Source organism: Talpa occidentalis, unplaced genomic scaffold, assembly GCF_014898055.3.
Source record: "Talpa occidentalis isolate TD23 unplaced genomic scaffold, MPIMG_talOcc4v2.1 talOcc4.2, whole genome shotgun sequence".
Classification (NCBI taxonomy): Eukaryota; Metazoa; Chordata; class Mammalia; order Eulipotyphla; family Talpidae; genus Talpa; species Talpa occidentalis.
In genome coordinates, this window is record NW_023602073.1 from 142,053,377 (window position 1) to 142,197,555 (window position 144,179).

At 47.5% G+C, this 144,179-nt stretch overlaps 1 protein-coding gene across 1 annotated transcript; it reads right to left on the reverse strand.

Moving 5' to 3' along the window:
• Positions 1-24,208: 24,208 nt before the first annotated feature.
• On the reverse strand, positions 24,209-104,355 carry FNDC1 (fibronectin type III domain containing 1). The gene is made up of 24 exons (XM_037518793.2): positions 104,247-104,355; positions 83,198-83,392; positions 80,952-81,038; positions 80,129-80,197; positions 65,400-65,606; positions 63,946-64,044; positions 62,371-62,488; positions 60,418-60,605; positions 59,314-59,421; positions 56,746-56,934; positions 52,284-54,782; positions 50,449-50,549; positions 48,427-48,538; positions 46,633-46,948; positions 46,316-46,449; positions 43,409-43,477; positions 41,878-42,021; positions 39,792-40,022; positions 36,437-36,545; positions 33,079-33,158; positions 31,167-31,196; positions 30,242-30,403; positions 27,970-28,092; positions 24,209-25,058 (listed from the first exon to the last, which is right to left on the reverse strand). The coding sequence occupies exons 1-24, from the start codon at positions 104,353-104,355 to the stop codon at positions 24,943-24,945; spliced, it is 5,595 nt and encodes a 1,864-aa protein (XP_037374690.1). The 3' UTR covers positions 24,209-24,942.
• Between the last annotated feature and the right edge of the window lie 39,824 nt (positions 104,356-144,179).

Here is a 144,179-nt window from a genome sequence, read left to right on the forward strand (position 1 = left end):
TTGGAGTAATTTTAAGTCCTCCCTATACAAGGCAACTTTCCCCTCAACTGTCTTTCTGCACCTTCATAAGTGAATCTCCAGCAGAGAGGGCGGCTGCCTCGGGCTGACTTTACTCCCACAGCGTAGGACTAAAGTGAGAAGGTGATTAACAAAGGGACAGACTAGGTGAAAGTGCAAGCAGTTCTGGCAAATTCCAAAACTGTTTTTCAGGCTCTTAATCTCATCAAGCCCTCTAGGGCAAAGGAAGTCACTGAGCAGTCACTTCAGTTTTTGCACTTCTCAGATGAAAACCTGGAGTTGTGGGGTGGGAAAGTTGATTTCATCAGCCCACCCTTCAAGGTGAGCCCAACAATAGTGGAAGGTCAGCTCACACTGCTGAATCACTGCTCAGAGTTTCCTTAATTCATAATGTTTTCTCACTTATGTGCTAAACGAAAACACAGCAAAAGGAATTATTTTGATTTGTAGGTGTGGTTGGTTTTATACACCATGGGTTTTTGAGGACCAAACCGATAGGTGTGGGTCTGCCCCTTGCACCCCATCTGCTGGGGTGACACCTACTCAGTTTTCAAGACCCACCTGTTCTGGGAGGTCGTCCCTGAGTGGCCTCCACTATTGCACCCTCCTGAACCCCACTGTGGACTTGATGGCCCTGGATATTGAGCCTCCACACCCTGAATTCCCTGGTACCATCACATGCTAGTCCTGTTGCACTTACAGCCTCTGTGTGACCCCCACTTTTCCTGGGGGCAGAGTGGCCGTGCTCTTCCATGGGGCTGCCCTGTGCATTGTGAGGTATTTAGTGTCACCCCTGGCCTCCTCCCAGGAGGTGCTACTAGACTCTTTTTCCAACAGTGACAACAATATGGTCAGACATTGCCCAGTGGCCATTGGGAGGCAAAATTGACCCCATGGAGAGCTCCTGTCCTAGTGGTTGTGTTAGGGGGAAATGATGTCCGGAGTTAATCCCATACAGACTTTGTGGACCCCACCCCCACTCCAGACTAAAGCCATCAAGACATTGGGAAAGACAAATCCCATCACCACCAAAGGGAGGGTGGCTGGGACCTGAGGGTGGAGTTGGGCAGCCACGTTGGATATAAAAACCAAACACGTGGGCCTTGGGGGGCTTGCTGTCGCTGGCCTCCTGGTTACACAGCTCCTGGCTTGCGGCCAGCTCTCAGAGCGCCATTTTGGGATTCCTGATCGGCGGATCGGGTAGGACCCATTTAAAACTTTGTCTCCCACTTTTCTCCCTGAGCTGTACATTTCCTCATTTCCCCTTCCCTTGTAAATAAACCTTTATTAACCTTTCGCGTGTGCCTGCAGTGGAGCATTGATAAGTCCTTTTAAGCGCGCGGGTGAGGACCCACAGTCAGGCACCCCGTTTTGTATCAGGGTTGCTCTACAACAGTTGTCCTAGATTCAAGGTCAGAGGGGGATACCCTTGTTGGGTGGATATTTAAATTCCTAGCACCCAGCACATCCCTGCTCTAGAGTGGGCATTTTGTTAGTATTTGTTGAACTTTGAGAATCAAGTGAATTAATACATTTTGGTATGATATAAACATTCAAAAAATGCTAACTATTCTACTTCTGCCCTCTGGACCTATGCCTGGCCTTGGCTGTGGTGGCCGTGGGCGCGCCTGCTTTAGAAGGCTGTGGGGAGAAGTAGCCATGGGTTGGTGCCGGTCGCCAGTGGCAGATTTGTTGACTTTCAACTTGGGCCCACCTCGGAGACCAGTCATGACCAATGAAACTTGACTCCTGCCCACAGGTTTGATCCAGACCTCTGACAACACCGGCTCTGGATTTTGTCTTAGGAATTGACGTCAGCTACCAGAGCTGATTTCTGACTGCAGGCGTGGCTGTTGTCTCCACATCCAAAGCTCCACCTTGCCCAACTTCTGGAAGGATAGTTTCTTATCTGTCATCAACCTCAACCACTATCCGTTCCTTCTCTCGGACATACCTATTGAGTTGGGCCATCTTCCAGAGTAACTTTGCCATCTGGGTTATTTATAAGCTGTACTGAACCTGCAAGATCTCATGCATTCAACCTCGCCCTGAATAGGGCTCCCCCAAAGACAACCAGTTGAAAAGTAACCAGCTCTGCTCAACAGCTGAGCTCAGGGCCCTGCAGCATGTGAACTGACTGCCTTGTTGGCGAGTCTTAGGGTCTGACTGTGTTGGTGCTGTGTGAGCATGGTTCACAGCAGAAACCAGTGAATGGGGGTCAAGGTGGGAGTTCTCTGAGACCTGGGGCAAAGTTCAAAGAGTGGGAGTTGGGTCATCTGCTCATGACCTGGGCTGTCCCATTGAGTTGGCAATTGGACAAGTTGTCTCTATTGAGAGGAGCAAACTGTGACGAAAGTTTATGTAGCTTGTGTCTTTTCCCACTTTGCAAACTTCACTCGGTTCTCCTTCCTCCGTCCCTCAATCATCACAATGACATGCATCCCATAATAAGAAGCAGGATGTTAGCAGAGATCAGAAAAGCTAACTTGTGGACCAGGAGTTTCACTGCCAAGAGCATCTCCCAAACTTAGCAGCTCGTGTATTCCTTTCCTTGATCATCTATTCATTCATTCAACTATCTCCTTATTCATTCATTCATTTATTCAGCAGCTATCTACTCATTAATTGTGATGTGTGTGGAGCTCTGCTAAGACCCAGTACTCACTGGGAAATATAAGAAGAGCAATCTCTGCTCTTGGAGAATTTTGGTTGAGTGGGGGAGACAGGTAATGACAAATAATCATGCAAATAAAGGCACAGAGAGCACTGCAGCTAAGGTTACAGCAGAGTTGGGAAGGCTTCCCTGAGGAAGCAATGTTGAAACTGTACTCTGCAGAACATGTAGGAGCTCACTAGGCAAAGAGTCATTGTCACATCAGCAGCTTTAAAAACACACTTATTCCTAGGACCCTCCTTCAGAGACTAATTCAGGAGGTTTGGGGTGGCCTAGAAGGTATGTTTCCTAAAAGCATGTTGGAGAACAGTGTTAGCCTGTGCAGCCTTTTAGGAGCGGAGGACTGTGACCCTGGAGGTCAGTCCACTCAGAAGGCAAAGCCTGCATATGTGGGTTATACCCTCCCGCTTCAAAACCCCACTTCCTAAGGCAGGAGTCCAACATCATCTGATTCTCTTCGACTCTCCCCCCTTTTAAAGACAATTCACATTTAAAACAATGATTTTTAATGCTTATTACCTCTAGCTCAGGTTAGAGTTGCTGATACTGGTTTCTAGGCCTGTTGGATGTTGGCCAAGCTCTTTATCCTATGTTCCTTTTGCTACTTACTAGTGCCTGTGTGAGAACCCTAGAGCTTGGAAAATTCATTGTGAAAGTTTATCCCAGGAGGGATGTTCCAGCATTCTCTGTAGTTGTTTGTGAGTGAGCAATCAAAAAGCACAATTTTGCTAAATGATTTAATTTGCTTTTTTTTCCTTGCATAATTCCAACTTCAAATCCAGCAGGGCTGAATTCATAAATGGTATGATGTTACTAACATGCAAAGGCTCTCCAGCCCCCCTGAACTTCCAGCCAGGTTAAGACCTAATCACTGCTGGAGCCCAGAATGCAAGAACCCAATCATGAGACACCTGTTCTGTCATCATCAGAACTCAAAGACTCTGGCTCTCATTTTTAATACTTTTTATTCTTGTTATGCTAGCTTTACAGAAGGGGTAGCCGAACAGTAAGTTTCAGAGGCCCTAAGTATGGTTTTCATGGTTTGATGGCAAGCGGCACCCCATGCATCTGTTTCAGGGTATTACGACAGATACAGTCCTTGGAAGGACTTTTGATGTGTTACTGAACTGGTGTCAAAAGAAAATGTCAAAATACTCAAAACAGACTTATATTAAAAAGTTGGCTTCCAAGTTCATTAGAAGTTTACTCACTCCTCTTATTTTATAAACACAGAGGTAATCTCACATAGTCACGGGGCATCCAGAGCAAAGTAACAGGAAAACGGTCAGATGGCCTGCCCAGAACCCAAAACCAGGACCTGAGGGGGAGCAGAGGGCTGGCCCCTTGTTGGCTCAGTTTCCCCCAATACCGATGATTTCCAGAGTTTGTCAGTGCAAAGCACACACCCTGGATCAGTTCTAGCTCATTTATATTCATTAACACGCAGAGAGCTGGAAGAGCAAAGAATCTCTGGGACCTACTTGGAATCAAATAGACTTGCCTTCATCCTTTGTCCTTCTGGGTGAAATACTCATGCGGCCTGACTCAGCAGATGGCCATTACAAAGGAAGGAGGAGGCATCTGCTGATTGTACAGCGAACGGGTGCTACAGCCTGCAGTCTGAAGATCTTGTCAGCCAGCCACCAACACATAAATGGCTTAAGCACCAATCCTAGTGTTCTCCATCAAAGGCTCTAATCTCTGTCCACTCCCCTGCCTGAACCTTTAACATTCCCCATCCCTGCCCTGGGGACACACCTTGGGGGTGACCCATGGTCGAGCACCCCATCGTGATCCCTGTTTTCTGATCAACTTTCCTGATTATATTACGGCCTGATTAGTTTTTGATCAACCATTCTCTTTTCTAGGAGTTTTTCAAATTTGTTCCTCAAATTGATAGTGTTCCCAGCAGGTATTCCAGATACTTCCATATGACTGGGGTAGAGACTGAGGAAAGATAATTAGGGGTCAGGGCCCAGAGCCCCAGTCTTAGCCTCAAGTAGAAATATTGCAAATATATTATGTCAATGGTCAAGCATTCTAAAAAACTGCCTTATAATGTTACCGTCCCCAACCCATCATGAAATTCAAATGCACAGATGGGCTGATAATCGTCCCAGGTCACATAATTAATTAGTGGTCAAGTGCAGTGGAATCTTGCTCCTCGGTGTTCAGTACAGTTTTCAGATTTTGATATTTCAATCTCAATTTCAGATTCAAAACTCTCTGATTCATCTTTCAAATGCTTCTTTGCAATGATGTTTAAGTTCCTGCTGTGAGTTGACTGGAAAAATTTCAGCGAAGATTCATATTGTTTTAATTCTCTCTCAACCAACCAATCCTTGTAATTACCGAGTTACTTTATTTTCTCAAGCACAAAGCCTACAGGCACGGACCCAAATGAAATTCTCCAATTTGGAATCCATCTGAGCATTTATGTAATTTATTCCAGGCATGCAGCGGAGGCTTAGTTACCGATTGATTGGTAGTGACTGAGAAGGAGTCTGCAGCCCCCCTGGTCACCCACAGAATGCAGCACAGGTCAGCAGTGTCTGCCATGGATGAGGGGGGAGCGGCCCCTGTGTGCTCCTTTTGTTGTAGAGCAACCCCGATACAAAACGGGGTGCCTGACTGTGGGTCCTCACACGCGCGCTTAAAAGGACTTATCAATGCTCTACTGCAGGCGCACGCGAAAGGTTAATAAAGGTTTACTTACAAGGGAAGGGGAAATGAGGAAATGGACAGCTCAGGGAGAAAAGTGGGAGACAAAGTTTTAAATAAGTCCTATCCGATCCGCCGATCAGGAATCCCAAAATGGCACTCTGAGAGCTGGCCGCCAGCCAGGAGCCCCAAGGCCCAACGTGTTTGGTTTTTATAACCAACCTGGCTGCCCAACTCCACCCTCAGGTCCCAGCCACCCTCCCTTTGGTGGTGATGGGATTTGTCTTTCCCAATGTCCTGATGGCTTTAGTCTGGAGTGGGGGTGGGGTCCACAAAGCCTGTATGGGATTAGCTCAGGACATCCTTTCCCCCTAACATTTTCCCTGGCCTCCGTGAAGCGCTATGCTCTGGCTTACAAATTATCTTGGAATTGGACTCTTTCCCAATTAGATGACTAGTTTTCAAATTTAGGGACTGTGATTGAAATGTCCAGCAAATTGCCACATGTAAATGTAGGCGCTAATAAATATTAAAACACCAAGTGGAATTGCACGGAATTGAATGGAATCAAATCAAGTTGAATCAAAGTGAATTAAATGATTTATCTCCAAAGAAACATCAAAGTTAATACTCAACAGGGAATGCATATCTACTCAGAGGCCAAAAATATTTTCAGCAATGTTTTAAAATAAAACCAGTCCAGATTCCATTTGAGAATATCTCCCAAGAAGTTAATTTAAATTGGCACATAGTTTCCAAAAAATTTTTGTCTGTAGGGTATCAAAGCATAGGGCCTTGGAACAGAATTAAACCTAAACAAAATTAAATGCATTTTGTTATTGTGCTATCTTTGGCAGCTGGGTTATCAGTAGTCATGAAAAAAGGGGAATGTAGATAATGGAAGATTGATTCTCAAACGTTTCTAAAAGAATGGTTAGAAATGGTAATGAATGAGATCATGGAAAGGAGTCAACTCCACAGAGATATCCAAGCATCCCGAGGATCGGGTGTTATCTTTCCACCATGCTAGTTTTCAGTAAACTATCACTTCCCATAGAGCTTTGCTCTTATCTTTTAGTCAGTGGCTTCCTACTCTCAGCACAAAGCTGAGACTGCTGAAACAAAGAGCTGAGTTCTGAGTCAGCTCGGGTTACTATCACCGAGACCCAGAGGCTGGGTCACTAACACAACTTATTTCTCCCAGGCTGGAGGCTGGAAGGCCAAGCCTTGGGGGGAGTGGGCTGCATGCTAAGATCTGGTAAGGTCTCCCTTCCTGGCATAGAGACAGCTGTGTCCTCACATGGCAGAGAGAGGGAGAGATAAAAAGAGCCAGTTCCCTGGTATCTCTTCTTAGAAGACCTAACCTCCTAAAGATCCTGCTTCTTAATACCAATGCACTGAGATTAGGGTTTCAGCATATGAATTCTGGGAGGTCACAAACACTCAGTCTATTGCAGAGTGTGAGAAGAGAAAGGGGAGTAGGGCTGGTGTTGGGGACATCAGCCAAGAGGCAGAAGAAGTGAGGCTCCTGGGGTGGGAGGGACAGAAGCTGTCCAGGAGAAGGAGGAAGAAGCTGATCAGCCATCCAACATCTTGTCAATTCCCAACAGAGGCACTGGAAACACAGCAGGGAGAGAGTGTGGACTCCATTCTTCATAGCTTAATTGTGAAATATGTGTCGATAAATCTTTGTGAGATGAATCAGCACCCTAACCCCTAACAGCTGTCCGCTTTGACACTGCCTCATCCCGCTCTTGAGACAATGCACACAGAACACTTGCCCCAACAGTGAAGAGGAAAAGACAGGGAAGAAAGAAATCTTGGGGGGTGGGGTGGGATACAAAGGTTAATACTTCCAAAATATTATCCCACCATGTGTGCTTTGACCTGTCAGTAATTCAAAGACAAATATCTGCAATTTAAGGCCTATACTTTTAAAATAAATTTGACCTTGCCTAATAAGTAGCTCCCTGTTGACTAGGATTTATAGGTAGTTGAAATGGATGCTATTCCTCCAGGCATTAAATGTATCAAATATGGAGGGTTGAGCTGGAAAGGCTTTTACTCCCAATCAGCTTGTGAGCTCTGTGGGCCGTGGATTCTCCATTTGTGAGAAAGAGAGTTGGGCAAGATCTTCGAGGCTTCACTCAACAAATGTTGATTTGACCACTTAGCCCAGTTGTTGGGTTGGGTACAGGGATGCCCGTTCCCATCCTAGTGAGGATGCCAGTGGTTAAACACACACCTCATTACAAAATATTTTGAGTGTGATAAGGAACTCCAGAGGATGCTGAAAAAACCAAAGTCCCTCCCATGCCGACATTCTATGACCCACAGTGGCTGCTGCACTTTCCCATTCTGGGTGAAACATTCTCACAGGCGGCTTTTTTAGGGAGTTGGCCCTAAGGCAGCTCTCTTGAAGACATCTCATCCGTCCCTTTCCTCAGAGTCTTACAGGAAGATGAAAGTCAATTGCAATTAACATACTTTCTTGGACTAGAATACAGCTAGTATTCTAGCTAATTCTCCCTGTGCTTGAATCCATGTCTTTCTAGGTGCCCCCTAAACCCATCTGCTGGTGTTTTGCAAGTATAGGATCCACTTCTGAGGTGTTGCCACCATAGCGTACCCACCACCAAATCACCCATAGTCCACCACCATAATGTAAGCAAGCCAATGTTACCTCAATTAAAAAATATTAAATAATAAAAAATAATAAAAAATAAAACTGTCACCTTATGTGGGTATAAACCTATCTGTCACTGCTTTTATCTCTTGAGATGGAGAACACCTGATTAACAGCTGTTAGCACCATCCGCTAGATTCTCAAGGCCAGTCTCCATGTCACCCCAAAGCAAGCAACATTTCAAGGACCCCAACTTCACAGTTTTCTTGCCTGTTCCTTTGGATACTCTAGCCCCTTGAATTCTTTCCACCTCTTCTTCAAGGGGTCAAGAACAAAATAACACCCAATTCTTTGAAAAGATTCACCAAGAATCTGAAGATAGTAAGCATCTCTTGATCTTCCTGGGTCTCCAAAAATATTTATACTTGTTGAGTTATCATTAATTTACTTATAGCTAACATCCTAAATGCTAGCATTCTCAGTTAGTACTTCAAAATAGCATGGAAAATCCAAGAAGTCTATAATCCCATCAACCATGATGGTATTGGTGTGGTGAGCAGAGGGGCTCGGACAGGTCCATGTTCAATTTCTAGATAATTTGTTCACAAGTAAGTCAGCATCTGTGCTGCTAACTCAGATTTGACCTGAGAAATGTATCCAAGTCAGTTAAAACAACAAAAACAAGGGATCTTTGTCATAGATTTCATTAGGAATGCAACATATATTTTCTAAAAGGAGTCTCCGGATTAGACAGAATCTCTTTCTTAGTCTTCCTTCTGATAAAATTATACTCAAAGTTTGGATATTTCTACAGCCTCATATTAGCCCTTTTCAACTACTACTTTATCATTTTTCTAGGAATATTCATAGTGGTCAAAAATAAAGTATGTGGAGGTTTTTGAAGAGTTCTCAAAGCAAAGCAAAAATTAGAAACAGGAATTAAAATTGAGGAGCAATTTAGAACTTTAAGAAGTCATACAAACTGCTACACAAATTTATAAACCTAGAAATAGCAGTATTGTGGTTAAGGGACACAGCTCAGGAATTTAAAAGGTAATTAAAAACATTGATCCTTGTCTGACATCTCCTAAAGGACATTAAAGATCTAAGAGACCACACATGGTCTTAGACTGTAGAGTCATTCCTTAGAATCCTCTGCCCTCTCCACTCAGCCCCCTCATCGTTCACTGCCCTTATATAAGTCCCTTCACTCACCTACTGGGTCCATCAGACTTTTGATACATGCCATTCCCAGGTCACTTGGTACTTGTTGTGCAAGTCTACCTAACCTCTCTCTCACAGAATTGTCATAAAAGGAATCCAAGAGACAGTCTGAATTCTCCCATCATTCATGCTTTTCCTAAGTGAGTCAGTCAAGATTGTCTCAGTTTCAAGTCTTAACAACCCAACTCAAATGACTTAGCCATAAAAACTGAACTACTAACTTTAAACTATGACACTGTGGTGTGTGCTCTTTCAGGGCATAGCTGCATCCAGGTGCTGAAAGTGTGTCTCCAGGAATCTATTTCTCTTCATCCCATTGTTTCCATTCATGTTGGCTTTGACATGTGTCTGGCTCTTTTCAGTCAGCTCTGAGATGGCCATTTGCAGCATGAGACTCAGCCCTGTCAGCCTGGCAAGACCTGTGGAGAGAGAGCACCTCTTTTCTAGGCATCATTAATTATAAGTGCCTAGAAAATTCTCCCAGAGAGAACACAGAAAGTTTTGGGTTTACTGCTCATTAGTAACTGGAATCATGAGGTCCTGACTCCAGAAGAATGATACACACTCAGGTGCCTGGCTCTTACCGTTTCTCCATCCTGGGGCTAGAGAATGGGGCATCACCACCTGAGCATTAATCTGAGAAAAGGAAAATGGCTGATGGAGAAGCCAAAATAGCAGGTGGTAGTCAGAAAGGGCTGGTCTATGATCATATAGAAACACCACAGAGGTTGGACCCTCCTGCGGCCGCACACACAACGTGAGTGGACAGGAAACTCTGCTCACCCTGCTAACCTGGAATCCAGGATGGTTCAAGATGGCACCTGCTTTCACGGTCTGTCAAGCAGGAGAAGGGTGTGCTGGAGTGCCTCCCATGAGCAGTTAGGTGCTCCTTCTTAGAGATGACCCACAGGGGGTCAGGTACTCCTGCTTGGATGTGATACTCATTGCTTTTGCTGGAAGGACAAGGAATTGCAATCCAAGCAAGGACTTGGAAGGAAGAGAACTTGAATATATGGGGAAGCCCCAGACATCACCACTCATCACTCACCCTCTCATCATGAGGACAATGACGTCCCTAAAAGGGAAGGACTCAAAATGATGAACATCTTTCTGCGATGGCCACACAAGCCTTCACCCACTGGCACATCCTGGTCAACTTCCATAGCCAGGAAAGTGACTCCGAGGAAATGCAGACATCTCAGCAGCCATGACCCTCCTCATGCCTCTCCTCACCTTCTTCTTATCAGCAGTCTCCCAAGTCTCTATGAAGAGTCTCAATGCTTTATCATGTCTGAATTCCCCTCTAAAAAAAAGAGACTTTGAGATCATTAAGATTTTTCATTGCAACAACTCCATTTGGAATGGCTGGTGGTCCCTCCGGGAGCTCTGGCATCTGCCAACCCTAGATACAAAGGCCGCCGTGGTGCTGGGCCCTGGAGTCGGTGGCCATTTTTCATGAGCAAAGTCTCTGTGTCTTGTAGGGTAAGTGAAAGTTAACAGTTCAATTTTATTTCAAATTCATAACAGATTTTGGTTGTTTGAAATGTGAAGAAACTAATCTAAAACAGAGACTGATTTCTTAAGGATTCTCCGGTTAAATAGGTGTTTGCACATTCTGGGCCGGTTTGCAGCCTGGGCAGGGCACAGCCACATGCGTGATTAGAGCAGCTCAGGCCACATGTTCTACAACAGTTTTTACAGATGCCCTTCAGTAGGCATCATTAATTATAAGTGCCTAGAAAATTCTTCCAGTGCTCAGGCATGGCTGCATGCTCTGTTTACAATGCCGAAAAAGTTCCATAAGCAGAATTCACAGACAGGATTTTATTCCAAAAGACACTGTAGCCTAATTTGTCTCTGGAAGCAGACATGCATGATTTCATAATTCCCATCTTATAGACACACATTTTATTTCCACAGTTAAGAAATTTTTAAAATCATTTTATGATGAAGGAAAAATTCAGGTGGTTTTCTTTAAGGGGGTTCTATTAGCAATGTTTGATAAGATATTTGGAAAAGTCTTAAAACATCTTGGTGGCTTTGGGGGAGCTTTGAATGGAGACTGTTTGCTTTGCATGAGTTATCTTTTTTAAAAAGATTTATTTGTTTATACATATAAGAACTGGGATACAAGCCAGAGGTGTGGAGGGTGAGATGATTCGCCAGAGAGAGAGTGAGGAACAGAACAGGCAGATTGAGTGAAATACACTGCTGAGGGGCACAGTGGACGAGACAGGAGAGGTTTGTTGTGTCATGTGGGTAGCTCCCTGGCCGACCGGGGAATCGAACTCGTGCTGCAGAGGCTGCGGGTAGCTTTACAGTGCTGTGCTCAACCCCCTATGCCACCAGGGAGACCCAGCACGGGTTATCTTAACAGAAGTCAGGGAAGGTGAGCTCTAAGAATGAATCTTTCCCAAATTGAGGGTTGCCCATATTGACCTAGATCAGAAGCTACTGGAAGTTAAGGTTAGGGTTTCATACTGAATTAAGATTTTTGTTATTTCCCAGTGGAAATATGTGACTTTTGCTTTGTGAACAAGGCAAAGACAGCCTTCTTGGCCCTAACTGAGTAGTGTTTTGATCAGTGACAGATAGTTGGATCAATGCAGGGATCCAGTTTCTATTATTATCAGGAGGATGCACTCAAAATTTTAGAAAGTGCATAAAATGCGCTGCTTTTCTGGGTAGTACCTTTCAGTCATTTAGATATTTTATTAATAATTCAGGCCAAATAGCTTCATAGGTGCAATATTTCTGTATCCAAAGTATGTTTTTGTAAGAAAAACCTCATTAAACATTAATGTAATACATAAACATTTATATAGTTTACGTATTATTCTTATGTATTTATGTATTATTCTTACTTCACTAAATTAAATGGTGTAAAATTAATTGTGGTAAAGTTGTAGGCCTTCTTCATTTCTCTCTCCCCATGTCACCTCTAATATTCCCTGTCCCTTCCCCTCCCCACCCCTTAACCTCAGACCTATCACAGTGCTTGTCGACGTACAAGCAGTTTTTTTAATCAAATTATCTTTATCAAATTATCTGCTAGGTAAATATCCTATATTTGCTTTTATCATCCTCACTTATCTTACTGCACATGATTTTCTCAAAATCCCTCCATTTTGCTGAAAATGGCTGTATTTCATCTCTCCAATAGCTGAATGGTATTCTGTAGTGTAGAGAGACAACATCTTCTTGATCCACTTATCTGTTGTTTGTATAAATTTGTGACACTCGTACTGTGATTAGAAAGAGTGAATCCTACTCTACATAATTTTTACTTTTTATTTATTTATTTACTATTATTTTTTATTGAGGTACTATTGGTTTAAAAAGTGAATAAAGACACTGTACAGAAGGGGAAACCATCAATAAAATGAAAAACCTTACAAATAGATACTGAAAAACTTACAACTCAATGGGAAAAAAATCTTATTTAAAAATGGGCAGAGAAAATTAATAGTTATTTTTTCCAGAAAAGATATACAGTGCCCTACTGGTTTGTGAAAAGGTGCTCCAAATCATCAAACATCAGAGAAATGTAAATCAAAACCACAACAAAATATCACCTCACACGTGATGGTGGCTATGAAGAAGGTAGCAAGTGTTGGCAAGAGTGTGGCAAAGGGAAGATCTTTGAGCACTATTGGTGGAAATGTACAGTACGGTACTTCGATGTAGTCACTATGGAAAACACTAATGACAGCTCCTCAAAAAATTAAAAATTAAACTACCATATACTCTAACAATTCCACTTTTAGTTATGTGTCTGAGGAAATGAAGTCACTATCTCAAAGAGATAGCTGCACCCCCAAGTTCATACAGGCTTATTTATAGTAACTATGACATGGAAACAACCCAAGTATCCAACAACAGAGGAATATTATTCAGCCATGAAAGAGAAGGAAATTCTGCCATTTATGACAACATGGATGAAACTGAAAGTCAAAATACTAAGTGAAATAAGCGGGCTCAGAAGGGCAGACATGCATTATTCCACTTCTAGGAAGAATTTTAAATAATCAAACTCGTAGGAGTAAACAGTAGAATGGAGGTTGCTGGGGACTGGGGGTGGGAGCCGCAGAAGGAAAGGTATTAGTAGAAGGCTACAAAATTTCAATTTTGCAAAGTAAGTAAGTGTGAGACCCACTGTACAACATAGTGCTTCTCATTAATCATCTTATATGGTATACTTTGACTTTTGCAAAGAGGGTCGATCTTAGGTTACCACACACACACACACACACACACACACACACACACACACACACACACATACAAATAATAAAAGAAATAGAATGGGAGGAAACTTTTGGAAGTAATGGATATATCTGTGACATCAATCCTGAATGGTTTTATCCCCAAGTTATTAAGTCGTATACATTAATTATACCCAGCTTTTGTATGTTAATCATAACTCAATCAAATGGTTTTTAGACTATAAATAAATATATGATCTATTTATTCCAATCCTAGGCATTTACCCTCAAAATTCAAACACAAAAATTCAAAAAGAAATTTGTCTTCCGTGTATATCACACCACTATTTATTATTGTTAAATTATGGAAATAACACAAGTTCCCCAAAATACATGAATGGCTCAAGAAGATGTTGTATAGATACACCATGGAGTACTACCCAGTGATCAAAAAAGATAAATCCATCCCACTTGCAGCCATGTGGATGGAGCTGGAAAGGAAGCTGTTAAGTGAAGTAAGTCAGAAGGAGACGATAAATACCAGCTGGTGTCACTAATGTGTGGGATATCAAGTAACTAAACTAAGAGTCAGGAAAAGACAAGCTTAAAAATGAACCTTGAAAGCTGACTACAGAACTGAAGACTCCAGAGTGGGGAGGGGGTGAAGCAGGGAAGGAAGCACAAAGGACTGTAGTGGTGACAGTGGGTGATGGTGGTGGGTGCCATAGGGCGGTGATACCTGATGGGAACATCCAAATATTATCTCAATTAAAAATAAATAAATGTGCGGCAGGCTGCGCCTCCCATGCTGTCCCTTGACATGGTCTGGGCATTGGGGGAGACTCCCGAGAAGTGGGGAGTTTCTGTGCTCCCCTGAAGAGGGAAAGTTGTACTTCCTAGAAGAGGGGAGTTCTTGCACTTCCCAAAGAAGATATGAACTAGGGAGCCTCCATGGCAACACCTGCTAAAGCTCTCCTCTTTGTTCTTGGTTAATGCAAAAGTTAGTTAGTTATTAATTGGCGTATGAATACCCAATTCGGACTTAGACCTTAATTGATTTGTTATTCTTGCACTCGAATCAGTATCAAAGAAAGTACAAAATGCTAAATGTATAGTTAGGAAAGAAAATGTTTTGGCCCTGAGAACTATGGCGAACAAGCTGCCCTGAACCAGCTGTGCTTGGAAGCCATAGCCCTATACAGGGGGTGTATGCTTGTGGCAGCAGTACATTTCCTGGTGTATGCAAGAGGTCAATAGTTTGCAGGCTGTGTGGAGTTTGGGAATTTCTAGATAAGAGTTAGACTTCAGTAGAACTTACATAGATTTGATAAGCTGTTTTAAAACCACTTTGAAGTAATCAATAAATTAGCCAAGTTAATTGCGTACCAGGATATAGATTGATTTTAGTAATAGAATATAGAATAAGACTTTTCTCACCCACTCTGAAAGTAGCAAAGTTTAATAGAATGGTTAATTGTGCCACATACTGTGCTGTCTTATGTAATTAATTATGCTAGAAAATGAGCTGAGCCAAGGAAACCAATTGTTCTTAGGTTACCAGAGAAATGGCCTACAGGTGTAAGGCCAAGGGAGTCTTTACATGATCATGAGAAAATATATATTGATAGTCTTTGCTCTGCTTCAATGCTTACGCTGATGTAATCCCACCGCTCGCCTTAAGGTATAAATAAAGACTCGCTGAGACCCTCAGCAGGAGATACTTGCACGAGATAAGGTGTAAGGGCAGGACAAGACACAGTGCAGGTTTTCTGATCCCATGCAGACCGGGTAAAGGAGGAGTCAGAGTCCTCAGTGGTTTTGCTGGTTTTTATTGGGGTTCAGCGGGTATGTGGCAGGCAGGGGTGCTGGGGGGCCGGGAGGCTGGCAGGCCTCCCAGCCCCCAGCAAATCCTCACTCTATCTGGGCTCTCTGGCGTTCTCTCTGCTTCCCTGCTCTTCTGTTCATTCTGCTGCTTCTCGGCTTCTCTTTCGGCTTCTGCTGGCGTCCCTGTGACGCCGCCCTTAAAAGCCCAGTCCTAGCCCAGGTGAATCCCATCCACCTATGCCCACACCCTATTCCAGGTGTCCGCCATCAGGCATGCATTCAGGACCGCAAGGATCCATCATCTATCCTGATGGCGGGAGGGCAGAAAAGCCTGACATTTTTCCTTACCCTACATAAGGTGTCTGTGTCTTCCTCACTCCTACCTCGCTCCACTTCCCTTCAGTCCTCTGAGAAAACTTGGCCGATGCCGTCTTCTCCTCTCTGAGACCCCTGACACAACTTCTAGCCGGAGCTGGTCTCCAGCATAAATGTAAACACACACACATAAAACAAGAAAGAAATGAATCTGCCCATGGCAGATTCTTGGTTCTTGATAAGTGCAATAAGTTAACTGCTGTGGATGTATATTTGAAAGTGTTAATAATATTTGCCTTGTATGAACTGTGAAGCAGGGCACAAGTTACTTTCCAACTCAATAATTGCAGATTAACTCAGAACTATCCTGACTGCAGGTCGAGCCCTGAATTGATACCAAGAAAATCATCAGGGCTGGTCAGCAAGTCTTGTACCTCTCAGACCACCATTTGCTTCTCATTAACTAGAGCATTCCCAATGGAGAAAGCACTTTCCAATTCAGCATCAAAGCCAGAATGGAGCCCTGGTCACCAAATAAATATTTTCTATACAACAAGACAACCCAGAAATGTTGTAAATAGAACTTAGAGAGCCTCGAAGCAGCTGGGCTTCACATGGAAATAGAATCATAGCGATGACAGCACACAGGAAACAAATGAACAGAAAATATCCATCGTTTAGGGAAAATTCTCCCAAGTTTTTTTTAAAAGTACAGATTTTCAAGTATGGTTTTAGTGTGGTCTGTGAACTCTGGGGTAGGCAGGGACTATTATTAATATTTGTCACTCACTCACAGTCCCTGGCACACATGGCCACGGAAAGTCTGCTGAGTTCTAGAATATTCTAGAAAGTCTGTTAAGTCCTAGAAAGAATGAGCATGTGCTGAGCAGGGACACCTGTCGAGCTTCTTAAACATCACCAGGTGCTGTGGGCACAGACGGGCTGCACCCACTCTCTCACATCACCTGGATCTGAAGTTGGAGCCCACAAAGACCTATGAACATGGGGTGCTAGGAACCTCAGCCCTGCCACACATTCCTGAATGAAGCTCAGACTTTTGAAAAACTGAAATAGGGCCGCCCTGATGGTGCAAGGGGTTAAGTCTCAGCTCTATGAAGCTCTCTGCAGCCACTGCAGCATGAGTTCAATCCCTGGCCAGGGAGCTGACCCACATGGCCCAGCAGAACTCTCTGGTTTCCCCACTGCTCCCCTCAGCAGTGTATTTTAGCAGATCCGCCTGTTCTGCTCCCCACTCTGTCCTCTTACCCACTCCTCCCCGCCCCCTGCACCTCTAGCCTATACCCCAGTTCTTATATGCATAAATAAATAAAATAAACCTTAAAAAAAACTAAAAACTGAAATAACCCTGGTTTCTAACATGATGTGGGCTCAGGGCACAGCCTTATGAATCAACATCAATACATCCTACACTCTGCATGTGACCCAAGGTCTCGCTTCCATCCCTCACCAGACATTTGACCCTGAGTTACTACCTCACCCTCCATTCCCTTCTGGTAACCACTATGTTGTTCTTCTAGTCTCTGAGTTTGTTTTTGTTTTGTTTCATTCACACATTGTTTTGGTTCCTTACCTACCACATGTGAAAGCAATCATCTGTGTCTTTCTTTTTCCATCTGACTTCCTGCACTCAGCACGAGAGACTTGAGGCCCATCCGTGTGGTTGCAAATGGCAGGATTTCATCTTTTTATTTTTCAGTACCTAAATAGAACTCCATTGTTTAAATAAACCACATCTTCTTTATCTGCTCATTTTGTTTAGGTTGTTGCCAACTCTCTGCTCTCGTGATTAATGCTGCTGTGATGGGAGATGTGTATCTCTTCGAATTAGTGTCTTTATTGAGTCTCATTCTCTTGCCAGAACAGGGCCAGCTTCCATATAGGACTTTCAGGCTCCTTCTTATGGTTGCCCCATGGAATCCCCCTGATATTCTATCTTGAGGCAAATCCACAAATTTCCAAACCTTCCAAGGAGCAAGCAGTGAGGTAGGGCTCTGAGCCTCTCCTGGGGCAGGCAGTGGTCTGTAAGCCGCGCCTGTCAGGGCCAAATGGGAGGACAGTCATAAGAACATGGCTGGCTTCACACTGAGGCAGTGACAGAGTGAGACAGCAAAACTCCTCTGAAGCAGAGGCCATAGGAGGCGCCAGCAGAGGGTGGCTGGGAGAAGCGACCTCAGGCCCAGCCTGGGCACAGGAGGAGTGGTGTCAATGCCTCTTTCCTAAAGTGGTGGAACTTTTCAGGAAGCGAGTGCTGCCTCTCCCTTAGTGTGGACAGCAGCAAGCCCAACACAGAGCCCACGGCAAAGCCCTGACAGATCCTAGATAGCCTGGACTGAATGAGAATGTAAGGCTGAAAGAAACCACAATTGTCAGCTCAATCCAGAACTGTCCCCCATCAAGTGTTTTAATTCAAACTATCATTTCTCACCTAGTCTGGCCATATATCAGGAGGTCCTGAGGATGGAAGGTTAGTTCCTGCCAAGAATCAAAACCAGGAGACACTTCAGGAATAAGCAATATAAGGCAGAGCTGGAGGAAGGTTTGAACATGACTGCTGATGCTATTCGTCAGAGAGCACTACTGAGCAGTCAGAATTGACAGCCACGCTCTAACCAAATGCAGGTTTTTATGGGGAAAATGCCTTGATTGATTAACAATGTCTGCCACAGGTCAGGGGAGGTGGAGCAATGGTCCATGAGCTGGTGCCTGTCGCTTCAACCTGCGGGAAGGGCAGGACCCATAACTAGGTCTTGACTTAGAAAATTTTCATATTCTAGGTTCATGTTACAATGACATGCAACCTATCTTGGCTATCAGTTTTCTAATGTCTAAGTGGAAAATATCACAAATGAACACCATTGAGACAAAATTGGGAATAAGCTAACTGAAGACCATTGTCAGACACTGGGGGAGTCTCTCCATGCTAATGGGAATTCCCTGAGAAAATTATCCTGATGTCAAATGCTCTGTCCTTCAAAACAAAGCAAGTAGGACCAGCAGCCTGAACAAAGCAGGACATGTAAAAGACGAGCAATCAGAGAAGGGCAGCAGTGTCCACTCAGGTACACGGTTGTCATTCATTCTTGCATTGACTTATTCATGGAATAGCTACAAAGGGCCGGGCCCTGTGTACATGCCAGAGTTCGACAGTAAAAGACATCACAGATGTGGTTCTGCAGTCACGACACTCGTAAATCAGTGGATAGTGGAGACTGATATGGCGGATTCCAAATTAATTGTTTTTGCTTTTGGAGGGGAGATTTCAACTCATCTTGAGGTAGATACCCTTTGTTCTGAAAATCACTAAAGGACCTTTTTTCATCTGAAAATGAAGTGCCCAGTCACGCTGGAGAGGCCCGAGTGGATGATCTCTGGATAGAAGTCGTGCTGTCCTTCCCTCTGCCCTGTTGATGCCTGAACTTGAAAATGGGTGACTAATTGGGTGGATGGATTTGAATTCAGATCAATTTCCCCTTGGGGTGAGCAGGATAAAGACCCCCCTCTTTTTTATGGTGTCAAAGTTATAGCAGCATGTGGATGGACATGACTAGTCCCGCTGAGTTCAAAGATAAGGAGATGGGCATTATACTATTGCACTTTTTAAGCATCAAGTGTGAGATCCCATAGGCTAAGGTGGGAGCTGTCACTCTCAGGCATCGGTGCTCCCACCTAATCCCCAGCTCAGTCACCTCCATATCTGCCATGTTGGAGCTGGGTTAGGAGAATCCAGGAAGGGAACGTTTCTAGAAGAGCAATCTGGTGAACACTGACTAGCACTGCCAAATAGCCAGAACAGAAAAGGGCTGACTCGAATGCCCTGGACTCAGGCCCCAGGGGCACCGGGGCGGGCAGCTGCGTGTGTGAGGCAGTGGTCACAGAGGCTGGGCTTCTCAGGGTGAGAAATGTGTGGGCAGGGAGATAGAACGGAGGTGACTAATTCAGAAACTGAGTTCAAAGAGAAGTGAAGTGTGGTGGGTGGCTGAAGGGGGAAAATTTTTGTTTAGATTATTTTTTTCAAGATGAGAAGGACTAGAGCGTGTCTGAATGTTGGGGAAGAATCCTCCAAGAGGGAGACACGCAGTTATGGGGAGTCAGTGTCTTAACCAAGTGGGGCCATGGAGAGTTGAGGGTCTGGGGACAGTTTGTGGCCAGTGACTGGGAGCTGAGAGGGTGTCAGAGGTGGTTGGCATGCTAGAGGGACACAGTTTGCTCATTGAGAATCTTGGAGTGAAAACTTTACTTTTTAATTCCTGTCTTTATTCTTAGTCATATTTACCAATTTGACTACATTTAGCAGTAGCCTGCTCTGTGCGGGAGACGGTGCTGGGGTGACCAGTGCAGTAGGGGGGCGTTGGTGTGACTGTGTGTTGGGGTTGAGGAGTGGGGGCAGTGACCAGATTGTGGAGGGTCTTGGATGCTGATGGGAGGACTTTGGATTGTACCCCAAGGAAATGAGGCATCTCAGAAGTGCCCTAGAAAGTGCATCCCCAGGCTACTCCAAAGACACCCCTCCTCCACCATGACAGACAATGCGCCTCAGAGCTTTCGAGAACCTTCCATCTCAGGCTAATAGACTCTCTTTTCAGGAAGACCATTCTAATATTGGTTATTAACTCATCGGGGTAGTGATCACAGGAAGCCACAGAATCTGTGATTTTGATTGCTTCCTCATTTCTGTTCAGAATTAAGATCTTTCCTGGTTTAACTCAGACAATAAAAGGAATACACCCACTTTTTCTTTACAACCACAGCTGTGATAGAGTAAATCTATAAATTCATTATAATTTAATAGTAAATATTTGGGATCATCCTCCAATTTCCTTTAGTTTGAGAAGGAAGTGATTCTAACAGCGGCTGGAAAGACACAAGCATGGGAAACAAGGTTTTCCTGAGCAAACGTGAGACCTTCAACGTATCCTAAGTGAAGTCATTTTTAAATTACCTGCCACCTAATGAAAGGATTCTTCCCCTATTTTGTGTCTCATTTGTCCCACAAGTGATAGTCATTATCTCTCATTTGCAAGCACCCTGCTCTCAGGAATTATGTCAGCAAACGTGTTTCTACCCAGTGACACCCTCACACAGGAGCAGTTGATTGGACCAGGGTGTGGGCATGTGACCCAAGATATCCAATCAGCGCCTGGCACCCCAAGTCTTTGGCTCTGGATCTTTGGAGACTTGGAGAGCTGGTGGAGAGCAGAGATGTCACACCTCAGCCCTGTGTGGCATCCAGAGGCTGGCGGCCACTTAGGTCATATGTACTTAACGGAAGTCAGTCTGCTGGGAGAAGAATAGAGCAATGTATAGAGAGAAGAGAGGGAGAATGAATGGATTAGAGGGGGAAAGGAGGCAAGAGCAACATCTTGCTAACTTGTCAATCCCACAACCCAGCAATACCTCCTTCCTGAGATTTCATGGTCCACCCTTACACGAACCCTTTGCTTACCACTCGAGGCCATTTTTATTCTCGGCCATCGAGCACTCCCTGAGGGAGTATTGCTTTCCTAAGTTGGACAAAGAATTTTTTTTTTTGTATCTGTGTTAAATTGATTGGCTTCCACTTGTATATTAATTTTATTTTGCTTTTATCACGAACACTTATGTGCTTATCTTTCCTTATGATTTAAAAAAATTCGTGCACTGGAAATTTAGATTTCAAACCCTCTCTCCATTCATGACAGGGTGGTGTGGTGCTTTCATGCAGTTTTACCAAGAATTGGGACACGGGATGGTTGGGAAAACATTTTCCTTTTTGTTTATTTTTACTTTATTTTTTTTTAAGATTTATTTATTTTTGCATATAAGAGCTGGGGTGCAGGCCAGAGGTGCAGGTGGGAAGAAACAGAGTGGGAAGCAGAACAGGCAGATCCACTGAAATACACTGCTGAGGGGAGCAGCGGGCGAGACAGGAGAGGTCTGCTGCGCCTTGTGGGTCAGCTTCCTGGCTGGGGATAGAATTTGTACTGCAGTGGCTGCGGAGAGCTTCACAGTGCTGAAACTAAACACCTTGCGCCACCAGGGAGACCACATTTTCCTTTTTAGAATCACTTCTAATCTCCAGTTGCAAAATAGTCACACGTGGTGGCGGTGGTTGTAAGGCATTCCCAACATGAGCGACGTTACAGAAACACGGCTGAGCCCATCAGCAGAGCTGTTGTAGAATTATGTGTCCTGATGGAGACCTGTCTGAGCAGAGAGCAAGGCCGGGCCATCCCACCCATAGGCCTTCCCGCACCCCAGCCTCCTGAACTCTCCAAGGCTGGTGACGGGAAGAGGTCAAAGCGGGAGAGTTAGTTGAAACTCCTCAGTTAAAAGCTGGAGTTGATGGCTTGGCCAGTGGTCATATTCGAGGTACTCGAAAGCTCGCAGGGCGTGCCCTACTTCCCGAGACCCCAGCGCAGACAAGTGCTTGTCAGAGGGGAGCCCCGGAGCCAGGCGCCAACCACTCAGGGCGGAATTCAGGTTTTACTGGAGATGATGGTCAGAAAATAAATATAACTCAAGCAAGAGAAAAGGGAACACACTTGATTAAACAGCATGCACTAATTTTTTAAAATCTTGCACCTTCTTTTTAGCCTTAAGAAAACTCTAATCCACGGGTACATACTTTCCTATAAGGTAAGATAGTAAATATTCTAGCTCTCTGCTGCAAATTATTGGGTTTTGGCTTATGTTTGTTTGTTCATAAGCCTCTAAATATGTAGAAACCACGCTGAGCTCAAGGCCCTCGTGAAGCAGGCTGCGGGCCTCAGAGCTCCCGCTCAGGTGTTCCCAGTGGCGTTTAAGGGTTTGCGGGGATAGACAGCTCGCTCTTTGCCAATGACACTCATGTGGCAGCTGGACTCTTCTAGAATTTTTTGTCATATTGAGCCAACTTTTCTTCTCCTTTAATCCCCACTGGTATTTACTTCCGACCTCAAGAGTTAGCAACTCCCTGCTTTCTCAGAGACTTAGAAATAATAGACCAAGTCTTCTCTCTTTAGGGAAACAGTCCTGCTAATTTCATCCTAATTCAACATGAAATGCTTTTCAGACCCTTTACTATCTCGAAGCCCCCCCTGGGCTTCTCCCTGCCAGTGCCATTCCTAAGACACGGTCTTGGGAACTAGCAGAGTGCTGGGGTTTGATGTGACGTGCGGACTTGGGACGATGACATAACCTCTGCAGGCAGAGTGCCGCTGGTGATGCCACTCTGCTTCGGGTCAGAGTTTTTGTTCTAAGGCTGCTTAGCATCTGAGACTTGCAGTAATTGCCATCCAAAATTGCAAATATTTATTTTTAATAAAAGTTTAGGTTTCTATAATCAAATACAGTCAAATGTTCCAGGCAAGGCTGGACCATCATTGCATGAGTGAGTGCCAGCAAATTCTTTATATTTCTGTGAAGTGAGCGTAAAATCCTTTGGAGGGAAACATGCCCTTTAGTAAATGAAACAAACATAGAGCCCCTCAGGGGTGAGGCAGGAACACACCCTGGATGCCCAGAAAGTGGGGATCGAAAAGGAGAGGCTGCCTGCGTCTCTTTGTTATGCACGCTCCCCCTCTCCCTAAAGAGGCTCCACCGTGTAGAATGACTCTTCTGTTGGCCACACTGATGAACTATTTACCCCAAGGAAGTGCCTCCCCCATCAGGGCACTTTGGGGCACCTTTCTCTGCTTCCCAGTAGCAGGCTTGCTGAGGCTGGCAACCAGACAAATTTGGAGGCACGGGGAGAAATAAAGCGAGTTGTGGGTTTATTAGGAAAATGCACTAATATGTAAGGATCTTTGGGGTGACACTGAGAAGCACGTTTGGATGTTACATAGCGTGAAAAGGAAAGTGTAGCAAGGACCTTCCTTGCTAAACCCCCCTTTCATGCACAAGAGCCCTGAGTGCTGCTTCAAGGTCCCTGTCCTGCTGTGCAAACTAAAAAGTGAGTCACCTATAAACGGGGCAACTCCTCTGTCTCCCTAAGGAATTTTAATATTTTTCCCAGGCTGAGAGTGCACGCATTTTCCTGACTGTTTTTACTGCAGAAAGGGGATCATGGGATTTGAGGAATCCTCAGCTGTCCCGGATGTCGGCAACTGCCGGGAGTTACTTGTTTCCTTATAACTTTTACCTTCCAACCTAGAAGCCACAGGAGGTTCGCCCCCACAGCACCAGCCCTGGAGTAATGGACTCCAGAAGCTGGACCACATTCTGCCCTGGAATCCCGTACAGGGTGGTCAGCCCGCAGGCCCCAGAAGGCCCGGCCTCCAGCCCATCCCCACCCCTGCTTCTCACTTGCTGAAACCTTTAGGAAAGAAGACAGACCCTCATTCTACAGAGCGCCCGAGGACACCAGAGCCAAGCACAAGGAGAGAACATCACGTTTTAAAAATAATTAGATGAAGTGTCTTTAAATAACCCCTCTCCTGCTCAGTCAAGAGGGGCGGGCTGCTGGAAGAGACTGGCAGGAAGGGCAAAGGAGTCTTTTAAAATTCAATGTTTAAATCGTTTGGCACCTAAACCCTTAATTAACCTGGAAACACATTGGGTATGTCCCCACAGGGGCAGCTGGAGCCTTTTGCACAGGGCGCTGCAGATGGTCTCCCGAGGTGGGGGCTCAGCTCTCACCCCACTGCTGCCAGCACTGCATCCCGGGTCACAGGGAGAACACGCCTCCCACTGCAGTCCATGACTCTGGGCACCCCCACAAGATGCTCATAAACATCACCCTCAGTCCAAAAAGTCCCATGCACATTGATCTAGTGAACAAGTACAAACTGAGCAATTTTAATCAATGTTCTTGCGGACAAGTGTGGATGTGTATATGCATATATACATATATATATATCAAAATTGAGAATTTACAATTGGATCTGATACATTTGGTCTAGGCGTGGGCAAGTCCATGGACGGGGTAAGTCTTAAGTAGGATACATTTCCTTTGGTGGTGCTGTGACTAATGTAGTTCTGCTGCATAGACGGAACCCTGAAGGTAAGTTCAGCTATTCTGGAGTCCTATGAGAAGAAAGCGTGTAGCATTCCATGAAGCCAGCACAGCACGTTTGTGCTGTTCCCTGGAGATACCAAAGAGTGTGAATTTTGTGCCTAAAAAGGGTGAAAATCGCACTGAATCAGAGGCACCTCCTGTGTGCTCTTGCTGCCTGTGGGAGGTGTCGCCTAAAGCAAACAAAAGAAGTGAAGTTAACAGCAACTAACAAGGAATCTGTGTGAAGTCCAGGCCAGGAAGTAGGACTGAGTTCCAGACAGAAGATGCCCGAAAAGTCCAATGTCCATCATGTGGCTGACAGGGGGGCTGGGGACACAGTCTTTCTTTTCCTGCTCACACCCCCTAGTGCAAGTTAGTCGAGGGACCGGGCAGAGCGAACGTTCACTTGATCCTTCTGTGGTTACCACTTCCCGGGAATGGAGACCCCACACTCGTACCAGCCCACATAGTAGTAGGGGGTTCCAAAGCCAATGCTGCCGAAGCTGACAGGCTCCTGGCGGTACTGGCGGTAATAGCCTGGAGGGATAAAAGAAGGAGAGGAAAAAAAATGCGTACATGATACTGTGGTTATGACAGGAAGTATACTTGGTTTTGTTCCCACCTCCTGGCACAGAACTCTTAAAATCCTTGGAATTTCCTAAGTGGTAAGAATGATAAAGATGTCTTGATAATCACATTAAGCTCCTTTAGCCACACCTGAGTTTATGGTAATGAGGTGACATTTGAAAAGCACCTAAGGATGGGGACTGGTCGCCAAAGTACCAACCACATGCCACATGATTTGGGGGACTGAGCTTTTAGTCCCACCCCCCCCCACCTCCAGAGTGGAGCAAGAGCTTGAATTCAATCACCAATGGCCAATGATTTCATCAATCATGCTTATGTAATGAGACTTCCTTAAGAATATGGTTTGGAAGGTGAACTATGGGTACCAATAGCTATTGGGTACCAATAATTCTGGAAGTGCTGGGAGACCAGTGGTCCAGACAGGAATGGAAACTCTGTGCCCCTTCCCGGTTACCTTGCCCTGTGCATCTCTTCCATCCATCTGGCTGCTCCTGAGTTACATATTTTTTATAGTGAACTGGCAATCTAGTAGGTAAAATGCCTCTGAGTTCTGTGAGTTGCTCTAGAAAATTAATTGAACCAGAGGAGGGGGTCTGGAGCCTCCAACCTGTAACTAATGGATCAGAAACACAAGTAATAACCTGGACCTGTAACTGGTACCTGAAAAGGGGTGGGGAGGGGAATGTTGTAGGACTGAGCCTTTCACCTGAGAGATCTGACACCAGGTCTGGGCAGAGAGTGTCAGAATTTAATTGCAGGACACTTAGGTGATGTTGGAGAATCACTTGGTGGTGGAAAAGCCCACATTCAAAATTGGTGCCAGAATAGTAGCCTCAGAAGTGCCCAAACCAAAAGGAGCAATTCTCATGCTTACCACCTCCATTCAGTTCTCTTCTCTCTATGCACAAGTAGAAGATTTTAGCCAATAGCTCTGGAGTGCTCACTGCAGAGCAGGCCCCGAGCGGGGGCAAGCGCAAGTTACCAGAGTCTCACGGGTCCTCACAGTGCTTTGTGGCCACCTAAGCTCAGTCCTCCAAGGTTTACTGTGCTGGACTCTGAGATCTATAGAGTAAATATCTCAAAGGAAAAACTACTTATCACCATCTCTCCCTTGAAGTAGAAATGTGATGGTCCAACCTCCTTACACTTGCAGTTGAACAACTGCTCCCCCTGCTTTGGGCCTGTTCACTGTAAATAAAAGGTTACCTGCCACTCTACCTGCAAAAGCATTGACTAACCAGCAGCCTCTGTTGGGAGCCAAATCTGGGACCAGTCATAGAAATGCTCTGAAGTATGAGTCATGCATAGAATAGTAACCCTGAGGCACCACAGAGCTTGAGACAATTAACAAGTGGGATGGGTTTTGTAGAATAGCATGATGGTTAATTGTGTGTGTCAGCTTGACTAGGCTATGATACCCAGGTACTTGGTCAAATAGTATTCAGGTGTTTCTGTGAAAGGATGATTTAGGTTAAATGAATGTTTATATCAGCAGACCTTGATTAAAACAGGGAACACTCCACAATATAGCTGGGCCTTTCCCATCAGTTGGTGGCCCTAATAAAAGAGGACTGACCCCCCAAAGAGGGAGGTTCTCTGCCATAGACTGACTTGGATGCTGCCTACAACAGCAGCCCTTGCCTGGGTCTCCAGCTGCTGGTCAACTTGCAAGTTGGACTTGGCAGCCTCTACAATCTAGTGAGTCAGGTCCTTAACATACATCAATTTCTCCTCCCACTTCCCTTTCTAATTGGTTCAGTTTCTCTGGAGAACCCTGAGTAATACACTTATTTTATACTGTTTTGTGTATTTTACTATATTTTATTTTATTTTATTAAAGATTTATTTATTTATGCATACAATAATTGGAGTACAGGCCAGAGGTATGGGGGGATAAGAGGATTCACCAGAGATGGAGTGGGGAACAGAACAGGCAGATTGACTGAAACACACTGCTGAGGGGAGCAGCAGGCGTGTCAGGGGAGGTCTGCTAAGCCATGTGGGTTGCTCCCTGGCCAGGGATCGAATTCATGCTGCAGTGGCTTTGGTCAGCTTCACAGGTTGCGTCTTAACCCCTTGAGCCACCAGGGAGGCCCCTATTTTACTATATTTTAATTCTTTGGAAATGGGTAGCTTGTATGCCACCTATGCTATTTTTCTCCAAACTAAGAAAATTGATAGACAGACCATCTCAGGTCATGAAAAGGTCAGATCACCAAGACAAGTACACAGCAGGAGAGTGTCAGACTTCACTCAGTTGTTCTACTTCTTTGTTGGTTTGGGGGCTGGATGAGTTGAAAACATATGACAGTTGTTAACCTTTGCTGTGAATATACTCGTTCTCACTCATAGTGTTGCCATGATCCAACAGTTGAGACATTTTCTCCTGCAGCATTTCATGGCTAATTTGCATTTATCTTTCTTTCTCTGTCATTGCCATTGCCCGACTGGGAGGGCCTCCAACCTTTGCGTTTCTAGGTAGACTTTATCACTTGACCCAGACTGTCTTTTCTGAAAACTCTCCCTGACAGCCTCTGAGTGGCCCTCTGACCTATGACTATAATCTGCACAATTTCCTGGCAATAGGACCATTGTACGATGTCACCCTTGTCATCATCTGCACTTTAAATAAAGTGGTTCACTCTTAGTAATCTCCCTCTGTACCCCCCACCTCCCAAATCCACATCCCATTTCAGCACATGGTGGGAATATTTTGTCAATTCCTTATTTTTATGATTCCAAATTCTGCCAATATCCATCTTCAAGTGGCAAAACAAGGCAAAACTACCATGAATTTCCCCCTATATTAGCCATCCACTCCCACCCCCAGTATAACACATCAGGCCTTTGTTGGCATTACCTGGAATGGTAGGGAGACCTTCTATGTAGGATTGAGGCCCTGTTCTTCCATCAAGATGTGAATCCACAAATTGGCAATGGTCTTCACCTCTCCCCCAGCTGTCACCAATGCTGTAGAATGTGTCTGAATAAAGAACATAACAGGCCAGCGACTGGTCAAAAGATGTCACAACTGGTTTTCACAAGTTTTGGAGACCATTTGAACTGGATGCATTACCTAATTCTATGTGCTGTACTTTCCATGTTTGAACAGCAGTGATAATGGCACCATCTTCATAAGTGTTGTAAGGATTCAGTGAGATCATGAGTGCTAAATACTGATGTGTTCAATAAATGGAATTTATTTATATTATAACAAATACAGGTTATACATAGTAGACCTTTATACTCCTTAGTTTAAAAAAGGAATAAACTACAATAGTCACAGAATATCATATAAAATATTTATGAAAGATGTGAAGATCTACAAGAATAGAAGGACCTGGTCTCAGACCCAACTAGCGGTGGGGTACGTGTCTGGCATGGGACACTGTCCGCGGTCCTGAATCGCAGCTGCACAGTAGGGCAAAGTTGCTCTCCCAACCCTGGGATACCAGAGATGGCTGTTCAGCTCTTTCAAGAATTGTAAAGCAGGGGAGGAAAAGGGTCGGTGGGAGGGAAAGGAAAAAAAGAGCAGGGAGAAGCAAGGAGACAGTGGTTGTTGGGAGAGGCATATATGCTGAGAAACTGCCAGAGTGGGGGCTGATAGGGAGATTTTTCTTTGGCGACATAGTCTTGAAATGATCAACACTAATGAAAACACTCTCCCCTCCCCCCCAAAAAAAAAACCTGACTTATGACAAAATATAGACCAGTTGAGGGATTTTTTTTAATGTGTGTACTAAAAAATTAACGGTTATGTAAATTTTGAAATAAAAATGAAATTTGTGTAGGAGGTGAGTCAAAACCATCTCTGTAGACAAAAGAGACAATAACAAAAACAAAGAGAAACCCCACCAACTGGGAGAACATTTTTGCACCCAACACTAATGATAAAGGACTGATCACAAAAATCTGCAAAGAGCTGATGAGACTCAGCAACAACAAAGAAAATAATTCAGTCAAAAAATGGGCAGAAGAGCTAAAAAGAAACTTCTCTGAAGAGGAAATACAAATGGCCAGCAGACATATGAAAAAATGTTCAACATCACTTGTAATCAGGGAAATGCAAATCAAAACTACCTTGAGATACCATCTCACACCAGTGAGAATGGCACATATTAAAAAAACTAGCAACAACAAATGTTGGCGAGGATGTGGAGAAAAAGGAACTCTTGTGCACTGTTGGTGGGAGTGCAAACTGGTCCAACCACTATGGAGAGCTGTGTGGAGATTTCTGGACCTACTAAACATAGAGCTTCCATATGATCCAGCAATTCCACTCCTAGGTATTTACCCAAAGGACACAGAAACATCAATTCCAAAGAGCACCTGCACTCCTATGTTTATAGCAGCACTGTTTACAATAGCTAAGCTTTGGAAACAACCCAAATGCCCAAAAATAGATGACTGGATCAAGAAGATGTGGTACATATATACCATGGAATATTACTCAGCATTCAAAAAAGATAAACACATGCAATTTGCAGCAACATGGATGGCACTGGAAGGGATCATGCTCAGCGAAATAAGCCAAAAAGAAAAAGAAAAATACCGGATGGTCTCACTCATAGCAGGAATCTAGAAAACTTAAATAAGGGACCAGGAAAATGAATATAAGAAAGTGAAAATCAAAATCAACAAAAAACTATGAACCAGAGACACTTTTTGGGGGGTGGGGGGCGGGAGGGGAAGGTAAAAAAAAAAAAAAAAAAAAACCATCTCTGTAGAAAGGCTATCTTGAAAATGTTAGTACTGCAAGTTAATTGTTATTCTTTGTTTTAATTCCCTACCAGGATAAAAGAATGTTTTTATTCAGAGACAGAACAAAGAGTACTTGATGCTATCGTTCACTATCTACATTTTTTTTTCTCTGTGAAGTTGTGGCGATGGTGGGGACTGGAAGGGGAACTTAGATTTCCAGCTTGTACTCATACAAATTATTACTGAGTTAATGGCAAAAAAAAAAAAAATGACTTTCGTGTTTCTGGATATCAGTGTAAGAACTAGCCCACAAAAGTGATGTATCTTCAAGCCAGTGAGACACAATGGGCCCATGCCTCAATGTGAAGCGACTACCCAATAGAATGGAACCCTTTCATACTTGCCAGAGTTGACCATCCTCAAAGACCTACCTTTCAGGTTGTCACTGAGGTAGATCTTATACCTCAGTGAATTGCAAAGAACGACTCCCACAAACTTTCTGTACCATGTCCGCTTCACGTATTGCCTCCCGTGGCAGTCGGTGTGGCCAGGGTCATGTTTGAAAGCAAATGGGATCCAGATGGGCTCACCACCTAGACAGTGCAGATACACCTTGAGGGAGGTGGCCACAGGGCTCATTACGGCCCAAAGTACCAGTAAGTTCCCTGGCTTCCCTTCCTCTCAGGGCTTTTTGGGGTGAAGTGCTCCCACTTCTGGAAGGAGTGCCCTCTTTCTTTCTCCCCTTCTTTCTTGCACTAACGAATAATCAGTAGTCTCTTTCACCTGAATATGATTTAGAAATACAGCTTACCCGAATATAGTGAATCCCTTCACTAAAGGATTCTGGGAGTAAGAAATCCTTTAAGCCTCAAGGAAAAATAAACTCTGGGGGCAAATTTGCTATCCTACTCCCCATTCCTGAAGTTCCTCAGCCTCCTACTGGTCTTATCACTCATCAGTCCTGCCGTGAAGTCAGCAAGGGGGCTTTCCTAGTTTGTTTGAAAAATGTAGTAAAAATTTGTTATACACTTGCATATTTTGCTATCGTTTGATCCATTTGAAATATTCAAAAGGATGATGTAAATTATTAAATGCAAATATTTCATAGATATTGACCATCCCATAATGATTTTGTTTGAAGACATTGGGTTTTTTTTTTTGGCTCTGTTAAAAAATTCCCAGATCATTCTTTTCCCTGGATCACGATATTGGCCCTTGACAGGGTACAAGGAAACCCTGGAAACTGGCAGAAAACTATGAAAATGTAAAAATAGTCCAGCATTTCCACTTGTGAGTAATTATAACAATCTTCTATTCAATATTCAACTTGACAACTTTATCAAGAGAGAAACTTACCTGGTGGCCTCACAACAAGCAGTGGATTGTCTATAAAATGAAAAAGAAATAGTTGTCTTCAGTATTGTATTTCATGACCATGTAATCATTAAAATGTTTTTTGTAATTACACGAGTTAACCAGACTGAAATAAAAACAATGAAATGTTATTTCATAAATGCCAATATTTCCCCTTAGTTTTTATTTTCTAAGCATTTCCTTTTGAGGAGTGGTCTAATTATATTGCCTAGCTATTTATATAGAAGCTTTTTGTGGGTTTATATGTGAATTCCATTATATGCAAATCCCTAAAAATAATCTTTTGATACTGGCTACTACAAAATAATTCTACATTCATTATTTGCAAACATGTATCTATCTTGAGAAAAAGATAGGCGTTTTCTAAAAAGGTAAATATGTACCTACTTTATGATTCCTCCACTGCACTTGTAGGTATTTATCCAAAAGAAATTAAATCATGTCTATACAAATACTTGTTCCTCAGTCTCACCCAAGACAATCCTATTAGAGTCTGGAAGGGCCCAGATTTTCATCTCTCACCCCTGGGAGGCCACCAAGGTAGAGTGGGAGCAGGGTGGCTTGCCTCTTGGGAAGTGGGTGGCAAAGAGCTTTTTTCTCAAAATTTTGCATTGCAGTCTCAGAAGTTAGCTTCATATCGTTTTCTACTGCAATCTATGTGATACAGATTTCAGATGTTAATGTCTGCTTTTTATGGATGTGGATGATTTTTTTCTATAGACTTTGCCATGTTAATTCTGTAGATGCCAAAAGACCATTTATTTTTAGGAAATGCAACCATAGACACGTTCTTGACTCAAGCAAATTAGCCCTTGATAATGAGTTCGTCTTCCTCTCTCCTAGCTATGAACAAGAAATATGCTTTCTTGATGAAATAGGTGTAAATATTTTGGAAGGCCTTTGCCTATCTTTCCAGTTCAAAATATATTCCCACAGAAGATTTTATTTTTCTACGTATTCTGATCCTGTACTTTCAAATCTCCACTTAAATATATCTTCCAGTGATAAATGTCCTTTCACCAGGCATCTTGCAGTGACAAATGTCCTTTCACAGAGGAAATAATCTAGCCACTTGCAGACAGAGCCATTGCCATATGGAGCGGGCTTGGCCGGGCTCCCAGGGTCTCTGGTGTGGAGCCACAGGGACAAAGATGGGCTTCCTAGAGGGAGAGGTGGCGAGGCCAGGCATCCAGACTGTCACAGGTCTGTGGAAAGGCTTCAGGCCACCACCACAGGCATGTTTTCCTGGAGGGCCGAGAGCCTGTACACCAGCATCCCAGGCCCGAGCATGAGTGCTAGTGTTGCTTATGATACTACATGGGCTTTGGATTAAAGTCTCCACCTTAAGTGAAGACATCTCGGTCTCCCAGTAAAGGAAGCATCGTAGGGATGGACTCCCTGGAAGAAGCAACTGCCTCTGGCCACAAGACAGTTGTACTCTTCAGCAGTTTGAAATACAAACAAAATTATTTCTGTGACTAAATCTTTTTCAGATAGATTTAAACTTATCTCTCACACGTGGCTAAAAACTGGATTTTTTTTTCCCCTTCATTGGAATTTGAGCTTTCTATTTCCCAGACATTTCCAAAGAAGACTTTGATTTCATTATCCAAGTTTTAACCCGGAGAAAGAAAATACTGTTGATTTTATTTATTTACTTACATTTTAAAAGGACAGGTTTGTTAGGAAAAGGAGAAAGAAAAAGAGGCGTCTGCGCAGTCCCCGGCGGCCAGGAGAGCTGCCAATGTCGACTTAACAGAGAGGTAGCCGACGCGGACTCATTCAATAGAAAGGAAAGGATTTCACGTCATTAAGGTTTTCTCTGTTACGGTTGTGATTCCTGATTATTTGCTCTTAAGAAAAGGAAACAGTGATTATGTGAAGTCGTCCATACCTGATTCTGTAACAAAAGAGACCGAGGGGCTGACAGGTCCATAGCCATGAGGATTTTTGGCTTGAACTTTAAAATAATACCTGAAATTGGAAGAAAACACTTTTTGAAACCTAAGTTTGACTTCTGCATGATGAGACTGACCCCCCAAACATGGAGCCCAGCTTTCCACAAATGCATGTACCACTGCTGTTTCTTCATATTTTTTCTGGGCTTTCTCATTTTTTGAATAGCCTTTTTTTTTTTTTTTTTTTTTTGCATAGAGGAACCAAGGTATGGGCCAGAGGTGCAGGGGTAGGGAGGAAGAAGAGAATTCCCCAGAGACAGAGTGGGGAGCAGAACAGGCAGATCTACTGAAATACACAGCTGAGGGGAGCAGCAGGCGAGACAGGAGAGGTCTGCTGTGGGTCAGCTCCCTGGCCAGGGATCAAACTCAGGCGTGGCAGCAATAGCAATGAGACTTAACCCCTCGGCCACCAGTGAGGCCCAGAATAACTTCTAAAAACAATGCAATTAGCGGCACAGACGTGCGGTTAAAGAGAACTGAAAAGGCGCTTAGACAAGTAAGGCCCTCGCATGGGGGTGTGCCCCAGGTGCGCAGGGCTCCCCGGGGAGATGCTCCTTTCTTCCCCTGCTCTCGTCTCAGCTTGAGTCCCACACCCTGAGAAGGAGAAGTTGGGGCCACAAAGTACACGCAGAACACATTTGAATTTTGACTGAATTCTTATCACTGGGTCCTGGAAAAGCAGGATGGCCGACCCAGCAGTGCTAAAACTCGTGGTTGGCAGAGAGCAGGGCACCCAGCCAGAGGCTGCCTCTGCAGTGGCACTGACCCATCGATGAGGCTCTGGGCATGGAGTGGGCACCGTGGTTGGCTCTGCAGCCTGAAAATTTCCTGAGTTTCGAGGTCTGTGTCTCAAAGAACCAGGGGAAGTGGAAAACGCCTGGAGAGGTTTTGCTGTGGGATTGATTTTTGTCTTGGAACAAAGAAAGCGCTAGAAAGCACATTGTCTGAATGAGCTAGTTCATCTAGGGAAGGACTGAGAAACCAAGTAGGTTGGGTTCCCAAAGCAGATACTTCCTATTCCTATGAGCAAGGACAGGAAGTGGTGGTCAGGCCATAGCGGATCCTTCCAGGAACCTGTCCAACTGTTCCTGATCGCCTGTTTTCCCACCTCTGGGATTCCAGCTGTCGTCTGTTGTCTCTCAGTCCTCAGCTACTTACAGGCGAAGAAGGGGGAATGAAATATCCCTGGAGCGGTGGTGTCCGCCATTTTAGAGCCTCATGATGAGCCTCTTCCTGTGGCTTCTTGCCAGCAGGAGTCACACTTCACTGTTACTAAATGCTTCACTTAAGACAGCAGATGGCACGCGCTGATAAAAGTGCTCTGCGTTAGGGCATCCAGGGAAACAATGAGCAGGCGCCTCCAGCCTCTCCCTTCCTGGCAGTGGAGGCCAGCCCTTGCCCAGGGGCTAGAGTGGCCATAGCTGCCCCGCGTCCTCCTGGCCCTTCCATTCAGGTGCCAGGCGGGCATCCTGGAAAGGAGCTGGGGTAGCAGGTGCGGCCCCTGTCTGTCATGTGGGAGCAGGTAGGACAGAAGTGACAAGGGGCTCCGAAGGTCCTGCGGGAGCAGCCTGTCCAGTCTCTGGCCCCCTCTCCTCACCCTCCACATCAGCCTGTTTTCCTTCCACAGACACGCCAGGCTTTTGAACAAACTTTCTGCCGGGAACAACATGGCCTCACCCTGCCCCCACCTCCTGCTTATCTGGCTTCCCCAGGAATGGTAACACACCCGAGGGTGCCCTCGGACACATGCATGGGGGACTTTTCCCCCTCAAGGTACCAACCAGTGAATGCTTTCGTTTATAAACAATCTGTCTCTTGTCAAACTCTGGGCTCCAAGAGGGCCGTGGTGCGTTTCTGCCCCTACTGAAAGGATCAGTAAACCGCCTCTTGACATGATACAAAACTCAACATCAGCCCAGCAGCAAATGGTGTAGAAAGAACACTGGGCTGGGCAGGGGAGGGCAGAAGACCGGGATTCAAATCCTCCTGCAAGTCACTAAGGCGTCTCCTGCTGTCTGCAGCAGCCTGTCACTGCACACAGCTGGAAAACTGCATGTTGACCCCGTTTGCTTCATGACACTGCTTCTGTTTCCTTTAATCAATTTACCATCGTTGTTAAGGAAAAATAAAGATAAGGGCCTTCTTGGTTTCCTATTTTGTGACTTACTCCTTATTTGCTAAATTCTGACGTTCATAATAGCTATGAACACTGGGTTCAAGGGCACCCAAATGTCACATTGAAATGAGGCAATAAACCAACAACCCAATCGAAAGCTGGACGAAAGACCTCAACAGGAACTTCTCCAAAGAAGACAGACAGACGCCCACAGGCACGTGGGAAAATGCTCATCATCACCATCAGGGAAAGGCAAATCGAAATCACAAGGAGTGACCATTCACCCCTGCGAGAATGGCCCACATCCGAAAGCCTGGCAGCCAGAGATGTTGGTGAGGATGTGGAGCAAAGGGGGGCCCTCACATACTTGGGGGGATGTCACTTGGTGCAGCCCCTGTGGAAAACAGGGCGGAGACTCCTCAAAAAACGAAAAATGGAAATACCATGTGATCCAGCAATTACGGCTTCCAGGTATTTACCCAGAGAAAGTGAAAACAGGAACACGAAGGGAGTAAGATCCCCTGAGTTCACAGCAGTGGTCACAGCAGCCATGAGCAAACACAGACGCCCACCGACAGACGCCTGGATGATGAAACTGTGGTGTATGGGCTCGATGGAATACTATTCGGCTATCAAAAAGATGAAATAGTGCCTTTGGGGACAAAATGGCACCTTGAGGTGGCTGTGCTAAGTGAAATAAGCCCAAAAGTGAATGACAGATACCAGATACTTTCACTCATTTTCAAAATATAAATAACCCAAGAAAACAAATTGGCAAAACACACACAAAAATAACTCTTGGACTCTGTGGAAAATCATCACGGTTACCAGAAGGGCTGGGGGGAGGGAGGAGAGGTGGGGACAGGAGAGTGTGCGGCTCTGGTGGGGGGCAGGTGGGCATGTGTGTGCTGTACCCCCAAGTTATACAGTCATGTAAGCAACTGGCAAATCAATAAAATGCAAGAATAACTTTTTTTTTAAGTCCTTCGAGAAAATTGAGGGCTCTCCTCCCCAAGGCAGGTCCTGTCCTTTCTCTGTAACAAGGGCGTTTTGTTCCAACCTCCTCTGCATTCCTCTGAGCACAGAACACAGGAGATCTGGGCCACCGGCCTGACCTTGAGCCCATGAGCTACGCACTGTGCAAGTCTAGCCCCAGGCGCAGGGACGGAGTCTCATACCGTGTGTTTGGCTTCAGGTTCTCGATGGGCAGATGTGTCACCGAGGAGGTCTGAGTGGACCATTTGTTCCTGATGAAGTCTTCATAGGAGGCGCTGTAGACCAAGTAGCCTGGAGGTGCAAAGAAGAACCACCCAGTGGGCATCAAGGAGCCAACACCCAGGAGGCACAGAGGGGAAGGGATGGCAGAGTCGGGCTGAGGGGAGGGCTCAGGAGGGGCCAGCAGCACGCTGGGTCAGGTGGAATGTAATGCGTGCACCTCTGGGTTCCCAGACCCTCTGTGACTCCAGCTGTGAATGGCCAAGTTCAGGACACCCTTGACGACGACGGTTGGTTCCCAGCCTCCCTTCCTCCACTTAGAGTCTCCCACATTCCCAGGCCTTGTCCAGGCCTCAGACGCTTCACATCTAATCCTGACAGCACAGAGGATAACACAGCAGCAGAAGACATGGTGGCCTCCACAAGGTGTTGTTTCCTGAGAGACACATACAGTCCTGCCTGTGCAATGAGAGACCCCCCACTGGGGCCTGCTCACCCAGCAGGTGAGCCTCTCCCTTGCTTTCTAGCTGTTGAATGCCGGGCCCGCCTGGACCTTTCTGTCTAGCAGCAGCAGCGGGCAGCTCTCCACTTGCTTTTTGCTGTCACAGGATGTCGCAGCCACCCTGGGCCACACCTATCAGCCTTCCGGGCTGCCTGAGAAGGCCTAGGGTGCTCAGGCCGCAGCTTTGCATATCCCTCACACCGGCTCCCTTATGTTATTCACACAGGAAGAAACATTTGTCAAGCACTTCCTTGTGCCAAACATTCTGCTAAACGCTGTCAGTGAAGCTTATTTGGATTAATTCTCTTCGTCCGAGCATGTCAGCATTGCCATTTAACACTTGAGGAAAATGAGCCTTAGAGGTTAAGTATCTTGTCCAAGTTCACACTTGCTGATTCATTCCACAAATATTTACCGTGCGCCTACACCTTGGCAGACACCGTACCAAGTGCTGGAGACAGAATGGTGTGCAGGAAGGAAGAGAGAAAAGAACTAGACCCTGCAGTCAGCACCATGAGGCAGGTGCCACATGCTCTGAGAGGGTGCAGGGAGCACTGACTCCTCAAGGAGGACAGCATCCTGGGGGTCAGGAAATGGGGCTGATGTCTGAGGATGGGCAGCACTTAAGGTGTGTGGGAGCAGGTGAGAGAGGGACCACCTGGGGAGATGCTGAAGAAGGAGGAGCCAGGGGGAGGAGCCTTGGAGGAGCAGCTGGGGGAGGGAGGGAGGTGAGTCTAAGAAGCACAGGATGGAGAAGACCCGCAGTGCCTAGGTCATGCAGGCAGCTGCTTTTCACTCCAAAGAAATGAGCGGACATTCAGGGGTGACACACCAGACTGTCCACAGTGCAGCCCCGAGCAGCAGAGAATGCCTGGGTGTGGGGTGTGATGGGTGTGGGGTGTGATGGGCATGGGGTGTGATGGGCGTGGGGTGTGATGGGTGTGGGGTGTGATGGGCGTGGGGTGTGATGGGCATGGGACGTCATGGGCTGCTGTAATATCCAGTTGAGAGCTGGCAACAGACTTAGGTTAACGTGCTGGTTAATGGACAGAAAGGGTGGTGCCAGAAGAAGATTGGCTGTCGTGTGATGGAATGTTCCACTCTCCTCAGCCTGAGAGGATTTGGCATGACTTTATACTGGGGGTGCCCGAGTCACTACGACACCCTTCCACGTTATTTATGCTAGTGTTGTGACTGCTCATGTACTGAGGTTTGGTTTCGGGTTAGGTGGAAGGGAAGTGGGGGTGTGAGACACCGAATCCTCCAGACAGCTTTGGGATGCTAAGTTAGCAAGGCAGGCAGTTCAGAAGCACGCCTTCTACAGGACAGTGTGGGAATCATGTCTTGGCTCAATCCAGAGACTCCTGTGGGGGTCCTGCCTGCATCAGCCCCTGAGGCACAGCAGAGCATGACCAGCGCCCTCCTGCAGCCAACGTTTCTTAAGAGGCCCCTGGCACAGGGCGCAGTGGCGTGTTTGTCTTAAATAACACCGGTTATGCAAGAGATCAAAAGCTTAGTAGCTTAAAAGAAGGTTTTCAATTACTTTTCGGTATGCTAACTTGCTTTTAAAAATTGTCATTCATAAAACCACATTCAATGAATAAAACACTTTGCTGGCTGTTTTGACCACAGACTTCCCTGCTGCTATGAGGCATTCACTTTCTGCCAGGGACACGCTGGCCTCCGCAGATGCTGGCCTCCACAGCCCATGCAGCGTGGACCACAGCAACTGCCACAGACACGGACACCGAGGACTCAGCCTCCTCCATCCTGACCCTCACTGCCCTGGGCCTTCAACCACATGGGCTGGACACCTAGGTGCCCCTAGGACTCTGGTCCTGACTTTTGGGTTTCTATGCAAATAACATAGGAAAACTCCTCTCAAAATGTCTTTGGACATTTTTCTCATTTTAAGAGATAATGTTGGAGAAATAAAAACAAAACCTTTAGTCATTTTTGAATTCTCTGAACTAAACTGGTATAACAGTGGCAGATAATAAGTCAAGTTCCAACCAATGCCCAGTCCGCAGACAGACAGACACACAGACACATTCCTACTTCTTGTATAACTTGTAGGCCCAGAATGCAAAGGAAATACCTATACAAAGAAAATATATAAATTCTCTTCTTTAAGAATGTATTTCAACAGATTTATCCTCAAAAATATCCTTGGCAGAGTCAAATGAATTCATGAACAGCCACAGGCCAGGGCTGAAGAGGCACAACCTCCTTGGATACGTATCCATCATATCCGATTCCCATACCAGGAGTTCAGAAGCACCCAGAGGCAGGGAAAGCAGGTTAGAGTCCTAATCCCAAGGGGGAGGCCACAGGGGGCCAGCTCACAGTGGACAATAAGGGCTGGCCGGATGATGGATGAAAGGACGATGCGTGCATAGGTGAAGGTGGATGCGTGACTGGATGGATGGATGAGTTGGGTGGATCCAGGATAGATGGACACCTGGACACACAGATGAACAAGATGGATAAACACATGTCTTCCTTCAGAAGGGAAGAACACAGGCAACAAGGGAAGCCTTGGACTTGGGGGGACTCTCTGACCACTCACAGGATTAGAGACTGTTATAGATGTAACACTTTTGCATAGGAGGAAACCAAAGTCCAGGGGAATGAAGTACATAGATCAAGGTCACACAGACAATCTGGGACTAGAATTCAGGACTTCTGGCTTCCATCCAGGGCTCTTTAAACTGCCCCACAAGGCTTCCTTTGTTGCCTATGTTCCATCCAGCCCTTATTGTCATATTTCCCACCAACAGATTGACGGGAACTCCAGGCATCTGCCTTGGACACACCTGTGACCACATCTCCCGGAGTGGCTTTGTCCCAGTCCACGATGACAAATGAATGGCACCCTTCCATGGCGACCACGGTGATGTTTCGGGGAGCATGCTGAGGGGGCAGGTCATTCTTCGTCAGGTCATTCGGGATGATTTCATTCAGGCTTTCCACTTGGAAGTGATCCAGAGCGTCGGTCAGAGAGCATGGAGTCAATGGGTCCTTACTGAGGTATGTCACGTAGGGAGCTGGAAAAGAGCAGAGATGCTCAGTCAGGGCCAGGGCTCATGGCCTTCTCTGAGGGCAGACACCTAACTTCTTCTCCATGAAGTCTGACTCACAGTCATTCTGTACCTGCCAGGCAGAGGCTCCAGGCCCCAGTGCGATACTAAACGCCCCCAAATGGATCCATGCAAATATACCTTTCAATCTGGCGGCCTCAAAGTCTTCTAGTGCCCAATCAGTACTGAAGACTCTGCCTTCATTTGAAGGAACCCCAAGCATTGTGTCTGTAGCAACCTGTTATTCCTATACCCAAATATTGGGGAAAGTGTGAAGGAGGCCCAACTGGCACTTAAATAGGGGTCTCTCAACACAGTTTATTCCCTAGACTGTCTTGGGACCAAGGGAAAATGTGCAGAGATGACAGTGATGCCCCTATTAGTGCCTGTGGCCTCCCTAGGGCATGAGACACCCCCACAACCATCTGCAATATCCGTACAGGTCAGGCCTGAACAGCCTCGAACAACATGACATCTGAGAGCAGTAATAGCTACTCACATTATGGACAGGATAGAGCTTTTGCTACCCACATTGTCTCCGTGCATACAAGGGCCCTGGGACTGATACCCCATATCACAGATGAGCTGTGACCTTGAGAGGGTCAGGAAGTTAAGGAGATTTACCTCCAACCCATAGCTGTCAAGAGAAGTTAGAAAGGCCTAAGAGTTAAGGGTAGGGCTGTCTACATGCAAGACTCTCAAATAACAAGTTCTAAAACTTTCTAAATATTCCATGGCATCTTTGAGTACTAGCTTCTCATTCTCAACTGCTGTTAGGACTGGAAGCAATTTCTAGATTCTCTACTTTTCCAGTACTCTGTATAAATTAGGCCTTTTGAGCTTGCCACGGGTGTCATCATAAAGTTTTGGGGAGTCATCTGCCATGCTTTATGGTCACAGACATGTGAAGATAACCAGACTACAGTGAACATTTCAGCCTTCAGAAGAATTCTTTGGAACAGTTAACGATACCACTGACAGAATTTCCATTACTGTCATGAACTCTCGAGAGAAGAGTTGGAACATTTGGTGGATTGGGTCAGGGGCCAACACCAAGTTCGCCTCAGGAATGCCACCTCAATGGACGTTCCAGTGCGTATAGTCTGGACACTCGACTCTACATCTTGGCAGGCAAGAGCTGTTCTCTGCTGACGGCAGGACATTTGTTTTGGAAACAGAAACGTGCCATGTTAGCTTAAGCTATCCCTGTCTCCAACGATTTTATTCCACTTGGTAATATTAATCTATCTTGTTAGTGGAGGTCGTTAAGGACATGGGAAAAGCAGATTCCCAAAGGGAATGTAGCACATTTAATTCAATAGAATTTCCTTTTGAAAATGTTTTCATGGCTGAGAAAGAAGAGTCAAATAAATGTCTAGATCCAGTTCCTTGAGGCTAATGAAAATTATAAAAAAAACAACTGGAGACAAACAGCTCTGGCTCCATGGTACCAAAGTTCCAGTAGCTCAAGTTGATAAAATGCTCATCTTGCAGGAAGAATTTAGCCCTGAGTGTGGAGCTCCAGGCACAAATCTAAAGAAAGCTGTTGACAATAAAAACGCTCATGTCCTTGGGACTGATGATTTCTAGATATGCCAGGCGGTCACCCTAAATTCAGCCATTGGACTCCAAGTGCTCCCTTACCTGCCTTCTGCAGGAAACAAGCTAATGTGCCTCCAAAGGACTCACTGATCACCCCAAGTGGAAACTTTGCTCTCCTCCAAACGTGCGGCCCCTGCCAGCCCGGGGAGTTAGCAAAGCTCTTCTTCAAAGAACAACAGTGAAAAACCCAGGCTTTTTTGATTAAGGAAGTTCTACTTACCAACAAATCGTTTCTTTCCAGCCAGATCGAATTCCTCTTCAGGAAAGGAACTAACAGAACCTTCTGGAGAGATGACCTTGGGCACGGCAGCCGAGGTGGAGGGCCTGGTGGTGGCCAGTGGCCTTGAGGTTTCAAACTCATAATCTGAAATGAATGGAGGTTGGTCACTGGGCACTTCTAAAACAGGACACTGTCTGCAGTTAAGATGCCTCGTAAGACTTGGCTCCAGATTACAGCACACACGCGTCCACACAAGGACATGCATGTACATGCACAGATATGCACACTCACACATGTACACACATGCACGTACATTCATACATACACTCTGATGTGGTGCCTGACTTAATTTGTTTCTAATAAACCCCCAACCCAAACTCCACTTCAGTCTCATCAGCAAAGCAACTGCACACAAAAGAAAGGACAAGAAAACAGAAACAGACCAGAAGAAGAAATTTTTAGAATCAAAACTGAAGCTTAGAATTCATCCAGTTTAGCCAACTCTGGTCCAAGGCTGTTCCTTGCATGGTTTCCCCTGTGGAGCCATAAACAATTTACAGCAGAAAATAAACTGGATTTTTTTTTTCATTTATCATTTGCATGTGTTCTTTTTTTCTGGGAAAGGATAGGATTAATCCTATTAAGAGAAATAAACCTTTAACATTTAAAAACAAAAATAAAACTCTGCTCCCTTTCCAATCACGGGTAGGTATGAATGGTGCTTAGTAATTTCAAAGAAGCCAAGAGAGCTTCTTTTGCTTTTGCATATCTGCTATTTTCTTTGAAGTTGGTTTTTGTTTGAAAACTGTGGGATGGAATCATGACATTAAACTAATGGTTGCATCCAAGGGGACATGATGCCCACACTGGTGACTTGAGGCCTTCAGAGCCACAGTGTCAGCAGGCAGGTGGAGCACAACCCTGAGGACAGCCTGAGTGTCCAGGGAGGGCACAGGTGGGGACCAGATGCCAAGGGGAAGTTTGTCCTCTGCAGAGGCAACTTCCAACGCATATCACCCACCACTGGGCTGTAATGGCAGCACCAGGGGCCAGTGAGCCCGGGACTGCTGCACATGCCAGCAAAGGCATTTTGCATTCTTAATCTTAAAAGTTCACCCTTAATTAAAGGTTCTATGGTAAGAGGTCAATCAATTCACTACATCACATTTGCTATGAAATTATAAGTGTGAGAAAGAAAAACGCCAAGAGAGAAAGCTGAGAGGCAAACTGAGTAGGTTCACAAAGGCAGGGGGTGGGGGAGCTCAACTAGAAGGGGTCCCCCACTTCATTAGGGCAAGGAAGGCCTGGGAGGGAGTGAGTGGGCAACTTGGGGCTTGTCTGGAAGCTGCGTCTGCAGGTCAGGCGCACTGGCCGGCTTCAGAGCTTGTAGGCACTGGGGGTGAGTGAGAAGGGCCACCTGGACCCCAGGTCAGAAGGAGACTGTGAATGATTGAGGCCACCTACGTAGTAGTTACAGAAAGACCCTCTGATCAAGAAAATGTAAATAATGGGCTTTAAATCAGCTTAGTACCTTCGTCGTAGACGACGTAGGCCTCTTCCGTGGGCATGGCCGTGGCCGTCTCCATGCCGGAGAAGTCTTCTGGGGAAAGAGGAGGAAGCAGGGTCACCCAAGGCCCTGGAGTGTCTCAGATGCTTTCAGAATCATGCCCAGGACAGTGCCATTCACTCCCCTGTTCATCCCATCAGAACAATCATTCCAATAGCAATAGGGCCATTTCCAGGGCTCCCCAGCTCTCTCAGGAGGAAGGGAGTAGACCCTGAGATGCATCCAGATTTTCTCTCCTTGGTGCTCACAGCAGATGAGATGCCCGGGCATCAAAAGAAAGACACCTCCCCTAGCGCCCACCTCTGTCTGACCTGCCTTCGTCATCTCAGCGCCCACTCACCCGCCAGGCAGCTCTCAGCAGGCAGAGGGCAGGACCAGGCCCACATGTGACAGGCCCAAAGACAGGCCTCAGAGAAAGTAGTTGGGGGGACACTCAGGATGGGGACAAATCCTTCCCACCCTGAGTCCCCCTGCTCCTTGCTCCTTCACTCTCTCCACCCCTTGCTTGGCACAGGCCAGTGCTGGCTGAGCTCCCACCTCTCTGTATCCTAACTTGGCAGACACACATAGGGGTTCCCTATACCTCAATGTTTCCCCCAGCCCCCCACACTCTGTCACCTACTCAGGAGACAAGCCTGGAAATAAATTTCTCTTTAAAGACGGGTTGGGCTTTACTTACAAAGCCACTAATCTATTATGGCTACAGAATTATCCATCAGATGCAATTTCTAGCAGTTTATGGTTGATATTTTCATGTCATCCAGGAAAACTCTAATTATCAGAGTTTTTACTGAAATGACTATTGTCGATGACAGCCTGATATTAGTAGCGTGGGCAGCATTGGGGCCAAGAATGCACCTGGGGTCACTGTCAAGGACAGAGCAGGAACAGCACCTGAATTTCAAGTTCTCTCCCTGCTGAGACCAGGTATTTGGTCCTTCATGAATTGCCTTGACTCTTTAACCATTGAACTAATCAGCCAATAGCTTGCAAATCTTGTAAACCCAACAGCCACCCTATTAGAATTGGCCTTCCGTAGCATAACAAAGGGGGAATTGAAGTAGAAAATAAAAACTCCCTTCACTATCAAAATTATATGCACCCATGTTGACATTTCTTCCTGTTAGGAAATCATGGATCATCCCCCAGAGAGATTCCAGCCAGTTCTGAGCCTCATTGAATAACACTGTGAAGGCTCTGGTGCCAAAGCAAACCCTACCCGGGGGGCCACAGCAACCTCGGGCTGCCCACCCAGCCCTTGTGTGGGTTGTAGAAAAAGCCCTACAGTGACCAGTGAGGTGCCCTGGCTCCTGCTTCACTAAGAGGCGGTGACCTTGGTGGGGTGTTTTGTTGGGACCAGTGGAGACCTACAGAGGAGTTATAAAGGCCCCACCCTTTGGGGGGCAGGACGATCATTTCAAGAAGAACTATTAAGCATCATTTTTCCTTCGACCATTCCAATGTCAATATGCTGGGGTCGAGGGGAACTGCTCCTGGGCTGATTCAAACCAGACAGTTTTTAAGTTCACACCCCCCAAAATTGGGGCTATCTCATCATTGTTTGCTGGAATACCATTTTCTTTCCCTTGTAAATTTAACTTCAAGAACACAGTCTTGTTTTTTATACTAACAGATCGGTTTCATTATTTTATTATTATTATTAATCAGGTCAAAATGGGAAAAAATGCATAATTTTTGCACCCTGGAGCAAGAAAACAGAGGGAAAAGCATACAGTTTCTTTCCTGGGTTCCTGGTGTTGAGCATAATTCCTTGAGGTGCTGAAATACTCCAGCACATGCAGCGCCCTGCCACAGGGATCACTTTTTGAGATGGGTGACAGTTAATTCTTCCAGCAAAATGGAACATTCTACCGTGACTTAGTGCTCTTTTATTTTGAAGACCAATTAAAGTCAGACATAATTTTTCTGAAATAGACCCCTCTTCTCCAAGTAAAAGGAACTACCCACTGTGATAAAAGATATTTGCATCAGAATTTCCACACCTAAGTGCCAACCTGAAGCTCTCAGAACAGCATAAAACTGGATGTTTGTTAAATCAACCCAGCATCGAAGGCATAAGCTTCCACATCTGGATATAGAAGTAGCAACCAGTCACCAAGCACAGCGGTTTGGTTTATTCTCTGGAGTACTATGTCCAAGTGATAATGAACAAAACCAGTGTAACCTGTCACCCAAGATTTAGGGTCTTAGCTTTAGAGAGATCAAAAAAACATAAAAACAAAAACAACCCTATAAAAGTATTCTCAGTGGAAGTTTAGAGAGAAGATAAACAGTAGCCATTTGAAACCCAAGCATCGCAAATTGTCCAATTGGTGCAGCTCAGGTGCCTTTTCCACTATTGTCTCTATTTTCTGTCTTGAGCGGGAGCTGTGTCAAGAACTGGTTTCCATAAAAACTGATGTTTTTCTGGGTCATGTCCCAAGGTCACGTACAAGGTCACAACTTTGGGAAACATTGATCCAATCTAATACTGTTCTGTGTCTCAGTTAAATTTTAGACTTGGGTTGTGACAAGGGTTACCAGATAGAACACAAGACAATCACTTGCTGTTTAAATTTTGGAGAACAAGCAAATAATTTTTCATGCACACATAAGCTAAGCAATGTTTTTGTTCAATCTGCCAACCCTCACCATGGCACGGCCAGGGGAGTTAACCTTGAGATGTCAGAAGCACCTCTGGCTGCCCAGCGCCCTGCTCTTCCCAAGGCCCAGTCCCTGCCCCTCCCACCTCCCAGCACCTGTCCCTCCCACCTCCCAGCACCTGCCCCTCCCACCTCCCTGCCCCACCCACCTGGCAGCCTCTGTGACTTTGCTCTGCAATGACACCTTGGCTACATGGGTACCACTAACCTTCTTCAGGGTAGCACTCCGGGACCCCGCTGGAGCCCAGGATCAGATTGCCATCTTCATCATGCTGTTCTAGGGTTCCAGGGGGACAGGTAGGCATCAGGGTGGTGGGCTCAGGGGAGGTGGTAGTAGTTTTCCTAATGGTCCTGGGGGTGGCTGGGCGGCGGGTGGTGGAGGTGCGGCGGGTGGTGGTGGTGGTGGTGGGCCGACGGGTGGCGGTAGGCCGAGGGGTAGTCTTGGTGGTGGGCCGAGGGGCAGTCTTGGTGGTGGGCCGAGGGGTAGTCTTGGTGGTGGGCCGAGGGGTAGTCTTGGTGGTGGGCCGAGGGGTAGTCGTGGTGGTGGGCCGAGGGGTGGTCGTGGTGGTGGGCCGAGGGGTGGTCGTGGTGGTGGGCCGAGGGGTGGTCGTGGTGGTGGGCCGAGGGGTGGTCGTGGTAGTGGTGGGTCTTGCGGTTGTGGTGGGTCTTGCTGTCGTAGTGGGAGCACGGGTGGTTGTTTTGATGACTTCCAAGCCCACCAAGGGCTTCCCTCCAAGACTCAAAATGGGCTTATCCTGGGCACTTGCCACGGGTTTGCCATGACGCCCCTGCCCAAAGAGGGGGAGGCCGTCGGGACTCACCACAGGGGTTCCTCCCAGATCTGAAAACAAAACCAGACAGAATCTGTGCAACAGGATGAAACAAGGCAGATGAGATAAATAGGAAGTGGAAGGTGCCTTCTCAGAGTTTAACTTTTAATCAGTAAAGGGGCAAAGGAATAATCAAAAGGATCGCAGCTGCAGCAGCAGTGTCTGCTGCTCTCGGAAAAGCTCTGAGCTCGTCATAGTGTCCATTACTCTGGACATTTCTCATATAAACGTCTAACTGTTTCATCAGTAGCCCCTTACTCTTGCATAACTCTTAGTCTCCAGTAAGGAAAGCAGTTCTCTGCTTCTCTTCATTCCTGCACCTCAGGAGGAGAAGTGTTACTTTGGACCAAGGGTGGCAAACTTTTTCTGCCAGAGAGTAAATGCTGTAAGTTTTATGTTGCATCCACTCAGCTCTGCTAATGCATGAGTGCAAAACAAGTGAGTGTTTCAAATTTCCAAATTTGTACATGGACCCTGTAATGTGAATTTCTTATCATTTTTACATGTCACAAAATATGATTGCACTAATTTGTGTTGCCAGCATTTAAAAATGTGTGTACTATTCTGAGCTCTGAGGAGGGCCCCAAAGAGACTGCAGACAAGGTGTGGCCCGAAGGCTGAGGTTTGTTGGCCTCTGCTCTAGGCTCCCCAATTCAGGAGTGAAGAAGAGTGCTGCCTTTTCCAGAGCGAGAAGGCTGCAGGAAGAGCGTAACTGAAGTCGTTTAGGGAAAAACAAATTTCTTCCCCTTTCGAGGTGCTCCTTTCCAGGTATCTCAAAGTAAGTGAGCAAGGACACCTCTTCTGCACTGTTGGTGGGAGTGCAAACTGGTCCAACCACTATGGAGAGCTGTGTGGAGATTTCTGGACCTACTAAACATAGAGCTTCCATATGATCCAGCAATTCCACTCCTAGGTATTTACCCAGAGGACACAGAAACATCAATTCCAAAGAGCACCTGCACCCCTATGTTTATAGCAGCACTGTTTACAATAGCTAAGCTTTGGAAACAGCCCAAATGCCCAAAAATAGATGACTGGATCAAGAAGATGTGGTACATATACACCATGGAATATTACTCAGCATTCAAAAAAGATAAACACATGCAATTTGCAGCAACATGGATGGCGCTGGAAGGGATCATGCTCAGCGAAATAAGCCAAAAAGAAAAAGGAAAATACCGGATGGTCTCACTCATAGCAGGAATCTAGAAAACTTAAATAAGGGACCAGGAAAATGAATAACTATAAGAAAGTGAAAATCAGAATCAACAAAAAACTATGAAACAGAGACACTTTTGGGGGGGTGGGGGGCGGGAGGGGAGGGATTGGGATCAGAATGGGGGGGTTGCAATTGTATGGGGAATATAAAAATAAAATTTATTATTAAAAAATAAATAAATAAAAATAAAATGAGGGGAGGTGAAGAGAGAAGTGGCTACTTTATAGCTAATTTACCACTTTTGTTCCTTAAAAAACCACTCTTACTTACCCACAATGGTCCGACCATCTCCTCCCAGCTTAACCCGCAGAGGGTTTCCTTGAGAATCTTGGAGGAACCTTCCTTCTGCGTTCAGTACTAACCCACGATCAAGATCCACCACCTAAATCCATGACATAGATTAAAGAATATAATGGACATTTTAAAGTTCACATTAATCCAATGTATATTATGCATGAAGCTTCCACAGAAGAAACCATAATGAGTGGAAACATGGCTTCTGTCAGTATCACTCTATGGTTTAATAAGAATAAAGTACAAAACAGTCATATTCATATTAAAATTGCTTACCTATGTATATGTAAGTTATTTTTTAAGTTCCTCAAAATACAATAGATGTTCAAAATATTTTCCCCATTTAGTATGTTGTGTATAATGTAGGAAAGTAGGAAACAAACGTACATCAATGAAACGAAGAGACTTTAAAAAGTATGACTTATCTATGCAATGGAATACTATGCAGCCAAGAAAAGGACCTGGAAATTCTTCATATTTTGGCATATGCTGATGTAAACTCATTATTTTGAAAAATTAAAAATATATTCATTTGTGTCTGGAAGTTTAAAATGATGACAGAGAAAAAATCTAGATGGATACATGCCAAATCAGTAATATCTCTGAGAAGCAGATGGGGTTTATTATCTTTTTTATATGTATCTGAATTTTTTTAACTTCTTGCAATGAATGTATATTGCTAGTGTATTAAAATAATGAAATGGTTCCATTTTGATGTTAATGGTAAAAATTAATGTTGCTATAACAAAACAATCTAACTTGTAATTAAATTGTCTAATGTAGTAACATACAAAAAGTTCACATGTTAAGGAAGTTTAAAACTCTGAAAAAGCTGTCATTATCTCTGAGAAAGTAAAAGCTCATGCTTCCTCCAGGTAGTTCATAAAGTGTGACTCTGGACCAGCAGCTTCTGTGTCCCCTGGGAATATGTCAGACTCATGAATTACCTCGTCCTGCTGTCATTGCCAAGTTCCCCAGTGATTCTAATGTTGGGTAACATTGGAGCGATATACCATCTGCCCTAACAGGCCACTGGAGGAGCCCCTGTAAACAGCCTACTTTGCTAGGTGCTATTTCGGTAATTAAATTTTATATGAATTGTACTTTTGAAATCTACCCCATACCATTTCAGCTTAAAATTGTTATCCATGGCATTTTGCTTTAATGCGAACTCTTCCTGTTATTAATGTCTGTTCCCTTGAGAAATGATAAAAGGCATCTTTAAATCACCTGTGCCTGAAGATTTTATGAAATCCTTCATTGTTTTCCTAACCTTATTGTATATGGTAAGTTTGGGCTGGGAATTCCACTATGAAGGATCTTTTTATTCTTTGAAAAAATATTTTAAAGCTCTGAACATTGTCAAGTATTTTGCCCAATACACTCAGCCCACTCACACCTCCCTGGATGTTTATGTTAACTGCAGGCAGTGAAGTGGCTGATTTAAACATCCACAAAGTACTAACTCTGTTTTATTGTAGCTGAACAACAACTATTGGAAGATTCCAAATGATCTGATAAAAACGTGACTATTTGAATCAGGACTTCTTTGTGCCATTCATTGTTTCCCCCTTACTTCCTTTTACAAAATATTGAACACAATTTACAGAAAATATGTGTGTTCTTTAATCAAATAATAAATAAAATAATAAAATAAAGCTATCAGGAGTGGAAAACAGACATTCACCTGAGATCCTGTCCAAGTTCAATTGCTGTGGCCAGACCCTCCCTTTGTGTGACTTCCTACCCAGTCAAGAAACAGATCAGATCTGATCGTTCTGGCTGGGAGGGAAAAGCAAAGTACTTATTCAAACTATTTAAACTACTTACTCAAGAGAATCAAAGATTTTTCTGAGCACTGGAAGAGGCTATAGACAAGCATATTAACATAGGAATGGTTAACACTAGAGAAAAAGAAGAAAAAGATCCCTTTATTGTTACCATTTTTCTCTTCCCAACCGCAGAAAACAACTGTATGTGTAAAGAAGGTTACCCTACCCACTTTGTTCCTTGAGGGCCATTGATAATTCTTTGTCCATTCGGTTTTCCATTACTATCAGGAAGTACCTTCCCTTCTACATTTGGTCTGCCATTATAACCTACACAGTACCAAAAAGATAACAGAACCTGGTAAATTCAACATTCCGGGAAAGTTGGCTTCAAACAATAAATAAAAGATAAAAAGAAAGCCTCAGGAGTGGAAACGAGAAGTTCATTTGAGAAGCTGCTTAGATAGATGACAAAGAGCAAGACATTGCTACGCAGAGAAACACTAAACAGAATTTTAAACCAACTGCTTGTATACGCTTGAGAGCCTTAATTTGGGACGTCTCATGACAAACATGAATGTCTCTTAAGAATATGGTAAAGTGAATTTTCTGATGATATTGGGGTAATGAGTGTTCAGTACAAGTACGTTTTCCAGATAAAGCTTACGACCTTAGTAGCTGTAGCTTGGTTTTAGTCAATTGGTAGTTGGGGGAAGGGAGATTTGGAAAGGATGGAGAAAATCATGGCTAAAACATACTAGATGCTTCTCTGCTCATCTCAGTCAGTTATAGATTAGACACCACAATTATTTCTGTTTGACTCAGGTCCCAGCCATTAATCACTGAGTATAAATGCGCAGAGCAGATTCAAAGCTTGCTGACCTCTTGGGCCGCTTGAGAATTATCTGCTCCGAGAGGAAGCAGAAGTTCCAGCTAGTTCCCTTGGGTTGCTGCTTCTGTTTGCTCTTTCGCCTTCATCTCAAGCCCTTTTCCATCTGTGCCCTTTCTGCGAGGGCTCTGCTGGGATTCCCCCTGGTCTTGCTTCTCCCCTGGGATGTGGTGCTTAGACTTTCTGACAAGTATTTGCTGAGCAGAGACTTATTTCTCCAGCTCAACTATCTAATTAAAATCAAGTATTTCTACACATTCTAATATGCACAAGGGAATGTGGCTTTTACATCTATTATCAGGGTCTTAGACTTGCTTAAAATGGTCAGTTTTCAATGAAAAATTAACCTGCTTATGGGTAATGTTCTGTCAGTGTTGGGCTATCATACCAATACAATGCATAGCTTAACAGACACAGATGTATTCTTTCAAGGACTTCATCAAGACTTCATTCCATGCAGAGTGCAAGGTGATACTTAAGGGGAAGCAGACTAAGGGACATCCCCACAATTCTGCCAAGGATGTGGGGGTGCTGTCCCCTTACACTCCAGTTCATAGCTGAGTTCTGTCCTCACTGTAAATCACAGATCTGCCTGTGACTCATCTGTGTGGCAATCACCTTGATCATGCCTTTTCTGGAGGTTTTCACTGACTGCAATGTGCTTGTTCCAGAGTATGTTCATTTGAGAGTTTTACTCAACAAGAGCAAAATGGAGCCCAGCAGTATCTGGCTCCTTGCTGAGGACTCTAAATAGCCCTTGGCATACCAGCAACTAAAAATAACCTAAAATACAGAACCTGAGTTTGGCATCCTGGCTGGGACACATTTCCACAGATTCAGAGCAGATGTGAAGGAATTCAGCAAGGCAGCATGGCCGAGGGGCCAGCCGGGTGGGGTGGAAGGGCTGGACCTTGGCACTGCTGGCATTTCTTAGTGCTCTGACCTCCAGCAAGCCCTCCAGATCCCTCAACTCCAGCTTCCTGGTCCTAAAACCCCCACAAGCAGGCAAGCTCTAAGAGGCTGGTTGAAGGAGATTGAATCATGTGACATTTGTGAGCTCCTAACACTTACAACTGCATATAACAGATGCTCAATAAATTTTTTAAAAGCCTCCCAGGGGCTGCCAAGAGCACTATTGAGAACCAGGAGGAGAAAGGAAGTTAAAAGCCAATTACCTTGTCTGAGAGGGGGTCTCACGGGCGCGCGCGACAAAGGGTTGCGGAACCTGGCGTTCATCATGCGCTGGCGCAGCGACAGCATCGGGGTGGTGGAGGAATAGAGCGGAGGGGCGCGGGTGGGGGACCGCGGCCGGGCCGGGGTGCCCGCGGCCGGACTAGGGGTGGCCGGGCTGCGAGCGGGGTGTCGCGGAGGGAGGTGCGGAGGGAGGTGCGGGGTGTCCAAGGGAGGGGCGTCCTCTCCCCGGGGGGGACTCCCTCTGGGGGGCGCGAGCTCCACGGCAGGCTCCCTCCCCGGGGCGCGGTCCTCGGGTTTGCCGCCGCCGGGCCACCTCGGAGCAGAGGAGGCCCGAGTGTCCCCGTCCCTGCCTCCTTCATAAAGCGCCTCGTCCTCCTCCTCATCCTCAGCCGAGACCGACTGCGGAGACTTTGACGTCAGGGGTCCCCTTTTGGATGGCGTGGCCTGGAGCGCCCCGTCCTGCTTCCCCACCGCCTGGGGTGCTCTGCCCGGGCCCCTGGGGCGGGCGTGGGGGTGCGGGGCGCCGGGCTGGCCGGGCCGCGGGGCGGAGCCGGGGGATCTGCGGAGGTGCAGGTCGTCTGCCTCCACCTGGCGGTGCTTGGGGAGCGACCCGGCGGCGTCCTTGGCCCGTGCGGCAGGTGAGGGCGTCCGGACACCTGCAGACTCTGCTTCTGCGCTGTCCTCGTGGCTTCCTCCCTGTCTGCTCTCAGCTTGCCTGTTCTGGTTCTGGGGAGACGCAGGGAGCACCCCTCGGGAGCTCGCGGTCAGCGGGTACCTGCTGCCGCTGGCCATGTAAGGGTCAGGGAAGGAGTTAGCGCCTTCCTGTGATGTGGGGTGGGGGCGTCCAGCCTGGGGGTGCACATGCTTGGCTCTGGAAGGCAAATGACCCGCTTCCTTGCTGTGGGCACCGTGGGGCTGTTGCTCTGACACAGAGGCCCGCGAAGGCGCCTGCCTGTCGGGAGAGGTGGCTCTGGCCCCCAGGCCTTGGCCCGGGGTCATCCTCTGGAGCACGCTGGGCCCCAGGTGGGGTTGTGACCCTGTGGCCGATGACCGAGCAGGGGTCAGCTGCGTCTTGGGGGACCCACCCTCCAAGCCCTCCTCTGTGCTCTGTTGAACATCCTGTGCCTTTGGGGGTAGAGACTTGCCTCGAGGGTGCGTACCAGCCCAAGGCCCGGCCAGTTTGGGGTTCTCTGTCAGGGGCTCCTTCCGCTGGAGGCTCGTTCCTCTCTGGAGGCCCCTTCTCGGCTGGTCCGGGCCCCGAGAGGCAGGCTGGCCGGGGGAGGAGGGCCCGTGGTCCAGGACCATGGTGGCGGGAAGTGGCTTTTCGTCTTCCGTGTCCCTCGCCTCGCCGTCTCCATGGACACCCAGGCCGCGCCGGGGGTCAGGCGCTGCGGGAGGACTCGCCCGAGAGGGAGCCCTGGAGGACGCGGGGGTCTGCGGGGAGCTGGAGGGCTGGAGCCGAGGTCCTCGGCCGTTGCCAAACCTGGTCGGGTACCTGCCGTGGGCAGCGAAGGGCCTGGCTCTGGGCAAACTGTAATGTCCTGAGACGGGCGGACCCCCGGGCAGCCGGGCCCGAAGCGTGGAGGCCGTGGCCTCTGCTTGCCGCCCTGCGCCTTCTGCGTGGCTGGCATCGCCCTCGGAGGCGTCCGACGCGGCTGGGGCGCGGGGACCCGAGGGCTCCCCGCCTCCTGCGAGCGCAGCCCGGGGGTGCGGCTGCGTGGGCGGCAGCCGGGATGACCCCTGGGCTGGAGACGGTCTCGAGGGGAGGCCTGAAGCACCCGGCTTCTCCTCCCCATTCCTGGAATAGGGTGTCCTGCGAGCGGGCAGGGCCGGCCTTGCACCCTGGTGGCCCCGGCTGCGGTCTCGCAGCGCCGGCCGGGTGTGGACGGCCCGCTTGGGGGGCTGAGGGACCGTGTCCTTAGGGTGGTGGGAGCCGGTGCCTGGCTCGTGCTCCTCCCGGCCCAGGGAGTCATTGTCAGTCACGCCGGCAGGCAGGTTGGTTGAGGGGTCCCCCGAGGGGCGGTGAGCGCCGTCCTCAGGGCGAGCGTGGGGGCCAGAGGAGGCGGGGCCCCCTGAACGAGGGTGGGAGACCAGCGAGGAGCCACGCGTGTCCACACCCTCCTTTCTGGGCGTCACCGGGGGTCGGACCCCCGCCGGAGTCCTTCGGGCATCAAGGACAGAGGGGTCGGATCTACTTGGTGGTTTCTGGCCCAGCGTCTCCCTGGCCGTGGTGGGCGAGGCCTCTCGGGAATCCAGCTCCTCCTCGTTGGTGATTTCTGTCGACTGAAGATCTAAGCCTTCCGCCCTAACCTTAGGCCGAAGCTGGGGTTTTCTGGGTACCCCACCATTAGCCAGTATTTTGTTCTTCAAGTCAAGAAGGGGGTTCTTGACATTTCTGCCTGGGGGAGAAGCAGTTTTTTCAGGCTTCCAGTTGTTCTCGGTGTCTGTTTTCTGCCCAGCGTCTGACTCACTCGTGCTGGCTGTAACAGATGTTAAAGAATTTGCGTCAAAGAAGTAGGTGAAAGTCACACAATACGCAGCAGTTAAGATGGTGGCATCAAGGCAGGTAACACTGGGTGTTGTGATCAATGACTTCGGATCTTTACAGCCCTGGACACTTACTTTCCCATTACAGGAATCTCTTAGAGTTCTATAAAGTCTTAGAAAATATGTGTGAGTTGAATTTCTCTAATTCAAATCAGGTTATGTCACAGGTTATTGTTTGAAGGAATTCTAAAATGAGTACTTTAGGGGCCTCCCTGGTGGCGCATGGGGTTAAGACGCAACCTATGAAGCTGTCCGCAGCCACTGCAGCACGAGTTCGATCCCCGGCCAGGGAGCTACCCACATGGCACAGCAGACCTCTCCTGACTCACCCACTGCTCCCCTCAGCAGTGTATTTCAGTCAATCTGCCTGTTCTGTTCCCCACTCTGACTCTTGGGAATCCTCTCACTCCCTCCACACTTCTGGCCTGTACCCCAGTTCCTGTATGCATAAATAAATAAATCTTAAAAAAATAATAAAATAAAATAAAATGAGTGCTTTAAAGTAATCCACTGATTTTGTAAATGCACACTTAGGTATAATTTTCTTGATAGCAAATTTTCATATCACAAATGAATTACAGCTGTTTGAACAACTTAGGCAGGAAATAAATATAAGACTGGTACAAAATGCTGGATGATCTATACTTAAAACTACATGGGGGGGGGGTGCCCTGTGCTTGGCCAGTGAATGGGGTGAGCAACAACTCTGTACATTTTGAGACATTATAAGGAGTCTCCCTAATAGGTTCTTAATTGCTTGAAATCCCTTTGATAGGGCCTCCCCCATGGCACAGAGGGTTGAGCGCAGTGCTGTGAAGCTGTCCGCAGCCTCTGCAGCACAAGTTCGATCCTGTCTGGCCAGGTAGATACCCACATGGCGCGGCAGACCTCTCCTGGCTCGCCCACTGCTCCCCTCGGCAGTGCTTTTGGTCCGTCTGCCTGTTCTGCTCCCCACTGTCTCTGGTGAATCCTCTCACCCTCCCACACATCTGGCCTGTACCCCAGCTCATGTATAAATAAAAAATAAATCTTAAAAAAATCCCTTTAATAAAGGATACGTTGATAATTTCAAAGTAAGACCTAGGATAAAAGGACTCCAGGTGTAGGAAGACATTCTATTAAGTGTGCTCTACCTTTCTATTAAGTGTGATTTACCTTTCCTGAGAGCAGGATGGATGGAAGGAAATTTCCTTGGGGAGGAGACTATAGAAAGTAATGGGCACTCAGAGGGGGGAAACTTCATCTATTTCAGTTTTCTAGGACAAAACTGTTTAAGAGTGAGGTGGGCTGTGGATCCTTACAGCCCAGAAGGAAGGACACAGCTGCTAACATCTGAGGTAAACCTGTGGAAGCAGGAAGCACAGCCTCCAAACACAAAGACCATCTTCAGGTTTCTTAACCAGCTTGATTTTAATTCTAGCAGATAAATGAGGCTATTGAAATGCTTCTGAGTAAAACTGCACCTTAAAGTCGTGGGCTACAAATGAAAAATGCTTAATGCTATTTAGAAGTTGACAAAAAGTGTCCATTAAAATGATCACACCATATTTGTAAAAATGTCCTTTTCTTGTCATCATAATCCCAGATTACTCAGTGATGGAAGATTAATTCCCTAATTAATACAGTGATGCTGTTATAATAGTTACTAACATTATGAGCAATCAATAACATCTTAGTCTTCGGGAAGACTAATTTCTAAAGAGACTACAAAAGCAAATCAATATGCAAACTTAGCTCAAAAAATCGTCCACAGAGTAGTTCTAACCAAAGAGCATGATTTAAAGTAACACACCGCCATTAGCAGTAATGGAGGACACAGACAGAGAACCACAAACACACAATGCGAGAGAGAAACACAAACACAATGAGAGAGAACCACAAACACACAATGCTTACTTGTTGGCATAGCGACAATGAAGGCTTTGGAGTGAGGCCCCAGTCCTCTCCTGTTTGCGGCCCGGATTTTGAAAAGATAGCGTTCCCCAGGCTGCAGACCATCCACTAGGGCAGAAGTAGTCTCTCCAGGATAGCTGAGGGACTTTGCTCCAAAGGGCTGGAGAGCCGGGGCGTATGAAAGAATGTATTCTGAAATGATTTGGCAGACGGTTGGAAGGAGGAAACTGAAAACAGTCCCGTGTCCAGCAGACAGACTGTATGGGCAGGATGAATTAGAACGTGCATTACTAAAATTAATACTCTAGCAATGCACGCCAAGTCAGCGGCCGAGCATAAAGACACGCAGAAGACAGCTAGTGTCCCCCGGGGCTACAGGCAGGGCCGTCAATAGCTGGCCATTTTCTATCTTCAGCAAGTTAAACATAGGAGACCCAGGATGCCAGTCTTGATACAATTTAGCAAAAAAGTTTTACACTGTATTTTGGGCTTTTCTTCATTGTATTTATTGACTAATTTACTATGACAGAATTAATATATCTGGAATCAAAGAAACCAAGGAAAAGAGATGGCAAAGGCTTGCAGCTGATTCACAATACCTGCTGACGCCTTTAAGGACTTCAGGTTATTAAGCTGGGCTATTTTATTTGCACATTAAACCAGGGAAACTGTATTTGGAATACAATCTTATTTTTGTAGGGATTATAAAAGTTCTGGATCAATATCTGCAGATAAGGATACATCATAGGATTTTAAACTATGAAGCACAGCTGCAAAGAATAGATTTATGCATTGTCTAATGTGTCCATCTTTAGTTGGCTATAGATATAGACATGTAATGTCCTTGAACTTTGAAAATCACAGTAAATTCAGGAACTGACCTAACTCTATGCTTATGTGGAAATACTGTGATATAAGGAAACCATGTTTGAAAGCATAACTTTCACCCTCCACTAAAAATTGTTATGCCTATTTTCTTCCCAAAGAACTCAAGATTTACTGAACTTATCAAGTTCATCTGAGTAGAAGTTAAGCAAGAAATTTGAATTATAGGAAAACCAAGAAATTACATACTTCCTAGCAGAGTTTGGAAGTTCTTTTCCTTCCCTAAAATCTAATCTTTAAAAAGTATGTCAATGAAAAGGCTTTCAACCAAAAATGCCTGTGCAAAATGTGCCTGGAAAAAAAAGACACAGCATTCTTTTCTCATTGAAAATGAACAAACTAGTCATTTGCAGTGGTCAAAAGTAAGAATCAAAAGAACCCAAAGTCTATAAAATTTTGTAATTCTGATTTTTTATGATTTCAATTCATCTGGAAAAAATTTAACCAAAATGTATACTTTGTTAAGCGTATATTTAACCAAGTATATACTTCTATTATGTTTTATATTTCTCATACATAAAAAATGCTCCAGTGTAACTGAGAATTTTCAATCCCACCACAACACCTTCTTGAAAACCACCTAAGCAGGGTTAAGATATGTGAGTGCTTTTGGACATAAAAACCCAATGGCTGTTATTATTTCTGGCAAAATTGACTACAGGGCACTTCTTTCACCAAAAAGCTATAAATATAAACTAACATGGGGAGAGGGAACAAAAATAAATAAGTAGCATGGTAAAAAGTCATAAAAGAACAATAATTGACTTTTCTATAACTCAAAAAAGCTTCAGCCACAAGAATGTCTTTTTTTTTTTTTTTTTAATTTTCAGAAGGCTCTTCAGCATCACAAGACAGACATAAAAGCCAAGGTTTAACTGTCATGAAGAAAGAGTCAAGGAACCATCTAAAGAGTTCTTGTCTTCATTTGTTTCTCATTTATCCCAGTGGAAAAAGTGAACAAAAAACCGTAAAGCATAGCCTTAAAAAACTGGAAAATGAGAAAGCATTAAGTTTAGAAAACACTACCCTGCATCCACCTTCTGGAACTTCTATTGTTGCATGAAAAGATACTCCTGACTGCATAACAGCAAAGATAACTCTTAGTTGAACACAAAAAACAACAATTCCATTTTGTCAATGAAGAAATGCTCAAGGATTAGTGATTACTTTTTAGATTTCTATAAGCTTACACAAACTTGTCATAGTTTCTGAACATATTTGACTTAAAGTTATCTTCCAACAAAAAGGAACAATAAAAAACATTCTTAGGGTACATTTGTACAGACTGTCAGGAGAAAACCTTTAAAATGTTTTCCAGACAGAGAATTCTGGGGGTCCTGCTCAGTCCTCTCCATGGTCTCAGGAGCTCAATGAAAAGGCCCACAGCATGAAAAGCAGGGTGTCACGTGTGGGTTGAAGGGGTGACAGTGCACCATGCAAACCCTGCCTGGTAGCAGCACCCAAACCCCAGTGCATAGAGAAGACAAACACCCATCTTTGTGGATACCCAGATCTTACTGAGCCCCCGGGAGATATCCTCGTCCCCTGAATCAGCACCCCATATGTGTAGGGTGTTCCCTGCTTCCTTCGTAGTCACCAAGTCTGACACTAGTACCCATGTGGATCATGGTGGAACCCACATCTCTATCTACGGGAGTTCACACCCTTCAGGAGGGAGGCGCCTACCTTTCACTTTTCCCTCAGTCTCCGGAAGTGCATCCCAAGCTACAGTGACAGCTGTGGGTTTGTCACTCACTGGCCAGACCTTTAGGTTTTCAGGAGCCGTGGTAGGAGCTACAAAAGACAAGGACACAAGGGTTAACAGTGCTCTAACAGAACTCATAAAAGTAAACGACATATGGCTGGTGGCTTTGTGTTTGTTTTTTTTTTTTTTTCAAGATTTATTTATTTATGCATACAAGAATGGGGTACAGGCCAGAGGTGTGGGCGATGAGTGGATTCACCAGAGACAGAGCGGGGAACAGAACAGGCAGACTGACTGAAATACACTGCTGAGGGGAACAGCGGGCAAGACAGGAGAGTTCTGCTGCGCCATGTGGGTAGCTCCCTGACCGGCCAGGGATTGACCCCGTGTTGCAGTGGCTGCGGATAGCTTCATAGGTTGCATCTTAACCCTTTGTATGTATACTTGTTTTCATTGGATTGCTACTGTGTCAGGTTTTATTTTATACTGCCCTTAAATCGTACATCTTAAGCATAAACCAGTGATTTATTCTACCAACTCATAAAATGAGTTGAGACATATCTGGGGAAATGCCTTTAGAAATTGAGAATTTCCCATTGCCAAATATTGAAATATACAAAAGAAATTAAAATCTAATTCCAACTTCTTTTTAATAAGGCTTTTAAAGTCATGGTTTAAGAGAACTGTTGCCTTGGATACAGAACAAAATGTTCCCCCAGAATCAAGCATAGCCTCAGTCTTAGGAAGAAATAGTGTCCCCTCCCCGCCAAAGCTGTGGGAGGCCACGTTCATTCACACACACCAGGGGGACTAATGGGGGCTCCCCAGGGGTCTCATGTGTTCCCTGTGTCAGAACAACACGCTAATGAGAAGAGCATGAGTGTGAACATGGATCCAGAGAACAGCTCTCCCGCCTCTTTGTATTTATTCACAGAAATACGACCAAGATTTAGGGTTAATGTCTCTTTAAAAAAAAAAAAAAAAGCTGCTGGGCCTTACCACTATCTGCTTTTTCAGCTGTCATTAAATCTTATTTTAGGGGAAATCCCCAAACTGAAAATTCAAAGGCTCTTTTCAATACAAACCAGATTCTGGGGTTCTCTGGAAGACAGATGTGCTCCACGGGCCGTCCCGCTCGCCCTGAGAAATGCGGACTGCAAACTCGTACATGGTGTCGGGGATCAGGCCCTCGACGAGCGCGCGCCTGTTGGTGATCTGCTTGTAGTCCCACCGGGCCGACTCCCCCTTCTCGCGGTAGCGCACCGTGTACTGTCTAGAAAAACGCAGAGGGAAGCATGAAGCAGTCGCCTGAGCCCCACCCCGAGCTCACGAGGTCCGCCGCTGGCCCTCCCTCCCCGTAGGTGATGACTTTTGAGGAAATTATAGAGGAGAAACAATCTCAAGTTGTGATGAAATTATCAGTCAAAGAATCCACATAAACTCCAAGCCAAGGTGTCTCGAGCTGCCAGGAAAGATGGAACTGGCTTTCTTGTCAAGACCATGAGTCTTACTGCTCAACAGATCAAGAGATGAGGAAGGGAAGGGAAGCAGGAGGATGGCCGGCTGAGACTCGTGCCTTCCAGGTGCACCTTGATGGGGGGGTGAGGGCAGGGGTGCATGTGGAAAGGGCAAAATTAAGAACCAGTAGAAGGCATCTTGACCCTGCAGAACAGAAAGCAAGAAGAGCCATTTCATGCCGAGCCAGGCGTGCTTTCTGTAGGTCTGGGGGGAAGGCACCAGGGGTTTTGAGTGGACGTAACATTTGAGAAGGAGCAAAAATGCAGAACAAACAAGACAGGAAGGGGAGCTTCTAAAAGAGCTCTGGGGTGATTATCAGGGACAGTTGCCCAGCACCACCCAACATGATGACATTCAGCCATCCCAGACAGAAGACTCCTCAGTAACTGGAAATGCCAGTTGCTGGATTCGTTTTCCAAGAAATGTTCTCTGTGACCTCTTTCCAGCACAACACATTTATGTATTATAAATGTGCTGTTCATTACACATTTAATAAGTCAGGCTAAGGCTTCAGCTGCAGACATGGCAGGCACATCAATGAACACACGAGGTCTGCTGTGAAAGCCCAAGGCCTCTTTAATGTTCATCAAGATGTTGGAAACTGAGTCCAATGGTGAGCAGGGCCATGTGGCTGGGGAGAGTCACTGTAAATCCTCCAAGAGCTTTCAAAGAAGCAGATGTCTCTTTTAATAGCAGACAGTGACAGAAACTACATCTCACACAGATAACATCATGCATATAGATCATCAGCATTACATTTCATTCATGCCCTTTAAAGTACCCTACTTTTCCTGGTTGCACTAAGTTTCAAAAATTAATGTATAATGACTAAAATACAGAATCTCTGGCTTCCTCTTGGCCTTATAAACCCTTCGTTTCACACATAATATTTGTTATGTTATGTTGACCCGTCATTTAATTAGAACTGGTATTCACCTGGGAAGACATTTTAACACAAAAATTACTCAAAACTTAAGATGCCTTTTCTTCTACTGCTAGTGCAAATCAGTATAAAAGCCGGAACAGCATCATGTCACGGCTTGAAAGAAATGTGCTGCAGTTTGTTTTGAACAAATGAGCTGGACATGCAGCAATCCAGGCTGGAAAAGGCCTAGAAGGAGGACCTCTTGCGTGCAAGGCATTTGACCGGCGCTCCATGCAGACCCCTTCTTCCTGCAAGGCTCCTCCCAAGAGGGGCCCACAGCCTCTGCACAAGACAGCAACCCCTGAAGGAGAGTGAGGAAAGAAATGGAATCTAGACATTTCCAGACGCAAGGTGGGACTGAGCAGGTGAGCTGAGTCGTGCTGCGCCCAGGCCCTGCCCCCAAGGTCCTGGAGGATGAGTGATCGTCCTCACAATGAGCTCGATCATCACAGAAGCACCCATCTGTCAGCTACAGAAGAGGACGGCGTCCCTCTACGTCCCCGAATACAACCATTCCAGTGAACGCGTGTCTCCAGGGGCAGAACAGCAACAGGTCTCATACGTAAAACAAAGTCAAAGACATAAGGGAAAGTACCTCGATGCAACCGTTTTCTTCTGTTTTTCCATAGCAGGATCCACCCAGGCTACCAGCACAGAGTGAGACGATATAACACGGACAGCGATGTCCTCAGGTATGTCCAGTTCATCCTCCTCTGAAATGACAATGAGAGGCATGGAGGTGGCCCAGGCAACAGGCTCTGCCTGGACCTCCTCTGGCTGCCAGAATTTATTACTCACCCTGAATGAGGCTCAAGTGGCTTACACTCTGAGTAGGATAAACTGAAATGAATGGGAGGTTAAGTGATTCTCTGATTGGTCAACAGAGAAATATACAAACCTCCACTCTTCTCCTCTCAGCCACCATCTAAGCAACAGGCAGCTCACTTTAGAAGCTGTTCAACCCAGCTGCCAGGAAAAAAGTGCAAAACCAGGTGCTTTGCCTTAGTCAAAGGTGCTGCAAGAAATCAGTGTTTTCTCAATCTATCCTGTGAGTTTGGGGAAATTTGGGGAAGTAATCCCATTTTTTACAGGAAACAAAAATTTAAAGAGGTTCAAGTCAGGATATTTCCATGAGAATCATGGCATGAAAGGTGAATTCTGGTTCAAACAAATCATACTGAGCCCAGTGTCCACATAATTTAAAATATGAGATTCCATGAAATTGAAACTCATAATCAAATACAGAATAGAATTCAATTTGCATTTACAGTAGAATATGTCATCATCATGAAGCTTGGTTTTTATTCAATTTCCAATATAAATTGAGACTCAAAAAATATCTTTGCTTATTAATTAGTCCCTTGTTTTTGTTTTTGCTTGCTTTGTTTTTTTCTTTTCATTTCGCAAGGACCATGTTCAAAAGAATGTGGTTTTTACTACAAGGAAAGGAAAGTGGACATATATAACCTGTTGAAAAAGTGATAGAAACTTAAATAAGCACGGTTGATGTGTAATAAATTCATGTAGACAGGACATCTATTATACAATGCAAACTCCATGATTATAAATGTAAGTCTATAATATGTAGTAATAAAACATATTATAGCCTATAAAGTTATAATTCATGAATAATTTGTGAGTTCATGAAAACAATTAAGTTGTAGTTGCCTCTCTTTAAATGAAAGCCCATGATCTAGAAAAGATATGTGTGATTTGTTAATACATGAGTAAAATAAAGAATACTTGTGAATGGTTATGGGAAAAGCATCCCTCAGTGAGTGACCAGCAACCAAGGTACAACTTTTGTCACTCTTCTAAATTTTATTCAGTGTTTGTTGAAATAAAGTCTAAGGGCATGTCTTGCCTGCTGCCCCTGCCACACCTACTCTTCTTCCTCTGTTCACAGGTAACCTACAGGAGGCTCGGCCTGTGCCTTTCAGTGGAGCGCAGCTTGGCTGTATCCACCGGGACAAATCTACATGCCTAAAGCTATGCAAAGCACATAGAGGGATATATTTCACCAGCGCAGTGCTCCAGCCTCTGAGCCCTGCTGCCTCCTGTATAGTCAACAAAATCTGCGCACTGTGGCACCCCCGGCCAGCAGCATTTGGAAACAGCACTGAATCCACCCTGGGTGGCAGTTCCACCCACTGCATCCCCAGGAAAGTACCTGAAATCTTCCGTTTCGTGAGGGCAGCCCTGTAGACAGGCTGGCTCTTCCCTTGGGAGTTCATGGACTGCAGAGAGACCACGTACACCGACTCCGAGGCTGTGGACCAAAGGCAGGGGATGAGGAGCTGAGCCGGTTTCCCAGCACACACCCCTGCTCTCTGTACCCCCTCCTCTGCCCTCTGTCCCATCTCATCTCTCGGGTGGCATGCCTACTTCTCCAGGACGACTAATGAGGAGGCAAGAACCACAGGGACTAAACTCCAGAGAGCATTGCGATGCTGGAAAATGTGGGTGAGTTTTAACTAGAATTCCTGAAACGTGGGATGACCTACATCATCATCAACATCAAAGAAGGATGAGCAATATTTTAAAAGTAAAGGTTGTAATATACCCTCATAATTCCTTCAATTTCTTTTTACTCCCAAAATAGAGGAGAGGAGGGAAAAAAAGGGAGAACAGACCAGAACCCCAAGGGGTGTGTGGCTCTTTGGAACCTGATTCCTCAGAATGTAGACTGAAGATTTGCTAAGAGCAAAGGGAAGAGTTTAAATGCAAAATTTTGCTTCTGGATTGTTCTTTCAGCTACACACCCCCCCCCTTGTATATTGGACCCACTAATATCCAACTTAATCTGAACTTGATAATTATATTTGGAAAAAAATTACAATTGTGAAACAAAGCATACAACTCTCAAGAATTATGGAATCATGGCACCCGAGACCATGAGGAGACTTTGGTCATCTTCTAGACCTTCTTAGTTTATAAATAAGAACATAAAGCCTTAAAAATTGATTGACTTGTGCCTCCCTAGTGGCACAGCACAGCACTGTAAAGCTGTCCACAGCCTCTGCAGCACGAGTTCGAGCCCTGGCCAGCCAGGGAGCTACTACCCACATGGTGCAGCAGACCTCTCCTGTCTCGCCTGCTGCTCCCCTCAGCAATGTGTTTCAGTCAGTCTGCCTGTTCTGTTCCCCGCTCTGTCTCTGGTGAATCCTCTCACCCTCACACCTCTGGCCTATACCCCAGTTCTTTTATGCATAAATAAATAAATCTTTAAGAGAAATTGATTGACATGCCCAAGGTCACACCCTTAATAAGGATGCAGAATCTTCCCTGTATCCAAGGTTGTAATGCCACTTCCAGGCTCCATGGATTGAGTTTCCTGTAGCAGCTGAAAGGCAGCCCTGTCCTACTGCTAACTGAAGGTGGAAGGATGGAGATACAAGAAGAGGAAAGAACAAAGACTAACTTTGAAAATGAGCGTTACAGCTACACCATGTCTATACAGCAATGCAACATTATGTGTAATGGACATTATACATGCATTAAAACATTATGTATAAAGCACATCTTTGTAATAAGCATGGCAAGCATGTGATGCTCTCTCATGACAAGCATCTAACGATTGCAAAGATCAGCAAAACATTAAACGCCCCCGAACAGTAAGCTCACCCAGCTTTTTAATTTCATGTGTTCGCTCATCTTTTGACAGTGGAACATAATTCATCTTCCGGCCACTCTCCCCGTAGCCCAGAAGAAATCCCCGTGATCTGCGTGGACTCTTGGCTCCAGACAGGCGTGGCGCCTTCCACGCCACGGACAGCCGGTCGTCTGAGGATCGGACACGCACACGCAGGGGCTTGTTGGGCACATCCTTTTCTTAAAGAGGACACAACATGGAAAGTGTCACACCGTCATGTCTATAGAGTCTGTTCAAATACTGAGCCACGACCATTAGCAAGCGGTCTTACCACATCCATTCTGGCAACCCATCTAGTAAGAACATTCTTCCCCGCGGGGATAGACACCCTGGCACACGGCCCTCCCCGCGGCTCAGACCAAGAGGTCTTGAGAACTTAAACTGAAAACCTATTGCGTGGGAGAATGCCATCCAGAAATCTGGAGTAGTTTCCAGTGTTCTTTTTTATTTATTTTCCTTTGCCCCCTGATCAAAACGACATGTATTCCCTGGGGAAAGGCCAGCATGCATGACAGCAAGCACACATATGTCTGTTGGCAACTGCCCTTCAGGGAGCCTTCACTATAAGGTTGAAGAAACAGCTTTTCTAGAATTGAATATGAACTAGTAAGAGTAAACACTCATTTCTGTTTTGATCTTAGTTTTTCTTACAGGCCTAAGTCTTGCCCCGCTGCTAACCTCAATGTCTGTTGTCTCATTGTTAATTCAATGATGTTTGCAAACCCTCTTGCTAAGCTAATCAATTGCAAAATGATGATGTCATTACCCATTTCTGAAAGTGGATCCTATTCTAGCCGGGATTTGGGGAGGCCGTCAGGCCAGTGAGCGGCTCCCTTGTTGAGTAAGCCATCACTTCCCAGGCACCCTCCTCTACATACACCTTCGCCAGGTCACCTACTCTGGCTAACTTTATTAGACAGGAACAGTCCCAGCTACTCTAACATTTCATTGCTAAGACGCAAAAGCAAAGACTAACGTCATCTGTTAGTGTGGGTTTCAGTAACACAATAAATAGCCATTGGTGGTGGTTATTCTGAAAAGTCAGATCCTTGACACCAATGTTCTGAATCTAACCAAAAGGAATATCCATTTGCACATTCGGTGGAGTTACGTCATTAGTCACTGAGTAACCCCATTCCTAAAGACTACTGAGGAAAGACTACTACTAATGCCATGTTATGGTTGAGCAAATATTTTCCTCCATACACAATGTAGCAATTAATAAGAATTTTTGTTTTTAACCCGACAGTGTGGCCAGTGGGCTGACCATATGCAACTCCGCCTTGCCACCTGGTGATGTGACGACTTCCCTGGGATTCCTCTGCAAAACTGACCTCAGCTTTGACCCAAGTTGAGAGGTGCGCTTTCAATTTCAAAGCTGACCTCTATAAAAATCAGGGAGCACAGAGGATTATGGAAATGACAGATGTGTTTATTTACACAGCTGAAAAGAAAACAATTTATCCAAAGTTTTCAGAACTAATAATCCTACTCATTACAGCACAGCATGGATTAATCTGACGAATCCCTGTATGAGTCCTGTGAATTGATTAGACCTATGACTTCCATCATAATCCTGTGAGCTGATTGCTTAGCACTCCCCATTTGGGATCTCTTGCTTCATACTTATAGCCACACGATCTTGATGTTTCTAGAACAATCCATGTGATCAAATCTTATGATATATTGGAATTACCCATGGGTGATAGTCACGGAGTAGTCAGGAATCAGTAGGTGTTACTGTAGAACTGACCCTCTGTGGTGCCAGGGTAAGAACGATTCCTTCTAAATACTGGGGGAATGTCTTGTGAAAGGACTTATGAAGAGCAAAACCTGGTCAAGGAACAGAAGTTGCATTTAACAACAATGACATTTTGATTTTTTGGTATTTTAAAGGTAGCAAATTTTTGGAGGCCATTCACCAGAACAAAATATGTAAACATATTTAATTTTTCAGGAATCATGCTTGTGTCATTTTCAGATTGATACAAAGTTAGGAAATAAACCTTACGTGAGCCATGAATGTGGGAATAGAGACCTAGAAAGAATTTTAAAGGGAGCAAAAGACTCCCTCGTTCTCTCCTAATATCTAAGTCCCTTATTCCCATGTGCCTCCAACACAAACAACCGCCACACAGGAGTTCAGACTGACTGGAGCGCGATTTCAGGGGGTCCCCAACTTGGGCTGAGGGCCAGGGATATGTTAAAAAAAAAAAAGTCTAGAAGGGGAAAATGCCTTCTGTAAACAACATGCTTTTCTTATTTTTATGATAATCTCAGAATCTCCTAAAGGAACCTCTCAGTGATGTGGGTTTGGAAGGAAGGCCGAAGCCACCACAGGCCATTTGCACTGCTTGTCTTTCAGTGTGACCACCGAGGCCACACACTGACAGCCTGTTTCCAAGGGGCAGCATGTACAGGACAGATGCCCACAGCACTGTGGTCACCCTGACTGGCCTCAGAGCTGCCTCCAGATTCCTGTTCTAAAACCCCATGTGGCAGCAACAGCCTCCCCTCCATCACAGGGTGAAGTACCGTCTGGGAGGCCTGGGGCAACCTCCAGCAAATGGGAAAATCGACTGAAAACACATGAGTCATCAGGCAGAGCTGGTGTTCTCTGCCCTGTGGTCCGCCTGCCCCCCACAGACCACCCTGGGAAGTGGTCCCGGACAGGACATCAGTACCGCAGGGCCTCAGGAGTGTGGCCGGACAAACAACCCCTGGCACCCAACAGTAAAAGACTGAGAAACAGTAATAAGAACAAAGACAGATGGGGTTTCCTACAGTGCTAGGTCCGGGGGATGAAGGGTAAGGTTCAAGGACAGGGACCTTGGGATCTGCAGTGCCGCCACGCACGACCCTGCCCCATGCCAGGCCCACTGAGCCTCAGCCTGGGTATCTCATGCTCCACGCCAGGGGTGGAGAATGAGGCCTGGCTGTGAACAAGCTGCAGGAATGGGCAGAGGGCACCTTTTAGCCCGCTCGCCATGTTGCCTCCTTTGTGTGCAGCTTTCCAGTGTGCCACAAGCCCTGACGTGGCTGATCGTCTTCATTCTTATAGTAGCTCCCAGGTAAACAGGAGAGAGTTATCCCCCTGAGAAAAATGAGGCTGGACAGGTGAAGTGACTGACCCAAGGTCACACAGCTGCTGAGTGCCACAGAAGGACCCGAATGCAACCATTCCAATGCGAAGTTCCATTCTCCCCCAACGGCACCCCTTCCTTTTATGCTCTCCCCTCACCCGTGTGCCAGCCACTAAACTCTTCTGCTAATAAACGTGAAGTAAAGGTTCTGAGCTGGACAGGTCTCCCTCAGAGGGAGAGCACAACGCCCCCACCCTAAGCGTGTGAGAGCGCGCACGTGTGTGTGTGTGTGTGTGAGAGAGAGTGCACGCGCATGTCTGCTAATAAATCAGCAGGTAGCAAATGAATGAGAGAAGGCCTCTTGCCAAAGACTGTCCTGAAGGGCTGTTGCCTGCAGCACAGAGATCACTGAACCCTGAATACAGGGATGAAGAGGAACCCCATCCCTCCAAGCATGGCCCTGCAGATTGCAGATCTTTGGGTTTAGATAAATCATCCACATAATATTTTTTCAGGTATTTGAAAATATCATTTCTTTAATATTCTGGCTTACATGTATGGTTGAACATCTTTTACTGATTCTTTCACAGGTCATGTGGCAATCCTCTTTAAGCTGATGTGCATATTAAGAAAAAAGATCCATATGGTTCAAATTCTCTTGCAATAATGTTACTTAAGTGTTTTCTCTAAGCCATATGTGATAGCTTCACAGAAGCCTTCTGAAATGTTCTTATAAAACTCTGTCTTTTATCTTGAAAACAGGAAGTCACAATTGCCAAGGGCAATCAAGCTCACCCCCTCCTGCTGAGTGTATTTAACCTTGGCAGGAGGCAGCAACGACCCTGCATCACTTTGGTACCACATGATCAGGCGGCTCTTACACAGAACTGATCGGTAACGGAAGGCCTGTGGCGATAATTGCACACTGTCCACACAGAGGGCCAGCTGGGAGAAGCAAGGACCCTCTAGATCACAGCTGACATCAAAGAGCCAGGCAGGATTAGAACATCCCTCCCGATTTGTATCGCCAGCAATGTAAATCGACAAATATTCTGAAATTCTATGGAATCAAAACCTGTTCTTTTCACAAAGGAAAAAAATTCAAAATTCAACTTGATGCTTTGCTCATTTACATCTTCAGGACTAGTTAAACCCGGCAGCTTCTGATGTGGGCTCCCACAGGCTCTGAGGTCAGAGTGAAGGGGAATCTGTCACTCACTGGTCATAATGTCGGGGCTGTCCTATAACAATAAGACTGAGAATTTTCACTCACCCTCAGTTTCTTCCTCTGGGCTAGGGTGCGAGCAAGCCTGGTACTGTAAGACAACCCGCAGAAGGCATTTAGGGAGGTGCCTGGCATGTATTAAGCCCCATTCATGTCTGCTTGTCATAAAAATGAAAGCCCTCAGTTTATCAGCCTCACTGGCAGGGTAGGTGGCCCCTCCAAAATGTCAGGACCCCATCACAGAGCCCTCCATGATGGCTTGCACACAGGGGCACTTAAAATTTTGTTTCAAAATACCAGAATTCAGCGAAAGAGCAGGAATTATTAACAAAGACTCTTTAATTGAAAACCTCCTCAAATTTGAGATTGCGTGTTTCTAGTTGACTTTTTTGCACCATAAACTAAAAGCAATCGTCATTGTCTTCATCAACATCTAATGATCATCATTTGCTCTGAACAAGTCCCCACTCTTTGTGGGTGTACAATACACGCCTCTGCTGCCAGGTGACCACTTTCCTTGGCCACATCTCAGTCACCAAGGCATTTTCGCTTTACAGCAAAACATCAAGTGTCACTCTGCCTACAGGTTTGCAGAGTACGTGATTTGTCCCTCCGACCACTGGATGCCCCACTGCCAGACCGCCAAGCTTCGTAGATGGCCTGTGGTCTCTCCCCTGTGGCTTGAAAGAGCCACTGGTCTTCTACTGGCCATCCGTTGCCCAGGCAGCTCCCCTGCCGTCCCTAAGAACCAGATCTCAAAGGAACTGGGGACACTGGTCTTAGGCAGAAGGGACGCCAGCCCATGAGGCTACAGCAGTGGTCTAGCTCTGCATGATCACCTGCAAGGTGAAAACCGCCTTAGCTCTCACCTCTCCAGAGTTTCTGTGACTGGTGACGGTAAGCACAGTAAAGAGGAAAGAGGAAGGAAAAGTGGGGCGAACATAAGCTAGAGAGAGGGGTGAAGTTGAGCTGTGGACAACCAGAAAGGACACAGGAGCTTGCTTTGATGGTCCCACTCTGAATTTGACTTTCCTGGCCTGGTCGTGGGTCTGGGCCTGGCACTGATGAACATCTTCCAAGGTAGGTGAGCAAAAACCTCACTAGTCTGTAGCCAAGGATTCCTTCGTCCCGGGCAAGTTCTGACATGTAATCCTCCAGAAATAGCTCTAAATGCTTCACAAGACTCTACACACCCATGTATGTGACACTTAGTCTAAAGTTGACACCAAGGTCAAACGATTAAATTGTTTTCAGACCCTAAAACACAAAAGAAAAAAAAAATCTAACTGTCCCTTTGAGGGTTGAGTTCACAGATACACCAGAGCTTGGACCTTACCTACAAATGACACAACCTGTGCCAGCCAGAGTCTGGAGAACACAAACAGAGGAGAGGAGCTACTCAGGCAAGGCACCTACCAACAGAAACTCAAAACTCCAATTACCTGAGGAAAAGCTTCTTCACACATCTTCACGTACGAGCTATCCTGTAACTGCCCAATGAGTGCAGTCAAGTCCATTCTTTGCCCTTAACCCACTCCTTAGTCAATAAAATTTAACTTCTCCATTTCCAGCTCTGTTCCCTGAAATCTATACAACCTCACCCCCTTCCTTAACGAGAGAGGCAGATTTGAGTTTTTCTCCGATCTCCTTGTCAGTCGATTTGCAACAAACCCCTTTCTTGTCTCAGAACCTGGCATCATAGTAATTGGCTGCTATGCATACTGGGCAGTGAGCTTACTGCACAGTGACATATTCTCTCCTCAATGTCACATTGTCCTTGACAGCAAATCACCCCAATACTTTGAACTGTGTACTGAGTTCTTGTGTGTGTTATTTAAAAGGTCCATCTATTTAACCATCAACAACAAAGAGAATATCATTTCTTTTATTTGGAACAGTGTCTGTCAGTGTCACCAACCGTGATAATTTATAGGGTCCCTACCAGGCAAGGCATTTGACAAACATCCTCACTATAGCCCAATACCCATTTATAGACAAAGAAACCAAGTCTTAGAAAGCCTAAAGGAGAAGCCCAAAGCCAGAGAGCAGTGGACACTGGCAGACTGGGGTCAGGGCCTGTCAGAGCTATACTCCTAGCTACCTTCTCTTGTTGGAAGCATCCAGTGGTTGCAGTCGGTGCTCCTGGCAGTCACCCTGAGGCATAAGCACAGAGCCTGCTCTGGGAGAAGGAGCCCTGGGTGCCTCCAAGCACCGCCAGTGAAGGGCCTGGTGAGTAATGCCAGGAACCACCAGCCCGAATTTTCAGGCTGAGTCTATCCAGTTACAGAAAATGTCAGCTAGACTTCCATGAGCCTGGTTGCTCTTCAGGGAAATCGGTCCATTTGTCCCTTTAGGATTGCCCCCTTGGTCTAAGTCCCCCTTACATGTGTTTCTAGTGCTTCAAGGAAAGAACATCTGGTGATGAGCCAAATTCCTGGTCAGCAGCATGAAGACTTGGCTGCCTGGCTCATTCTGGGAAGCTGTCAGGACACTAGGAGAGAATTGGCACATGCACCCCAAAACCTGTACCTCGAATCAGCAAATCCTGGCTGCCTTTCAGGGGGTGCGGGAGAAGAGAGACGGTCTAAAAAAAAATCACAAAAAAGAAAAAGAACAGTGATATCCTCCAAGCTAATCAATGCCAACCATCAGTAATGTTAACAGAACGGGAAGGCCGGGAGCTGTGGCGAGCACCGACGACTGACTTTGCAAACAAAACCCAAGTGCTCCAGTTCCAGGTTCCTCTGCCCACCAGGCCTGTCCAGCTCCTCACAGAGACGCCGCTGTCCTTCTTTCTAGGGTCATGGGTGACATCCAGGCTGTCACCAGCAGAAGCTTCACTATCTCTTCACATGGAGCATAGAAAGGGACCACACAGTCGGAGGCCAGAGGCCGGCGCACAGGCTGGCCCCCAGATGCGGCCTTTCCCGTCCAGCAGGCTGCCTCAGAAGCCAAGCAGACATGTCAGGCTGTCCTGGGCTCACTCATTTCCACAACTTTGCTTTGCCCATCTGTCTCACAAAAGGGCTGGATCATTTTATCACTTAACAGGGCTCCTCAAACTTTTCCCCAAAGTTTACCTCTCACCGAAGAAAATAAACCGTCCCTAGAAGCCTGGAGCATGACAATTTATTACAATCTGTTTCACCTGAAAACTTGCATTTTCAGTGTTTGTTTTAAAGTAAAAAATAACATTTTAGGTGACTGAAGACATTTGGGATGTGGCTTGTCTGCCCTGTGCCTACACCGTCCCGGCTATGCCATGCTCCCCAGGTCCTGAGAACCCCAGTTTGAGGAGGCCCAGGAGTTGCTGGGGTGCCAGACACTCTGGGACAATGTCACCCAAATGTCATCAGTGGCAGCTCTGAGCCATGAATGTCAGTGACTCACCACCTCACCACCCCGGGTTGAGGTTCTGTGGGGACTACAGATGTCAAGTCTCCCCGAGGCAGAGGCCAGCATGTCCGGGACACGGGAGACTCTGCACAATCCAGTCACCAGCCCGAGAACAGGGCGTCTGTGCCGCTGCTGGATTCCTCCCACTGTTCGGGCAGCTCAGAAGCATTTTGCAGGGAGACTATAGTCTCATTCCACCACCACGCAGGTAGAGCAGGGGCATCTGTGTCTGTAAGTGGTTTATCTACAAGCCTGGGAGGCCGATACCAGCTCTGACATCCTCGGTCACCAGCCCAGCTCCCCCTCTCCTCCACGGTGCAGCCGCCATCCACACAGAATCCAGGCCCTGTCCAGGGGACCAGCTCCACAGGCTCCTCCATTGGTGATGAGAAAGTGTGGCCAAAGGGACGTCAGCTCAAGATCCAGCTGGGGGTGCTGTCATTTTCACTTTAGTTTCAGCCTCACTCTCAGAGGACTCTAGGGGCCACAGAAAGCAAAGATGACGCCCCCTTTTCTGATCTTCACAGTATAATGCAGGCATCTGGCATTTCCAGGCCCCACGGCCTGGTCGGCTACATAAGTTAAGAGGCACGAGTGACCTATTTGAAGAAATATGTCTCAATTCAAAGGTAGTTTTGTTTTGTTTTGTTTTTGTCTAAAGCTCATGTACTTGTGTTCCTTCAGGAGTGGACAGGAAGTAGAGCTGCTGCTTCCTTGCAGTGAATAACCTTGCTTTGCTGAAAGGCTAGTAATGACTCTTTCTTTTTTTTTTTTTTCTTCTGTTAAGCAACACATCACCAGCCAAGGAAAGGCCCATATGTACAAGTAGCTCAAGCACTTGAAGAAGCACTTTCTTTCAAGGCCACTCTACAGGGACAGGACCCCACAAAAGAAGCGCGTCCCTCTCAGTGATGTCACAACTCCCATCTAGCCTCTTCTTCACTCAGAATCTAAGCAAAAGCCCAAGATGGCAATACAGTCAGCCCCTGGGGATGATTCAGCAGAATCTTAGATTTATTGAGAACCAGGTCACAAAGGCAAAGTCGGCGAAGGCCACTTTCAAGGCCAAACACATGGGGAAGTTACCTCTCCCATGTCCATAGTCCCTGCCTGTCCGCTCAGAGAACCCGCATCAGCCCCCCACTAAGCATAATCCTGGCTTGGCTGTCACTTGCTTCCCAAGAACTCTCTGGAGGGAAAATCTCTGAGCAGGTATTTACATTCATCTGTGAATGGAACATACAAGATGTTGGTTTGAGCCCAGAGAAGGATGCTCACAATCATCCCCTGTTCCCACTGGGGTGGTCCAGGGCCCCTCCCTGCACTTCTTGCCACTGAGGCTCAAGTTAATTGCTGAGACTTGAGTTAATTGCTCTGACTCAAGAACATGTGGCTGTGTGAGCAGAACAGCTCTGCACCACAGCTCCTCGTGTGCCTTTTCGTCATGAGCAGGCACTGAGGTTGGTGAAGACTGGCTTTGAATGTGAGAGCCTGGGAAGTGCCACCCTGTTCCTGGGACGTGCCTCCAATGCAGGGAAGGAGGCGACCTCTCAGCACATGAAGGCCTCTTCTTTGCTGACCAGCCAGGCTGGAGCCATTCCCACCTCCACATGCTCACAACCCTGTTGGTGCCATCCTTTCCAGTCTACACATGCACTTCATGCTCATCTTCACCCAGAATTAGCCTCTCTGATTAATGACAGCAGCTCTCTGTGGCCAACAAAATGGCCAGAATCAGGGGCTGCACTAGACAGGTTACCCTGAGCTCTGACAGGTGGCCTTGCAGCCCCATCCCCCAGCCCTTGCCATGGCTCATTTCCCCCACTACACACAGACAGCCAGTAAAAGCAGTCTCCACTGCATTTCTCACGTTGCACACATTTATTGAGCACCTACTATGTGCTTGTCTCATAGTAGATGCTTGAGATACAAAGAAGAGTGAATCACTGTGCCCTGCCCTTGAGAAGCCTACCTTCCAGGCTATGAACCAGAGCTCAGTTTTGCTCTGCAAACTGTGCTCTTAAAAAAGTTCATAATTGGGGCCTCCCTGGTGGCACAAGGGGTTAAGTCTCAGCACTAGGAAGATATCCATAGCCATTGCAGCACAAGTTCGATCCCCGGCCAGGATGCTGACCCACACAGTGCAGCAGACATCTCTTGTCTTGCCCGCTGCTCCCCTCAGCAGTGTATTTCAGTCAATCCGCCTGTTCTGCTCCCCATTCTGTCTCTGGTGAATCTTCTCACCCCCTGCACCTCTGGCCTACATCCCAGTTTTTGTATGCATAAACAAATAAATATTTTAAAAAGTTTTTAAAAATTCATAATTGTTTGAGAAATCTGCTGAGAAAATGACATCACAGACATTAACTCCTCATTGGTCAAAGACTTTGAAACTAGTATGTGAAGAGGAGAATCTTTTATTCATAATTAATCTTAAAATTAATTCTTAAAATTCAAAATTAATTTTAAACATTTGAACTGGGGTACACTTTAAACTTGAGTCTGGTTCTCAGCAGGCCCATAGCCCATGGCCTGGGTCATCTGAGGAGGCTTCTAAGTGATTTGCTTCCCTATGTTGGCACTTTTACCCCGCGTGACACTGGGCAGTTTAAATAAATTAAGGTGCTGTCTCCATGGCTCCTGTGGCAGGATTCCTGCCACTGCACAGACGGGGCCTATGGTGGGACCCTCACGTGCATCCTGGAGACCATCATTGTGTGCCTTTGTGTTCAGGCGAAGAAACTATACCACAGTGTTTTCTCCTTCACTTACATGATTTTTGGATTTCCTGACCTAACACATTCAAAGTAGGGTGGAGAAAAAGGCAAATTAGCCATTTCTTAAGAATACAAATAATTCCGACTGCTTGCAAAATGTAGGGCCACTCATTAGCAGTGGTGGAATTGGCCCGGTTGTCACAGTCATGAAAGGTCAAAGCTGAAAGGAACCCTGCAATCTTAGAATGAAATGTAGAACCTGAGAAGGTTCTTAGAAGGGGCTTAGAACTTTCTTGTCGGGGACCCTCATTTCACAGCCTAGAATCTGAAGGCCAAAGTGGAGTGGCAGGTGCAGATGGTCACGCCTGAGTCTTTAGAAATCTGTAAATTGATTAAAGCCAGCATTTGCCCTCCTCTGCGCATAGATGGCATCAACATATCTTTAGGTCAAGACACTTAGGAAACTGGAAGATCTAAGCCTAGAGATAAAACCCAGGACCACCCACCCTCAATTCCATCAAGAATTATTTGACATCAATTATTCACTGTTCCTACTTATACTCTAAACTCAAACTTGTAGTTGATGGAATACTTCTCTGGCAGAGTAAAATCTGGAAGAGATTACTTCCTGGGTTTAAATGCTCACTTTTATCATCTAATAAACTTTGTTTAACTGTTACTGTGATTTTTATTCCAATTACCAATACAATAAGGCGGGAATACCCACGGGCCTTCTCATGGAGGCTGACATGTGGACAGCAGTGTGGACAGGGATATTATGAAGTCAGTGCTCATGTGCTCTTTGGACTTAGGGAACAACCTAGTGGTCGGGGTGACCCTGATGAGGACGGGGACGCAGGGCAGGGCCTCAGGCAGCATGCTGGTGTTGGCTGAAAACGGCCAGAGGTCTGTGAAACTCTACACTGAACTTGAGTTGAAGTTATGGTTTAATTGTTCACCTCCCCCCACCCAAAATGAACAAGCTTCATGAACTAAAATATAATATAAAGAAAATATGTGTCCTAAGCGAAGCTTTAATGTCAGTACTATGGTCTAGTTTTTGGGCTCCGTGGCTTAAGACTAGGTTTTTTTTAATCATGACTATTAAAAATACATGACTCGACTGAGAGCTAAAATTTCCCTAGTAAAAGCAGATTAACTTCCTTTGAGTCCCTTGGCTGCTTGGAAACAGATTTGGGTCCTAGTCCAACTCCCACTGCCTGGCTCTGTGATACTGGATCACCCCAGATTTTCACAGAGAAAAGCTGAAACAATCTCAGGAAAAGAAGTCAGCAGAGAAACTAAATAACAGGATTTCAATGTGTGAACCTTGTGACATCTCTTCCCTGGGGGCAAAACAAAGGGAGATGGGTTTACATTCCCAACAGGAGGGATTTTATATTTAAATACAAAGAAACTTTCTAACTAAAGATATGTGACAAGCTACCCAAAGAGGAAGCCAAAACTTTGCCTCAGAGATGCATTTTTGCTGACTCCTATCATTTTTTGAATCCTTAGAGTATTCCTATTTGGCCAAGTGACCAGTCACAGAATCACTCAAGTCCTGCAGGCCTCCAGGATGCCTGGATGGTCTCCCTCTTCTCATACAGCTTCCTGTGTGAGGGTCTCCACCTGGTCTTGGTCTGGGGCCACCATCTTATCAGCACCTCCTGGGCTTCCCCACCCTGGCTGTGCTATAACAAATCTGTTTATTTTTCAAAGAATTTATGATTATGTTTTATATTGAATTGTTTTCCAAAAAAATCACATGTTGAATTCCTACCTCCAGTTACCTCAGAATGTGAGGTATTTGAAATTTGGAACTTTTAAATGAGGCCATTAGGGAAGGCACTAATCTAGCATGACTGGAGCCCTTATAGATAGAGAAAAATTTGAACACACAGTGAGAAACAATCATGTGCCCACAGAGAGAGAAGACCCTGTAAGAGAAGACACAGTAAGAAGATGGCCTGCAATCCACCACCCCTTTAGGAGAAACCAACTGCGCCAATACCTGGATCTTAGACTTTCAGTTTCCAGAGCTATGAGAAAACTAATTTCTATTATTTAAGTCACCCAGACTATGGATTTTTTTTTTTGCTATGGCAGCCAGAGCAGACTAATACAGACTACATGCATTACTTCTTGCTTACTTGTGTGTTGACTTTCCTTCCTACTGGATTATAATCTTGTCTATCTTATTCACCAACTTATTATCTCTAGCATCTACACCTGTGAATGAAATCAATAATTACTATTTTTAAGTAAAGACAATGAAGTCTAGACAGATCTTAGCCAGCAAAATGGGGCCTCTGAAACTTGAACTAAAGCTACTGTTTTGAGGAAAGTAAAAGAATAGATTTTCCTCTGGTTTCAAATAAAACACTGGAAGAAGGTGAGATGTTATCAGTTAAAGCACTAAAGTGAAGTCCCTAAGTGCCAATACTAGTATCAGCTTTTGGAGGATAAATTCTTTCTGATAAAGATAGGGGGAATGAAAATAGGTGGAATTAAGAATACTTCTTTGACAGGGTTATCATATATTAACCATTCCTCAGAGCAAGCTTAGCATACTTTCCAGACCTCATAAAAAAAGGTATCACTGCATCTTGATACTTGAAACTCACGATAGTTTCTCATTATGGTTAACAACATAATGTAGTTTTTTTTTTTTTTTTCTGGAGTACTTCAACCAAATCTATGCATTCTGGATATTCATTTTTTGTTCTGTTTTTAAGTTCTATTTAATATGTTGCAAATGGTTTCAGCTAGCAATTTATTCCACTAGTTTTTTATATCATATGACAAATATAGTATTGCTTACAGCATTTTAGCGACAAGGGATCCTGCAGAAAGAGGTTAAATGATCTCACCAATAATGAGTTGGAGTGCATGAGTCTCTTGTCCTAGATTCCCAGGTTTTCTGAAACATGTGCTTGCTCAGTAGGACACATACACACACACACATGCATGCACACACACACACCCCGCATAGCATAAAAAGCAGTTACTTAAGAAAATAACTTATTCTATACTACTGTCATTCAGACAACTATCCAGAAGATTATAAAAATAAAATGCTTATTTAAAACACAAAATATAAGATTTAAATACAAAGCACGTGTGTTTGTGAATGGTTACATGGTGTCTTTGAGGTAGACAACCTCTGAAATAAACATCCTTTCCAATTTTGCAAATTTCCTAGGTGTACACCTTCCCAGCTATGTTATATCAGCGTCTTCCAAGTTTGAGTCTCGGTCCTCTACTCTCGTATCTCCCCATTCTTGCCCACTCAATGCTCTTTCTCTTCTTCGGCTCCCACTCTACAACATGATTCCCAAATTCCTGTCTAGCTCTTCCTTCTCTCTTCCAACTTGCAGTCACCTACAAGCATCTCCATTACAACAACCAAAGGTCCCCTCCAGTCCGATATTTGAACAAGACCGTATCACCTTTCTTGGAAAACCATTTTCCTTTTCTGTCCCTTTGTTTTTCCACCCCCTTTTCAGATAAAAGGAACTTTGAAAACTGCCAACACCTATCAAATCAGATTGGAGAAGCAGGTTATGGCCATTGGTTTCAACATACTCACCTTCCTCTCAACAGTGATACCAGATTAATGCATTTAAAAACATGGTCACTCCCATGAAACAGCTCCCTGCCATATTTGGGGTATCACCCAACCACACTCTTAAGCAACTGCATTCATTTTGCATTCTTTTTCAACATTAATTAAATATATTCAAGAAACATACAAGAAATGTCAACACTTCTCTCCAGAAAACATTAGGACCAGACAACATCAACATCCGAATGATAAACACACATAGACAAATATGGAGCAGAGATGGAGGCAGGCTCTCCGCCATCTTACAGGATACTTTGTTGGTGATGAGTGAGCAAGACTTGATGCAACATACCAGCCAATCAAAACCACTCTTTGGTGGCTCCCCTTCTTTTATGCCACCCAGAGGTGAGAGCCAGGAGTGCCCTTGGCAGGCCCAAACTGCCATCTCCACCACCATATTTGCCTGTTCACGGCACAAGAGCATCCCCAGATGCACACGCAGACACTTTCCACGGCAGAACATAAAAGAACAATGAGGAATGAGCGACACTGGCTGGCCACAGGTGCAGAGCAGACGCCCGACACGGTGGCATGTGGGTTAGTTTAGCGATGGGAACTAACGGAGGTTGTGAGCACATGTGTGTAACAGAAGCACAACCCTCTTGCGAGACGGTGCTTCAGTGAAGACACGAACTCAATGAGCAAATAGTACCTGTGACGGTTGCATTAAATGGTCCTGGACCCTTAATGGGAAAACCATGAATCTCGATCCATTCACCTCCTAAATTAGGAAAATGCAACTTGATAGTTAGAAATGAGGACTATTGGAGTTTCCACATTTCAGAGCATCCCTAAGGCATATTTATTTTTTCCAAAGGAAAAGGGTTTAATATAAAGACTCTAGGTTCATGTCATGATAAATGCTCAAAACTAAATATCCTTGTCTTACTAAAAGTTTACCTTTTGCATTTTTTCCTATTTAACCTATCTTGTTGCTTTTCTGTTACTGTCTCCTGCTTTTCCTGTCTGTGGTGACATTGACACATGTCCTCCCCCGCCAACCCCACCCCAGGATCTTAGCAAACTGATTCCCGTACAAGCCAGGATGACAACTGCTAAACTGTTTAATATTCCCTTTATCTTTCAAACAATCTAAGTGCTATCTGGGACCTTATTCTCCCTCCCACCCCCGCCCCCACCCTGCCAACCCCTAGTGCGCTGTCACTCTCCTACAGATGCTGAACTGGTCTTTTCAAGGATTTGTTCTGACCACAGCAGTGGCTGGGCCCTTGGGCTGAATGGATGGTGCAGATTTTTGGTCTTTTGCTTATGGCTTCCCCTAATGGAAAATGAAGGACAACATGCTGCTAACCTACATGAAATTACTTTAAACAAAGAGATAGTTCTCGCCTTGCTCGACAAATCTTGTTCGGGAGCTCTGTAATAATTCTAATGGGCACTGACCTGAAGAAGCAGGAGGGGTGTTTCTCACATTCTGTGTAACAAAGCACAGCCCCATGCCAGGTCAGACTTACCGGGCGGGCTCTCAGCTCTGTAAACGGGTCGGCTCACTCCACTGTGGTTTTCTGCGGTGACCAGCACAAAGTACACTACCCCCGGCTCTGGAACACATGGTTGACATCAAACCACCCCGAGAAGGACAGTGTGACTCACTGACTGTCCCCCTTATACCAGTGCTAGCCAATTATAAAAATCTGAGTTAAGTGACAAGTCTATAACTTTCTCTCTATTTTAAAAATCAAAATCGGTAACCTCCCCATGCAACTCAAATGCACCTGACCAAAAAGCCACAAGATTTGTCTAGTACAAAGCACATGGCACATGGTAGAAACCTGGATTCACTAGCAGTCAATAAAAATGCTTATAAGCTTTTTAGTGTGAAATTGATGTAGGCCACACAAATACACTATCCGCAAAGTGGGGGCTTAACCTACAGTGTGAGCAACTACAAATATTATTTTCCCAAGATGTTCCAAAACAAAAGCTTAAAAAAAAGAGAATGTCAATATAAATCATAAAACTGAGTACATAGGAAACCTTCGCTACAACAGATGAAGTTTTATGAAATTTCCTGTTCTGCAATCAAATGTTCTCCTTATGATGCCCTAAGTTGTCTTTGACTAGAGAAATAACTCCCGGGAATCTAGAAACAGTCCCTGGAATCTTGAAAATGTTAACCTTGAAATAATCAGGCTTCACTTTTGGACCAGTGACCAGGGGTCAAGGTGAATGTGTGGTCAAGGTCAACCGTGCTAGCCCTTTGACTGAGCTCCTCAAATTTTGGGGATGTGAAAGGAAACCAGGTGAGCACATCCTGAACTTGCTGCTTCCCAAAGCAGACCCCTGGTGTACTGGTTTTCCTCAAAGCGCACAGCCATCTGGTGCCAGGCCAGGGAAGGCGCCAGCACCCTGAGGAGATAGACATGCATTTCATGGCATGAGGGTGGGAGAGGTGAGAGTTAGTTTTGTCAGAGGCAAAAACAGTAATTCTCAAAACAAGGAGGAACTTCCAACTGGGGCCCGAGCACTCGGGACAGGGGTGGCTTCTGTTTGATGGTGGCAGGGCCTGGTGGCACTTAGGGGCTGGCACGACCTGCCAGACAAAATGGGGAGTGCACTGGGTTCAGACAATGCAGCATCATGCCTCGCCAGGCGCTCTCTCTCTTTATTCTGAGTTTATGCACGTTTCAAAGAATTTAGTCCACATGGCTGTGCTTCGGTCTCGGTTAGAGACACTAATTGTTTTTCAGGGAGTGTTGCGGCCCCTTTTCTGCATGTGTGTCTTCTCTGCAGCAATAGTAACAAGCAATTACAATGCTGCTCCTGCCTCCATCCCATGGGGTCTCTGCTGAACCCCACAACTGGGTTCTGTGGGGCCCCAGAGATAGGTAAGAGACTCAGTGTGTCTAGCTGGAATGATGAGGAAGGGAATCTGACCCCCTTTATCTCCTCTGCACACACTCTCTGCTCCATTACAATGAGGTAGGAGGCCCGGCATTGAGGGTGGGGGCAGAGGAGGAGAAGGGGTGATTTGCGGTGGCCCCGAGTAAGTGGAATGGGGGGAAGGAGGACCTGGTGTTCACAGGTGCTGACTTCTGCTACCTCCTTAGGATCTCGGATAAGGTTGGGCCAGGAGATGGTTGTAGAACAAATGGAGCTTCAGCCTACCGGGGTCAAAAAAAAAACCCAGAACAGTGGATCCACAGGAGGCAGCTCAAGTTCTCAGATTCAAGGCACCTGTACCTGCACTTCTGGAACAATACATGGGAAATTTACAACCCTCCAGACTTGGAACCAAACTGAACAGGTAGGCTGTGACTTCCATCTCTGACCCAGACGTGGCTCAGCGTGACCTGTCACACACACCTTCACAGGACACGGCCTGGCCACGCCCATCATAAAGTGGCTTACAGGTGAGAAATCTCAATGTTAGGCTCCTAAGTTGTTGAGCAGTCAAGTGTCAATGAGACAAAAAAGAATCCCTAGGTTTTCCAAACTTACATTCAGAAATGAAAAAAAACTGTTTCCTACATCAGTTTGGAGAGAGAACAGGGATCCCAGAGTTCAAACGCTGGAGGGAAAAGCCAGGGGCAAAACGAAGGCTAAGGAACGGGCTCACGGCCTTGACGACCTGCTCCAAGAAGCCACTTGTACCTGGGGTCTGAAGGTGTCGCTTCCACAAACAGCCGTCCTGAGAACAGGACTGAGCAGGTAGGTGTACAGTTAGCTCCGACTGGGGACAAGACCAGGGATCACTTACCCACGTCCTCAATAAGGAAGGAGAGTGTCTCCGCATTCACCTTGATGTATTTAAGGCTTTTCAGTGACTTCCCATAGGCAATGTTGTAATGCTCCACCGGTCTACTGGCAGCATCTTTGGGTGGGTCCCACGTGACTTTCAGGCCCATTTTAGTGGACAGCAGTTTCACATGCCTTGGCTTCAGTGGGTGGTCAGCTATGCAAACAGCGCAACCATCAACTTATGGGAATGGCAGATGGGGCAAAGGAATTTTTTTCCCCAATGTTCTTGGATATTGTTAGCTAAAGAGCAAATAACTTTTAATCTGTCTGTTCCTAATGAGTTTAAGTGCAGTCGTGTTTGGACATGGTTACAGTATGACAGTAAAACAAACACACCAAACCCACAGCTTTTATGTATTTTGGATAACTGTGGGTGGTAAATTTAAACCAAGAGTGAAACAAATCAAAATAAATTCTAGACATTCTCTGGCTTGATTATGGTGACTTGCTAGTACAAGAATAACCAATTAGTAATTTGACATATTCTCCAGAGGCATTTATGTATTAAATAAGCTCTGAGTGTGTCGCATGGTACAGCAGGATACCTCTGAGAAGAATAACATAAAACTCTGATGACCAGGAGACTACCCACTGGATCTAAAGGGAGGAAGTGATGCTTTTGTTTCCACAAAGAAACCAAACGAAGATCGTCAACAGTTTAAAAGGGAGGGACCCTCGGGTTTATCTGCATATAGCTAATTACCATGCTTCCATATTTTGTCCCAGAAGAAAAAAAAAACAGCTATTAAATGCACAGTTACATTTTCATCTTCAGTTATAAAGCTCCATAAAAGTGGTGTTGATTTTCCAATATGACCAAAATGAAACATAACATTTTGCCAAACAACATCTCTCTGTTTACGATGTAACATGGCCATATGACAGAACACAAATAGATGCTAAATACCAATCAACAATCACATTTGGGCAAACTTGCATCTGAAATGGATTATTCTAAGATGCAAGACAGTCCTAGGGGGAGGGGGAGGAAAATAACCCTTAAAAACCCTGAACCTTTAAACTTAACAACATTAAGAAAAGTGACTTTGAAATGTCAGAAAAGGAAAAAAAGGGAAGTGTTTTGTGATGACACACACATTGGTTAGTATGTGATTTTAATACCAAATGAAAATTCTGAACAGAATAGTATGGATGATTCTAACAAATACCACTTATTTCTTCCAAAATTGCACCACTGCCTCTGGAATAAAAAGATGACCAAAGGAGATAACTCCTGTGAATTGCTCAGAGAAAGCTGAGGAAGGAGAAACAGACAATGAAGATGATGATTTTCAAAGCAGTAGAAAAAGCATCTCCATTTTGGGGACAAAGCACAATACCAGACTATGGACATGGACCAAAACCTACAAAGCATCTCCCCACCCCCAACTCAGAAGTGAGGTCCCTGCAACTCCCCTGGGGGAAATCACAGCTGAGAAACTGAATGCCCCCTAGGAAATTTGGGGTCTCCAGTGGCTTCTGGGCATCGCCACCAGCAGTTGTGTATATCCCCCCAGGAGTCTCATTTACTCTCCTGCCTACAAGAAAACCTCTCAGGATTTTCTTTGCTGGAGGACTGGGGTTCCCTCCCTGGGTTTCCTTTATTTCTCCCAAGGATTCACGACAAAAACCTCTCCTGTCTCTGCTGAGTGTTGGACTAGCTTTTCCTAATGTCACCCTTACTTCCTGCAAGAGCAGAGGATGCCCAGGACTCTGACAGTCCACACCGACCAAAGGCACGTGGAAGCAAAGCGAGGTCCCCAAAACCTGCAGAGAAAAGCCGAGGGCTGGCAGCTGTCCCATGAGAGATGAAAAGCTAGATCAGGGCCTCTGTGGTGGCGCAGGGGTTAAAGTCTCAGCACTATGAAGCTATCTGCAGCCACTGCAGCATGAGTTTGATCTCCCAGCCAGGGAGCTACCCACAGCAGACCTCTCCTGACCCGTCTGCTGCTCCCCTCAGCAGTGTGTTTCAGTCAGTCCACCTGTTCTGCTCCCCACTCTGTCTCTGATGAATCCTCTCACCACCACTACCACCACCCTCTCCCTCCCCCACACCTCTGGCCTCCACCCCAGCTCTTTAATGCATAAATAAATAAATCTTTTTTTTTTTTTTTCAAAAAAAGAAAAGTTAGATCCTGGACAAAAAGGCTAAAATGTGAAATCCAAACACTATCACATTTTCTGTTGGGTACCAGTGACTCTAATCAGTACACAAGTACTTGGGCCTGAAAATGACTTACTTTCATTACTGCTGTATGAAAAGAAGGAGAGTTTCTAGATACACTCACAGCTCTTCCCTGCTGTGCCTTGGCGCATCCTTGGACACAACATCAAATCATTTCTAACTCAGAGAGAATCCACATTCAAGTGTCTGCATCGTCCAGCATGAGGAGAGATGCTCAAAACCTTCCAGAATTATCCAACAAGAATAGCAAAAAAAGAAGGGCAAGACCTCTGGGTTGCCGTAACTAATGAGCGTCATCACACACTGTTGACCCAGTCGGAGTCCCTGAGGAGTCCACGGTCTTTCCTGCCCAGGATCAAGTGCTATCCAGCCACCCTCCTCAACTCCATCCCTGCACTGGCATCCACGTGTTAAGGCCACAGGGCCCGACCCACTCTAGAGTATATAAAAGTGAAATGGACGGGAAAAGGGGGATTATTGAGAGTCCGCCATCTGCCACCCACTTCTCCAAGCCCATAAAGGTACCCAGCACCAGGCGCTCCTAACAGGCACAACCTGGGGCCCTTGTGGCTCCTCCACACCACAGCCGAGGGAAGCAAGGACTGGAACTCAGAGGTTAGAACTGCCCCGAGCCACCAGCTGCTGTGGGGTGGAGCCAAGCACAGACCCTACTTTGTCCACCTCCAGTCCAGGTAATCCCACAGCTCACAGAACCACGGAGTCTGTCGTCTGACCCTACTCGTAAATGATAATGACCCTGCCCACGGAAAATTAATTTAGGGAGCCACTATCACGCTGAACAATGGTGAGGCCTCCACAGTTGTGCTTATCACATCATCCCCTCTGCCTTATCCCAGCTCCCAAGATGTTCTCCTCAGGGAGAGGGGCGTGGCCGCCCCTACCTGCTGTCCCTCCACCTGTGCAGGTGTCCTCAACCCCTCCTCTCTGGAAGGAACAGATATTCCAGGGTTCTCAGGGACACTTGCATTCTTACAGCAAAAGCTTAGGCCAAAGAAATGACTTTCTAAGAGTGTAATTTCAGACCCCGGAAAGTTACCTAATGGGGTTGGTATTGAACACAACGCCCTGGGGGGAAGGGAGGGGATGCGGAAGTCATACCTTCAGGGCAGCCTTTGGGTCTATCCTGAATTTAAGGTTCTCCAAAGGCCTAAGCCAGCAAGCCCCCACCCACACCCACCCCCACCCTAATCCCAACGCACACAATTGGGTTGATTCAGCTCAATTTAGGGTAGGAGACAGTTGCTTTGCCTGGATTGCCATTGACTTTAGTATTTAAAATTGATGTTGTTATTGATATGTCCTGGGCACATCTTCCATGTTTCATTCAGAAAGAATGCTCACTGGGCAAGAGGAAATCTCTTTTGCGGATCCAGCTCCACCCCTGTCCCCTACCTCCCCGCATCTGAGTGCCACGTGAGTGCATCAAACTATCATCTGTCTGAACAACCACCATTCCAGAGCACTGCACATCAACCTGCCTGAGCTTGGATTACTTGACAGAAAGCTGGCTTTGGAGCTAGAAACCTGACAATCAGTTCTATTCCCCATCACCATCCCCTCGGCCTCACCACTCATTCCTTGGCTATTGAGGACATTAGATGAAGTTGGATCCAGGTTGTACAGACTGGGGAGCAGCCTCAGCATCCAGTGGCATAAAGATGAAATAGGACAATGTGCTCCTCATTTATTTTAAGTGGCCCCAGAACTAAGAGCCCACCAGCGCCTTTGGAGGTGAATGAAGCACACACTTTTGTAATAGTTTCCAGTAATTTCGTAGAGTGAACATGACACTGGAGATGGTCTTTGAAGTTATAGGTCCCAGAGAAAAAGAACTAGTCCAAAGTCTGCACCCCAAGGATCCTCTGGCCCGAGACAGGAACCCAGGTGCAAGCTCAGTCAAACCTGACAGGTGAGGCCCAGATGAACCGTTTTTCCATTCCCACAGGGTAAAACAGAGGAAAAGGACTGACGTACAGCCTTAAGGGATTTCAGGTCCAGTGAAAGAATTTCCTGTCTGTGGCCTTCTCCCCCTGCCCTGTTCAAGGCTGTCTGGGATGGCACCAGCTGGGAAGGATTCCAGACAGAAGGAGGCCAGGAAGAACCTGCGAGAACTCAGGCAACCTCACACCAAGACAAAGCAATTTCCAGAGTTCATTACAGCAAACCTCATCCAGATTCAAGAGTATTTTGCTAGGTGCCAAGTAGCAAAATGTCCATGCACAGATTGCGTCCCTGAGACCCCGGCTCTGTGGTGTCTGTCCCTGTGTTATAGGGCAGCCCCGATACAAAACAGGGTGCTTGACTGTGGGTCCTCACCCGCGCGCTTAAAAGGACTTATCAATGCTCTACTGCAGGCACACGCGAAAGGTTCATAAAAGGTTTATTTACAAGGGAAGGGCAAATGAGGAAATGTACAGCTCAGGGAGGAAAATGGGAGACAAAGTTTTAAATGCATCCTACCCGATCCGCCGATCTGGAATCCCAAATGGCACTCTGAGAGCTGGCTGCGAGCCAGGAGCCATGAAGCCAGGAGGCAAGCGAGAGAGCGAGAGAGCGAGCCCTCCAAGGCCCACGTGTCTGGTTTTATACCAAACCTGGCTGCTTAACCCCACCCTCAGGTTCCAGCCACCTTCCCTTTGGTGGTGATGGGATGTGTCTTTCCCAATGTCCTGATGTCTTTGGTCTGGAGTGGGGGTGGCGTCCACAAAGCCTGCATGGAATTAGCTCAGGACATCCTTTCTCCCTAACACCTGTACGTCATCAGCTTCTGCAGAGTGGCCTCTAGAGGTTCTGTGGGGCTGATGAACACCCTCAGGGACCCGGATCCAGAGCCAGGTCCACAGGGCCAGCCTGACCTGACCAACATCTGCAAGGCCTGTCCATGGTGGACGGGGACACAGCTCCTCTCTGCCCCTTCCCTGTCTTCCCACGCTGGCCTCTCTTTTGGCACCAGGTATTGACCACACTCACTTAAATGGGAGTCAGAGTAAAGTAAAAGACATGAAGGGATTTAAGCCCAGTGAGGTCCATCACGTCTCTCCACCCCAGAGGCCTCCAAGGACCGGGAGGGTCAAGCAAACAGCGAAGGCGTGTTAAGGACACTCTGCCTGAAGCCACAGTTTCATTCCAGGGACCCGTTACAAGCAGGGCTTCAGGCCCCATGTTGTCCAACATTCCGAGTTTTTCTTAGATGCTCAACCCATTTCTCTTGATAACTAACCTCTAATCACATGAGCCCAGCGGGCCTGGGAGACCCCACTTGGCTGGAGTTGTTGTGACTGGCGCTGGACCCTCGGTGCCACCTGGTCCTGAAGCTGTGCCGGAGGACCCTGGAATTACCTGCATCAGCCCCACTGTCACCAGACAAGAGAGCAGAGAAGAGGAGAGGCTGGGCATCCCAGAGCCAGCTCAGCCCTGCCCTTCCCCCTGAATAGCTCCTCAAACCAATGAGCTATGGGATTTACACAAGTTCAAGGTGGGTTTTTGCATTTGCATACCCTGATGGCTTCAAAGACAACAAATGAAGATCATCTGTGAAAGTCAAAAATAGCTTTTTAAAGCCAGCCCAGCAGCCAGGACGCTTGGTTATAAACAGCTGTCAGAGCAGACACACCCAAAGAAGTGAAGGCACCTACCAGTGGGGAGGGCTGCCCTTGCCAGCTGAGCCCAGCGTACCCCCACCCCAGCCTGGCAGTGGACGGGAGAGCAGGCTAAGAAGAAACACCCGAAGGAATGTTAAGGGCTTTGGAAATAAACAAGTCCCTCTAAGCCCCAAAAATGCAACAATTATTTTATAAGTACACCAAGGACTGCTCTTTAATGCAACAAAACCTTTATGTTTATGTAAGTCTCCCTACTTCATCTTTGCTTGAAATTCAGGTTTGACTTTCCACTGGAACCACAAATCCTTCCCAGACTCTGAAATGAAGAAAACACAGATCTCAGCGTGGCTATGAGTGTTTGAGCAGAGACCCAGTCGATAAGCCAGAAAAGGCTAGGAGGGACCAAAACTGGGGTGCGTGTGGCTCAGGAGGCGATCAATGTGCAGCCCAGCCTCAAGCCCAGGAGGCCCAGGATGGGTGGGCAAACTCAGCTGTTTTCCAGAAGACATCAGACCGCACAGGACTTCTTCAAATGTTGAGACAGTTGGCAACATGTGGGCAGAACACAGAAATGCCTGACTGAATTTTAAATAATTTCTCATCTGCATGCTCAGATTAGCTTTACCAAATAAGTCTGATTCCCCATCAAACATAAAAGGGAGGCCGCAGTAGATGGTTTTGTTGCTCTGACGGAAAACACACTAGTGAGATTTGCGAATGGCTGACTGACTCTTCCCCAGGGGAGGGCAGGGTTGGGGAGACACGGTCTGAGTTTGAAAAGAACAACCTGGCTCCTCTTCTGACATTTCACAATACACACAGGGTTCAATAAAGTGTTTTCCACACTTGCCTGGTTCTTCAGGGACAACTGCATAAAAAGCGAAACCCGTCATGCTTTCCAAGCTCCAAAATCAGACTCTAGGTCTTTGGAAACTTTAAGTTTAAAAATTCCTCCAAGGAGCAGAAAGAGCTTTGCAAACAGAACCTCTGACCTCCTCTGACCCCACCTCCGGGAAGGCCCACAGTACTGTCCCCACATCAGAGAGAAAACGGGGAGTGGGGGTGGAGGGTGGAGAGGGGCAGCCTTCTGGAGCCCTTGGGAGATCAAGGGCAGCCGCCTAACCCCCTACCCCCCCCACCCCCCACTGTCCTGCTGGTGCACTTGCCTCAAAACCCAATCACGTCCCGAGTCACGAGGACTCGCTGGATTCCAACCATAAAATGCCCCTTGGTGTTCACCTGGTGAGGTGCATGGAGTGAGAAGCTAGATGCCACAGGAGCCTGGCCATCCCTGCTGAGGCCAGAGTGCCCGTGACTCACGGCCCCTGGGCTGAGCGCGCTCCCCCTCCCTGCTACGGGGTCTCTGCGGACGGAGCCTGCCTTCCCAGCTGTTCTCTCCAGCCCCTGCACTTGCCAGTGTTTTGATAACAGCAAAGCATCACTTATTTGGACTAAAGGGCCAACTTCACAAGCGCACGTGCCAATGAGCATAAGGACACTAGTTGGTCACAGAACACAACTGTGAATCACACTTTTCTCCATCAGCCCAAAGAAGCCAAATGGTGAAGACACCCAGATCTCAAACTCCCAGCCACTGGCTCATCTGTGCGTTTATCTGAGTCCATTTCTGTCTCTCAGCCACCCTGATTCTCTCTGCATCAGCATCTCCATCTTGGACAAGTTTCAGGGGATCCTGGGTTAGGGAGAGAGTGATTGCTCTCCCCGGGGCTTCAGTAACTGCTCCATCTAGGGCTGTGCCTGCTGGTCACCCCGAGGCTGCCAGGGGCCCAGCCTGCATGTGGGAATGTCCCCAAAATAGAACCTCAATGTCCTGTGGGCAGCCCCTTCACTCCTTTGTCCCCCTTCTCCTCAGGACAGGCCCCCCCCCAATCTCCCAGCCAAAACCACCCCCATTCTAAATGCACCCACACCCCTGGGCTACTGGTAAACAAAGGTTTTCATTTCACAAATTCTTTCTCATTATCTCAAGAGTTAATGGCCCCTAGGACAAACTTTGCTAGAATGTTCCAGATTCTAGCTTGTCTATTTATTTGCATTTGGGGGGAACTGGGACGAAGGGAGAAAGACAGAATATTTGTTAATACACTTTACTCCATATAACTTCCGTCATCATCCTACCTTCCTCCTTCCCTTCCCCCGCCCCCAACTTGGTAAAAGCTACAAAGCAGAAGGACACAAAAGGGGAGAATAAAATGAAGCAACAAGAATTCTGTTTCAAAACAAACAGCAAGAGGCAAAACTCAGTCCAAATTGTCAAGTCTGACCCAAGGGATACTGTTAAAACGAATCTGCCTTCTCTCTCTAGATGTTTTCTGGGACGTTTTAAGTGGAATTATTATTAGTCCCATCCAAGTCAAGTTTCCCAACTAGTTTATAAAAGTTTAGCAGCTTGCGCTGAAATCAGAAACAGCCATGGTGGACTTGGAGGCGGGGAGTAGCTACCCAAGAGCTATTCTGGGCTCCTCCCTTGGCTTCTTGGGATGCTAGACATTCAGGACCTGCCCGTCTCCTTGCAGCTAGGGTTGGCCGCATGCACCCATGTCCAGCCGCGACCGTCCAAGGAAGCCGTCGCCTAAATGGACAAGGCCCTTCCTGGGTCAGAATCGGCCAAGTATGCTTTTGGTCCTTTGTGTCTTCCTCCTCCTCCCCAGAATGTCAACATGGCACCTGAAGAAGCAGCATCATCTTGGATGGCGATGGCCTAGCAGGGAAGGCAGCATGAAAAAGGGAAAGCTCCTGAGTCCCTGACAGGCTTGCTGCTCCCAAGTTTATTAGTGAGCAAGAGAAACAACTCGCTCACCTGTTTATCCGTCACTGCTGGTCAGGCATGGTCTTAGCAGCAGCCCGACCAACTGCCCCCAGCTTTATCATTTCTATATCTATAAAATCAAGTCACTTTTTCTCTACATTTCTAAATGAGACCTGCTTTTAATTTTAACTTCTCTTCATTTGTTGTTTGTAAGGGATCCACTCTGGGAATTTAATTTTGTCAATGCCAATGCTTTCCTTGTCAGTATGCCATGGACCTGAGTAAGGACATCTGTCCAGAAAATGATGCAGCCAGAAATTAAAGTCACCAGAACCAGCAGAGCTGGCAGAATATGATCATTAGGATGTAAGATTTTAGGGCTCTTAGTCATTTTATTCAGGAACGAGTGTAAGCAAAACTACTCTTCCCAAGGGGGGAAACAAAAAAATAAGATTTTTCTCCCAATCTGAAACACCAGCTTTCTAGAATGGCTGAGGGAAATGGAACTGGAGGGATTCCATAGATGTATTTATTTATAACAGCAATAAGAAAACGAGGGATTGTAAAGAGAAAATGCCCATGAACGTGAAGACAACACGGACACACGCTTGCTGTTGACCCCGCTGGAGACCAGCATTTCCCAGACTTTTGTGGGATCTCTTTACACATTCTTCAAATTCAATTCGTAACTAAGAAATAATTTCTTGAACAGTTACCATTGTTTGTTGGTGTAGCATGTAGCCGGCCTACCAGAAACTGCTTGACATGGCGGCCAGAGAAAACTCCCTGGAAATTCATTCTTTGTCCCCAAGTGTGAAAGTCATTGTGCAACTATGTAACCACGTGGGCATGACTATCTCTGAAATCACCACTCATATTACTCAGAAAGCTCCCTCAAGAATGCCCTTAGGGGCCTCCCCTGGTGGCTAGGTGGTTGAGCGCTGGGCTATGACGCTGCCTGCAGCCTCTGCAGCGCCGGTTCAATCCCCGTCCACTAGCGAGGGTCCCACATGGCGTGACAGACCTCTCCTGCCGCGCCCACTGCTCCCCTCAGCAGTGTATTTCAGTCAAAGTGCCTGTTCTGTTCCCCACTCTGGTGAATCCTCTCACCCCTAGCACCTATGGCCTTTACCCCAGCTCTTGCATGCATAAATGAATCTTTAAAAAAAAAAAAAAAAGAATGCCTTAGAAGCCAGGCCAAGCGTGTGGCGGAGACGCAGGTGTGAGACAGAGCACACGACACACACATGACCCAGCGCCAGCCACCACACGGACCCGAGGAAAACCGAGCCAAAGACAATCACTTAAAAAAATGATTTTTAATATTTAAATTTTGAAAAAATATGTCAGTAATCACTTAATGATTACGAATGGGCACAGGCAAATAATTACTAATAAGGAGAAAAAATGCATACACACCTAATGAAAAGCAAATAGGCTAAGTGTTAGAGTGGGTCCATTTGTGAGAAGGGAGAAAATAACAGGGAAGTAAAGAAGAAATGAGCAATTGTTGAATGTCAGCTATTTCATTTATTTCTCTGACAGACATTTACTGAGTAGCTGCTCTGTCAGACTCTGAGCTAGGCACTAGGGATCCAAAAGTGATTAAAAAGAGTTCCATGTTATCATAACTATTAGCTCTTGAATCTCCAAATAGTTCTGTGAATAGTGCTTTGGCACCCCCAGTTTTACAAATGAGGAAACTGAGTCTTAGAGAGTGAAGTGGTTTGCCAAGCATGTTCACACAGCTAGTAAGTGCCTGGGATCAAACCTAGACCTACCCCATGCCGAAGACCATGATATGTCTATACACTTGGCTGGCTCTGTTATAATTATAACTTAAAAAAAAAAAAACAAAAAAAAACAAATAAAAAAAAAAAAAAACAGTGATAAATGTGGGTCTGGAGAGAAATCAGAATCTAAGGTATAAAACTGAAAGTTATGGTGGAGCTGAATTCGTGGGACCCCCGAACCTGTTGCCTGCATGAACTCTCCAGAACGTCAAGAAGAGTCCACGTTGCCAGATCTGCATCTGTCGCTCCTTCACGCATCTTCCTCCCAACAGCTGACGTCCTCGGGAAGCACCTCCTCTCCTGTCTTCCTGGTTTCCCGGACACCCTGCTCCCTGGATTCTCTTCCACCACACTAACATCCTTTGCCACCTCCTCCCCTCTGTGTTTTGGAGCCCAGCCTGGGGCCTCCCCTTCTCTGCACCCTGCCCCACTGTCTTGTCACCCCAAGTAGCACATCTGGTCCCAAGACTGCAAACAGCATCCCTATGCTGCGGCTGCCAAGTTCATTACATTTCACCTCTGAGCTCCAGGGAGTCTGACCACCGACAAACACCCCCAGCAGAAAGCAAGAGACACGAGTGTCTGAGGCATTATTGGGGAGAAGACATTTTAAATCTGAAATAACCATGATAACAAGGACTCCCAGGAAACAAGGAAGCCAGAAGAGGAGAGATGGTCAGGAAGAAAGGACGTCCCTCAGAGTCAAGTCACGTGAAGCCTGAGAAGAGGCGATTTTTCTCCTCCCATGATTAGGTCAGCGTCCTGCCCCACTGAAGGTCCTCAAAGCACACAGGCCACCAAAGTTCCTCTCCGCAAATATGTAACCTAATTAGTTCTCTTTCCACAGCTACCCTCAAGGATCAGTAGAAGAATAAAAGGCAAGTCAGGCACTCAGCACTGACAAACTGAGGCACGAGTGGGAGAGGAGTCCAGAGGCCTGAGGGCACCAATTAAAATCCAATGGCAGGAGGGCAGCGTAACCCAGGCCTGAGCTCTCAGCTCAGGCAGGATCGGGCCCTGCATCCCCTTTTCCTCAATCTTGGAGCATATACTTCAAAATTGAGTTTTAAAAACTTGAGAGTTGAAAGGAAACAGGTAATCTGATCGGACTGCCCTTCAAGCTCCTCCAGCTGGGCACCTAGCCTGGCATTCCGAGGAGGCAGTGCCTCTGCTTAACGCCAACGCGGTTCCCCATCTTTGAATCAACACCTATGAACGTGCTACTCAGTCGGGTGACATGAAGTCACTAAGAAAGGCGTCCTGGGAACATGAGTGAGTTATTACTCAGACGTGGAAGACAATGGTTTCCAGACAGAAGCACCCGGGGCACATGCGCAGAGCATGGGCACGGTACACTAGCTATCAGCTGAGTGTTGCTCACAATAAACATGACCAAAGCTCAGAGAGGTGGGGAAAGGCGGTCTCGTCACGCCCGGATGGCCAGAGAACTAAGGGTGGTGTTGGGAGCGCTCAAGGGGGGCTCCGCTGGAGATTTCCCCACCTGCGCAAACAGCTGGAATTCTAAGGGGGCATTTAATGGAGTTTTTTCTCTGTGACCCTAACCCAGCCCACCCTTGGCCGCCTCAGAATGCTTCCTCTCGTGAAAACTCATTACCATTTCAGAGCATCAGTGGATCCTATGAAACTCCTCCCAGGAGCCTCAAGCTGAAACCCTCGTGTTCTGTAAGAGAGACCCGCCCTCTGCTCACACAGCTGCCTCCTCCCAGTGCTCCTTCCCGCCTGCTGCAACAGGCTAAATGAGATCGTGATGTAGCTGGGGAAAGAGATGGCCCAGGTCTCCGGGGAGTCAGGAATTTAGCATTCTCTGCTCTTTTCCTCCCTTTGGGTGTGGTTTGATTGGGTATCTGCAGGCTCCTCTGTGGATCCTGAGAGTTATTAACCACAAGATGTTTCAACTCTATCAGAAAATAACAGAAGGAACTTGTTGGGTGGGGTAAAGATGGTATTAAGAGCCAGAGCAGGGCCAGGGCACATGTGACAGAGAACATGGCAGCTTTCCAGAACATATAGAATGCCAACAGCGTGACATTCTGTGGGAGAACAAAGCTGGCGTCTTCAACTAGACTTCTCAGCTAGAGAACAGGATGAAAACGCAGATGGTGGAGACAGAGCTACAATAGGCAAAGGCCCCAGACACCCCAGCCCCTTGTCTGTGAACCGACTTGGAAACAGGGTTTCTGCAGGGGTAATCAAGTTAAGATGAGTTTGTACTTGATGGGACTGGTCTTGATCCAAGGTGACCAGTGTCCTTCTAAGAAGACAAACAGCACACAAGGTGATGCCCCTTACAACAATGGCGTGTAAGATCAGAGCGAGGCACGTGCAAGCCAAAGAACACCAAGGATTCCTGGCAACCACCAGGAGCGACAGATGCGGGTGGGGGTGGGGGGCGGGGGGGGAGGCAGAGGGCCTAGCTGTACTTCAGGGGGCGCACAACCCTACAACCCTACAGACTTCAAACTTCTAGATTCCAGAGAAGAAGCTTCTCCGTGTTGCCGCGGACCAGCACAGCAGTGAGCAATGAGGCCGTCTCAGGGTTGAGAGACTGCGCAGGGTGGTCAGGGATTCCAACACATTCCCAAAGCACAACGTTCCCCCAAAGCACTGGTGCTGACCCCACTGGGTTAGGGTGAGAGGGACACGGACCGCCTCTCACTACCACCCACGTGTACCCTGCTGGTGGCACCCAGAAGGGTATTTAATGCCTGCCATCAAGACCAGCAGAAGCACATCCGCCCACGCGGCACATGCTTCCCACACGCGCAGGCAGGAGACCCCAGTGAACAAAGCCACCACAATGTCCTGTTCTCGGGGAGCTGGAAGACAAGAACTGTCAAATGCTAAAGTGAAACACATCAACTAGCAGGAGGTGAAGGGGTCGTGGAGGAAAGGGAAGCAGGTAAGATGTGTTGGGGTAGGCGGAGGGTGCTGCTCTTTGATGGCAGGAGGGCCCAGGCCAGGCCTCATGAGAAAGAGGCTGAAGCAGGTGAGGTGTCATAGAAATTTATAGAAAGTTTCTCAGGCAACAGGAACAGCAAGTGCAAAGGCACTGGGGTGGAAGGCACCCAGCACATCAGAGAACCAGCGAGAAGCTGAGTAAGTGCAGCTGAGAGTGAGGGCACTGGCATAGGAGATGGCCATGCGCAGTCTTGAGAACTTGGTAGGACTGGTTTGTATCTGAGGGAGACAGGAAGCCAATGGGAGATTCCGTGACTTCAGGTATCAAGAGAGTCAGCGTGGCTGATGTTCTGAGACTAAAGTGGAGGGGCAGAGGGCAAAGGCTGGGAGACCAGTGAGGCAGTTATTGCAATGCTGCAATAATCCAGGGGTGGCAACATGCACCAGACTGGCAGCAGCACCCCTGCTCTGCTAATTACCTATGTGTGACCCACAGCTCAGCGCACACCCAGACACCTCCAGGCTTATGGAGGTGCGCTACAGCAGATGGGACAAGGTAAGTGCTTTTCTATAAATATAGGCTTTTGTCTAGTTCAAAATGTCATGTACAAGTCCACTTATAAGACACTGAAATGGCAAAATGATGGAGGTGGAGAACAGTGAGCGGGTGCCAGTATCTGGGATGGAGGGAAATGCAGCCATAGAAAGGGAGCCTGAGTGAGCCTTCCAATGGAATGTTCTGGACCTTGACTGAGATAGTCATACAATCTACCTATGTGATAAAATTACATAGAAACACACACGAAAACACATAAAACTGGTCATATCTAAAGTCAATGGATTGAACCAATGTCCGCCTTCCGGCTGAGATATTTTGCTGTCCTTATACAAGATGTTACCTTTGAAAGAAACGGAGTGACGCGCCCACAGGGCATTTATACTATTTCTTGCAATTGCATGTAAATCAATATCTCAAAATAATCTTGTTTTAAAATCATTTTCACAAAATCTTTTAAGCCAATAATGAAGTCGCTCTCTGACCCTTACGCCTGAGGAGGCTCCTGGCAAGTGACCCCTGTAAGCTGACCCTCAGCAAACACAGCCCTGCTGGCCTCAGGTGCAGGCTCCCTGAGCCACCTTAGTCCAGAGAGCTGTGCCTGCTCCCGGGAATCACTTTATAGGACAGTGTGAGGATGGGCACTTTGCCCCCTCTGGACACACAAACTATCCACCACCAGCTGCAGTTCTCTGAGCTCCTATGAGGACACACCTGGCCACCTGGAGACTCTGGCCCCTCTTGGCCTGCTCAGCCCTGCCCAGCTCTGGCCACAGGTGGGATGTCAACTCAAATTAGGAGCTGTCACTGCATACTCTCACTGCTGGGACCCTGTAACTAGCTCTAGCCACAGTGTGGGTGCTGAGGGGTCCCCCTCTCACCCTCCCCCCTCCCCACCTAAGGCTTGGACCTTGCAGAGAACCAGCTAATCAAACGCTGAAGGATTCATGTGACAAAGCGGACACAACACTGGCCTCAAGGACAACTTGCAACAGGACCCATCGAGACGGGCACGTCCACAGTGAGCATCCTGAGGGTAGCAGCCAGGTGCATTCTGTATCTTGACTGAGGGAAGCTATGCAAGCTCAACACAGGGGGGTGAGGATCATTTCTCATCAGCCCACAGCAGGAGCAAGGCCCTAGAAGGGCAGCCCGAGGTCAGAAATGGTGCCCACGCAGACTAAGGAAGAAGACAAGGGGACTACAGGGACCTCCAAACCGACAGTAGCAGGGATTGCGGCAGGACGAGCATGGGGCTTGGATACAGAAGATTCGGGTCCCAATCCTGGGACTACCAGGTACTAGATTACTGACTTTGGGAAAACCACTTAACCCCTCTGAATCCAGTTATCTGCGGTGAAGGTGAGAGTATTGCCAGCCTCACAAAGCCGCTGTGGGAATGAATGCTATGAAATCCCGGGGGATGGCAGCCTCTTCCGCAGGCTGGACGGCAGGTGATTATGAAAAGGAAAGTATACACCTAAGCGCTCCTTATAAGGGTGAAAATAGAATTATGAAGATTGCACTTTATAGGTGGTGATGCTATAACTTAATCATTTCCTCCACGTGTGGACCTGGAGAAAATTATGAGACATCAACATAAAGAACTCTCAAGTTATTTCCCTGCACCTATAACCTGCTTTAGGACCAGCGTTACTCTCCTTGGGGGGGGTCATATTTTTTTGTTCTTCCATATGTGCACGTGTTCAGCTCACCCTCCACCCCCCACCCCCCCGTCCGTGTCAACACCCCGCTCTGATGTTCTTGTCTCTACGAAGTCGCAGCTCCTGGGGCAGAACGGCCCGGCCAGTGGGCGGTGGAGACGCTTCGTCAGGCCAGGAGCGCCCTCTAAGGGCGGCGGGGCGCGAGCGCGGCCGGGCCGGAGCCGAGCAAAGAGCTGGAGGGAAACGTGTCTTCTGCGTGACATCACCTCCCCTCCCAGCCACAAACATCCCTTATTCAAGACTTCTAAACTTTAACCATCTGGCCCAGATTGGAGAATGTCCCTTAATGAAATAATAATGATAACAACACAATTCCTTCAAATTGAATAAAATTCCTATCTTCTGTAACTAAGCCAAAGATAAGTTTTGGAAGGAAGGAAAAGAGGACGTTTGCTCACAGGTATAACCATTACTCCCCGATTCCAAAAGCTCAACGCTGTATCTACCCCAATTGGTAGAAAAAATAATGAAGCAGTATCACCTCCACCCCCAGGTGGCTGGTTCCACCCGAAGGCACCCAAGATTTCAGTTTCTAAAGTCTCCCAACTAGTATTATGTGGTCTTACAAGGGAATATGTATGCTTTTCTCACCTTTATTTTTATGCCTTTACACACCTCTATATTTTCTAACTGAAATAAAGCTCTAGGTAAGCAGAGGGCTGATGTTAACTCAAGAAATCCCTGGCTGGGACCCATGGGGAACAGTTGGGTGAGGTCGCTCCTTCCTGAAATGTAGGCCTTTACACCCTAGTGGACAGAATAATGGTCACACCCTAATCCCTGGAACCTGCAAAGATGTTCCATTCTGTGGCAAAAGGGCTTTGCAGATGTGATTAAGTTAAGGATCTGGAGAAAAGGAGATGGGCCTGGGTTATTCCCAAGGTCCAGTGCCATCCAAAAGGTGGTCATAAGTGCAAGAGGGCGACGGGAGGTCAGAGTCAGAGAAGGCAATGCAAGGTCAGGGCTGAGTGTGCCGCGTGGGAAGACACGTGGCTCCTCTAGGAGTCACAAAAGGTGAGGGCAGGGTGCTCCTTTGGGGCCTGCAGAAGGGACTCACCCTTGGTGCTAGCCCAGAAAACCCACCTCAGACCAGTGCCCTCCCGGACTACAGAATAATATGTGTGTTTTACAGCAATAGGAAACAAACACTCCCTTCCACCCCTCCCTCCCTGCCTGCTGGTCTGGGAATGGCCTGTACCACCTCAATAGAGATATGAGTGGTCTTGGTAAGACATATGGACGATGCTCTCAAATCATCTGACAAATTTCTGGGGAAATGAATTGTCACTGCAATTCTATTACAACCTCTAGTTTCATGGTAGGGAACTGCCCACTCAGTGGATGTATAAACCAGGTCTTTTATCTGGCTGGGCTTCAGTGCACAGGACAAAAGGAAAGGGTATATTCCTGTTAAAGAAGACAGAAGAGGGGAGTCCTACTGAACTGGAGGTGGCTGGGCCACAGGACAGCCCCTACCAGATCTTTCCAGTCCCTTGACAGAGACTGACTAACTGGCCCAACGTCACACAGTGCAGAGACTCAGTGCAGAGACTTGATTCCAGGAATTATCAAACCTTTTGTTCTCTGGATTCCTTTCTGCTCTTAAAATAATGAGGATCTCATGGGGTTATATTTGTGTAGGTTTTATCTATTGGTGCCAGAAGTTAAAACTAAGAAGAGGGTGGATTATGTATTTATGAGTGCTTTTAAAAATAATAAGAGTAAATTATTAAGTGTTGGCACAATAAAGCCTTTTATGGAAAAAAGAAATTGGTTTCTAACACGAGAAGAAATAGTGAGAAGAGTAGCATTTTATGTTTTGGCAAATGTCTTTAATAAAAGACAACAGGATCTCCTATCAGCTCATGCTGGTCTTTGCAGGAAGTTGTTCTGGTTAAAGCACCTGAGGAAAATCCTGCCTCATACAAATGTGTAATTGGAAAAGTATTTTAATAATTGCTTTGGATAATTTTGGAAAATCTTTGATACTACACCAAAACTCATCAAGTAGGAGTTACTTAAAAGTTCACTGCAGTGTAGAATCTGAAACCATGTGATGAACTGGTCTCATTTTATTACATTAAAAATCCTCTGGGCTGTCTTGCATTTGGATGGGTTGTCTGCTGGGTGAGATTTCATAACACTGAGCAGTGATAGCTTGCATTTACTATTTCACTTGATTTGGGGGATAATCAAAATGCTGACATGTTTTAAACCACAGTGTTTGAAAATCACATTCATTTATAGCCCCAATGATCCTGTTTTTAAGTATTGGGAAACTGTCAAGCTTATGAAGTTGGAGAAAACTTGGCAAAATTCTAATTTTCATTTGAAAGCTCAAATGTTATCACTGGCAACACAGACTAGCAGATATTTTACTAGAACTGGCAGGCTTCCTTTGTTCTTTAAAATGCCTGCCAAAGGCCAAAGTCAGAATAACTACAGCTTGTCTGTAGTGGTTCTGGTAGACATGACACCCCAGAAGGAAGGCAGCCAGTTCAGCTCACAACTCAAACTAGCACACGCGTGCTTTCCCTCAGCTCTGCCACCATCCTCGGGGGTCAGTCCAGTGCTTTCTGTGTTCTCATTTCTTCACAGAGAATACTGAGAAGACACACATTCGAGGGCAGACATCTAATAATTAATAATTTTTATTGTTGCACCAAGGACATTCTTTGATTTTTAAGAAAATGATTTTTATTCATATTATTTCTGTATTTTTTTAGTTGTATAATTTATTTTTTATTTCTTTTTAATTGATTTTTTTTCTTACAACATCATGGTCCCCATGGAGCTGGAAGGGATGATGCTGGCTGAAAGAAGTCAGAAGGAAAAAGATAAATTCTGGATGGTCTCACTTCTATGTGGAATACAGAGAAACCAAAGAAAAGGTCAAGAAAAAGTCACCAAAGACATTCTAAATAGAAATTGCTGCACCATTTCTAAACTTCAAAGGCTGGAAACATTCCGTGATGGCAAGTTCCTTGTGGTTCCAGGCCTGGATTCATGCTAAAATACCCACACTTTGACCCACCATACATTTGCACCTTCACTGGATGTGTCAACTAAGTAATCACAATGTTTAGAAAAGCAAACAGTACCCTAGGATTACTTTGAGACCAATTTTGACCTTTGGATTCCCTCAAAGGATTTTTAAGCTTTGAAGAAAAAAATTAAACCCCCACCCACCCAAAATTATCACTAGAAATGTGTGTGTCCACATGTTTGTGGAAAACATGTATCCTCTCAGAACTGGCCATCGCCAACAACATTTTAATGGTGGCATACTTGACCATGGAGGGAGGGGTGTTGGGGGTTGGGATGGAATGTCTGGCTTATTTTGTTTTGCATTTTAATGATCGCCAATTGGAAGGGTTTAATTAGCTCTTCAACATTCCCTACAAAGCACCTGTTTTAAGGTTAGTTCCTCTGGCTTTGGTGGCCTATTATTGTTAAAGTGCCTTTGGATGATTTCATTATACAGATTCTGGCAGTGAAGGTTGGGTATTGGGGGGCTGACTTCAGCAGCTGGTTAGGTCCATGCCTTAATTCATCTCAAGCCAGTGTGATCTGCCCATGGCCTTGACATCAGACCTGCAGGACCGGTGCATAGCAATGGTTGTAGCTATGTAGGGCAAGACTGAGTAAACCTTCCCAGGAGCAGATGGAACAAATCAAGCACCCCTGATTTCCCCCATGGCATGTGGGGTGGGGAGTGGGGTGGGAGAGGGTGTCCACAGGTTGTTATGTCTGTCTCTTTCCTTTTTCATTTCATGTAACTGTGGTAGATGTTCACTGCAAAATGGGGGGCTTCCCTCCTTTATCCGTTTCTAGTCTGGTCATCATTTTACTGCAAATCCCACGTCAACACAGTGGAGAGAAATGCCAGCAGCCTCCCAAAGCCAACATTCCACAGCTCAGTGATTTACAGAGCAGCAGGCAAGGGGAGGAAGAGCGCACGGGACACAGACTGGGGAGCGATCGCAGCAACCCTGACTTCACACACACTCTGAGGCAGCCCACAGGCAGGTGGCGAGGAACCTGGCAGCATCACAGCCCTAACTACCATGAAGCCAGCTTCTGGCTGGTTCCTGGTTCAGTCCGTTTTCCTAAACAAAAACTCTTTCAACACTCAGAACATTTTGATTTAGAGAAAAAATAAAGGGCATGGGCTGTAGGTGGGGAAGTTGAAAGGCTCTAGAATAGTTTTATTCTTGTCAAAATATTCAGTGAATGCTTTCCTAGAGAATGCTAACAGGCAGGAAAACAAAACCTACAGTTGGCGCTGCCTTCTACAAAAAAAAGTGGAATTTGGCACCCGGGAAGCAACCGCCAAGGAGTCACAAGGCAAAATCTCCCAGCGTTTCCCTTTCCCTGTGGTGAGCGCAACAGAAGCACCAAATGGCACCCTAGGGACCTGGAAGGAATCTAGGAATCGCATCTGAATTTTAGCAGCCCGGCTGAGAGTGAGTTCTCACAACAACAAGAAAGTCCACTTCTTAGGTCCCTGTAAAATAATGACATAAACAAAAGCCACATCGTTTCGAGTGTGTAAATGCCTGCAGGGGTGGGGGTGAAGGGTGAGGGGTGGGGGTGGGGGGCGGCTCGGCGATGGAAACCCACCGCAGCCCTGTCCGCAAGGGAAACGAACAAGAAATCTGACCACAGCACGTTGGCATTTTCTGAAAAGCTTGCTCATGTTTCAGCCTCCACGAAAGCATCCGTCCCGGCTCCTCGGGACCCAGCTCTGGCGCGTCCCTCTCCCCCTGCTCTGGACCATTGTCTCCTCCCCGCCCTGGCCCCGAAGTTCCCATCCCCGCGCCCGCCTGGTAGCGCGCGGCTGCTCCCCGCGCCCAGGTGCCCGGGCGCCCCGCGCGGCTCGCAGCTTTCCCAGGGCGCTTCTGGAGACGTCCCGCCTCTCTGCCCTCCCGGATGCCGCCCTCCAAGGGCACCCCTGCCTCCGGGCAGGTGAGCTGGAGGAAAGCAGCTTGCCCACCTGAGCCGCGCCGCCAGGAAATCTGGGAAAGAAAGTCACCCCACCCTCACCCCCGCGGGGTCGCTCTTATTCCTTTTATTATTATTTCTTAAGTTTTGCCTGAGTCTCCCCGGAAACTCAGACCGCTCGAGTCTCCCGACTGCCGCGGGTTGGACGGCAAAGCTGACACTCGGGGCGCTGGGGTCCCCTGGCACCGACGGCGCCCCCCTCGTCCGCCTCCGGCGCAAAAGGCGCCAAGGGCCCAGAGCCCGCGCCCCCCGCCCTCCCTCCGCACCCCGATTCGCGAACGATGAGGACGCCCGGGTTAGTGACACGACACGGAGCGAGCACAGAGCGAACGGGGCGGTGGACCCCGGAGCGACAGGCGGGGTGAGCGGTGCGTGGAGGGGGGACAGAGAAGCAGGCGCCGAGAGCCGGGCAGCCGCGCCCGGGCTGCGCCTACCTGGAGCCCCCGCCGAGGAGGCGGCCGGCAGCAGCGCGGCCAGGAGCAGCAGCGCCGCCCAGGGCAGAGGACCCCGGGCGAGCGGGGGCGCCCCAGCCTCGGGCGCCATCGGGAGCCCGGGGTGCGCGGCGGGCGGGGAGGGGGCGGCTGGCGGGGGGCGCTGGGCTGGAGTCGGGAGCGCTGCGGCGCCGCCGTCGGGTCCCCGCGGTCCGGGAGGGTTCGCGCCCGCGCCTCGCCGGCAACACCCCGACCCCGCGCGGCTCGGTCCCCGCCCGCGCCGCGGCTGCTCTGCACTGAGACCTCGCGCCGCGCGCCTCGCCTTTTAGCCGCGCGCCGGCGCCCCCTGCCGTCGGCGCGGGGGACGGGGCGCGGGGTGAAAGGTTGGGGGGACAGCTGCCAGAAGCTGGGGGTTGGGGAGAAGAGTAAGAGGACCGGGTTCGGGGACTTGCGCGAGGTCCCGGGGCCCCGGGTGTCTGGGCACCCCGGAATCCCGCTTGGAGACTCGAAATTCGCTGATGGTGGGCGGGTGAAAGGGCCTGGGAACCTCCGGTTTTCTGACTCGCGCCCAGTCGCGGCCAAGGTCAGGAACGCCCTCGCCCCCTTAAGTAAACACCGTTGGTGTCAACGTCGGGACCCGGCCGAGACCCTCGCCTCTATCTGCGCGCGATTGCGGGGGTTCCCGAAGCTCGCCCCGCACGCGCGCTCGGGAGAGGGGCTTTGTGTCCCGAGCCACTGTCGCGCCTGGTGTCATTTCTGTGCAACGCGTGACCGAATTTCGAAGGAAGCGTCTCTGAGGACGCCCGAGAGCTCTAGTGGAGGACATGGCTGGCCTCGCTCCCTCCGATTTCAGGCACGTTGCTACAGCTTAGGGTGTCCCTCTGGTGGACTCCCACCTGCTGGGGACCAGCTCCTGGCGCTGGAAGCAGCATCCCTGGAGGTGAGCCGGACCCCTGCGCCCTGATCCCGCTCAGAGCTGAAATGGTTGGAGTTCACAACCTAAAGCTGTCTCCTTGGTGACAACCAGAGCTTGGGCAGATGTGTGCTGTTCGGTAAAGAGGAAAGGTTGGATAAATGCCCGATGGAGAAGAGAAAAACTCTCTCTTTTCTGAAAGGACACACAGGCTGTGGAGCCCTGCCAGGCGGGTCTTCCCCTGGAGACAGCTCCTTGAGGGCAAATTTCCTCTTGCTTCCCAAGGAGGTTTCCCCCTTCCTTCCTCTTGCAAGCTCTGTGCCTCCGAGTCCCTGTCCTTGCAAGGTCTTGAGCGTTTAAGCACACACTTCCATTACTCCCTCATGTGCCGGGTTTCCCACTGCCATTTAAGGCACTTCCTGCTGCCCAGACCCCACCTGCTCTTCTTCAGGAATAACAACCCGGGGTTGATCTGCTCCCTCCCAGGCCCTTCTGCCCCCTGAGTTGGTCCAAGGGTCATAGGGGCCTAAGCCTGGACAGTGAGAGGCAGGCCTTGTAAGTGGGGCAGGCAGAAGTCTTTTCTCTCTCTCTCTCTCTCCCTCTGATGTGGAAAGATGCCTGCCCAGGTAGCTTGAAATATGTCCCCTTACCTCCTAAAATATACCTTTGCCTTAATTCCTGGAAACAGCAAATGCAACCTTACGTTGGGGGGGGGGTGATTATAAATGAGGTTGTTAAGCTTCTAGAGGTGGAGAGATGAACTGGCTTATGGGGTGGCCCTAAATGCCATCCCGCATCCTTCTAAGGAGGAGGAGGTTGGTGAGAGGGTGTGACCCCAGAGGTGGAGGTGGGTGGAGCGCTGGCCTGGCTAGAGCCTGGAAGACAGGAACAGAGCCTCCCAGGGCCTCTGGAGGAGCACCGCCCTGTGGGCTTCTGGATCTGATCAGGGGTAACTGATCTGGGCTTTTAGGCTCCGGAGCTGGGAAGGGACACATTTCTGTAGTGCCAAGCCCCTCCTTGGCCCTCCTTTCTTGCGGCAGCCACAGGAAAGGCTCCAGTTGCCAAAGAGGGAACTGTCTGGCTTCAGCACTGGGACACCACCAGGAGAGAAGGAAGCCAACACAAGGAAAGTGGTTGAACGGGGAGAAAAAGAGTGGCTGCTGCATGAGACCTGGGCCCCAGCTTCATCTCCTGCTTCCTGAAGGTTCCTGAAGTTTCATTCTGGAAGAGAGTCAATTCCCTTTTGCTAAATTGGAGCAGGATTTCTCGCCCAGGTTGCCAATCACTTCTGACTAGTACTGAGAGGGGAGAATGGATATTGCCCTTTATTTCCTATCAGCCACCCCAAAGAGGCCATGCCAGTACCCAAGGCACAGTCACTTTCAGGAAATAAGGATACCTTAATAGTCATTCATTTGTTCACGCAACAAATATTGGTTATTTACCACCGGCCTGACACTGCTGTAGGCACGGGGATAGGTGTGACTAAATCAGCCCCTAAAACTAAAACTCAGCAGCCCGTCATCAAGAGAGGTGAGAGGTAGGTGGTGGCAAGGACTTGACAGGCCTGGAGGGACTTGCACATTTGCTCTGAGAGTATGTGGGGGAGTTGGGAAGACTCTGGTAAGAGCAGAGACACAAACGAGATTTGCAGCTGAGCTGGTGGAAGCAGGACAACCAATAAGCAGGTTCTTATCATCCAGGCAAAAGAAGGCTGTGGGTGGACCAGAAGGCTAGCCGTGGACGTGGACGGGGTAGCCTGAAGGTGGGGTAGGATGATTTTCTGCTTTTTGGGTGAGAGGTGGGGGGTGGAGAGAGGAAGAAAAGAGAAGTGGTAATATACAAGGTCACACTGTACTGACCCTGGTGTCTTTAACTCTCCATCAAGACTTTCAGAATCTTGCTCTTCAATTTTGCTTTAATAAAATTATCACATAATGAATACGCAGAAATACACAGGGAAGGCTCAGGGAAGTTTCCTTCCTTTCTCATGAATGCATGCAATTCACCTGCCTCCCAGCACTTGATGGATTCAAGCAACTTCAGAGAAAAGAACAATACAAAATTAGGATGACTGCCTCGGAGCAGTCAGCCATGGCTGGTAGATACTAAATGAAATTACTGACATTTATGGGTGTGACATTTATGGATTCTAATTTGAATACAAATTTGAGAGTGTTTACTTCAACAGTCTTTTTTTTTTTTTTTAAAGATTGACTATTTATGCATACAAGAGCTGAGTTACAGGTCAGAGATGCAGGAGGTGAGAGGATTCATCAGAGACAGAGTGGGGAACAGAACAGGCAGACTGACCAAAGTACACTGCTAAGGGGAGCAGCAGGCGAGACAAGAGAAGTCTGCTGCACCACGTGGGTTGCTCCCTGGCTGGCAGGGGATTGAACTCGTGCTGCAGAGGCTGCAGATTGCTTCATACTGTGGTGCTTAACCCCTTGCGTCACCAGGGAGGCCCTACTTCAACAGTTTTTAAGGAAACTTCAAAGGTATCACTACTTTTAGGTTTCAAAAAGTTCAAACCAGAGACACACAGTGGGGGGGGTGGGAGGGAATAGAATCAAAACAAGGGGAGGGGGAATTGTCTGGGCACTATAACCAAGATGAAAATGCATACATTGTGCAAAAATGGAAAATGACGTAAAAAATACATATAAAATAAAAAAAACTAAGAAAGTTAAAAAAAAAAAAAAAAAGCTCTGACCTTAAAGTCCTACCATCTGCCCTGAATATGATCATCTCAAAATTATAAGCCCTTGGGAGTTCTTTTCCCTCTAATGAAATTTTAGTCCACTCTATTGTTACTCATGCCCTGTTGTTTTGTTTTCAGATGATTTCATAAGCTCCTCTTTGTTGCTTCTACTCGATTGATCAAAACAGAAGGGCAGGGATAAGCACTGTTTGGCTAGACAGAACCTCAGTCTTTAAATGGGACCCTTACTTGCCCCTAATTTACTTCTCTGGTTGATTTCTAGCTGCATGAAATCAGTCAGACCCACACATGCAATCACTGTTTCTCGTTATTTTTTTTTAAATAATCATACATTCGTAGAGTTCAGCACTTTCCTTACATGTTGTCATGGCATTCCTATGTGATAAGGTAGATTAAAATGCTATTCTCCTGTTTCATGTGGATAAATGGGGCCAAGTTCAAATGACCATCCTGTGCAGACTCCAGAGTTTTGAAAGTGCACGTCTCATAGCAACATCTGACGTCAAATCTTGTCCAGAGTGCACACGGCTCTCTACTCCTTTTTCTGGCTTGGAGTTCCCTCGTGAGTTGCAGCCAAAATGTCAGCTCAGGCTGCCACCTTCTGAGGGTGTGACTGGGGCTGAGGATCCTGCTTCCCCAGGGAAGTGGCCAGGTGGCTAAATGCTCACACTGGCTGCTGGGTGTGACCTGCTTCCCTCTGCACATGGGCCTCCTGCAGAACTCCTTGAGCATCTTAAAAGCATGGCACTTGGCTTTCCCTGGAGCAAGAGTCCAAGGCCGCTTTGGAAGTCACCTACGGTCATTTCCATAGTATACTACTGGTGACACAGGTTAACCTTGACTCAACAGGGGAGGGACAAAGATGTGAATGCCTAGAGGTGCTGACCTGGAGGCTCAAAGGGGCTTTGACCCCTTAGCACTGTCCCTGCTTTCCGGCACATGCCAGGTTCACTGAACAATGAGCTGCTTCTCTTTGAATCTTCACTCTAAGCTCGCCCACCTTTGTTTCAACTGTGGCCAGGCTCCTGGGGAAAGCACTCCACCTGTGATCCCCAGAATACCTGTCCTGCAAGTCACAGAACATGAGTCCTCCCTTCTTCTTCCCCCCTCCTATTCACCCCATCTGGGGCCCTCTTTCAGTGTATGCCCCTGTCTGTGTCCCTGATGATGTATTTAACTACATTATGACCCTTTGGTTTGCTTTTATGGCAGGTATCCTTCTTGTGCATTCGTAAAACATGACATATACTGTAGTTCATAAATTCAATGCAGCGCCCCTGCAAGATAAACTCCATTTGCAGCCTCATTGCATTTAATAGGAGGCCGTGTACAGAATCATCTGGATGGAAACAAAGGTTTCCCTCTTCACTGCTCCATGGGGCCAGCCCACCTCTGTTCTCTTACATACCTCTCTTACGCTAAAAGTCCCACACCCATTTTCCCTTGACCTGATCAATTCATTTCAATCCATGTTTTTGAAACATTTATTCAAATCTTATGGCACATCCTGGAAGCCTTTCCTGACTATGTCCTTAAAGGACTTTCCCCTGCAAACTTCTTTAGTATTGATATTCTGTTCTGCATCACTTTGCTTATCATTTATGTTCTTTTTCTGGTTTAAAACTCCCTTTCTACTCTGGTAGCCCATAGAACTGTAACAGGGGGGTCCCAAGGAAAGGGGGAGGTTCCAGGTTTCCTGCCCCACCCAAAAGGAGGGTGGAGCTAAGCAGAGAGAAGAGGCTGCAGAGGAGACTGAGGAAGGAAGGAAGCAGGATGGAGCCAGGAGACCTGGAGGAGGCACATGGAGCCGAGAGACACGTGAAGAAACTGCGCTTGTCTTTTGGTCGTGGACTGGGTGACACAGATGTGGGTGAGACCCGTGGGGAGGTGACCATGGCAGCTTTTATCTTGATTTTGATTTTGCTCTTTTCCTTCCGGGCTTGTCTGGTTGTTTCTGACCCCTTTCTCTGGGTCCCCACTGGAAGGTGCGACTCGTGGCAGGCTTTGGGGCCTTGCTCTGGGCCAATCCCATTTGGATGGAGTTTTACCCACAAGGGGACGGGTAACTTTGGGTGCTTCATTTAGAAACTAGATTCTTTGCCTTACCTGTATTGTTTCCTAGTTGTATTAAAGTTCCTTCCCATTAAAGTCTCATGTTTTGTGTTAATGCAGTGGATGGCAGAACCCATTTAGAGCAGGAAGGTTTTTTTGGGGGGGGGTCTGGGGTGCACCTCTCCCTGCCCTGTAACAGATTCATTAAGAATGGTGGCGCAGCGGTTGAGTGCTGGGTTACGAAGCTGCCCGCGGCCTCAGCGGCGCTGGTTCGATCCCCGGCTGCTCCCCGGCCACCAGAGGAGGGTCCCACATGGCGCGCAGACCTCTCCTGCCGCCCGCTGCTCCCCTCAGCAGTGTGCTTCAGTCCTTCTGCCTGCTGTGCTCCCTGCTCTGGCTCTGGTGAATTCTCTCACCCTCCCACGCTTCTGACTGTACCCAGTGCATGTATAAACAAAACAAACAAACAAACAAATAAATAAAAACATGCCTCTATAAAAAAAAAAAGTTTATAAAAAAATAAAAGAATGTAGAAAATAGGGTCTTCTCAGGGGCGCAGCGGTTGAGCGCTGGGTTGCGAAGCTGCCCGAGGCCTCTGCGACGCCAGTTCTATCCCCGGCTGCTCCCCGGCCACTGGAGGAGGGTCCCACATGGCGCCAGACCTCTCCTGCCACCCGCTGCTCCCCTCAGCAGTGGACTTCGGTCCTTCTGCCTGCTCTGCTCCCCGCTCTGGCTCTGGTGAATTCTCTCACCCTCCCGCGCTTCTGACTGTACCCAGTGCATGTATAAACAAACAAACAAACAAATAATACATGCCTCTTTAAAAAAATAAATAAATAAAAATTTAAAAAAAAGAATGTAGAAAATATAGGTTTTAAAAATCACTTTTATGTATCTTAATTGATTTTTCCACAAACATTTATGGAACACCTACTGTGTGTCAAGCACTATGATAAATACTAAAGGCACAAGCATGAGTAAGAGGGATTTCTCCTAGAGGATATTTGGGTAGCAGTAAAGCAGCAGGTCCAATTGTGTTACATTCACTTCAATGTGTGATTTATCTGCTTAATAACCTTCATGTCAAAAAAGACTTCAACTGTAGCAATTAAAATATGCGAATTGTGGTCACTGCAAATTGGGATCGTTAGCAAACTCCTAAGCGAAGGTAAATATGGAGCTGAAGAGTCTCTCTAGGAACTTGATAGCTTTGTGTGTAGAGTTCAACAAGAAAATGCCACTGGAATACATTTTTAAAAACAATTTATTTGGTTATAACCATTGGCAAGAAAATACGCAAAGCTCCAAATATCACCAGGAGGACTTGAAACTGCTGAGCACCACACCAGGTGACTGTGGCAGGTTCTCAGCATTTGAGCCAGACCTGCAGGGAAGGTAAGGCCGGGGAAAGTGAGGACAGAACATTCTCACCGGAGGGCTGAGAAGCCCACTTGGCTGGAATTAGGTTACATGAAAGGGATTAGCAGGTGGTGAGGTTTAAAGTAGATGGAGGTGGTCAAAGAAGTTAAAGGTAGACCTGAAGGCTTTGGATTTGCTCTGAACAGGCAAGTCTATCAGTGTTTTTCATAGCTAATGTGGAGAAAGTGAGGTAACTTAGTGACAATATTATTTTTTTTTTAAGGTGACAGCTCTATAAACCCGAGGAATGTACACTATAAAAGTCAGAGTTGTGCTTGAGAAAGATGAATCAGGCAGCTGGCTGCAGAATTGGTTGGTTGTGTGAGGAATTGCGGCAGACAGGGGGGTGGGATCCGAATGAGGGCTTCCGCAGAGAGATGAGTTCGTAGGCAAGATCCTTGGGGCAGGGTTAATAGATGAGGTGTCTGTGTGATGGAAAAGGGGCTTTAAGGGACCCCATGAAAATCTCTAGTGACCCTCCGTGTCTGAGGTCAGTGACATCCTCTGTCCCTGGCAGAAACAAACATGAAATTTTTCCATAGGAAAGCACGCCAATTTAGTCCCTCAGAATTTCCAGTTTAAGGTCAATCAAATATGAGACAGACTATACAGCCTCAAAGAAATATCACAAGATGAGTGAGCAGAAGTAAGATTTGGGCCCCTGAGTGGTTTTAGATACTAGAACTATTATCTGTATCTAAACACTAGACACTAGAACATTCAAAATATAGCATAATTAGACATGGCATGTTTAAAGAAATACAAACGTACAAACAGAATAAAAATAAATAATGGTTTGAACAATAGCCAGAACGATAGCCTATAAACTTACCATGGATTATAAAAATTGAGTTAAATAGTGGGTTAGAGATGGTAGAAGAGAAAAATGGAGAACTGGAATACTAGTTGGAAGAAATTATTAAGAATGCAGCACACAGACACAAGGAGATGGAAAATATAAAGAATGAAAAATAGATGGAAAAAACTGAAAAGTCTACCCTATGTCCAATGTCCCAGAAGAAAAGAATAAACAGAAGAGAAACAAAGCAGTATTCGCAGAAATAATGAATGAGTATTGATCAATAATATCCGTCCACTAGTGTAGGAAGCACAGTAAATATCATGCTGGAAAAGTACAAAGAAATCCATACACAGAATGATGCTGAGAGCACAGACTATGAGGAGATGATTAAAAGAGCCAGAGATAGAAGCAAGGACACCTGCAAAAGGATAATAGTTAAAGAGCAGTCTTCTCAGCAACAGGAAGCTGAAGATGAAAAACAATAAGGGTAGATTTTCAGAGAAAATTGTTACAGAGCAGCCCCGATATAAAACGGGGTGCCTGGCTGTGGGTCCTCACCCGCGCGCTTAAAAGGGACTTATGAATACTCCACTGCAGGCACACACAAAAGCTTAATAAAAGGTTTATTTACAAGGGAAGGGGAAATGAGGAAATGTACAACTCAGGGAGAAAATAGGGAAATAAAGTCTTTAATGCGTCCTACCCGATCCGCCGACCTGGAAACCCAAAGGCACTCTCAGAGCTGGCCGAGAGCTGCGAGCTGGCCAATAGCCAAAAGGGAGCCCCCCAAGGCCCACGTGTCTGGTTTTATACCCAACCTGGCTGCTTAACCCCACCCTCAGGTCCCAGCCACCTTCCCTTTGGTGGTGACGGGATTTGACTTTCCCAATGTCCTGATGGCTTTGGTCTGGAGTCGGGGTGGGGTCCACAAAGCCTGTATGGAATTAGCTCAGGACATCCTTTCCCCCTAACAAAATGACCTCAACTCTAGATTTGTGTATCCCGCAAAATTAACTTTCAAGAATTAGGTAAAATAAAGCCATTTTCAGATAAATAAAATTTGAGAATACTTAGTACCTACTGACCTTTGCCAGAGGAACCCCTGACCTCAGAATGGAGGCTGCTATGTAAGGGGGTGGGGGGGGGCGCTAAGACAGTCATGGACCTAAACAAACACTGGTGGTATAACATAATAAAAATAGTGTCTGATCAAGGAATGAAAAAAAGATGATAAGTACTGGAGCATGAAAGAATGCAATGGCACCGGGGTCATGGCTGTTTAGAATACCAGATGAACTTGGATTGTTCAAGAAGGAGGTTGGGAAATTAACTTTGGAATTTTCTTATTGAGTATGGCAAAATTTTGAGAGTAACGACTGAAAAATATGGAATGTAAAACTTCTAATCCAACAGGAGAAACTTCAACATTCCTTCTTCAATTACAGGTATAGATAAAATAGTAAATCTATAGGAAATGTTACCCAAGAGGGACAGTGATCACATATAGACTACCTATTATTCTCAAGTACACATGGAACATTTACAGAAATTGTCCATTAATTAGGCCACAAAGAAGCCACACCGATTTCAAAAAATAGGTAGCATATAGAGTATGTTCTCTTACCACAGTGCAATGAAGTCAGAAATCAAAATGATAAAAAACTAATTTAAAAAAATATACTTTTGGAAAATATTCATAGATACAATCATAATGAAACATTATAAATGCTCAGAAATGAATAATAAATTTTGTATCATAAACCGTAGAATATTGCAAAACTGGAAAACAGGGAACCTTAAATATTTATATATGAGAAAAATACATAACTTTAAGCATTTGTATTTAAATTATAACGTTGAAAGTACGTTAAACATCCAATTAAGAAGGCAGGAAAAGAAGAGAATAAACTCTTTAAAGGAAAAGGAGACAGTAAATGAGTAGACAGTAATGAAAAGGCTCAACAGAGAATATATTGCAAAACAAATTGATTCTTAGAAAAGAGTAATATAATAACCAAATCTCTAGTTATCCTTATCCAGAAAAGAAACTAAAGGCCTGCAGATAATTTGTAATAAATGGGGTGGGGTGGGGAGAGAAAGACAAAACTTTACAAATAGCAGATATTAAAGGGGAAAAAAATACAAATTATGATCTCTATTTTATCTCCTCATCATAATTGCTCTGCTCCTAAATATAAAGTTAATAATTTTGAGAACTTCTATGAAGTGCACAGACTCCTGGAAAGTTACAACTTACTAAGTTTGACTCAAGAAGAAAGAGTGCCTGGATGGTGGTGTCGTTTTTGGAGTCTGTGGGTTTGGAGTGAGGGGTCCTTGGGGTCCCGCTGGGAAAGGTGTCACCAGAGCTCCTGTTTCAGTGACACGCAGCTTGTTCCCCGCCCCCCCCCCCCCAGACAGAAATGGTCGTTATATTTAAAGGGCAGGTTTATTAGGGAGCCGGACAAAAGAGTAAAAGTCACTTGCATAGACACAAGTGGGCAGGAAGAGCTGCCCCAGAAGGGACAGGTTTGCTGAGAGAGGCCTGCATGGTTGCAGGTGGGGGGCCTTGACAGGTCAGGGGCAGGCAGGAGGCTGCTGCCCTGCAGAGGAGAGTTGGTGAAAAGAGGAACCTGCAGAGTCACAGGTGGGCAGTGGGAGTGCTGCCCAGAGCCTGTGCGGAGACTGCTAGTCTTCTTCTTTTTGGGAGGGAACACTCCTTGTGCGCCTTCAGCTGGTTGCTAATTTTGGATAACTAGGCAGAATCTGAAAGGGACCGGAGATTCTACAATGGACTCAATCTCCATATCTTTACCTTTGGGCCTGTGCTCTAGACAGCAGCCTGATACCTGCTTGGATGTGATGCTTTGTAATCTAGGCATCCCTGCTCGGGATACTAGTGTCGTCCGTGCCTCGGGATACTAGTTTTGTAACAGGGTGGTCCCCAGGAAAGGGGGAGGTTCCAGGTTCCCTGCCCCACCCAAATGGAGGGTGGAGCTGAGCAGGGAGAGAAGAAACTGCAGAGGAGACTGAGGAAGGAAGCAGGATGGAGCCAGAAGGAGCCCTGGAGGAGGCGCATGGAGCCGAGATACACGTGAAGAACCTGCACTTGCCTTTTGGTCAGGGACTGGTTGCCACAGATGTGGGTGAGAGACCCATGGGGAGGTGACAATGGCAGTTTTTATCTTGATTTTGATGTTGTTCTTTTCCTGCCAGTCTTGTCTGATTGTTTTTGATCCTTTTCTGTGGGTCCCCACTCTAAGATGCTTTAGACTTGTGACAAGCTTTGGGGCCTTGCTCTGGGCCAATCCCATTTGGATGGAGTTTTACCCACAAGGGGACGGGTAACTTTGGGTGCTTGATTTAGAAACGATATTCTTTGCCTTTCCTGTATTGTTTACTAGTTGTATTAAAGTTCCTTCCCATTAAAGTCTCATATGTTTTGTGTTAATGCAGCCGATGGCAGAACCCATAAAGTGTAGGCAGGTTTGCGGGATCTGGGCTGCCCCTCTCTCTGCCCTGTAACAGTTTCAGCATCTGTGTTGATGGCTGTGCTAATCTCTTCTGCCCCCACCTCCTTGTGTGAGCCAGGTTTCTGGTCTTGTGGTACCTCCTTTTTAATTTTTTTTCCTATTCTTTCCTCCATCAGAGGGTCCTATAATCATTAGCAATTTCATCAGTAGTTTAATATCTTCCCATAGAGAAAATAGCAGAACCAATTTTATTAGCAAAGTCTGCATACCCTTAAAAGAACACTGGCTCCAATCTTCTGGAAGGTAGAAATTGTGGAGTAGCATTCAGTAAGGTTAATATATCCTTAATGCCAAAACTAGACGTAGGTGAGCCTCAACATTAATGCAGCCAGCCGAGTACATAGACAAAAATATGTCTTGTCCAAATTTTCTCTATCCCAAGAATTCAAGGGAGGTTTAACATCAGAATTAAAGTAATTTAGCACATTAATAGATTAGAGGAGAAAAATCACACATCTCAGTTGATTCAGAAAAAAATGTTACATAAAATTCAATATCCCTTCCTAGGAAAAAAAATTCTTAAGAGATGCAGAGCAGGGGCCTCCCTGGTGGTGCAAGGGGTTAAGCACCACACTACGAAGCAATCCGCAGCCTCTGCAGCAAGAGTTCGATCCCTGGCCGGCCAGGGAGCAACCCACATGGCGAGGCAGACCTCTCCTGTCTTGCCCACTGCTTCCCTCAGCAGTGCATTTCAGTCAGTCTGCCTGTTCTGTACCCCACTCTATCTCTTGTGTCTCCTCTCACCCCCCGCATCTCTGGCCTGTACCCCAGCTCTTGTATGCATAAATAAATAAATCTTTAAAAAATAAAAAGAGGGAGAGAGAGATGCAGAGCACAAGATGACACTGCAGGCTGATGAAGACTCTCTGCAGAGCCTCCATGCAGCAAACACCTTTCTTGTTTGCAAACAGCATGTCCACTCTCACCAGCCTTGGCAACGAGCCCTCATCTATTTCAGGCACTTGGCAGTTTGTCCTGCTGCCTGTCTGCCATCCTGCTTGGTGCGGGAAGACAATCTTTTCCTTGTGTCTTGGTGACAAACAACATAACGATTTACTTAAGGAATCTTCCTTTGTAGGGGCCTAGGAGCCTCAGGGTTGTAATTAACTTAATCATGGCTTCTATATTAATTTCCATCACCACACCGGCTGTCAAATATTTCAAATAGCTCTCAGGCCAAGCATCATTCTCTCTCTCTGGACATTTTTTATTCTTCCTTATGTTTCAACAAAAGTAGGCAGAGTGACAAAAGGAGATCAGATTCAAACATCCACATTTTTCCTCTTATGTTGCAGGAATTGTTTCAAAAAATTGGTCTGGGCAGGACTCACCCCTCCACACTCTGCCTGATCACACAGTTCTGATTCTGGAATGCTGGCCGATCTCGGTTCCCTTGGCCAATAAAAGGAAACAGAGCCTGGGGAGAAGGAAAGTCTTAATTTGTTGACAAACTGTCTTAAATACCACCATCCTGCTCTTTGGCAGAGGGCAGGGGTTGGCAGAGGGCAGGGGCATTTATCCAGAGTTATCAGGGAGCAGAAGGGGGAGTGGGCAAGAGTCAGCATGTCCATCCCTGTGACATGAGCGTCTGGAGGTTTCAGTGGACCCCAGCTTGCTCTCGCCATCACCTGGTGCCCAGGGACACAGATGCTGTCTTCTTAGTGATGCTCTTCACTCGAAATGTAAGGAAACAAAGTCTGTTAAGCCTAGAGGGTAAAATAAAGGAAATGGGAGCTTCTGTGATGGGACAGAGACAAAACAAGTCCTCCCTTGCTGGGTCAGCTCTCACCATCACTCATCTTAGCTACAAATTCTGTGTCCATAGGTCACTTGGACATTTTTCTTCACACAGAGCCACAAACCCGCCAGGCATTACTTTTAGGGATGGTATTTTCTGAATCTCTTTCCTATGCCCTCACTTGAAATCACAGATTGTTCTACTTTTCCAACTGGTTTTTCCGATGTGTATTTAAAATAAGAATAAAACAACTGGCAAACATGATGTCAATTACAGGAATTTTTGGTAGCATGCTTGTCCGTTCTTTTTGCTGGTATTTGACAATTAGGTCATTGCTTACAGTTGCTAAGGTGATCATGTGAGAATATTCAGTTTTGGAATCCTTGGAGTCAAAGTATGTGGCTCATAGCGTTGTGAATCACTCTACTTATAAATAAAATTAATTTGACCCTGGACTGCTTCATCAACCATACCTCTGGCAAGTTAATACAAACCAGTTGGATTCAAGCAAAAAGTGTTATTTGTTGGCCAACCAGCTGTAGCAAATGACATTTCACTCATTTAGAAATGAATAGTCACTCTATCAAGAAATCAAAGTGGCATTGAATTAGGAAAATTGAATAAAAGGAGATTCTCTGTTGTAACACCACAAGATACTAAAGCAAATAACCATCCAGCTGTTGGGGGAAGTTAAAACTTCAGACAGGAGGACAAGTGTATTTGCCAAAATACTAATTGCACATACTCTTCATTGACAACCAAAGGAGACACCCTCAGGCCAGGTTGAGTAAAAACAAACAACACCCTCAGTGTTAGAAGAATAGGTGTAGTTCACAGGGTGAAGGAAAAGCTGAATAACTGCTTTGCAAGAAAAGTAGGACATGGGAGAGCTTTGGGGCAGAAAGCTTCCTCCAGATCCTTTAAGACGCCCTTTTTGGGACAAATCACCTCCAACTGGTTTTCATTATTTTGTGTGTCACACTTCCAGAGTCAAGGTCCTGAGAGGGAACACCTGATGGGCTTCGCTGGGTATTAGGACCCAAAACTAATAGAAAAACAGAGCTCCTCCCCCGACAGGGCTGGTACTGGTCTTAGTGGATTTGATTTCAAAAAAAACCAAAACAGCAAAAGACAAAAATTACAGAAATCTTGGACTAAGGAGGCACTGTTATCAGAAGGAAGCACAACAGGGTGGTCCCTGGGCAAAGGGGAGATTCCAGGTTCCCTGCCCCACCCTAAGGAAGGGGGGCGCTGAGCCGGGAGGAGAAGACTGAGAAAAGATGGGGACAAGGACGGGAAGGGAGTAAGGAGAGTCCTGGAGGAGGCACACAGGGCAGAGAGACATGTGGAGAAGCAGCCGCACTTGCTTCAAGGCCTTGAGCTGGTGGTACCTGAAACTTGGGGGACATGGAAGGAGACACTTGAAAGAGACATGGCTGAGAGACCCTGGGGAGGCAACAATGGCAGTCTTTGTCTTGACTGGGGTTTTGATTTTGCTCCTTTCCCTCTAGCCCTGCCTGGCCCCTTTCACCCCTTTCCTGTGGGTCCCCGCCAGAAGGTGCCTTAGACTAATGCCAGGCTTTTGGGCCTTCGCTGCCCTGCTTTGGGCCAACCCTGTTTGGCTGGGCATTTACCCATGAGGGGGTGGGTAACTTTGGGTGCTGGATTTGGAAACTATGTTCTTTCTCTTTCTCTTCTCTCTGTTGCACTTATTGTATTAAAGTTTCTTTCCACTGGAGGTCTTATGCGCTGGAGTATGCTTTCTCTTGATGTGGAGGGTGGCAGAACCCACTTAGAGCGTGGAGGTTTGGGGGTCCTGGGGTGCCCTTCACCCTACCATGTAACAGATGTAGACAAAACAGCACAGCCAGTCTCTGCAGCAATCCCATGTCATGAATCCACCCAGAGGGCCTGGTAGCCACATGACGTGGGTGGTGGACACTGTGCTGAAACAGTGTTTTTCATGGTGAAAAGTAAAAAAGAAAAGGAATGTCCATCAGCTATGGAAAAAAAGATGACCTCTTTCCATGTGCGACAACCCGGATGAAACTGGAGGGGATGATGCTTGCTCAGCGAAATAAGAAAAAAACAAATACTGGATAATTTTACTTTTTTGTGAAACATAAAAAACAAAGCAAAGAAAGAGGCAGACAGAATCAAATCAAAACAAACTCTTGGACTCTGACTATGATACAAGGCTGGAGTCAGGGGTGTTGGAGGTGGGGTGGACCCCAGTGAACTATGGTGGAACGTTGGAGACTAGAGACATGGTCATATCCAAAGAGATATGAACCTGTGTACCTAAATCATACACAGTGTTGTGGACCAACATTATCTCAAAAAATAATTTAGCTGTAAAAAGGAAGTTGTTAAATAAATATCGTAGCCATCAAAGTCAGGGCAGCATGACGCCCATCCGTTAGCCTGGAGGTGGTTAAGAACAGGTCAGCTTGAGACCTCTCCTGCCACCCGCTGCTCCCCTCAGCAGTGTACTTCATCAGTCTGCCTGCTCTGCTCTCCCCTCTGGCTCTGGTGAATTCTCTCACCCTCCCATGCTTCTGACTGTACCCAGTGCTTATATAAATAAAAAAGAAAAAAAGAACAGGTCAGCGTGGGTCAGGCCTACACATGGCTGTGTGGAAATGTAACGTGTATCTGGAGCAGGAGAGCCTCGTAAGGTATAATAAGGAAACTGTTCTTTCTTCCTCTGTTCCTTTAAAATACATGCAGGTTTATATCTATAAAGTTTTATGAATATATAAAAGCTCCTCCCAGCCAGATAGCCTGGCAGCCTCTGTGAGCTCACAAGTGATTAACAAGCTCTGGGTTGAGCCTCCCCAGTGGTGCAGTGGGTTGAGCACAGTGCTGTGAAGCTGTCCGCAGCCTCTGCAGTGCGAGTTCGATTCCCAGCCAGCCAGGGAGAAACCCACATGGCGCGACAGGCCTCTCTTGTAGCACCCGCTGCTCCCCTCAGCAGTTTCTTTGGTCTGTCTGCCTGTTCTGCTCCCCACTCTGTCTCTGGTGAATTTTCTCACCCTCCTGCTCCTCTGACTGTACCCCAGTTCTTGTATAAATAAGTAAATCTTTAAAAGAAAAAAAAACAAGCTCTGGGTTCCAGGGACTCATGCACCCGGCATCCACGCAGTGACTAAACACATCTGACCCTGTGCAGTAATAGAACAAGTCTCCAGGCTCCAGTTCGAGGGCTAGGAGACAAATCTACTTGGAATCAAGTTTGGATTTTTGTTGTTCTGTGGACTTCGAAAGCTGCTGTGTCCCTCCTTAGGTCTTTCCAGATCTCATTCCACTAAAGGATTCTGGCCCACTGCAGGCTGGAAGGAAAAGAGGCTGGAGAAGATCACCTGGGCCTTACAGTCAGGCCTCACTGGCACCCTGCAGCTGCTTTGTGTGGGGTTCAGAGCCCCATCCATCCATCCATCCATCCATCCATCCTTCCATCCATCCATAGGAGGGACACGCATCCCTCTCCCCAAGTAGTTCTGCTTCTCTGCTCAAACCCTAGCTGATACAAGGAATTTGTCAATATTTTCATTGTCAGAATTGGAAAAATTATCAATCATAAAGGCATTAGTTTTCTCAACTCACACGTATTCCATGCAGGCCAAAATCATTAAGAGGATTCATTTTTTCTATTGCCTTAATAGCTAGCAAGGCAAGCATCACCCTCTCTGTATCACAAAAGGGAAAGCAAACAAGTACACAGAAGTTCCTTCCGGAGCAAGGGTCTGGCACCCCCATCTTTCACTCCAGGAGTTACCAAGGACAGTGAGGGGGCATCTCAGCTCCTGGCAAGATTAGACATCATAAATAGAATGTATTCGGGTGCATAAAAATTAAATCTCTCTTGATGCCTCCTCCAGCCAAGGCTCCTCCCCTCTGCTGTCCTTTGCCAGGGGTGCATATAAGTCCGGGACGCTTGGAGGCAGGGAGCCTCGGGCAGGCACCAGCTGGCCCTCACCTCACCCCTTCACACCAGTCTCCCACACATTTTACGTGCCTAATCGCACCACCCTTCCTATGGGCGGGTCTCTGGTGACTGCTGTGTCACACTCAGGGCGCACGGACTCCTGGCTGTGCCACCACCCACTGGTGGGGCGGGGAAGATGGCAAAGGACGAAGCAAAGATGAAAACAAACTGATGCATCTCAAATAATCCTGCCCCATGTATTATTAAACTTTGTTCTGAGTCTTCCCAAACAAGATTTCGATTCCCTGCAGGATGTCAGTATCTCTCCACACTTGCTGGTCATCAGCATTCCCCAGATGTGGACCGCAAGATGGAGATTTCTGTGCAGGGGAATGTGTTGATTATGGAAGCAAGAAGGGGTGCCCAGCAAGACTCAGTCTCAAGCTGAAGCCCCACAGAGGGGAGCAGCAAGCTGACCCCACAGACAACACTCAGAGGGTATATTACATCTCAGGGCTATCCCCCCAGGAGGCAGCCTGGGAGCTGGGTTCAGGGGGTGCTGGGGATAGGCTCTCCCCTAGTCCGAGGGTAGCCCTATAAAAGGCGTCAGAGATGGTGATAAAACTGACTGGCACACAGCCCCCCACTGGCAGGTAAGACAAGGCCTTCTGAAGCTAGTGCGTGATGAGATCTAGGGGTGCACGTGCAAGACAGAACCCAGAGAAGGAAGCGTTTTAAAAAAACTTCAAGCAAGGGCATGCACCCTTCTGGTTCACTGAGATTCTTTAACGTGCAATGTCGAAAATGGTGTGACTTTTTGAACAATGGCTTCAGGCCGGGAATTTATCCCACAGAACTGCAAAGCTGCCCAACGCCGCAGAGCAACTGTCAGTGAACCAAGACTGCTGCTCATGTCCGGGACCCCACGCCGCGAGGTGGGTTTTCTGTGAAATGCAGTCGACAGGTATTTGGAAGTCGACGAGGTAGGTAATTGTTAGTCACACAGAAATGTTATATATTGTACGGGGGGGACCCATTCCAAAATCGTTTACAATATTTTGTCGGTTACATTTTTGAAGGAGAACTTATTCTAGAAAATTTGGAAATGTTGACAAGGAGACGATCCTTCTAAGGTTAAAGCTGCCTCTTCCTTATGTAGAGCCGTGTTTCTTGAAGAGTGGTTCCAGGCCAGCAGGCTGCTGCTCTGGGTGGTGGTGGTGGCTGGGGGGGTTGTCAGATGTCCTACCCAGGACCAGCAGGACCAGGTGCTCCCCTCCCTCCTGCTCCTCCCCAGAAGGGGGTGGGGGCAGGTCCCCCAACTCTCACCACCGCTGACTTAGAAAACCAAGACCTGAGTTGAAGCCTATGATATGAAAGGGGGGAAGCACAGAGGGCAGGGCTCCCCTCCATAACTTAGAATTCAGTTTCTCAAAAAAGCTCACCTCCCTGGGGTCATAGCCAGGAGACTTTCTTTTCAAAAGGCAACAAATACCTTTATTGATCTTCTGATTCCAAAAATGTTAGGTGATGATTATTTTTTCCTGGCAGGCAATGCAGGGAAGAAGATAAAATGTACCTTCCAATCCTGCCACTTGGAAAATAATCAGTTACCATGTCAGTGGCTGTTGCTCCAGTTGCTCCAGATGGCGTCCCTGCCTGGATGCAGACCTCTGCGTTTTTGAACAAAGGAAATGTCAGGCATTGTTTTGTAAAGTTTTGCAAACTGCTTTTTCAATGTAAAAAGATCTCAAGGCGTCTTTTCAGGCTTCTTGACTTTTCATGGTCATCCCTTTGACTCAGGTGGAGCTGCATTGGAAGTGAGGGCAGAAATAAGCAAAAAGTCAAGTAACTCGGGACACTGGCGGTGCCCAGAGGCCAGCAGCCAGCTTAGCGAAGCCAGCAGCTGTGATGATGCTCCTGTCGCCTCAAAGACTAGGCTCTGGAAAACCACACCCCGGTGCCACCTTCCCTCTGGAGGGGAAGGTGAGGCTGGGCTGAGGACCTGGCCCTGGACACGCAGCTGACCCGGGCCCAGGGTCCTCCCTCTTCTCACACATCCTGAGAGCTGGCTGCTGGGAGGGAAGGCCTCTGCTCCAGCTGGCCTCTATGCCCCTCATCTCAGCCAGGAACGTCAGGAACCAGCAGCAGCTACACAGGGAGTGACCGCTGGCCGTGCTGCCTCCTGGGAGCCAGCTTTGCTCAAAGGTACATAAACCCAAACCAGACCCTCAGGGCGGGCCTGAGGGCAGGAACCTGAAGGCTACTCCTTGCATCTCCATCCCAAGTTTGCTCTGAATAATCTCTTTCATCACCTTCTCTTTACATTGCTTCACAGCAGTGATTATTTCAATCAGCAGAAGAAAAAGGCCCTGATTTGAAACTCCTGCCTTATTATTGTGAACTGTTTATATAACACAGTGACGGAATATTGCCTTCTTGTGTGCACTGTTTCTGCCATTGCACGACATAAATAATGCTGCCCAGATGCTTTGCAAACCCCCCTCCCTGGTGCCTAGTCCTAATGGACAGGTAAAGGGCCGCCTGCAGGTAAAGGTGAGCGCCTTCGGCTCTAGCCCCCCATCCCTCCCCTCCTCTCTCTCCTCTGCTGTCCTCCCTGTCACTGCCCTCCTCTCCCTCTCCTCCTCACCCTCCCCTCCCCGCCACACCCCTCCCCTCTTCTCCTTTCCCCACACAGAAGTGTTAAGACCGAGAAACTGCCTTAGCTTTGTTTTCCCCTTTCACTATCTCTAGGCCTAGAAGAGCCGCTAAGACTTGAGCAGGAAGGGAATGCAAAAGCGAAAATGGTTAAAAGCTCTTTCAAAGATTTTATTTAAGAACTTTAGTTTCCCATCCAGCTCCTTGTATTTTCTTTCCTCCCCTGAGGAAATTCCTTGCCTGTCCTCTGGAGCCCAGGACTGACTGAAGGTCAAGGCAGGACTGGTCACTTCTGTTCAGACAGGGCTGGCCAGGGGGCAGAAGCAGCTTTGAGGATCAGGCATGGAAAGGCAGGAAAATGAAAACAGGAGCTGCACATGGGGGAGGGAGAAGAGGGACTTGCCAGGAGCAAGGCAGGGGCTTTGCACAGAGGCTGGTGACTCTCAGGAGCAAAGCTGATGGACGTCCCTGGCTCCTGCTTCCTTTTTGAGACACTCAAGCAATTTATTTGTGCTCCCATAAATCCTCAAGTCTTTTCTTTACAACCTCAAAAAATTCCTTTTCTGTTGTGAGGGCTGCAGGCCATAATAAATATCTCTCCAGCAACTTCAGCTCTTCATGCTGCCAGCATCCTCCCGTCAAATTTAATATGATAAGTTGAAGTTGCCTCAGCCACAAATTTCTAAATGTGCTTTCCCTTTAACCATATAATTACGATAAGGAAGGTAACACCCACAGAAATGGCAATGTGCATCTGAAAGGAAACTGATCAAATAAATCATCCTTAAACTGGAGATATAAATTCATTCACATAGTTTCCATTCTACCATGGCACCTGCACGAATACATTCCAAAACAAAAGGACATTCCAGTAAACTTGCTAGGGCTGTTCTAAGTTAAACTTAAAGCGTCACCTCAGCAAGAATGTGACTGACTGAAAAATAATAATATTATCAACCCAGTCTTTTTGGAATCAGGTCTCAGCGATGTTGATGGTTCACCTGCCACCTCTCCTCCTCATGACCAGCAGGTCCCCTCCCTCCACTGCTACCCCCTCCCCAGATATCTCATTGCTCAGTGGCTTCTTGGACTGCCTGCGGTCACTGGTCAGGGTTTGAAGGGTCCCATCCTGTGCAGCCTCCACCCACAGCACGGAGCCCTCAGGTCCCACTGTTGGGTTTTCCAAGTCCTGTGCAGGGATGGTGCACCCTGGTGCTCACCTGCACCCTCACACCCTGGAGCTCACCTGCACCCATACACACTGGAGCTCACCTGTATGCACACACCTGTACATGCTGGTGTGCATTTAGGCTTAAAATGCCTACATCTCACCAAAGTACATGTGAAAGTCAATTTCAGTGCTACAAATATAATATATATTACATGCAAATAAAATATAATACAATGCTACAAGTCAATCATATTCAGTTGGCAAAGATAATGTCAGAGAAAATGTCTCCTCCTGAAGTGACATTGTCCTCACTGTCCAGGGCGGTGCTGACAACGTCCAGCTGCCTTACACTACACGTGCTCCAAAGAGTTAAGCATGAGCCTCACTGGGCCTCCCGGGGCAATTGAAGTAGTAATGTTGGCACCAGCCCCAGCACAAACACATGCACGAACAAGAAGATAGAACTGCAGGAAAGTGCGGAATTAGAAAGTGGTCATCACGGAAACCAGAATATGCTTCTATTTTAGATTACCACCAAAATTTAAACAAATTTTAGACTTGTAGAGACTTCAAAGGCTTTTCGGAATTTGTCACAACCCTCCAGCTGGAGGGGAATATGTAATCAAAACCTCTCGACCCTTGCATACTTCTGAGTCCAGTCCAGTCCATGCCAATCTCCAGGCGGCCAAGCCAGCAAAATCTCGTTGCAGTGCCCTGATTGGCCACTAGAGGGAAACAGAGAGCCATCCCGGGAGAGCAGGCACCGCCTGGTCTGCAGGTGCTGTGGGCCAGCTCCCTTGCCCTGGGGCCCGCAGGTAAGAGTTCTCAACCAAGCTATATGCATGCCCGTGTGCAAGGAACGCAAATTCATTCTTTTACTTCAACAGAGGAGTTTCTCTTTCTATTGCACTGTTGTGCTTATTGAACAAACATTGCAGGTTTCCAGCCCCCAAGTTGTCCACAGACTTCTAGCTCGAGTTGACAGTTCCAGAGTTCTCTCACCAGAATCCACTCTTTAGGATCCTCAGGAAGTGTGTGGACTCCACAGTAGGAGGCCAGACAGAAGGGTCACTTGGGAAGAGCAAAGGCACCTGGGCGGTCAGCAACTCCCGCTCTTTAGGCTGCAGTGTCCTCTGCCAAGCTCAGTGTGCGGAGCTGAAGCTGCAGTGGCCCCAGTTACAAATTTCGGGAAGGCTTCCTTTCGACCATATAATTGCAGCCAGCAAGGTGACATGTGGCGGGGAGGAGGCACAGGGGTGCTGTCTCCAGCCTCCTCTCTGGGGGATGCCACGCTGCTCATTCAGCTCAGAGAAAATTCTAGATCCTGTTCTGTGTTCAGAAGTATCAAAAATAAAAAGTGTGATCCCAGGTGCCTTTCTCCCTGGATCATAGCTGAGTAAACAAAAGCAACAGGTGAAAATGTATAGTCAGTAGCCAGCTGAGTGGTGGGGGGAAGGGGGAAGAGAGGAGGAGGGGAGAGGGGGAGAGGGGAGGGGAGAGAGGGGGAGGGGAGGGAGAAGGGCACCTTGTGAAATAAGGGCAGGGCAGTGGGGCAGGCAGGAGAGAGGCGACTTGGGGAAACAGTCTCTGAACTATCTCAGCTCAGAGTGGTGTGTGATGGGTTATCAGAGGAAACTCTCCCTCCACTGGACGGTCCAGAAAGAACACCACCACATCTTTTATGGAAGTGAGTGTCCCTGGGGCCTTGAGGGTTGAGGTGAAGAGGGGGCTCCTGGGCATCAGGACCACTCCCTGTGCCTCTTCCCTGTTGTGGCTGAAACCCCAGGGCTGTCCCAAGGGGACTGTGAGCAAGCCGGCGCACCCCCCCAACCCACCCCCGTGGGTTCTGGCCGAGTGCATGATGGTCACCAGCATCAGCCTGCACCGCCCGCCCCCCCAGTGCTCCCCGCAGGGACAGGGTGGGCAGGAAAGGGATGGCCTCCCCTTCATTCTTTGGGGGTTTGAGCCCCCAAAGCAGCTTTGCCTGGGCCCAGGTCTCAGGACCCACCAGCCTCTGCTGCAGCTCCTCTCTCTCTCCGAACCCCTCAGAGCCTCTCTGTCTGAGGGCTGTGCCCTCCCTCCACGCCCCTCCCTGCGCCCGCAGCCACCAAATGGAGCCTCTTCTCCAGAGAGTCTCCCCTGAGGGCGCCCAGGGCGGTGGCATCCTGGGCCTTGACTGGGCTTTGGGAAAGAAGCAAGTGGGAAGTGGGACGCAGGGTGGCCGGGCACGGAGGCCCAGGTGCTCCAAGGATGATTCCTACTGGCCAAGTTCTGCATCAAGCGGTAAGTCCTGCCCTTTGGGTAAGAAAGTTTGGTAATGTTAAAAGTTCTAGAAATTACAGTTTTGCTTGCATAAACTTGGATTTCCATTCTCCTGAGTGTGCGTACATCCCTCCTTTCAGGAAACGGTGATGGTGCACCCACAAAACATCTGGAACCCTGCTGGGCCAGGAGTTTCGGGGGGCAGGGGGCAAAAAGCAGCCTCGTGTCCTGGGGTCAGGCGAGCACCCACCACCCCCGGCCAACCGAAAGGCCTCGCGTGTGTATGCTTGTGTGTGTGTAGGGTGAGCCACAGTGAGAGGCTGGACCTTTTTCTCTCAGAGCGCAAGACTGAAGTCGCTGGCTTGGAGGCCCACGCCACGGCTCAGAGACCGACGGTCAGAGACCCCAGCCAGGACCACACACAGAACAGGGCAGAAGTGACTGCCTGTGGGTTCCCAGGAGGGCCCAGCAGGGATGCAGGAGAAGGGGTGGGGCTGCTTGTGAACCCTCACATCTTTAGCATTGAAAGGAAGGGCCAAACAGCGAAGGGCATGGGGGAGCAGCCGTACAGGCCTCAAAGGAGAGGCCGGTGAGCCTGGACTGAGGCGGTCACAGGGAAGCGGAAGTGCATGGCCAGCTCCTCCCGGCAACCCCAACAGCAGGCCAGGTAGGACCGGTGCAGGGTGGCCACAGAACTGACCCCCGCAACAGTTGTTCAGAGGAGCTGGTCTTCTGGCCTGGAAGGCTGAGTCCCGGGGAGGGTGGCGCTGCTGCTGGGCTCCGCTCTGCCAGCTCCTCCCTCGGGTGCATCTGTGTCCTCCTGGGGCGCAGCTCTGTTGGAGAAGCCCCAACACCAAACCCCTCCTTCCCACACAGTCATCTCTTGATGATCACATACGGGGAGTCCTGAGGCACCAGGAATAGGACCTCAACATAGGAATTAGAGGGAACACAATTCCGCCTAACAATATGGCAGTGCCAAGCCCTTTTCCCAGTGGACGGGTGCCCCCCAACTCAATGGGAAGGCGACTCACTCACTCCGTGACTGCAAAGGACACGTCGAGGGCCCCCCACCAAGGCCTCGGCTTCTGGGCTGGTGCCTCTAACTTTATCCTGCACTGTGGAGTGAGCGTCAGCGCTACCACCATGATCCAGAAAGTGCCCATTATGGTGGTCGTTTTAATTCCCCCTAGTTTTCATTATAATGGGGTGGGTTTTTTTTTAAAACACTTAAAAGGTGAAATGCACTTGCACAACTGTTCTTGATCTGGAGCTCTTTAGGGGGCCATGGGACTCTCTGTGCGAGGCTGGGGGTCCTGGCACCTGCAAGTTCCAGGTGGTGCTGCCCTCTCTGCCCGCCAGCCATTTAGAAGGTGGTGGTGCCTATGGGCCCCTGGTGACCCTATCTTCCAGAGGCAGCCACAATTTCACTGGACACATGGTGAAAGCAGGCCAACCTCACCTGAGGCAGCTCAGAACCGGCCTCCTCTGCTCTGTGGAGCTGGGCTTCTGGCCTACAGTGTCTCACTGAGCACCTCTGGGTCCCTGGCCCAGAGCTAGAAGCAAAGAGGGGCATGATGGCCCCGCTCACCTGTCTCCCCCAAAGTAGTGGCTAGTGGGCCAGTGGTGGCAGGACTGTGAGAGGAGGAAGAGCCAGAGCCAGGTGTTGGGGCCCAGAGGAGGCTGCCCACATGTGCCTGGGGGTCAGGTTGACTGGATTGGGGGGTGATGAGCTGGGTCTCACAGACAAGAGGGACAAGTGTCTGCCAGTCAGGGAATGGCCGCCATAGGCCGAGAAGAGCAGCCCTGATGGGCGGTGTCTGGGCACCTGGGTCAGTGAAGGGCAGTAGGAGACACCCCTCTGACCTCCCTGACACCCTCCGACTCTCGCATACCCCCTACAACTTTATAATCTGCCTTTACCACAAACTGGGGGTGACCTAAGATACCTCTACTTTAGATGGGCAACCTTATTCATCTATTTACTAGGTCCCTACAGAACGGTGAATCTTAAAACTCATCGACGGACTTGGAGTCCTTGGAGAATCTGATAAAAATAAAATACATAACTATGTCCCCTCCCTGCACGAAGCCCCCGGGGCTCCCGTCAGAGAAATCCTCCTGTAGAGTAGGAGCTGCTTCAAAGCTGCTGACCCCACAGTGACCCCCAGCGAGAGGTAACCAGGCCTGGGTCCCTGCGCTGCCTCTTCAGAACCCCTGAGTCTGTTCCAGATACCACACGAAGAGAAAGAAGTGCTGACAGCAGTGGCAGTCACAGCCCCCTGTTGTTACCCCAGTGATGGGGGGGCGAGCGCTGGTCCCACTTCCTGCCCCTGGCGCACACATGTGGGTGCTTCCCCCACAACACTCCCACCCAACACTCCCTGCGGTGTTTCCCCAGCTAAGGTCAACCCCTCAGTGTCTACAACAGACCACTCCATCCAGCCTGCAGGCAGGCAAGTCTCCCCAGGTAAGGCATGAAGAGTCCCCAGATGAGCCAGCCGGACAGAAGAGGACAAGGCCACACGCAGCTTCACCGGCTCCTGCCTCCAGTCAGTGGCTCTCACTCTCCCTCTCTGAGCCCGGGATTCCCCAGCCTTAAATAGGGCTCCAGGCTTCCTGCCCATTCACAGAGGTAAATGAGACTGAAAATCAGTGGGCCTCCCCAGTGGCGCAGTGGGTTGAGGGCAGAGCTCTGAATCTGTCCGCAGCCCCGCAGCGTGGGTTCAATTCCCGGCTGGCCAGGGAGATTCCCACATGGCGCAGCAGAACCTCTCCTGTCGCACCCGCTGCTCCCCTCAGTAGTGTGTTTCAGTCAGTCTGCCTGTTCTGTTCCCCGCTCTGTCTCTGGTGAATCCTCTCACCCTCCCGTGCCTCTGGCCTGTGCCCCAGCTCTTGTATAAATAAAAAAATAATAATTAAAAAAATGAAAACCAGTGATACCGGGGAGATGAAGGTGCTTCCCTCTACACCTTCATGAAAATCATGCCTGAGGAAATACTGGAGAACATGTGATAACATCAGAGGAAAAAAAACCTGTGACCCCAAAACAAAACTTCAAGATTTAAAAACAAAAACCAAAAACCCAGTCACCAGTGAGGAGAAATAGGCTGCCAGTCATCATAAATATTTTTATTCATTATGCAGTTTTGGGGCAGAAGGAGAGGGAAGGACTCCCGGATGTAAGTCAGGTAGAGGCCACGCTTGTCTGCTGTTGGGCCACAGGCTGCAGAGGAGGCTGAGCTGACCGGGGAGACTGCCAGGTGGAGGCGCCCCTCTTCACAGCAGGGCGTCCCTGCCTGGGGCTCCTTTTCTTCCCCCCACTGTGTCTGCCAGAGCAGGGGCACATGGCCTCAGCCGGCCTGGGGTCCCAGCACCTGCCACTTTTCCCATCACGCCACACTTTTGCCCCCTGACTGTGAACTGCTCACAGGTTTAAGTTTAATCCTCATCACCTTGGAGGAAAGCAAACTAAGGTGGGGGCATGGAAGTTCAAATGTGAGTCAGTCCTTCTTGCTTAATTCATTCACTTGTTCACCATTTTCCACACCCAGCATTTTGCTGGGGGTAAAGTGAGTTTGTACAACAATAGAGAGGGCAGACAAGCAGGGAGTTAGCCACGGAGGTTTGCAGAGAGGTCCCTGGGTTGATATTTGGGGGGCAAGGGGTGTCTCTCCCAGCAGCAGGAGAAGGAACAGGGCCAGCCAATCACACAGAGCCCCAGGATTCTCAAAGTTGGGAAGGGGGAGGGGGCACTGCAAGACGTGAAGCCTGGGAGAGGTTTATGCTTTTATATTAAAAATTAAAAATTCTCGGGCCTCCCCGGTGGCGCAGCGGTTGAGTGCTGGGTTGCGAAGCTGCCCGCGGCCTCTGCGGCGCCGGTTCGATCCCCGGCTGCTCCCCGGCCACCAGAGGAGGGTCCCACATGGCGCGCGGACCTCTCCTGCCGCCCGCTGCTCCCCTCAGCAGTGTACTTCGGTCCTTCTGCCTGCTCTGCTCCCCGCTCTGGCTCTGGTGAATTCTCTCACCCTCCCGCGCTTCTGACTGTACCCAGTGCATGTATAAACAAAACAAACAAACAAACAAATAAATAAATAAATAAAAGCATGCCTCTATTAAAAAAAAAAAAATTAAAAATTCTCCAGGTAGTTACGTGGAGGAGGGCAGGGGAGAGACTTGAGGGGGTTAAGACCTGAGTCAAGGATAATGCCAGAAAGTGCTCCAGTAATGCAGGTGACGTGCCATAAAACCTTGAAACTTCAGCCACAGCCACAGAGGTGACAGGCAGGTCAAGGAGAAACATTTAGGAAATAGTCTGGACACCTGGAGAAGGAACAGACTTGATAGCAACTCACAGCTCGGCCACTCGGTAGCTCTGTGCTCTGCAGAGTCCGTCACTGAGCCTCAGTCTCTTCATCTATAAAATGGGGCTAATGATACAGGGATGTTGTGGGGACTAAAAAAGAATGAGAGCAAAGACTTCTGCCGGGCGGCCAGGTGGCAAGCACCCAGGACGTGTTAATCTGGTGGAAAGAGATGGTAACCAGGGCACAGGCTGGGGTCAAGATTGAGAACAAATGGTAAGAAAAGGGTGAAGAGCAGAAAAGAGCTGCGGGCGAGTCCTCAGAACAGTGTGGCTGCAGAGAGAGGACTCCGGCTGCAGGCCCCCGCTGCGTGGACGGAGGTTCTACTCCTGTGCTGCGAGGCAAGGTGGGTCCCGCGCTCAGGCCTCCCAGGCTGGCATGTCCCCAAGGCACTTCCTTCCTCCTTGAAGCCTGCCAGCCACTCAGGGAACCCGCAATTGCTCCACGGGACCCCCATCCCTCGGCAATGAAAGGCATGGGGATCAGAGGAACAGGACTGGGGCAAACCCTCCCATCCCCTAGGCAGTGAATCACACCTTCCCTCGCTTTACCTGAGAGCCCACTCCACGCCACCTGCCCGCCACACCTGCACACACACCCGCCAGTCTCCCCTCCTCCCCTGCAACCGTGCTCCCAGCTCACCGGGCCAGGAGCTGGCCGGGCCCAGCGGGGTCCTCCGTAATGAGGTCATTTCCCTTGTCCCCTTCTGGGGAGCAGGTCGGAGTGGATGGATCACACCCCTGCACTTTCACTGCCCTGGACTGGAAACAGCCCGGCGGAAATCAGACCCCAGAGCTGTTTCCGTTCCTCCCCGGCTGTGCACTACATCACTAGTTTCCTATTTCAGTGTGTCTTTAAAAATTTCCCCCTGGGTGAGAGCGGCTGAGGTGTCTTTGTTGTGAGATCTGCTTAGCACCTGGTGCTCTTTTCTGCATGACATCACTCAGTGTAGGTCTCCCTGTGTAGGAAAACTAAAGCCCTTAATGAATTGGGGGTGGGGAGGAGGGGTGGGAGGCAGCCATGGCAGGAGAGGTGACAGAAAAGAACATTGTCTCAGATCAAGATTAAAATATGGAAAAACACTGGGCTAAACAGAATTCTGCAGAATTTTTTATGTGTTCGTATTTTTTAGAATGCAAAGGAATAGGTACCAGACAGATTTAGCTCTATTTCTCTCAACAGGGCTTAGAACATCCTATTACAGGTATTCAAATACTTGGCCAAAGTCCCCAAGGGCTCCTCTGTATCATCTCAATGATTTCACATGCCCTCAAGTAACGAGGATGAATTGGTAGACATCGGAGCCCCCTCCCCACACTGTGTTTACATAAATGTTGAGAATTGGTTGACACTTGATAGAATTTGGACTTTCTGGGTTTAAAATAATTGGTAGAGCCTCCCGGGTGGCGCAGCAGGTTGAGCGCAGTGCTGTGAAGCTGTCTATAGCCTCTGCAGCACAGATTTGATTCCCAGCCGGCCAGGGAGCTACCCACATGGCGCAGCAGACCTCTCCTGTCTCACCCGCTGCTCCCCTCAGCAGTGTCTTCAGTCCCTCTGCCTGTTCTGTTCCCCACTCTGTCTCTGGTGAATCCTCTCACCCTCCCACACCTCTGGCTTGTACCCCAGTTCTTGTATAAATAAATAAATCTTTAAAAATAATAATAATAAAATAATTGGCAGTAACCCTGGGCCCACCTACCCATGGATCCCGATGGGCAAAGCATGGCTTCTGCTATTTCCCATAGCCCCCCACTTTCTCCTTCCCACCCCCATCAGTTACTCAATCATTCACCTTTCCTGCCTGGCCTCTTGGGCATTTGGGAGTGCAGCCTCTGGGGTGGATGGACAGACTCTTAAGGGGGGTAACAGACAAAAGTGTATTCCACACTAGTAAGTTATAATCAGGCATTTTCCCCCCAAACAAAGCCCGAGAAAACCAAAAGACATTAAAACCTAGAGCCGGGAGTTCTGGTGTCCAGTTTGTATGGGTTGAACACCAATTTGTGCAATGTTAACTCAACAGATATTCATGAAAGCCCTCTTCTTTATACCCGCCAGACACCAGCCCTTGTGGAGAGAAAGAGGCGAGGGCAGTGGGAGGTGCTGGGTGGGCGGAAAGGTCAGAAAATGGAAGGGACTAAAGAACAGGAACTTGTCACCAAGGGGTTCAATCAAAGACTAGACCACATCATTGATTTCTGGAAAATCCCGAGTATCAACACTTTTCACATTTGCTTTAAACAGAATCGTGCCCTTCAGCCCTGACACAGCTTTATAACAGATGCTCCCTGCATAAAAGACTTGCCTCCCAGAGCTAGCGCCGACATCTTCAGATTGGAAGGGGGTGGGTGTGAGCAGAAGTTCAAGTAAGAGGAAAACGGGAGGCAGTCACGTGTTCCAGGCAGGATGTCGGGGCGGCTGAGCAGGGATCCCGCCTTTCCTTCCCTCCTGCCATGCGCACACGTGCGCACACAGACACACATGCACACACGCTCATGGCCACACGAGCACACACATGATGCATGCACACAAACTCACAGACGTGGGCACATTCACAGGCACGTGCACACAGACAAGCACACACGCCACCACTAAGGTCACCCGTCTCTGCCAGAAACAGGCTAGCAGATCAGGGCGTGGACTTGGGAGGGCACCGGGAGCTGAGCGCCTCCAGCTTTGTAAGAATCTCAGCACAGTCGCGGGACGCGAGCTCACCATGAGCGCCCACCACTTGAAACTCACAGGCGCGGTTTCCTCGCGCTGCTAAATCACTCTGCACAAACTCATTCATGGAGAGTCTTGCTTTTGGGGTTCACAGCAAGCTAAAGGTGAAGGGAAAACTTTTCCTGACTAAATGACTAGGTCAGAGTGTCCCAGCCGAGTGTCACCCGAGTGTTACAGTGGGGCCACTGCACCGCCTCAAACTCCGTTTCCTTTAATTGGCTGAGGGAAACTGAGGCCTGCGTTGGATATCACTCAGGCCAGAAAAGTTTAGGAAATTCCTCATCTGAAAGAAATCCCTGGTAACCTTGGCCTTTTGGGTTGCCAAAAAGTATGTAATGGATTCATTGCAACAAACTTGAAATCAGGAATTTAGAAACTCAAAAGTGGAGTTACCATGAGCAAGACAGTCATTCTTCTCTTTGGGAAAAAGACGCACTTCTACTTCTTTAATATTTGCATCCGATCGCGGAGGGTATGTAAGGACTGAGCATCCGAGGATTCTGGTGTCCTTGGGGGGCTTCCTGCATAAGCCCAAACAAACTCCTGACTTCCAGGAACTCAAGACAAGTTCAGCCTGCGGAGCAGACACCCTCCCTTAGATGCTGCCTCCAGCTGCCCTGAGCAGAGACCAGGGAAGAGACCAAGCTGCCTCTACCCCACCCCCTCCCCACTTAGAGTTCTTGACATTCATTCCCCCCTCGGTATCCACAGGGATTGGTTCCAGGACCCCCAAGGACACCAGAATCCTTGGACGTTCAGTCCCTGTCATAAAATGGCATAGTATTTGCATATAACCTGCCCACATCCTCCTGTGTATTTTACATCATCTCTGGATTATTTATAGTACCTAATACAATGTGAATGTGGCCTGAGGAGCTGTTATACAATATCCCTTAGGGAATAAGCCCCCCAACACCAGAGTCTGTCCCTGTTCAGTACAGGGGCAGCTCCGGTGCCTACATACACAGCACATGGCTTCCATCTCGGTCGAGCTGAGTCTGAAGATTCAGCCCCAGACACAGAAGACTGACTGTATGAGCACCCCACACGGGAGAAATGGGACCGTGGGTTACCCCCCAAATAGGTAACTCCCTTTGTGGGGAGGGAAGAGGCTGGTAGGGGCTGAAGTGGCAGAGTTGGGGAGATGACCCACTTCTGGCCTAGCAGCGGGTCAGCCACCCAGTGGACAGCATGCACCCCACACTTCTCTCCTTGGTTTGGGGGACACCCCTCCTCCTCCAGGGACCACGAAGCTTATGGCAGCTCCAATTTGGAACAGTGGCAGGAGCCCCCTGGTCAGGCCATCCTGGCTTTGGGGGCCACACAATATCCAAACCTGAGTGAGCTGTACAGTGGCCCTGAGGGCAGGGCATGGGGGGGGGGTGACCTCTGGCCACAAGCAGGCGACCACATGCCAGGGTGCTGACCATAGGGCAGAAGGTCACCTCAGGCTGGTCAGGGTTTGCCTTCTGGAAACAAGCTTGCCTGCCTGCAGGAGTCCTCAGAGGGTGAGACTAGAGTGCCTCACCAAGCGCACCTTGCACCTCTGTCCATGTCCTTAGTCCGTCAGCTGACTTCTCAGAGGAGAAGACAAAGCTCAGAGAGGCCGAGGGCTTGCCCCACATTCCACCGGGGGACTCACCTGTGTCCTATTTCTCCGGGTGGCTCTCCCCACCAAGGTTCTCACCGGGTGGAGCAGGAGGGTTCTGCCCAGAGCACAACCCCCAGGCAGAGAGCTCACTCCTGAGACTTCCCCTACTTTTTAGAAAGAACCAGCGGGTGCAGGGGGGAAAGTGCCCCAGGCAGAGAAAATCAGGGGCAGAGTAAATAGGGACACCAGGCCTGGGGGAGTCATCAGGGAAACAGTGGGCCCCTGGGGAGGGGGCTCTGGCGCCAGCAGGGTCCTCACACCAAGTGAGCCCAGCCGGTGGGCAAGACTGAGCGGGGGAGGCGCGGGCGCCACAGCTATGGGGAAAGGACCCTGCTTTGCCAGGATGATGACGAGGGAGGGCCGGGGGAGTGACTGCAGGAAGAAGAGTATTTACCAACTGTTCGTGCTTTCTGATCATTTCCCTTGAAAAGTTCTATTTTAAGCTTTGGGGGAGAAACGTGCCAGTTTTAAAGAATTTCTCACACTTACCCACCACGATTGTTTTTTAGATGCAAAGAGATTTCAAAGAATTCAAAGCGCATCTGGCAACCTCCCCCGGGGTCCCTCGGGCCAGGGAAGTGTTGTTTTCAGGGCCCCGAGAAATCCCCGGGAGACGCAAACAGCCGCGGGGAAATCCTGCCGGTTTCGTCCCGAGAGGTGACGGCGCGTCCTGCCCCTCGCGGTCCCTCCCGGCGCGCCGAGCTCCCCTCCCACCCGGGGTGCGCGCAGCAGGCGGGGAGCAAGGAAGGCGGTGCGGGTGCGGGTGCGGGGCCCGCAGCTCCCGGAGCTGGAGCTGGAGCTGGGCGTGGGGCTGCGGGAGGCGCTGCGCGCTCCAGGGGCGCTGTGGGCAGGTGGGGGCGGCGGCCAGGCCCGGCCCTGCGCGGCCACGTGCCGCGCCCCCCACCCCCCAGCCCACCAGCGCTGGGCACCTGCAGATCCTGCCCCCGGGCCCCGGCCTGGGACTTCGCGCCGCTGCCAAGAGCAGAACGACACCCATTCAGGACCCTCTCTCCCCTCCCCCAAAGGACACTCAGGGTGACTGCACTTTATGAGAGGGTGACTCGATGTCCACCCGCTGCCCGTGACCAGCCCAGCGCACCTGCATGCCTTCTGGCGCACCTGCATGCCTTCTGGCGCACCTGCATGCCTTCTGGCGCACCTGTGCCCCGTCTCTCCCCAGCCACCCGGGAAGCCCCGCTCACTCCTCCTGCCGCACCTGCCCCCCCCCACCCCGTGTGGCTCTGAGGAGCACCCTGGAACTGCCCTCCCGGGGGGGATGGGGCGCCCCACTGCAGCCGTGCCTGAGGAGCTGTGCGCCTCAGCGTTCTCCTCTGGAGAATGGGCTCAAGCCAGCAGGTCTCTCGGGAGGAGGGGGAGCAGGGCCCCTGTGGGGGGAGGTGGGGGGCTGGTATAGCTGAAGTGTTTGCCGTGAAGAGGCACTTTGTGAAGTGCTTTCCAGGACGCCTCAGAGCCCCACTCTTGACTCACAAAAGCAGCAGAGATCTCACTCTCCTCCACCCACCCAGGCCTCACTGGTGGTCATTTATTAGCGTTTATTAGCGAAATGCGGCCGCCGGGGTGGGGTCCCCTGCCCAAGACAGCTGTAGTCTGTGGGCTAAGGTAGATCCTCTGACTCCAGGGGTCTGTGGTGCCAGAATGTTCAAAACCCACCGGCCTGGAGGGACAGAGGAGGATAATGACTGACTCCTTTAGTTTTTTTAGTTCAAAGAATGAAACTCCTGGGCATTAAGGAAATGTATCCAATTAACTCATTTCCTTTGGAGCAGAATCCTTGGTCCCATTTTCAAGTACCTATGGTGAAAGTTTTAAAGTTTTTAAAGTTTTTCTTTCTTACAGATTCAATATCTGACTTATAAAGCCTGTGGAATTACCAGCCAAGTGTGTGCATGGCACCTGTGAATGAAAATTTTGGTGTCTACAGTTTGCTGCCCAGAACAGCCTGTGGCCTGGGACAGGGGAAGATGTTTTCGGTTGCATTTTACTATAAATTGTAGGAGGCACAAAGACGTTGCCAAGTTTCGTCACTTGCTCGGATGATTTTGAAATATCCTTTTCCTCACTGAGGCCTGGGCAGGTCAGATCTGATAATTATGGGGCCTGTCGCAGGGCTGACCACTTAGGGTGGGCGACCCCCATGGCCACCCGCCTGCCCTTGCCAGCAGAGATGCAATGACCCTGCACTGTCACTGCAGTGGCCACGCCTGTCCTTGACCTGGCTCTCACAGTGGCCTGGGTGCATGTTGCCACTTTGCACGACTTGCTGTGTTGTCAGCTCTGGCCGTGTGCGGAGTCGCACAGGGCCTGCATTGCATCTGGCCCCCACTGCAGCCACCCGGCCGCAGTCACCCCTCACAGGCAGCCTCCAGTGTGCGGCTACTGCTGCGTGAAAACCATGAGGATGAAGTTATCAGCCCGTGTGGGAAAATGCTCTGGCTCATTTTGGGAAATGGAACGTTTTCTTTCACGTGTGTGGTCTTAAATAGTTTTTTTCTTAGGGAATCAAGAAAATCCAGGAAAATAGATGACTTCGTTGTAAAGGGGGTGTCCATCCGTAGGAGCGGGTGATCCTAACTGCTCAGGTGAACCCTGCTGACAGAGGACAAGGAAGGTAGAAATGAAAATTGTTTCTAAATCTTCCTAAGTGTTTCTGATACGCAGTGTTCTCATTTGGACTGTGAGATAATGGAGGGTCTTCCCCAAACTTGAGCTCTCTGCCTTCTGCCTGGAAGGGGACCGGGGGCGGGGGGCCTGAGCAGGCACCTGGTCCAAGGCCACTGTAGGTGCACCTGGGCACCTTCTGCAAGGGACTCCTATACTGGAGAAGTCAGCCACTGGGAGGAGGCAGTTAGGGATTTGGCACTGAAGGTTGGAAACAGACCCAAAATCCAGCACTGGCTGAGCAGCTATTGTGTGAGAGACTCTGAAGCCCTTAGAGTGCTAAGTTTACCTGCGCAATCCCCTGCCCCTCCAGCACCGTAGCAGCCAGCTAGTGTCACAAGAATGACAGAACAGATCATCTCAAGCAGTGGCTAACAGAAACCAGCTTTTGCTTCTTGCTCGCAGAAGCAGATCACCCAGCAGTCAGCTGATCCAGCTGGGCTCAGCTGGACTTGGGGCCGCAGCAGGCTAAGTTGGGGCATCCCCAGGGACTCATTCTTCAAGGACCCACGGGATCCTCAGGCATGTGCTTCTAAGAGTGAGAAGTGCAAGAGGGCACAGCTGACCTCACAGTATGCTTCAGGCTGTGGCTTGCCTCATGAACACTAACAGACAATTATCCATATGCATCCAGTTGCCAAGTCCAAGGTCTAAGTCAAGGCATTACATTCTGCCCACCACAGAGCCATGACGACTGGATGTTCATGGGGAGCCAAGGTGGCGACTAGTAGCTCAATCCAGAGTAGGTGCTATTATCGTACTCCTCTTAATCTGTGGACACCAAGAGGCTGGAGACTTGCTGATGTGAAGGGCAGGCCTGACACCCAAATCCAAGCACACCTCCCCCAGCCCAAGCACAATGGGGATCAGGCAGTACCTGCAGTGAAGGTCAGACACGGGCTGGGAAGGGCCAGGAAGGAGCAAGTGAGGACCAGCCTATGGTGAAGCTGCCCCTGTGGGCTCTTAGCTCCGCGGGTCACTCACCTGTGGGCTCTCACCTCTGCACACCTGCTCTGGACTAAGGGGCAAATGTGAACTGGCAAGTTTAAGCCATCAAATAGAAAGTTACCCCCCAAATCTTCTCAAAATTCCACTAATTATCCAAAAGCTTATTTTCCTATATTTTCAAACTGTCAGCAATGAGTAAAAACTTTAAGCAAATAATAGATTTTAAATATAACTATTGTGTTTTCCCACTGCTTGAGAATTGGCGCATGGAAAACTTTTCTGTTATACTTTGAATATGTATAATATGAAGCATTTATCTTTTTAATTCATGGAAGTCCATACGCTTTTTTTTTCCCTTTTATAGAGACTGAGTTTGCGTTTTGAGAGTTTTTATCAAAACTCTAAAGTCTATTCCATTTACATGTCTAAGTGAACCGTGTAAGTTACTTTAAAGACTGTTTTCTATGTATGGTAAAAAGTTGTATACAAAGAATCATAAAGTAATAAGATCAATATAAACTATAAAAATTTAATAACTACATTAAATAAGTGCTTATGACATAAATAAGATAATGATTATAATTAGGATTGATAAAAAGATTTTTACACTTAAAATTTTAGCACTTTCCTTTCTATTATAGTAGACTGAGGCCAATGTGGGCACTATTCCTTAAAATTCATTCAGTATAGTCCACTATCTTCTGTCAGTTTCTTATTCCTGATCAAATCAAATCATAATAGGGCAAAGAATTGTGAGATAGTAATTCAAAGAAAATACCATGAAAAGAGAAATGAGAATCTTGTTCTACCCCAAAATAGATCAAGTTGTAATTACTTAACGTGTATGTGGTGCAACACTTGTACTTTCATTGAAAACAGGGTTGTCTTCTCTGACATCACCACACAGTGGGTGCAGGCCACCCCGATTCCCTGGCAAGCATCCGCCGTGAGTTCTCTTCAGCAGGACCAGTTGCAGCTTTGTTTTCCAAATCTTTAAATATAACTAGGACACCAACCATATTATTAAACTACATGTACTATTTAAAAATAGAAACTCTAGTTTTAATACTATTAGATATAAAAATGTTCAACTATCCTATAACAAGGTTTTCAGCTTAAATGCATTTATTAGAAAATAATCATTATTCAAGACCATTTTCTTTTTTCTCTTTTCTTGGGAGATGACCCAGGGGGGCTGAATTGTCTCCTTTAGTTCAGGTTATTAATGGCAGGCAATGGAAGAGCTTAAAAGCGACTTGAGCTTTGAAGACAGACAGGCAGGCAGACAGACAGACAGCTGTGTCAGTCCCTCTGGAGCAGGAGTCTGCCCCTTGGGCACCTGCTCCCTTTCCTGCAAAACAGGGCACCTCAGTTCTGGGTGTCCCTCAGCTTCATTGTCACAGTGCCCAGTCCTTGGTGCTCAGCCGATAGTATTGTCCTTACATTGATTTAAAAACTAAAAACGGAATGAATTTTGAGGATAGTGCAACTATTTTAGGGAGTAGAAGCTCTCCTAAGCTGCCATGCTGCCTGCCTTCCCATTTGGAGTCCTAGACCCTTTGTTCCAGGTTCTTGCAGGCACTCCTCAATGCTGACTGCAGGGTGACCCAGGTGGGGTCAGGGTCAGCGCTCGGGGAGAAGTGGCTCTCTTCCACCTCTCAGCTGCCATCTTCAGCTCTCTGTGGGGCGGAGGGTTGTGTTTAAAAAAGAATGAAAGAGAAACAAAACCCCAGAGACTGTGTCTTGCCTCCCCTGCAGATTTTTAAGCTAACTCAGAGAGTGAGGAGAGGGACTGCTCTTCTCTCAGAAGCTCAGGGTGTGAGCCCACAGCCCTTCCTGTGGAGGGGAACCCCTGACTGTCCTGGGCTTGGCCCCTTTCCACCGCAGGTGTGACAGCAGTGTTAGCCCAGTGTCAACAGGGGGAGACAGGGCCGGTGCACAGGAGGGACAGGCCCAGCGCTCAGACGGGGTGAGCCTGGGAGGGGTATGGCTTATTTAAAGTTTCCTACAGGCCATGTCTCTTGTCCTGTAAAAACGGAGACTGCCAGGCATCCAGGTCTGTGCTGTGTAGACTGTGGTCCAGTCTCTGCTTCCTAACACAGTAGACATGAATTCTGCTCAAACGAGAACCTAAGTAGGGCCTCTTGGCTAGGCCAGAGACCCTCATAGGCCGCCAGTGTGCCCACAAGCTGCTGGGCATGAGTCTTGTCTGTTTGGACTGAATGAGCTGATCAGAAGCTAACCTTTTATAATGTGGATTGTGTGCCAGGCCCTGTGCTAACATTTTTTCCTATTTGTGTAATTTGCCACATGTATTCTCTGTTTGAAACTGGGGCAAGACTTAGGGTCAGAATCTGAACCCTGTTGGCCCACGCAGGGCCTGTGCTTTGGACCGTGGCCTGGGGACCTTGGAGATCTTGGCCCGGAATGTTCAAAGTTTATTTAGACTAGGCTTTCTTGACATAGCCACTGAAAAATACCAAAATAAATTTTAAGGAGAAGCTATAAAATAAACAGGTGTTCCCAGGGGACTGTCCCTTCTTACCAAGGGACTGTCTGAAGAGGTCATCCTGATTTGTGTGCTCCCACATGGTCTCTGCAAATGTTCAATTCAGATATCTTGGGGGAGCTTTTACCTTTGGATTGCCCTGGCTCCCCATTTCTGCATTGCAGGTCTCTATTTATTTTCACTAAGAGCCGAATTTTAATTTTTGCCAAACGCTAAACCCAAAAATGCTCTGGGGGGACCCTCCTGCCGGGTGAGACCTCGGTTTCCCCAACCACCGTGGTTTTCACTGGGGCGTGTTCTACTGGCCAATTTATACTAGAGTGTCAAATAATAGAAATGAGCAAACAAAACACAGGAACTTGCAAAGCCATTGCCCCAGGCTTAGGCCGTGGCTATGCTGAAAACCCATGCAGGGTTATGTACACATGGGTCAAGACAGGGCCCCTTGAGCAAGGGATGAACGTACTCCTTCACCCCAAATCCATTCAGTGGCTAAGACCTTGTAACTCACCCACACCCGCACCTCATTCCAGCCACGTCCCCTCCCACCTGGATGGTGGCCTCTCCCCTCTCCAAGCCTGGCCCAGCTAAACAGCATCACTACCTTCTGCTTGAGCCCAGGGGCTGGGTGTGGCTGGAGAACACTTACTCCCTGGGCGGGTCTCCATCTCCACCCCTCCTCTGCCCCCCACCTGTTTAGTTTCTGACACTCTACCCAATGCCTTTCTGGTTTCTCCTGATTTCGTGCTGTTTCTCCACTAGGAATCCCTCCCCTCCCACAAGTGACCAGGATCACAGGCCCCTCCAACAAGGTGAGTCTTACTCGTCCAGGACGCCCACAAGCAAGCTCTCCCCAAACCTTCCCTAAAGAGCTTGAGAGTCTGACTGGGAGCATCATGCGCAGGAAGTGAGTTCAGCCAGAAAGTGTCAAAGTGTCCCCGCAGGGCAGCCCACGGACAGAGCAGAGGCTGGGCCCAAGTTCAGGGGACTCGAGGTTACTCCTCAACCAAGTGGGAATAGTATCAGAAACCCCAAAATCCCACAGAGCACAGTGGGCAGGCAAGGAGAAAGGACTGGAAAATGTTTGTCAAGGATCCGGGCACAAGGAAAGTGCTGAATAAATGCCTATTTAACCGCAAAGCCAATGCCATGGGCTCTTCTGCATGTCAAATCAAAATCCAAATGGGGTGCTTTTCCTTTTCACCAAGAAGGAGCCCCATGCTGGCTTTCTCGGAGTCCAGGGGGCCATGTCAGAGAGGTCTGCTTCAGGGGGGCTGGTGGGTGGGTGGCCGCAGGGGTGTAAGCCTGGAATCTGAAGGCCAGGAAAACCCCTGGTTTACCACGGAAATCATGACAGGACCCTGACATGAGTCCCCTTCCTGCCTCGGGCCTCTGAGCCCCCAAGTGAAAGGATGGAGGCTACCACATGGGTGTGAGAGGCCCACTCTGAGGTTTGACTTTTCCTGCCTCCCACTTGCTGCAGAGTGGGCTGCCCTGTTCCTGAGAGGCTCCGTGGCAGCCGAAATCACATGCCTCTCTGGTGGCCGTCCCCTGCAGACGCAAGTATCCCAGGGGCCGCTCCCTGCTCCTGAATCTCAGCCCTTGCCCTGCAGTGGCTGGGGAAGAAACGGTTCCTGGGACAGGATCATACCTCACCCCCACCCCCCTGCACACACGCACATACCAGCAACCGCATTCCCTAAGACACTCTTGTCCACAGGGGCGGCCTGGAAGCAGCACCCCAGAGCTTCCCTGAGAAAAATGGTACAAGAGTTGCCTCTGGAAAGAAGAAGCTGCTTTTCATTCTATAGCTCTGTGCTTCCTTGTTCCGTGACTGGTGCTGGGATTGCCTTTTGAGAATAAAAT

Excerpts from the sequence above, each read along its gene's own strand:
- FNDC1 (XM_037518793.2), bottom strand. The coding sequence starts at position 104,355 with ATGGCGCCCGAGGCTGGGGCGCCCCCGCTCGCCCGGGGTCCTCTGCCC. Across the intron at positions 59,422-60,417 it reads CCAGAGAACCCCAGAATCTG|CTCCTACCACGGCTCCTGAA; the intron begins GTTTGTATTGAA and ends TGTCTTTTGTAG. Across the intron at positions 56,935-59,313 it reads GACTGAGGGAAAAGTGAAAG|AATACATTCTTTCATACGCC; the intron begins GTAGGCGCCTCC and ends AAATCATTTCAG.